General features: G+C 37.9%; 1 protein-coding gene and 1 long non-coding RNA gene across 2 annotated transcripts; one reads left to right on the forward strand and one right to left on the reverse strand.

The window, feature by feature from the left end:
* Positions 1-29,130: 29,130 nt before the first annotated feature.
* On the reverse strand, positions 29,131-119,732 carry pth2ra (parathyroid hormone 2 receptor a). Its single transcript, XM_058393184.1, has 13 exons — positions 119,486-119,732; positions 115,450-115,549; positions 102,116-102,226; positions 101,691-101,806; positions 101,504-101,601; positions 97,122-97,308; positions 78,220-78,373; positions 72,194-72,254; positions 70,124-70,190; positions 48,591-48,685; positions 46,336-46,474; positions 32,486-32,527; positions 29,131-32,329 (listed from the first exon to the last, which is right to left on the reverse strand). Exons 1-13 carry the CDS (start codon positions 119,549-119,551, stop codon positions 31,937-31,939), a joined length of 1,629 nt encoding a protein of 542 aa, XP_058249167.1. The 5' UTR covers positions 119,552-119,732; the 3' UTR covers positions 29,131-31,936.
* On the forward strand, positions 58,742-61,826 carry LOC131355018 (uncharacterized). The gene is made up of 3 exons (XR_009204807.1): positions 58,742-58,932; positions 60,023-60,156; positions 61,416-61,826. It is a non-coding gene; the product is annotated as an uncharacterized LOC131355018 (long non-coding RNA).
* Positions 119,733-140,734: the final 21,002 nt, after the last annotated feature.

Raw genomic sequence — 140,734 nt, forward strand, 5'->3', positions numbered from 1 at the left:
CCTGAGGACACCTTAATGACACAAGAATAGACTTGGGGACACCTTAATAACACCTAAATAGACTTGAGGACACCTTAGTGACTCCAAAATAAACCTGAGGACACCTTAATGACACAAGAATAGACTTGGGGACACCTTGAGCACTCAAAAACAGACCTTAATGGATGAGATGGCAGTCCAACACAGACACCACACACACACACACACACACACAATGAGAGGTAATTCTGAGAGGAATTTATGATCGCCCCAGGAGCTGTAATTCAGTAACGCTACTCACCATTCTGGCCATAGAGCTTATACTACAAAGCAGTAACATTTATTTATCTCAACATTTTCTTTTCTTTTCTTTCTTTTTTTCTGTATAACTATTAAGCTTTTAGGAGCTGTATCCGACTCTCACACCATACACACTCAGTATTAGTTTTATTTTAGTAAATAATTCATATCTAGGTTATGCTTAAATATGCATAACTAAATAATAAGCATGTTATTTAGTAAGGGGTTAATCACAATATCTGTATCTCCGTGCTCCTCTACTCTTAGATCAGCAGGTAAGTATAAAGCCTTTTGTTAGATTTCCGGCTAAGCGCATGGACACGGTCAGTCCATAACTATTCTAATGGGGAAAAAAAAGAAAAAAATACATGCAGGGGTCACAACTGAAGAAAGTCTTTACAGAAAAAGAAACTTTCAAACAATAAAAGGGAATAAATTAAAATTAAAATAAAATCACAAGGTACAGCAGGAAGCAGTGATTGAAGACTTGGCCAAAGCAGAGCTCGGGTTCAAGGGAAAAAGAAACCAAGCAATCAACAGTATTGTTCTACCCTCAGATCGACTCTCCAACAAATAACAAGCAGCTTCACATTTACCAAAGTCTTAATGTGGAGGTTTCATTTTTATCACCTGTGTATCATCACCATTGTTTTTTTTGAATGTAATTGACATGGAAAGTCATTCAAAACCAAATCTGATATAATTCTTAGACGAATCATTCATAAAAAAAGTGCCAGATAAAGCGTTTAGATTGGATTGTGCTTTTGTCTAACACCAACTTTTCTTTCATGAAGTAGAAGTTAAGAAGCTGCATGTCCTTTATAACAAATGATCAGTTTACTGGAGAAGTTATTTAGTGTATATGGTGATTTCTGGGCGTTTCTGTATGGAAATAAGCATACGCACAAACAGAGCAATTTAGAATAAGTAAGATTTATCAACATCTAGTGTTCACAGCTGTTCATATGCAAATGTGATGAATGTCAGTTTTCTTATACGTTATAATGCTTCGTATGCAAAAATGTGAAAATGTGAGGGTGCTGATTCATTTTCTCTAACAGCATGACTCTGAGACAAATCATACAGATTGATATTAATATATTTCCTCTAGCATATTAGCACTTATTCATAGTGACGCCATCTAAACTGAGTAATGCTTTAGCAAGATGAGTTAAGCCTATAAGTCTATATAAAACGTGCTGACATTATCAAACATTATCCAGCCCTGTGGAGGTTGTTAATGATGTAACTTCCTGTTGTTTTGGGTTTTTTCTTTACATCTCTCACTATCTTTCTGTTATCGGCTGCTGTTGTGTTCCTTGGCCGAGCTGTTCGATGTCTACACTGGTGGTACCAAAATTGCTGTATTGGCTTCTGATTGATTTTCTCCCTTTTCTCACCTCCAAAATGGCTTGCTTTTCTCACACAGACACCTCTCCGGACTTCACCTTGGTTTATCCTTTTTTTTTCTTTTCTTTTTTTTTTAAACAATAAATGCAGCCTTCACAGTAAAGCCCAGGACTCAAACCAATAGAGCTATTAATGCTGGAAACAATCAATCTGACAGGAGACATACGGGCAAGAAAAAATGACTGGATTCAAACAAAATGCTTAAGTTGTTTTGCTAGAATATGCGAATATTTGATCTCAAACCCAAATATCTTCAGTTTACAGCAAAAAAAAAAGAGCTGGCCTTGCTGTTATACTTTTAGAGAAGACTATGTATTAATAAAGGTGAACTGTGCGATTAATTTATTAATTTATTAATTTTAACAAAACATATATGGCACATTATAGTTCATTTTCACACAACAGATAATTAAATAATGTAAATAATAATAAAAAAATTACAAGTGTTTAGGAACAAAGTCTTATTCATAATAAATGAATAAATACATATTTACATTTATTGTATAAAGGTAAGGTTAATAAACTCCTAATATGTGTTGTATTGTATCAGTTTGGGGATTAGTCACCTTTGAGTTAATCAGGATTTTAGCTCTAGCTTTTCAGCTTCAATGATATTCTGATATACTGATATTCTGAGAGCACTCAGAAGGCAAAATCCCTTATTTTTTAAAATTTTATCTCAGAGCTCGTGTGAACTCTTGATCCATATCACTGTGTTTCTGCTTCAGGCAACAGAACGAGCTTAAAATTCTGCTAATTGATTTGTCGTGTGAAGATTCAGCCGTCACAAGAAAACACCAAGACAGTAGACTTGTTAATTTAGCTCTTTAAGAATACATACAACGTTCATTTGAGTCAAATTTACACCAGGCAGGTGTGCTTGTGGACAAATAGATCCGTGTTAATTAAGCAGATTTTGTTCCTGGTTTAAGCAATTAAATCCAGATCGGTCTTGGAGGAGGCAATAAAAAAAAAACCCAGCGAGTGCCGTCAGCTGGTCCGAAAGAGTATTTAGTCACATTTTTTTCTCTCACTTTATGACATAATAAGAATATCTCTGTTAGTAGAGCTCTATATTTAATGGACAAGCAAATATGGGTGTCATGCAATTAGTTAAAAGGAATCTGCACACGATGACCTTGTTACACTCATGCAAGCCCTGTTTAGAGGAACGTTGAAGAAGCAATTTGCAGACACTTAATATTCACATCCAGCCCTCACAATTTGTAAGCGCAGCTTTGTTGGCCGTAGCCCTCTGTGCTCTCTGTCTCAGCCACGAGAGATGTGGTAGGAATGAGGAAACGAACGGCAGGTGATCACAGGTGAAAAAGAAAAACAGGAAGAGTTGATAGCTGGCTGAAGGACCAATGTGCATCTCATTAGGTTGTAATTGCATGGAGGCGTTTAGGCACACATTGCCCTGGCAAGCATGAGAGATTTCTTAAACCCGGGTTTGATCTGCAGCTACACAGGAATGATGGTAATAAGAAACCCGAGGGGATTTTTTTAATGAGCTGTCATTCACATCTCTCTCTCTCTCTCTCTGTCTCTCTCTCGTGTTTTTTTTTTGGTTCTGAATTCGCTACTGACATCTTTATGCATGCAAGAAACACTAAAGAACATGCACAAAGAGAGGGAGGATGTGTGAGCTTGTTAGCGGGATGAGACTCAGATTGCCAGCTTGCACCATTTTTAAAATAACTGAATCGTGTGTGTGTGTGTGTGTGTGTGTGAGTGACAATCCATTACTTTTTTAATATCTGCCGACTTTTTGTGTAATTTTAAAGAATATGATTTGTAGGATTTTGTTCTTAACATTGACTGAGAAGAAAAACAACAACATTCCAATAAGAATGCATTAGCTGAGATGTAACTGATGAATAAATGGACACATCCTTTGTGCTGCAAATATATAAATAGACTCTCCCTAATACATATATCTGCTATTCCTCTTTGGGTTGCGAAGTGAATGAAAGCCACAAAAAGCCATAAATAATGCAGCCATTTGTGTTTTCTCAGTGCCAAAGGTGGCAGAGAGAAGCTCTTGTGTTTTTTAGGTTCATGTATGTGTGTGTGCGAGAGAGAGAGAAAGAGAGACAGTCCTGTGATTATGCAAGTTCAATTTGTGTTTATTTTCAACCATTTGACATTTAAATGTAAAGTTCATCAGTGTAAAAAGGCATTCAGGTAAAAGGCTGCTTAACTTTTATCTTTCAGAGAATAGTAGAGCCGAAGTCATCTCTGAGAAACAAACAGCAAGTCTTAATATTGTGGTGGATGTCTGGAGTCTCACTAGGTATTTTTCCAATACTATATATATATATATATATATATAGTCTCATAATTTAAGATATTTAATATAAGCTTACTCTTGTATGAGATTTTAACATGGCTTCTGTGAGATGAATCTTAAACAGAAATGAAAAGTCTATCACACCTGCCTGAGCACTGGGCATCGGTGCATAAATGCAAGAAAGATTGGTAAACACACTCCTCTACTCCCTCGTCACACAAGGTGTCCCTCAAAATCTGACCTTTACTTTTTATATATTTTATATATCCATCTGTTCATCCATCCTTATTCTGAGCTGTTATCCTATGCAGGATGAGACTGGAGTCTGTCCCAGAGGTCTTGGGGCACAAAGTGGAGGGCAAAGTGGATGGCTTTGCAGTCTGTCTGTAATGAACAAGGACGTACGCCGCCGATGTTGTGGATCGAACCCGGAGCTCTGCTGTAAGCTCAATCGGGCGCTGTAGTAGATCAGACCCAAACGCAGGGATTCAGAACATATGCTGCTTTTATTTAACAAAACAAAGACTTAAATGTGTTAAACGTAACAGAAACAAACCCTTACTATGACATGGAAATGTAGATAACCTCAACTAAACATGACTATGCCATAAAAACCTGGATAACATGACATCCACACAGTAAACGCTACTCCAACAAAGTGAACAGAAATAAATATAATGACTGACTGTGACAAAGACAGACATATATAGAGCACATCAAGAGACAACAAGGTGAGAAAGCAGGAAAACATATTAGGAAAGGGCGTGGCACCACCCACATGGGAATAACACAGTGATAGATATATAAACAACTTCCCAGGACACAATAGTGGTCTGGCAAGGAACTGTCCCAGTAACACTCACACACACACACATACACACACACACACCAGACAATTTAGAAATCCCAGTCAGCCTAAAACATATGTTTGGATTTGGGAAAGAAATTGGAGTACCCTGAGGAACATGCAACCTCTGGACACACAGGGTGGAGGTGAGAATCAAACCTCAGAGGTGTTAAAAAAAACCATGCTATTTATTCCACTCAGCCAGATCATTTGCAAGCACAGTTTCATCTCACGTCTCATAACAGCTCTTCCTCCCACTTAATTAACAGAATGAACTGAACTTTATGATTTTATTATATTATAAACTTCTTGCTCTCTAATGTTGCAGAATTTTTAGTTCATATGAACTTTGATTCTTAGAAATGTTCATAAATTTTTGCAATAATATTCAACAACAATCTTTCATTTGAACCCCTTACACATCTGCTCTTTATCTGCCTTTGACTCTTACATAGTTTGAAAGCTACTGAAACCCTGGTTCATGCTTCCCTGACCTCATGCTTTGATTACTGGAATTCCCACAACTTTGCAGTTAAGAAGCTAAATAAGTCCCAATGTATTCAACTGTAGCTGCTGGAGTCCTTGCTTGTTGCCTAAGGTTCGGCACAACAGCAGTTACCTGCTGATTATTAGTTAACTACCTGATTACCTGCTTCACAGAGAATCAAATAAAAACTCTCTATAACCCTGACTCTCAGATCCACCAGTTATGGTCTACTGGTGGGGCCTAGGACCAGTATGCCATCAGAGGAGCGGAGATGTTTTTAATACTCCAAATGAATCTTTTCCCTCTTGATTTTATTGTTTTCTACAACAGAATGAAATATTTTTACCACTGTGTCAGGAGAGAGTGCCTCTGTAGGTACAAAATCCAGACCCAAATGCAGGGATAAAATGAGGAACTGGGGATTTATTAATAAAGTAACAAAACTACAGACACATGGAAACATGGAATAATAAACACAAAACAGAGAACAAAAAAGCAGAAACCAGGAGGTAAAAGACAAGGACTCAGCCAAAACACAAGCACAAGGTAGCAGGTATATATAGGGAAGGTAATTATTGAAACATAAGGAAAAGGTGTGCAAAGGCAGGGAAAGGGAGGATGGATCGGGTGGGGCAAGCACATGTACAAACACAAAAGTACAAACAAAGCGTAAGGATTTGAGCGAGTTTGACAAAGAGCCAAATTGTGAAGAGCCAAAACTGTAGCTCTTGTGGGGTGTTCCTGGTCCAAGGCTCATTGATGCACGGGAGTGAAAGCTGGCCTGTGTGATCCGATCCAACAGATGAGCTACTGTTGCTCAAACTGGTGAAGAAGTTAAAGCTGGTTCTGATAGAAAGGTGTCAGAATGCACAGTGCATTGCAGTTTGTTGCATATGGAGCTGCATAGTGTTGACTTGGCCTCCAAATTCTCCAGCTCTTAATCCAATCAAGCATCTGTGGGATGTGCTGGACAAACAAGTCCGATTCATGGAGGCCCCACCTCACAACTTACAGGACTTAAAGGATTTGCCAGATACCACAGCACACCTTCAGGGATCTAGTGGAGTCCATGCCTCGACGGGTCAGGGCTGTTTTGGCAGCAAAAGGGGGGACTAACACAATATTAGGCAGGTGGTCATAATGTTATGTCTGATCGGTGTATAATCTCACTCTCAGTGTTTATAATCACACCCTCTGATATTTATAATGGTTTTTAATCACACACTCTGGTGTCACCCAAATGAGGATGAGGTTCCCTTTGGAGTTCTCAAAGTTCCTTCCTCTAACCATCTCAGGGAGTTTTTCCTTGTCACAGTCGCCTCGGGATTGCTCATTAGGGATGAATAGAAATAAATTTAAATATAAGTCTAATGTTAATCTTGAACTTTTTGTTCTATATTTCCTATGTTCTCTAAAGCTGCTTTGAGGCGATGTCCATTGTTAAAATCGCTACACAAATAAAATTGAATTAGAATGTGAAAGGGGATTGTTGCAACCCAGAGCCCCTCTCCGGGTGGACACTTCAGGGTGGTTCTAGAGCCTTTTTCAATTACCAATATTATCAAAAAGTCTTATAGTTCAGATCAAAAATGCAGGACAAAATAAAGAAATAAAATACTCCTCCAGGCTTGGATGAGAAGAAGCAACCGGTTTTATTAAAAAATATCACCGGAAATGGCACTCAAATACACAGATTCAAGAACCGATGCAGTCAAGCATACCCCCTTCACAAATCCCCCAGTATATATACCTTCCTGCCCAGCTGCCTAAACTTGCTGGGCCCTATTTTTCTATGGATTGTTTTGACGTTCACTAATGTCCCCCCTGAAAAACAGCCCCACCTTTCTGTGGCCTTTATACAGCCAATGAGTCACAAGTTTTAATTTTAACACATATTAGTTGTTGATCTGTCTAAACTTCAGAACTTATTTAGACCAAAACCACATTTATTTCATTACACCTTTAATTTATCACTTATACTTCAACCTACATAACCCACATGTTCCATATGTTTGTGTACTTGTTTGTTGTTCCTGTGTGGTTCATGGTGACTGCCTGGCATTTACTTAGAATTCTGAGGACTATTTAAGGATTATTGGGTGCTGCCCTTATTTTACTAGTGGTAAAGGTAAAAGGGGTAAAATGGCTCTGTGATGTTAGTCTAGTTTTTTTAATTTAGGTTAACTAACCTAGTTTACCTTTAAACTATTTATTTAGTCATTTACTTTATTTTATTTTATTATTTATGTATTTAAGCTAGGATTCCAGTTTATTTTAATCTAGTTTAATTTAATCTAGTTTAATTTAATTCTCTAAATCTTCCATTGCTTCATGTTTTTAAGTCTGTATATTTCCATTATTCAGCGTTTTCTCCCTGTGTTTACATTAACATCAGCCACTACAATAATATTTTGCTTGCTTCTCCTGGCGTTTCAATAACATCTTCTCCAAACACACTTCCGTCTCGGCACTTGTTAGTTTATTCTATACTTTTGCCAGCAGGAATTTTACTATTCTTCCACTTACCTGGGTAAACTACTTCTTGTTCTATATAATTTCTGTACATTATATGCAATTTATATGAACTTTAAGTATTTTTAGATTGACCTTATGCTCTCTCTCGAACATGTCAGATAAACCTGTTATGGTGTTCTGCCCAAGGATTCTGGATCTTCACCAACATGTTTTTTCGGTCTCAGTGGAGCCAGCTCCATAATATGCTATATTATGCTAACTTGTGCCCTTATGTTGTTTACGTCAAAGCCAGACCATAGGCGCCAGAAAGTTCAAATAATTCTAACTAACGATAACTCAGCCGGTTTTGCTCATCTTTGCTCAATTAAATTTGTCCTAAAGACTAAAGGAAAGAAATCAAGTTTATAAGTTGATTAAGGTAAATATTTACCTACCCTTACTGATTAGGAATCAAATGTACTTAATGATTAGGTGCATGGAAAGCAAATGTTTCAAAAAAATAGGATTAAATTGGCATAATATAAGAAGCTTTTTATGAGAGATAACAATAACTCATAACTCATCTAGGTGCAGAGAAATCTGAAGTGGCAAGGTGAAAATGAGTAGCGTTAGTACAGATGGGACTCTGTCATTAACAACTGGAGTCAGGTGACTGATTGGCAGAGTGAGAAAGAATTCTGAACAGCTAAACACATCATTTCCTCTCCATCTTTCTCCAAGCAGCACTCTGTTGCCAAACATCAGACCGTGGAAATGTTTCGAACGCTATTTTATGACATGTTTGTGAGGATTGTTTGCTTTACATCACGTGTGGTTCTGTGCACTGTCGGGTGAATCCGATCCCCAATCCCATGTGATGAAGCAGTTTGGGGTCAAACAGTTCATTCATTTTTCAAAACTTGCAAGAATTTGTCACCTCTCTTGTTACTGAACAAGTGAACATGCTCAACCCTACACGTCGAGGTTCCAACACTTAGTGATATAAATGGAAGCTGGTGCTTTCAGCAAAAAAATCACAGCAGTCAGTGCTTTCAGGGCTGTAGAGAAAGCAATTTTTGCTTGAGAGTTGAAAAGAAACACAATTCGTGGCCATGTTGATATTTTCTCTATGGGTAAAAAGGAAATATCACTTGGAATTCCAAGAATATGACTTGACAAATATTTTTATACTATGACTTCCTGGCTGTTTGTTCCTCTTAAAATGTTTCTTTCACACTTCAATAATTCACACTAAGCACCGAATACCACAACTACTACTTTTAGTAATCTTTAAAAGATATATATTCTCTAAATATTCTCACAGACTGCCAATAGTTAGGGAATATATTACTTAGGTTGACCATATTTCAGTTTTCAAAAAAGAGGACAATAATGGCAGGAGGCAGACGGACAGCCACTGTGGGTGGAAGGATCGGGATGGGGTTTAGGAGAGTGTAAATACTTGACAAATGCGTTCACAACCATGAAACTATGTTACTGAACTTTAATACATAATGTAATAAAATCCTTCCCTCACCAATAGAATAATAACAAACAAATAAAAAAAAATGTTTAGCATTTAACACCTTTTACACGACACTGTTTCTTTTCAAGGCCATAAGTTAAAGTAAAATAAAAAAATCCACTATTTCAATCAAAAATCATTTCAGTCCTCCTGATGTTCTCTGGCATACTTTCCTGAAGAATGAATCTTTCCCAATAGTCCCTGATTACCAATCAAATAGGCATGAAAGTCTCACCTGACTCATTTGGGGTGTTTTTAACTTCGTCTACTTTACTTTGCACGCCACCATTCTTCCAATCAAAATACTGAATAAGCAGAGGGAATATTTTCACAGCACTGTGATGGCTTCCATCAGTAGCAACACCACAATAAGGTGTGTCTTCCAGTGCTTTCAGATCTATGGCAACCAAATGTGGCACTATCACAGCGTTAACCATTGCTTCAGTTTTCTGAGTGCTTGAAATTTTTTTTGCCCTGTCTCAGAATCAGGGAAAGGCTTTTTTAACAAGGCAGACGAGCAGTCCATTGATCTATAGCTATTGTGATGCTTCATGGTGTGGGATGCCAAAACTCCCTCTGCAGCAGTAACAGCATCATTTGTTTTACCTGGTCTCACAAATTAGTCAGTTAATTTACCTGAAGAGCTCTCACCTTAGCTGCAATTTTGTGTTTTGCGGTGCTTATGTGGGCTTCTAGGTCACTAGCACCTTTATATGACACTGACATGTACATGTCAGCTTTGCAGGTCATGAATTCTACTTCAAACGGATTCCAACTGAGACAAAACCACGGGAAATTCCTTTTTAAATCATCTGTGAATTTAAATTTGCATTTGGGCATCTTTTATGCTATTCAGGATCCATATGCCACCCACTGACATGTAAGCTACTGCTCTGTCTCTCGGCTGTTGCTGTGGTGCTGAGACGCACTGGCCAATGGTGGCGTGCAACAAAAGAGAAAAGTAAATGAATTTGCAAAAACGCATACAATTAATGATGAGTGTACAAAGCAAAAGCTGAATCCCAGACATTTTAGGAGATTTAGAAATCCTGGCCGGAAGCATTTTTTTAGTCCCAAAAAAAAAAGGACATGTCCGGGAAAAAGAGGATGTATGGTCACCCTATATTACTTACTCCTGAAAAATATTATTTTTTAAAATATTTTTCATTTTTCATATTCATAATATTTAATAAAAATGTAATAAAATAATAATAAAATTATTAAAATGTAAAAAATAATATTAAAATAATAAAACAATCTAATATTGTCAAATCCTGAAAAATTTAATCATAATATTTAATAACAATTTAATAAAATAATAATAAAATTATAAATATGTAAAAAATAATATTAAAATAATAAATTAATCTAATATTGCCTATTGAAAAATTAAATCATGTTGTTGATCTTTCAGCTGCTCCCTACGTGTGTAAGGGTTCACCACAGCGGACCAACTGGTCCGCACAACGACTTGGCACAGGATTTACACCGGATGCCCTTCCTGACTCAACCCTCCCATTTTTAATCCGGGCTTGGGACTGTGACTGCATCCACTGGCTGGGGTTTGGGCACTGGATGGGAATCAAACCCAGGCCTTCCGCATGATAGGTGAGAAACCTACAACAGAGCCAACAGTGTCCTCCGGAGAAATTTAATCATATAATAAAAATGAAATAAAATAATAATAAAAATGTAATAAAATTATAAACATGTAAAAAATAATATTAAAATAATAAAATAATCTAATACAAATAATAAGTTTACTGTTTTTATTATTTCTTATTTCTGGTTTCATATCATAATTCTTTTGAACCATGGCAGCAATTGTGTGGTTTACAATTTACACATATGTATCAGTATATACTGTGTGTGTGTGTGTGTGTAAACACTAACTAACTTCTTTATTTTAAACACTAGATCTCAGTGTATTTTTATTTCATTTCAAGGCCATGAAGGAACCCACATTCACAATATAATTCATAATCTAGCACTGATATTCCGCTGCCTCCATTAAGCCTTATAGAATAGAGCAGCAGTGAAGAAGGCTCCAGATGTCCTTCCATTAAGGCAGAAGAATCAAATTAATCAATTAAGTGATACCACTTAAGGTAGCATTTATAATATATGGCTACATGATACTATAGCTTTCATGTCATTACTATAACTACTATAAGTTTATAGTTTACTGTGACATACATTTATGGTATTTAGCAGACACCCTTATCCAGAGCAGCATACATTTTATCTAATTTTATACCTCTGACCAATTAAGGGCCTTGCTCGCAGTGGACACTTGGTGGACTTTGATTCAAACTCATGAGCTTCCAATTAGTGGACCAACATCTTAACCACTAAGATACTAAGCTACCACTTTCTCTACATCCCCCAAAGCTACAACATACTTGAAGTATTCACTCACATCTCATGATTTTCTAATATAAGCCAATCTGTGTGTGTGTGTGTGTGTATGTGTGTGTGTGTGTTCAGTGTGGTTCAGGTCAACAAATCTGATTTGATTGGACACAGTGTTCCCAGAGTGCTGAAATCTAATATAACTAGACATAAGCACCGCAACATTTCACTCTTTCTATTACTCCACCTGTCTGTGTTCACTACCTCCAATTCCTTTACAATGAAACCACTTACTACGGGCTGTCAGTGAGTCTGTGTGTTGGCATGACAACACACAGTCTATCCAGTAATGGCTTATTTTGGAACTATTTCCACTAACAGCAAAAATAAGCAAAATGTTTGGCCATATTGTATCTGAAATAACTTTAAGTCAGTTCTGGCGTCTTATTCATAGCGCTGCTGTAAAAAAGAAATATCACACAAGTAAGAGTGATGAATATCAGCATGGCTGTGGATACCTGCGGAATGGTACTTGCGGATGAAACGTAGCTACTACAGCAGGACTCTTGCTTGAGTGATGTCACTTACATGTTGAACTCAGTGATCATCATCATAAAAATCGAAAGGAATCTTGAACATCATCAAAAATCTATACCACTATATCAGCTCCGGTGTCAAAAATTTAATCCTGCATCATTATAAATATATCCACATCATACACCTGCCGTGCCTGACATCACATACTTTCATAACAAGTGATTTATATAACCAGCAGTTATACAACCACCCCAATTCCCATGCAACTTATATGCAGTACCTTTAACAAACTGAAAAAATGCTCCCGAGATCCACAGATCCTGCCAACTTTTGCCCCACAAACCTGCCTGATCCATCCTGAGGGCCTACTTCTGTTTGGAGTCTCATCATTTAGAGGCTGCTTGCTGCTGAGGATAGTTTCACCTGGAGATACATGTGATTGCTGTGGAAAGCACCACTTAGAAACCATGGTGATGGCTTTGGAGTGTAACTTCTACAATCAATTTTGCATTCAAGTCTCCATCAGTGAACAGCTGATAATTTTCACAAGACAGACACAAAGAATGAAGAATGAATGTTATGCAGTTGCAATGTTTATACCATATAGTACACAGTTATAGAAAGCTGTGACACAGTCCCTTTTTTTCTGACACTCTATGACAGATATATACCACAAATACCACCCTTATCCAGAGCAACTTACAATGTTATCTCATTTTATACAATTGAGGGTTAAGGGCCTTGCTCAGGGGCCCATCAATGGCAGTTTGGTGGTCCTGGTGGTCCAACACTTTAACCACTAAGCTACCACATCCCACAACAACAACATTTTCTCACTAGTTAGTGAAACAAATGATGATATCATTCAATTCGGGGATAAAAACTGACATTTGATTTACTTTTACAGCATCGACCCAAACATTTAGAATGATGATGATTGTAACATATAATAATAAATGATGGCTAAAAATAATTCCGCAAAGACAGACAGCGTCTTGTCAGTGAAGGTATTTGTTATTATGTCTAATTATAACAAGGTCTAACCCTAATCTTTAACTTCCGACTAATTGATCAGGAAAACACGTGTTCTATCTTTCTTTTCTTCTGTCTATTCAGGCCAGCTATTTCCAGCAGTCATGAGTGATCACAGCACCCCACTGACTGTAGGTAGAGGGATTACATCATCTGACTGTGGATTTCTGGGCTTTAATGCACATTTAGAACGGTGAAGCTTATATTTACTGCAGCTTTTGACATGTGTGGGAGAAAAATAGGAAACCGGAATGATCAAGGTTACCATGACAACCTTGCCATAAACACATTGTCATTTGTATTGAAAACTGTTAACTACAGATCTGTCTTAAACATTTGTCTTAAGCCCTAGGTTAAATACAGCACTGTCTTAAACATCTGTCTTAAGCCATACGTAAACTACAGAGCTGTCTTAAGCATCTGTCTTAAGCCATATGTTAGGCATAGAGCTGTCTAAAATGTCTGTCTTAAGCCATAGGTTATCTACAGAGCTGTTTTAAACATCTGTCTTAAGCCATATGTTAACTATAGAGCTGTCTTAAACATCTGCCTTAAGCCATATGTTAACTCCGGAGCTATCTTAAACGTCTGTCTTAAGCCACGTTAACTAACAGAGCTATCTTAAATGTCTGTCTTAAGCCATATGTTGACTATAGAGCTGTCTTAAACATCTGTCTTAAGCCATATGTTAACTACAGAGCTATCATAAACGTCTGTCTTAAGCTGCATGTTAACTACAGTCCTGTTCTAAACATCTGTCTTAAGCCATATGTTAGCTATAGAGCTGTCTTAAACATCTCTCTTAAGCCATATTTTAACTACAGAGCTGTCTTAAACATCTGTCTTAATCCATATGTTAACTTTAGAGCTGTCGTAAACATCTGTCTTAAGCAATATGTTAGCTATATGTTAGTTGTCTTTAATGTGCATTAAACAAGCTGTCTTAAACATCTCTCTTAAGCCATATGTTAACTACAGAGCTGTCTTAAACATCTGTCTTAAGCCATATATTAACTACAGAGTTATCTTATGCTCACTCTGCATGACCTTTCAGTCACTGACTAGTTTAGCAAAATCAAGGCAAAGCAGAGCGCGTGCACGGGAGTGACAATTGCGCAGTGTGAATGACCAAAAACTAGTCGCTGATGAGTTGCTAATGAGTCTCCCGTAAAATATTTGGCATGCTAAATATCTAGACCTGTCGGTGACTCAAAGTCGTGCAGTGTGAAAGGAGCTCTGACTGAAACATACCTTGACGATGACCTACAGCCAATGAGAGAGCGAGATACAGGGCAGTGGGCAGTTCGGGGAGGAGTTATAGACCACAATATCAGCAAGCATGGCTGACTATTATTATAGTTTAATAGAGTTTATATAGGTTTTATCAGACAAAAATGCCTCAAATATAGTTATATCAGAATAAATAAGCTTTACAATTACATCAAACAGAAATAAAGCAGAAACATTTGCTTGACCAGCCACAGCAGCACATTGCAAAATTATTCATTTGTTTAATAATGCAAAACACACAATCCTTGTTCCATGCACTGACCATTTGGCTCGCGGACTTTTTGCGGGGTAACATTTCCAGTCTTGCGCGAGAACTCTGACATAACGTTATGATCTTATGTTATTTCCTTATTTTGTCTCGCGTACGTTCGGCTGTGAAATGCAGTTTGCTTACCAAACAGAGATGTTGGTGATTCTTCCTATTGTGAAGTCATGCAGTGTGAAACCTCCTCCATCGTGCAGTGTGAACACAGCAGAGACTGAATGCTACCCTAGATAGTCATGCAGTGTGAAAAGAACAGTGATCCGATGACTGTGAAAATCGTGCAGTGTGAACCCGGCATTAAACACCTGTCTTCATTCATATATTAACTTTAGAGCTGTCTTAAATGTCTGTCTTAAGCCATATGTTATACTTTAGAGCAAATTAGCGCATGACAAAAGTGATATCAATATAATTTTATTTTATATTTTATAGGTTTTAAAAGCAATTTGTCATCCTGTTTGGACACAGGGGAGCTGAGGCTGGGGCAGAGCAGTCTGAATGGAGTCTCATTGATAATTACGAACTTTCTTAATAGAAGCTTAACACTTTTTTTTGTATTGCAGCATAAATCAAAATTTTCCCAGGTTATTATTATTGCAGTATGTGACTTGGCCTTATAAATGTCATGGAAGACCAAACAAACAAGTGAATGAAACTAAACTAATTAATCAATATGCCTTAGATAAGGGACACAATTTTGTTCTTCAAAAATGTATTATCATATTACTGAATTTTTTTTTTCAAGTGATCATTATTATGTGCTTCTTCCTAAATGTCAATTTTATCAGGGTATGCCATGATTTGTTTTGTAATTACTGGAGCTGATCCAATTTAGCTGCGCAGTGAAATAACTTCTCTCAAAACGACTACTCTGAAAAGTTAAAAAAAAAAGCTATTCATGATATTGTGGTAACAAGGACAGGTTTCTGTGTCCACTGTAACCTCAGAGTCCTGCTCATGGCTGACAAAAGTGGAACCTGATGAGCAAAGATTTGTAATGTTGTGTATAAAAAATGGCTAGGTTGGGAGGGGATGGGTGGGGCCAAGGGGGGAGCTTGTAGTTAGGCCTCCAAACCTTTAAAAATCTGTTAATGGAGCCTTGATTGGAGTATTTGAGTTTCTCTAACTTTAAATATGCCATGACACTTCCTACCCACTTGATATGTGTTGGTTTGTTTCACTTCCATTGTAGGAGTATATGTCATCCGGCCAAACAAGAAGAGAAAGCCAATGCATCTGATTGACCTGCTGGTAGTAAAAGGTTCTCAGATCTTGTCACAACAAATATTGCTATTATCGGATCCTGTGTCTATCTCCTTTTTACAAATATAAGAAAACGTCTCAAACACAGCAGACCAAAATGGTCCGAGAGCTGGACATGTCCAGAACATGTGACCCAAATTAGCCTCACCTCTGTGACATCTACAACATGCCAGGTCTATTTCTGGGAATATTCTCGCCAGTTTACTTCTAGAAAATTGTAGCCTATGAATTATCTTAAATTGTAGTAGTCCACGTCTGATACAAATAGATGTGGAATGAATTCGCTTGACTGATGACTGCCAGACTCTCTCTGGGACTACACTTCCAAAGTCTTTTATTTCTTAAAAAATCTAAAGACGGTGAGGCTGCCCTTTGAATCGAACTGTACAGTGTTGATATCAGACCCCGCTCAGGTACACTCAAGTCAAAGAGCTCCACGATCCAGCTATGGGTTGGAAGGGTATTAAAATATTTTTTGTTCCTGCAGATACCTATAAAAATTAGATTTAGGAATATCAAATCCTTTGATCATATGTTCAAATGAAATAAAACAACTGCCCTGAAAGAAATCCCTTACAAATCTGAATCCCTTTCTAGACCATACCTGAAAGGCATGATCAGTTAAGGATAGTGAACACAATGCGTTGGAAGTAATGAGAAGCAAAGAAAGTGTAACCCCCGCCTGGTCCTACTTGCACCATCCAGCACATGTCCGGTGAGTATGCTGGCCATGCAAGAACTGGGATGTTTTCAGCTTCCAGGATTTGTGTACAGATCCTTGCAGCATGGGGCCGTGCATTATCATGCTGCAACATGAGGTGATGGTCGTGGATGAATGGCACAACAATGGGCCTCAGGATCTCGTCACGGTATCTCTGTGCATTCAAAATGCCATCAAAAAAATGCACCTGTGTTCGTTGTCCATAACATACGCCTGTCCATACCATAACCCCATCGCCACCACGGGCCACTCGATCCACAACGTTGACATCAGCAAACCACTCACCCACACGACGCCATACACCCTGTCTGCCATCTGCCCTGTACAGTGTTACGACTTCAAGATGGTAGGTCTAAGGGTACCAGAAGTAACATTTAAGTTGTGACTCATTTAAGTGAAGGTTGGTAGTAATTGACAACAGAACAACCTTATAGCAAAATTAAATATAGTATTTATTGGTCCACGACGGAATCGGAATAGAAGAAATATAGATAGATATATATTTACATACAACTGAGAGTTATATTATAGTCAATACGGGAAAAGAGAGGATTAACAGCGGCGCCAAATAAAACAAAGAAATATAACAAAACCAAACTAACTCGCCACAATCCTCTAATCTATCTAGAAAATAAAAGGAAAAGAAAGTCTTCGGCGTTTTAACACCCTATCTAAACTATTCTCACTAACCAGAAACAAAACAAACAGAGAGTGGCGCTCGCTCCTATCCTAGTGTATTTATACACAGCCGCTTCTCTACGTGTAGCACAATGAATCTCAGGTAACTAAACTGTCCTCTTTTTCCCGGAGGTAGATCAAAGCAAGGGAGAGAGCAAAAGCGAGAGACAGCGTCCACACAGGCATCCCTTTTAAAACTGGCGCGGATCTCTGGGATTGGTAGCGAAGGCGGCGACGTCACACAGGTTAATGAGGATAGATGTCTCCCCTGATGAATGGGATTCCAGGGGGCGGGGATCCTACGAGGCAGTGAGAGCGGGAAGAGATAGAAAGAAAGCAAAAAACACAGGCACAACTTTGGGCCGTAACACCCCCACCCTTAAAAACAAACCCGTTTGTTAAATCGAGCAAAAAAAACAAAATCACACCCTAGAAAGAGTGTCAGCCATAACGTTATCAATACCTCTCTTATGTCGGATCTCCATGTTATAATTCTGGACCAAAAGAGACCATCTCATCAGACGTTGGTTATGATTATACATCCGAGATAAAAACACAAGAGGGTTGTGATCAGTATATATCACAACAGGTAGATTGCTAGAACCAACATAAACCTCAAAATATTGCAAAGCGAACAAACAACAGAGCAAGGGTTTCTTTTTCGATAGTAGAGTAATTGAGTTGGTGTTTGTTAAATTTGCGGGAAAAGTAACTAATGGGATGATCAATACCGCATTTATCCTCCTGAAGAAGCACGGCACCAGAACCAACAGCGCTTGCATCAATCTCAAGCTTAAAAGGTAGGGTACAATCAGGGGCTGCAAGAACAGGGGCGTTACACAAAAGTGTTTTTACACAATCAAAAGCACTCTGACATGCATCAGACCACACATACGGCATAGACAGGCTAAGCAATGATGTTAACGGGTTAACCACGTTAGACAAATTTTTACAAAAACTGCGGTAGTAACCGGCCATCCCCAAGAACCTCCGTAGTTCTCGGCGGGTAGTAGGAATTAGAAACTGCGAAATAGCGGTCACTTTCGCCTCGACTGGGCGGACTTGGCCCTGTCCAATTTCCTTACCGAGGTATGTGACAGTCGCTTGGCCAAACTCACATTTTGCTAAGTTCAGTGTGAGTGATGCAGAAGAAAGTTGCTGAAACACACGCTTTGAAGCCACATGATCATCCCAGGTCATAGAATAAACCACAAGATCATCAAGATACGCACTGCAGTTTGGCACATCAGCTAGCACTATATTTACAAGACGTTGAAACGTCGCAGGTGCGTTTCAGAGACCGAAAGCCATGGCCATATACTGAAGAAAAGAATCTGGAGTTACGAATGCGGAAATGTCAGAAGCACTTGAAGTAAGCAGGACTTGCCAATAACCCTTAAGCATGTCTAATTTTGTTACAAAACATGCAGAACCAACGTTATCAACGCAGTCCTCCGTGCGTGGTAATAGATAACTGTCTGGAATAGTGACTGCATTCACTTTATGGTAATCAGTACAAAATCTATACGTTCCGTCCGGTTTTGGCACTAGCAGGCACGGGGAACTCCAGGGACTAGAGCTAGGCTTGGCTAAATTATTTTCTAGCAAATAGTTTACTTCCTGACGCATAATGGATCTTTTAACCACATTTAGACGAAAAGCGTGTTGTTTTATGGGTCGAAAAAGTAAAAGTAAAAAGTACGAGCACTTCATCAATGGGAGAGAATGAGCACGCAACAGCCTTCTGGTCGTATTTTTGCTTCATACCTTTCTGTACACCGGCCAGAGAGTTTTTAGCTAGAATAGTTTTTAGCTAGAATAGTGTAAGAATAGTGTAGAATAGTGTAATCACGAAATTTGCTAACATAAGCTAATATGTTCATTTTCGGACTTGATTCAACAGCCAGCATTCTCTCTTTTAAAACTTTCAATGGGCCCCTTACCTGATGTCCGAATACAAGTTCGGTTGGGCTAAACCCAACAGATTCTTGTATGGTTTCTCTCGCAGCAAATAATATTAAAGGGACTCCCTCATCCCAATCCTTAGCTGTATCCAAGCAGTACTTACGAAGCATGGACTTGAATGTTTGGTGAAAACATTGACTGTAACGCTCTCAGCAGGCCAGCCTCACAGAGTTCTTAATAGATGCTCTAGCACAATGGCCGGGACAGAGGAAACAACATTTCAGTCTTTCATGTTTGGTGAAAACATTCAAGTGCACCCTGACTTTCAGGATGATATGCGCTTGAAACGTGATGAGTAATGGCGAGTGAGTATAATACCTGCTTGAAAAGCTTTGACAAAAAATTTGTCCCTTGATCACTTTGAATGATTTTGGGCAGGGCGAATGTAGAGAAGAATTTTATCAGTGCTTTAATGATAACGGGTGCTGTGATTTTCCTCAGGGGAATCGCTTCAGGAAATCTAGTGGCGACACTCATGATGGTTAACAGAAATTGGTTTCCCGATTTCGTTTTGGGCAAAGGGCCCACACAATCCACAATTATGTGTTCAAACAGCTCTCCAATTACTGGTATGGGAGTCAACAGCGCAGGCGTAATCACTTGGTTCGGCTTCCCAAACAACTGACAAGTGTGACATGTGCGACAATATTTAGCTACATCCCTCTTTAATCCTGGCCAAAAGAAATGTTTCAAAATTCTGTTGTACGTTTTTGTAATTCCTAGATGACCAGCGAGCTGATGATCATGCACAAGACATAAGACATGATTACGATAAGGAGACGGAACAACAATTTGATAGACAACCTTCCACTCAAAATCCTTATCAGCATTCGCACACCATTTCCTCATCAATAAATCATTGTCAATGAAAAACGAACATTTCAAGTCTTTCAACACATCAGACAAAACAGCAGAATTAAAAGAGCGAATAAGAGATTTGTCCTCTTTCTGCGCAATGACAAGTTTCTCTCGTGACACAGGTAACTGTAACATGTTGCTCTCAGTCACATTTACAACAGGGCTCTCTGTAACTACTTGTTTTTCTAAAGACATCTCATTATTAACAGGTTTCTCACCAGTAAGGAGCGGAGAGAAGAATGAATCAGACAACGCAACTACATCACCAAACTTGTGCGCCTGAGCGTGAGTAACTGCGCAGGCGGGGAAAACAGAGTAAGTGTCAGACAAATCCGAGTGACAGTACAAATCTGGTTTATCAACAACCTCTAACACAGGCATTACCTTTCCTCCTGCCAGGTCGTTTCCAAGGATGAAGTCAATGCCCTTCACAGGAAGTGTCGGACGCACAGCCACTCTCACAAATCCTGTACACAGATCACTCTGTAGATGTATGCGATATAATGGCGCTTTGATGCAACTCATCTCAATGCCTTGTACAATTACACTAGAACCGCAGAATGTGTCATCCGACAACTGCAATTTATCTGCAACAATGAAGGACTGCATAGCACCAGTGTCTCGAAGCATCTTTACCTTTATCTGATCCTCGCGACTTCCAGATAAGGAAATTAACCCTTCCAGAATAAAAGGTCGATAGCTGTCATCAATTCTTTTATCAGATGTGTCAAAAGCAGTTTGAGTTTTTAAAAAACCTACTCTTTTCCCTTGTGGCTGCTGTTTTCTTTTTAAAACTGGACAGTCAGCAATGACATGACCCTTTTTGTGACAGTAAAAGCACTCGCATTCCTCTCGAGCTGCAGTGGATTTGGAACGATTTGCTTGTGCATAAGGTGCAGGTTGGGTTTTTTCTAAGCATGTAGGTGTAAAGACGTTCTTGTGCGTTAACACAAATTCGTCTGCTAGAACAGCTGCATGTGACAATGAGGATACCTTCTGTACATTAAGGTAAACAACAACTCGCTCTGGCAAGCAACTTTTAAAGTCCTCCAGTAACATCAGCTCCCGTAGCGAGTTAAAGTCAGTTGTCTTACTAGCTGTGCACCACTTATCGAATAAAATTCCTTTCTCCCTCGCAAATTCAACAAATGTCTGGGTAGAATTGTTCTTATGTCCTCTGAACCGCTGCTTATAAGCTTCCGGAACAAGCTCATAAGATCGGAGAATTGTAGACTTAACACTTTCATAATTCAGGCTATCCTCTACTGACAAAGTGGAACAAACCTCCTGAGCCTTACCAAATAACTTGCATTGCTAATGACCAAACTTCCATAGGCCAACAAAGAGAAGTGGCTATTCGTTCAAATGCGGAAAAGTAGGAATGTACTTCAGATTCTCTGAATTGAGGTACTAATGCAATGTGCTTACTAATGTCAAATGTGCTCTGGGATGGAACAATGGGCGGAGAAACATCAGAGGCAAGAGCTGGGCTCGGCTGCGCAACTGAACTGGAAGTAACCCTCAATGCCTCCAGATCTAGCTGTCGCAGTTTGACCTGTTTTTCGGCCTCAATCTCGAGTTTACGTATCTCCAACTTCATGTTTAATTCGGCCTGACGTGCTTGCACTTTCTCCTGTGCCTCATATTGCAAACGGGCTAAGTGGACTTTCACTTTGGGCCTTAACAACAGTGAAAACTGTGATTCATCCGTGAAGAGAACACCTCTCCAAAGTGCCAGACGCCATCGAATGTGAGCATTTGCCAACTCAAGTCGGTTACGACGACAAACTGCAGTCTGGTCGAGACCCCGATGAGGATGACGAGCATGCAGATGAGCTTCCCTGAGACGGTTTCTGACAGTTTGTGCAGAAATTCTTTGGTTATGCAAACCGATTGTTGCAGCAGCTGGCTGGTCTCAGACCATCTTGGAGGTGAAGATGCTGGATGTGGAGGTTCTGGGCTGGTGTGGTTACACGTGGTCTGCGGTTGTGAGGCTGGTTGGATGTACTGCCAAATTCTCTGAAACGCCTTTGGAGACGGCTTATGGTAGAGAAATGAACATTCAATTCACGGCAACAGCTCTGGTGGACATTCCTGCAGTCATCATGCCAATTGCACACTCCCTCAAAACTTGCGACATCTGTGGCATTGTGCTGTGTGATAAAACTCCACATTTTAGAGTGGCCTTTTATTGTGGCCAGCCTAAGGCACACCTGTGCAATAATCATGCTGTCTAATCAGCTGAAGCTGAAGCTGAAGCATTCAGAGTTCCTTTCACTGAAACTAAGGGGCCAAGCCCAGCTCCTGAAAAACAACCCCATACCGTAATCCCCCCTCCACCAAACTTTACACTTGGCACAATGCAGTCAGACAAGTACCGTTCTCCTGGCAACCACCAAACCCAGACTCGTCCATCAGATTGCCAGATGGAGAAGCGCGATTGGTCACTCCAGAGAACGCGTCTCCACTGCTCTAGAGTCCAGTGGCGGTGTGCTTTACACCACTTTGCACTTATGTCCAGGAGCCATTCAAAACTCGTTTGCATCAGTGGAAAGCCAAGCAAAACCAATCGAAGTGAGTTTACAAACTTGATTTTTTTTTCAGTTAGCGAAAGCTGTTTTGAAAGAGTCAACCCACAATACCAACGTGGCCTTTATCATTTGTTTCAAAGCTAGGTGATTTTTCGCATGTTTTTTTGTTGACAGATTGGTGGCATGGGTAGTCTGTTCTATTTTTAGTCCAAGCTTAGTTGCACAACTTCCTGTGAGGACCCTTGACTCTTGGAAATTGGTAATATTTTTTGGATGGCTGGAACGGAATTTCTGCATTTACATTGCTTTTATGGGAAAATTTGTATTCCACCTCATGGACTTACCTCCAGAACGAATTAAATTCGTATGCCGAGGTTCCACTGTATCCTTGCTTATTGTACTTTATTGGAAAAGCTTGGTTTGACGGATGTTTGCTATCTCTAGAATTCTCCAGTGAGAATACTCTTAACTGACAGATGAAGATAAATCATTACAGTAAACACAATGGTCTTTTACACTCAACTTCGCCTAACAGAAAATAAAAAATGCCGAGTTACTGATAATGGAGATCTTTTTGTCTACTACTCTTGATTTCTTGTCAGGTGAAGTGACCACTTGGGGAAAGAACATTTCATCTTTTATCTCCAGCTTTGTCTTCAAATGCCTCTCTCTTTGTCATCTTCCAAGACACATTGCAACTCTTTGTGTCTCTGTCAGTTGAAAGTGCATTAGAAGAAGCTCACTGAGTCAGTAATATGCACTTCCAGGAGTCTAACACGGACATTTATTCCACACGCTGGAACAAAATCTCTCAAGGAACGAGGGAAGCATGTCCATTCTCTGACTGTGTCTCTGGGGGAGAAAGATAAGCATGGTTTTCCTCGGCCTGGTGAAGGATTTCTGGGTGATGAGAAAGTCTTTCTTGTTCTCATCTATGGTTTTGTACAATGCCCTTTTTTTGCCCTTTAGATATTGAACCTGAATCTCTGCTTCACTTCTGTAAAATGCCAGACTTTTCTTACTTTCACATTTGACTAGCTAAAAAAATCCGAAAAGTCTGATGCACTTGTACTGATCCAAAAAGTACTGATGCACTTGTTTGAACTCACACATATAATTGGGGATTTTATGACACATTCGGTAAGGAGATTTAGGAGGTTTCAGGTGTCAGTGCTTTGTAACAATCAGTACGTTTTCTGACAGAAAAATCATCAGAAAAGAGGACTTTGTGTTTTCAGCTTTCTCTGTAACATGTCATATGGTGTTTTTTTGTCTTATTAAATTCAAGGAAGAAAGAGAGAGAGAGAGAGAGAGAGAGAGAGAGAAAAGAGAGGCTGGACAGGGATCGAGTGTTTATATCTGCTATAATGGGAGTGATAACAGGATGCTCCACAACACTGAATGAAACTATAAACGGTTAAAAGCACTATTTGGTGTTTAACAAAATAATGATAAAATATGAAACAATATGAAAAAAAATCTGTAAATCGTATATGAAAGATATGAAATATAATGATGCTTTATTACACAGAAGAACTAGTTGATGTTATCTCTAGACTTGTCTAGTGTAATGTCTTACTGCCAGACTTACTTCCATTAGATGCATAAACAAGCTCCAATAAGTCCTCAATGCAGCAGTTCTTCCTAAAACTAGAACATTTCATTATATTATTCTTCTTATCCTGATAATGAATGACTGATTCACTGAACCTCACTTTACATGAGTGAGCTTTCAGTATATTATAATCCACCACAGCCTCTGCTTCGAACAAAAGGTCCTAGTACCTTTATAAAGAGTTATAAAGACTTTCTCTCTGGTGAAGGTGCAGATCTGGAAGGGGTGAGAGTCATAGAGTTCATGGTCATAGAGTGTGTTGGTAAACTGGGATATTTTGACACTGGTGATTTATGTCTCAGGTTGTCCTTATTCTTTAAAACCATTAGCAGGTTACAATCCCTTCATTACGGAATCTCGGGGCCTAATTTTCCATCTTATGGTCAATGCTAATAAAGTTAAGAGGGAATTAATAAAATGGTGATAAATGAGAGAAATGTGATAATGTTATATGCACACAACACATTGTTGAACAGAAAGTGTGGCACTTTTTTAAATTAATTTATTTTTATTTTTATTTTTTTTAAACAGAAAAAATAAATTTATTTTTTAAACAGATTTAAAAATTTTTTTTTTATTTATTTAATTGTTTTTTGCAGGTGGTGGTTTGTAGCTGAGTTTTTCCTCTAAGTGAAGGTCGGTGAAGAACACTGAACTCATTGTAATGAGACTGGTGTCTTGGTGCATCATCATGCTGGAAGTCACTATTAGAAGATGGTAAATTGTGGTCATGAAGTGATGCACATGGTCAGCAACAATTCTCAAATATATTGTAGCATTCAAGCAATGATTGATTGGTATTAATGAGCCCAAAGTGAGCCAAGAAATGATTCCCTAAACCATTACACCACCTACACCAGCCAGGACTGTTGACACAAAGCAGGTTGGGTTCATAGATTTATGATGTTGGTGCCAAATTCTGACCCTTCCATCTGTGTGTTTCAGCAGAAATCCAGCTTCTTCAGACCAGAGATTCATCTGTCCACTATTATTCTAAGTAGAAAGTTATTTTATTATAAAAAAAAAAGTAACATAAAGGCTTTTCACATACTGTTGAGAACAATAATGTGTGCTATGCAGAGATACTGACAGCTCTCTAATTAGTGCAATCGAAAACATAAACTCAATGACATGAAGCTGAAGCTATGAAATATTATGGCTATAAATCCACAGAAATTACTTAGAATTGCTAAATCCAAAACATCCCATTACTAGTGGCATTTTGTTTACATAATATGGATTGAACCTATTGTTTTCTTATCATTAAATAATGAATCAGCATATTACTGCTCAGAATTGGAAGAAAAACTGGTTACAAAATGCTGATGTAATGCAAAATGTCTACTTGTATTGATGTCCAAATGTTTATCCCTTTTTTTGAGAAGGATACAAGCAAACTATTGAACACCAGAGTGCATTGCTATATGAATAATCATTTTTGGTGTGGATTGTCAGGGGAAAATGGCTGCGGCTATAATACAAGAAATCCTGCTTGAATATTACTAAGGAATAATATAATAATAAAAAATGGCAGGATAATGTTATGGGATTTACAAGCCCATAACCATGGCTTTAATTGTACAAGAAGAAAGACCCCAAGTAGGAGACCCTTCATGTCAAGCAAGAAAACAAGAAGATCGAACAAGAATTTAACATACACATGTGACCTCTATGGGCTATTCTATATCTCTTCCACAAAGAGGACAGACATCATCAAACCACATTTGAGCCTGCAATCTGTTTCTATTGTAAATGTCCAGGAGAGGGAGGAGAACTCATCATTTAAAGCTCTCCTCATACAGTGAGTAGAATAAATGAGACTCAAAAAATTCAGGGTTATTTATCAAGAATGACAGATACAAACCAGGATGCCATTAAGAGCTCACTGAACACCAAAGTTTTGTGATTGCTTGAATTTACCTGATAAACAGACATAAAGAAAAAAGCATCCGTCCTATAGGAAGTGATTAGTGGCTACAGCATAAAATGGCAAATGGCTTGAATAGTGCTTCATGCTGCAATCCTGTTTAGTGGATTGCAAAATTTCTTTACTGATAACAGTCACTTAGGGCATCTACTTTGTTTTCTTTTATTGAGATGACTTGTAAAACAATCGGTTAATAGCTTGTTTTAGCTTTAACTGGCCAAATGTCATCATTGAAGAGTTCACCTCAGGCTCAACTCAAAAGAGACTCATCCAAGACCTCCAAGAAAAAAAATGTAGACCACATGCAAAAGAAAAAAAAAAACAACTACAGACACTCTATCATTCAGGGAAAAGGCATAAATTATCTCTCAGCGATGAATAATTTTGAGTCCAAAAAAGTTTCAACTGATCCTGAAGACACCCACAAAGGAACTGATGAAGGAGTTGCAGACTTGTTTTCTAGTTCACACTCCTTTTTCTGTTCTGGTTGGAACCAGTTTGCACTGTTCTATGAAGGGATTAGTTCACGGCATGGTGAGATAAGTTCTTCCCATGAAAAGCAAGAAAGTTCTTTCTATCTGCTCATTTTGAGACTGTGAACAAACCCACAACTCCTGATGCTCCAGATACTAAACTAACCTAAAGAAGGCCACTTTTATTGCTCCTTTAATCAGTACAACAGTATACAGCAGTATAATAATCAAAAATAATCAGTTAGCTTTATAAAATGATTCACTTGGATTAGCATTAAAAAAACATGAGATTGAACCAGAGGACTGATGGTTACAGATAATGTAGATCTTTCTTTTAAAATCATCTGATTAGTTTTATTTTCTGAAATGGATTTAAATGAGGTTTTCTTTGGAAAACAAGGAACATTTCCAAAGGATTCCAAACTTCTGAACGGTAGTGTTCATCTGTTATTAAGAGAGTTTGTCCATCACCATGACCTCACTTTTTGCTTTGGATTGTTTGCTTGTTGTTTGAATAAAACTCCACAAATGGATGGTGCTACTTTTCTGCTTCTCTGGTGCTTTGCAACAACCATGACCTTAGACGCTGTCATGCAAGGAACATGCCCCAACTAAAAAACTTACAAAAAATCCAGACAGACTTATCACCAGGACCTACAAGATGTAGTCTACAAGATGATAAAAAATTGTTCTCTGGTTTAAAAATTTTTTTTTTTAAAAAGCAATGAACTAACTATGAACTATGAATAACTTTATTTATTTTTTGCTGGAATCAGGACTATTGCACTCCGTCCCAACCCAAATAATGGGAGGGTTGCATCAGGAAGAGCATCCAGCATAAAACCTGTGCCAAAGCAAATATGTGGGCCAAATGATCCACTGTGCGACCCCAAACAGGGAGCAGCTGAAAGAACAAAAATAACAACAGGACTTCAGAAAATAAATGACATCATGCAGAAGGAGGATTATCCAGAAATACTGAAGCTAAACCTCAAGACATCAGACCTGAAAGTTAAAAATAGATTGACTTCAAGCAGCATAATGATTCTAAGCATAGCTCCACAGTTGTAACAAAACCAAATCCTGGAAGAAAATTTGTGTACTTATCTGCAAAAAAGTGTCTGAACAAGGAGTTACACCAGTTATTCAGAGAGGCTTGTGGAAGTATGATTCATCAACACTAACAAATGTATACAAAAGACTGGCCCACAGAAAACCTGATATAATAAATAAAAGCTCAAATAACTGTCTTTTAGCTAATTTTTAAAAATTAATCTTTTAGGGTAATAAAGTAAATAACTGAAGTGACTGATGATATGTGTGGAGTTGAGTTTGAATGTTAGCCTAGGTATGTAAACTTACTGTTATATTGTTACATTGCTTAAATGTATGTGTTTGTGAATGCTGCCGCTAATTTGTTAGCATAATGCTTAAGTTTCTCTAGCATGTTCGTATCAGGATTAGCGGCTGTTAAAGTATGTCAGAGCACATATACCAAAGGCAGCACAGTGTCAATTAAAATAAGTCTAGAAGGTTTAGCTAGGTTAGTAGCTGTACTCTATATGCTGATACATGTGCAGGAACAGGACCACTGGAATATTAGCATATAGTATTGCTAATGAGAACAGAAGGTTTGTTTATTCTATGTTCACTTTGTTCTAGCTTTCTTTCCACTTGTTCCATTGTTTATTCCAGTAGCACTATTCACCTCTTGAACTGTTCCACACTTTGTGTTGTTACAACCTGGAACCTAAATGCAGTTAATTGGGATTTGTGTCCATTTGATTTCCACTAGGTCTAACATAGCACTTTTTAAAGCACTCACTTTTCATCATGAAAGACACAGTTCAACATCAATGAACTGCTGAAGTACCTTCTTAACTTCCTTCAGAAAATTCTCATCTATCTTTTTCTCCTCTTTGCAGGTTTCAGCATAGTGCTTCACACATACTGGCATTAGTATTGTAAGTAAACTACGCCAATTAGTAAGAGAGTAGAACCATCTTTGGATGCAATTACAGCTTTAGGTCTAGGTCTTGGATATTTCTCGGTCAGCTTTACACATATGGAGATATTTACCTTGTTCAATGTCAGACTGCAAAAATCAGGCAATTAAAGCAAAATGCAACACTACACAACTGTAAGAATGTTGATCTTTGTAAGTACAACCTTTTTTTTTTTTTCAAGGTCCTTTTCGGGGTAAATTACACCCACACTATACAGTATACAGTCAAGAACTCAAAAAGTTATTGACACCTGTCAAAAACTGATAAACTTTACTTGAACTTTCTTTTCTCACAAACATTTGAAAAGAAAAATTACCTCCAAATGTTACCTCTTGCGCTCATCTCTCAAAAACATTTTTAAATGATGGATTTTATGACAACTTGTCAAAATTATTGACACCCTTAAAATTTAACAAATAAATCCTTGCAACAAAAACATTTCTTGTGCTGTGTGTGCTACTGAAAAACATAATGATTTATTTTCATCCAGGAAACTAGTGACTAAACGTACAAGCATGTCAGTTAAGCACTGGGGATGGGTTAAGAGAAAGCTAGTTTAATAAAGATGGTATAAATAAAACTGTACTTTTGGTTGTTATTGTTGTGATATCTCCAAGGGTGCATCATTCGTACCTTTAATGTGTCTTTCACAGGGTCTGTTGCCCAGTGGGGGCTTCACCTAATTATTAACCGTGGGGGTGCCAATATTTATGAAAGCAGGGTTTTTGCACAATGGAAACCCTTGGTAGCGTGCTTTGTCCTTATGGGTGGTAAAGCTTTTATGTGGTGTCTTTAGTGTCTTTATTTGACAGTTATTAGGTTTTGAAGTAACCAGACATGTGCATGGATGTCTTTTTCAGGAAATAGCAACAAACTGCTAGAACTTATGTTGCTTTAACAAAAAATTAAAGTGTCTGTACTGCATTTACTGATACAAAAGCAGTTTTTGTTGGTGTGTACAGTGCATGATTGCAAATTACAGGCACAGTGACTCAGGAATAAGATTCAATCTGATCCATTTTTGTATCTGAAGAAATACGTTATGTACATATGTAAAATCTTATTAGGATAAAACACATTCTGTTATTGGGATAAGCTATAACCAAAGACATCATATGTCAAATCTTTTTAAAATCAAGAGTATGACATAAATTATTTACTAATAGGGTGACCTTTTTTTTTTGCAAGAAAGTGGACTATATAATATATATAACAGTATACAAAAAGTCTATCTTGCAGCAATTAATCCAAACATACAGATAAGACATTTCCATTTTCATAATTATCCAGAGAGACTTATCTTATTGTATACAACTGAGGGATTGAAGGTTAACTGTCTTGCTCATGCTTAAGAGAATACTTTCTTGCTAATCAGTGCAGGGTTAACAACAACAAAAACGGTTGCTTTATTAGGGGAAAACCCACCATGACATATAACTTAATTTAAAATTTATATAGGAAATAATCTGTAATCACATAACCTGCAGAAGGATCAGCATTTAGAACATGCTTTTACACAAAACGATCCAAGCAATTATATATGCCTCATTACCAAGACTTTTGGCATGTACAAAAATAATAATAATAATAATAATAATTAACAAAAAAACATTACACCATGAACACAACTTTTTTTCATTCATTCAAAATATTTACTAGTGTATAGTCAGTGAGTAGCAGGTAGCAGGTTGCCACCTCACAGCTCCACGGTTTCATCCTGAACTCAGGTAACAGAGTTTCTGTGCATGTGGACTGGCTACTTTAAATTACGCTACATGTGAATGAATGTGTGTGTGTGTGTGCGCATGGTGCCCTGTGATGGACTGAAGCTCTGGGACAGGAGCTAGAAAAATGTTACCCCTGACCAGGATAAAGGGCATAGTGAAGATGAATAAATGAAAGAATGAATGAATGATTCAGCTCATCGCTGTCCTTAGCCCTTGTGTAATACTTTTATGCAGATATAGTGATTGTCTGTGGAACGAGTAAACTGAAAATTCGGGAAAAAACATTTGATACAATTGAAGTGGCATGAAAAGCTGCACCAAGCCTCATGTGCTAACACCTCAGGCTCCATAGCAATGTATCTGGAGACATCTATATTAAAACAGAACCAAGATCAAGTCCATAATATCTGAGCCCTGAATGCTAAAAAGGTCTGAATTCCTCCTGAATTCTCCTCCAAGATATAGACCCAAATCCCCAAAACAAAATTAAAGCATAAAAACATTTTAAAGTTTTAAATGAGCTAACTACAAACGGTTTTAAATAAACTTTGAGAGCTTAGGAAGGACTTCTGCATGACTTTTGCTTTGAAGGTTGGTAGCCAGGTTCCCAAAAAGAATCAAAATCTTGCATCTTGGTCTGGAAATGAATGTATTGTGGCTAGAAGATGAGGGTCTCAATTCCAGCTGCAACTGGAAGAGTGATCTGAAAGTTCTTGGAGGAGGTGTAAAGGTATCCTATTAAAGGCCTTCTTGTAGGGGGAAGATTTAAAGCTGAGACTTGAATTAATGTGGTAGTAAATGCATTAGGATCATAATGTGCAATTGTCCTGAATGAGACTGATTGAGAAAAATCTGATTAATTATCAGTCTATTAGTATGTCTCTGCCTATCCTTTCAAGTCCCCAAAGGGCAAGGATGATAAAGTATAACTCATATGGTTAAGACTTCCCTGACTCAGAAAGAGAAGCAGTTTCACAAAACCTGATTTCTGTGATCAGTGTGTTAGATGGTGTCACATGGGTAGTGAAAGGGACTAATGAAGTGGTCAAGCCTGTGCGAAGTCTCATGCAGAATCTTTGTAACTAGAGGAGAAAGAATGAGATGGGAATTTTTTAATATAAGTTAAATAAGACAGTGGTAATGTAGCAGTTCAGGCATGATTTCCACTGATTAGATTGGGTGCTTTAAAAAGAACCTAAGTTAGCTAACCGAGAAGTAGATCAGAGTCTTAAAGAGTGTAAGTCTGTCCCTTATTTCTTCTTCTTCTGAGTAATCTCAAGTATACCATGATTATTGTGCAGTAGCTTGATCCTTAGGGTATCAAGGCTTGTGGTAAAACATCCTGTCATCAGATGAATGGTGAAATGTTTCAATAGTATGTCACAGTCCAGGTCTTGTTATCTACAATGTCTCTTCATCATCTTCAGGGCCGCTACTAGGTAGCGCAGGTAGTGACTCTTTCAGCAGAATGTCATCCACCTGCTTTGCACTGTCCTCTGACTCTTCAGGAATGGATGGTGGTAGGCTGTCAGCGTCTGAATTGTTAAGCACATAGCCTGGCAGAGCCATGTGGGCACTGATGGAGGGGGCTCCAGTGCTGCGGTACACACGACTGGAGAAGAGTGTGGTGGAGCGTGTACCAGGTGCTCCTGTGGCCAGGTGTGATTGGCTGCTGGTGCTGTTGTTGAGGCCTGTTGGCACTGAGCCATACCGGTAAGTGCCACATACTACTGGACCCTTCCAGTCGAAGGCCAGGTTCAAGCGTGTCCAGGTTTTTTTTATTTCTGTCTGGACCTGATGGAGAGAGATGGATAGATAGATGTTATTTTAGAACTGGAATAATCACAGTTACCAGATCATTAGTGGTTAAAAATTGGTGGTTTACAGTATTAAAAGAGATTTGGACACCAGGCTTGAAAGAGTTAAACAATTAGGTTTAAACAAACTCACCTCTCCATTACAATAACAGTAGATTATGGACACAAAGAAACCCTAGAGGAGAAAAAGAATAAAAGAGAACTAAGACACATCCTTAATCATTTATCTGCAATAACTAAGTCTGTAAAAGATTCATTGCTGTAGACTCTTTACCATCGATGTATAAATGTATAAAATATTGAATCAGATTCTGACATCACACAGGCATTTGTGTGATATTGTAACAAGAATGACCACTGTGTGAGGAACAGAAAGAAGATTCCTCTGCCACAAACATTCAAGTTACAAATTAGTAAAAACATGGTCAAGTCAGGAATCATTCTTAATCTCAGCCTCAATACCTGACCCCTGTAAGCCCATCACAACTCCACTACCTGACCCCTGTAAATCCAACAGAACTCCACCACCTGACCCCTGTTAGCCTGTACCAACTCCACTATCTGACCCCTGTAAGCCCATAACAAATCCACTATCTAACCCCTGCAAGCCAGTCACAATTCTACTAACTGACCCCTGTAAGCCCATCACAACTACAATATCTGACCCCTGTAAGCCCATCACAACTCCACCACCTGACCCCTGTAAGCCCATCACAACTCCACCACCTGACCCCTGTAAGCCCATCACAACTCTACTAACTGACCCCTGTAAGCCCGTCACAACTCCACCACCTGACCCCTGTAAGCCCGTCACAACTCCACCACCTGACCCCTGTAAGCCCGTCACAACTCCACCACCTGACCCCTGTAAGCCCATCACAAATCCACCACCTGACCCCTGTAAGCCCATCACAACTCCACCACCTGACCCCTGTAAGCCCATCACAACTCCACCACCTGACCCCTGTAAGCCCATCACAACTCCACCACCTGACCCCTGCAAGCCCATCACAACCCCACTACCTGACCCCTGTAAGCCCATCACAATTCCACCACCTGACCCCTGCAAGTCCATCATAACTCCACCACCTGATCCCTGTAAGTCCAACACAACTCCACCACCTGACCCCTGTAAACCAGTCACAACTCTACTAACTGACCCCTGTAAGCCCAACACAAATCCACCACCTGACCCCTGCAAGCCCATCACAAATCCACCACCTGACCCCTGTAAGCCCATCACAACTCCACCACCTGACCCCTGCAAGCCCATCACAACTCCACCACCTGACCCCTGTAAGCCCATCACAACTCCACCACCTGACCCCTGCAAGCCCATCACAACCCCACTACCTGACCCCTGTAAGCCCATCACAATTCCACCACCTGACCCCTGCAAGTCCATCACAACTCCACCACCTGATCCCTGTAAGTCCAACACAACTCCACCACCTGACCCCTGTAAACCAGTCACAACTCTACTAACTGACCCCTGTAAGCCCAACACAAATCCACCACCTGACCCCTGCAAGCCCATCACAAATCCACCACCTGACCCCTGTAAGCCCATAACAAATCCACTATCTAACCCCTGCAAGCCAGTCACAATTCTACTAACTGACCCCTGTAAGCCCATCACAACTACAATATCTGACCCCTGTAAGCCCATCACAACTCCACCACCTGACCCCTGTAAGCCCATCACAACTCCACCACCTGACCCCTGTAAGCCCATCACAACTCCACCACCTGACCCCTGTAAGCCCATCACAACTCTACTAACTGACCCCTGTAAGCCCGTCACAACTCCACCACCTGACCCCTGTAAGCCCGTCACAACTCCACCACCTGACCCCTGTAAGCCCGTCACAACTCCACCACCTGACCCCTGTAAGCCCATCACAAATCCACCACCTGACCCCTGTAAGCCCATCACAACTCCACCACCTGACCCCTGTAAGCCCATCACAACTCCACCACCTGACCCCTGTAAGCCCATCACAACTCCACCACCTGACCCCTGCAAGCCCATCACAACCCCACTACCTGACCCCTGTAAGCCCATCACAATTCCACCACCTGACCCCTGCAAGTCCATCATAACTCCACCACCTGATCCCTGTAAGTCCAACACAACTCCACCACCTGACCCCTGTAAACCAGTCACAACTCTACTAACTGACCCCTGTAAGCCCAACACAAATCCACCACCTGACCCCTGCAAGCCCATCACAAATCCACCACCTGACCCCTGTAAGCCCATCACAACTCCACCACCTGACCCCTGCAAGCCCATCACAACTCCACCACCTGACCCCTGTAAGCCCATCACAACTCCACCACCTGACCCCTGTAAGCCCATCACAATTCCACCACCTGACCCCTGCAAGTCCATCACAACTCCACCACCTGATCCCTGTAAGTCCAACACAACTCCACCACCTGACCCCTGTAAACCAGTCACAACTCTACTAACTGACCCCTGTAAGCCCAACACAACTCTACCACCTGACCCCTGTAAACCAGTCACAACTCTACTAACTGACCCCTGTAAGCCCATCACAACTCCACCACCTGACCCCTGTAAGCCCATCACAAATCCACCACCTGACCCCTGTAAGCCCATCACAACTCCACCACCTGACCCCTGTAAGCCCATCACAACTCCACCACCTGACCCCTGTAAGCCCATCACAACTCCACCACCTGACCCCTGCAAGCCCATCACAACTCCACTACCTGACCCCTGTAAGCCCATCACAACTCCACCACCTGACCCCTGCAAGTCCATCATAACTCCACCACCTGATCCCTGTAAGTCCAACACAACTCCACCACCTGACCCCTGTAAACCAGTCACAACTCTACTAACTGACCCCTGTAAGCCCAACACAACTCCACTACCTGACCCCTGCAACCCCATCACAACTCCACCACCTGACCCCTGTAAGACCATCACAACTCCACTACCTGAGCCCCGTAAGTCCATCACAACTCCACCACCTGACCCCTGTAAGCCCATCACAACTCCACTACCTGACCCCTATAAGCCCATCACAACTCCACTACCTGACCCCTGTAAGTCCGTCACAACTCCACTACCTGAGCCCCGCCTGACCCCTGTAAACCCATCACAACTCCACTACCTGACCCCTGTAAGTCCGTCACAAGTCCACTACCTGAGCCCCGCCTGACCCCTGTAAACCCATCACAACTCCACTACCTGACCCCTGTAAGTCCAACACAACTCCACCACCTGACTCCTGTAAACCATTCACAACTCCACCACCTGACCCCTGTAAACCCAACACAACTCCACCACCTGACCCCTGTAAACCCATCACAACTCCACTACCTGACCCCTGTAAGCCCATCACAACTCCACCACCTGACCCCTGTAAGCCCATCACAACTCCACCACCTGACCCCTGTAAGCCCATCACAACTCCACTACCTGAGCCCCGTAAGTCCATCACAACTCCACTACCTGACCCCTGTAAGCCTGTCACAACTCCACTACCTGACCCTGTAAGCCCGTCACAACTCCACGACCTGACCCCTGTAAGCCTGTCACAACTCCACCACCTGACCCCTGTAAGCCCATCACAACTCTACCACCTGACCCCTGTAAGTCCAACACAACTCCACCACCTGATCCCTGTAAGCCCATCACAACTCTACCACCTGACCCCTGTAAACCCCTCACAACTCCACCACCTGACCCCTGTAAGATCTGTATGCTTACCCACTTTTTTTCACATCACCTTTGAGAACAGACTGTTCACTTGCTACCTAATACATCTCACCCCTTAACCAGAGTTACAGAATAATCAATGCTATATGACAAAGATAGAAAAAAGTTCTATATGACCCCCAGTACCCATTCTACTTTGCTCAGTGGTTTTAGCCATACTGCAAAAAGGAGGGAATTGCTTAAGACAAGATCATTTTGATATTATTAGTGTGTAACCAGTGCACCTATCTGTATGATAGTACATTGTGTGCATGAGCACATAATACTCGAACACGTTTTAGTAATGCCTCAAATACCACTAACACAGCTTTAATTATATATTATAGTGTGTTGAGAAGAATTTCAGTGAAATTCTCAAAAGCTACAGAAAGAAAGCAAAGTGAATGTACCAACGCTCAAACTTGCAAGAGTTATGAATTTGAAAGAGCCCTTATCATAACAAATGAACAATAGTGTGGAGTAAGAGTTTAATTAGTTGTTTAGCTTGTTTTATGTCTGTGTAAGTCTCCATTGGATAGTGATTAGCAGAAAATCATGACTGAGTAGAAAACTACACAGAGAAAACACTCAAGGGTGAACCTAAAGTGCCTCGCATTTTCCCATCACACCAAGAGCTACACACACACACACACACACACACACACACATGCTTAGAATGCTTAGAACAGGGGTGTCCAATCTCATCCACAAAGGGCCGGTGTGGGTGCAGGTTTTCATTCCAACCTAGCAGAAGCCACACCTGAGGCTAATGAAAGCCAAGATCAGTTGATTAAACAGGTGGAATCAGGTGTGGCTTTGTTGGAGAAATTACATAGATATCATACATCAGCCTAGATTTAAAATGGCAATGCTCTGCCTAGAAGTAGTGGTTATTTATCAAATATCAAATACCTATCAAATATCAAATACGTATCAAATATCTATCAAAAATATTTAGCTACTGATTAGTAGTAAGCTTTAGAGTAATGCAAATATATCAAATATATATCCTTTATAATATCAGGCTTTTGAGCTTTCGATTAATGCAAATGTATAACTTTTATAATAATCATGCAGAACTAGTGCTGAGAAGGGTGAAATAGAGGGGATTTTTTGGTGCTGAGGAGTTTGAAAGCGAGGGGATTTTCAGGGCCCAGAATAGTCACCCAGGTGAGAGAAGACAGATATATACGCTAGACATAACAGCATCTTATCAGCATCAGCATCGCTTAATAGGTAAAAGAGAAGCACATTTAAATTCAGACATAGAGGGTTTACCAAGAATTAGAAGCACATCTAAACTTAAAAATAGTAGCACATCTAACTTAGATCAATCATTTAATGAAATGTCAATGTCAAGATGACACAGAGAAAAAGATCAGGGTACTTATACATCATTGTGGGAGGCAGCGTGCGAGGTCAAGATGATCTGTGGAAGGCAGCGTGTGAGGTCAAGATGATCTGTGGAAGGCAGCGTGTGAGGTCAAGATGATCCGCGTGAGCAATTTGAAAGGTTGCGGTCAAATGAAGGAAGCGTGCCCTTCTATGTATGTACGGGGAACACCGAGAGAAGGAACATTGATGTCATCAAGGGGAGGATGTTTAATTAAGGGGCGGTATCGGGACAAATAAGAAAATATAGTAAGTATGTAAATGAAGGAAGGAGGGATTAAAGTAGCCATACGTTGAATATAATGTGAAATTGCTGGAAATATTTAAATTTGGAAAAGGAGGCACCATGGGGCGCCTGAGGTATAAGAAGAGGGGAATTTTTGGGGGTTTTTTTTAGACCAGCTGCTCTCTTCAGAAATGCATATGATTGACTGCATCTCTGAATAAAAAACCTGCTTCTTCTCATCTGCTGACTGAGATCTCCATTATTTTGGCTAAGTATTTGATAGTTTATTGAGTTCATTGGGTAAGATTATGGAAATAATAGAAATAGACACAATCTAAAATTCCACCCTATGATATGTCCACTCGGAGGGGACTCTGAGTTCTGACAACTTCTACTTGATTAGAATGAAAACCTGCACCCACACCGGACATTTGTAGATAAGACTGGACATTCTTACAACCTCATAGTGGATTCCTCTGTATTGTCAGGTCATTGGCTTGTGTTTTGTTTTGGTTCGGTTCATGTCCTGCCTCTGCCCAGGTATGGCCATTGATTGTCTCCTGTGTGTTTCCTGATTACTTTCACCTGCTTTTAGTTTGCCCCTCAATTAGTTTGTATATGTATACCCTCAGGTTCGCCAAGGTAAAGTATTGCTCAGTGTTTAGCCATTTGTCCATACCCTTCTTGTGTTTCTGCTGTTCTGGATGCCTGAGGTTGTAAGTTTCCTGATACCTTTTTTGGCATGAGTAACCTTAAATGTGCTATTACTAATCAGAGAATCTCCTGATGAGATTCAAGCCCTAATTTTTCACAGGTTTTTTTTCAGATTTTGGTTTAGAATAATTAGTTGGCTAAAATCCTGTGGGTATTAAATCCACTGGTCCATTCTTGTTCTAAAGGCTAGAGAGCTAGTGAGTCAGTACGCATTTATAAACTGCCTTGTCTAATGGGACTGAAATCCACCCACTCCTGAAGCTCTAGATTTGTTTTCAAAACAGTATATGAAATATATATATGATATTTTGATTCCAAAATGCTAAATTATTTCTTATGTTTTTTTTTTATTTAAATAAAAGGAACTGAATGCTCATGGATCACTACATAGTGTACTAATCACTGATCTGATTACAAGAAAACTGTTTAATAGTAGAAAAATAAATAAATAAATTAGTTTCTTTACAAAGAATATGATATGTCACAGCTTTATATTTAACAACCGACTACATACACAACTGTTCAAAAGTTTGGGATCAGTTTTCCAGTTGTGCACCAGTTCCTCCCTGCCTCACACTCCTTTTTCTGTTCTGGTTAGAACCAGTTTGCGCTGTTCTATGAAGGGATTAGTTCACAGCATGGTGAGATAAGTTCTTCCCATAGAAAGCAAGAAAGTTCTCACTATCTGCTTTCTATCATCCTGTAAACAAACCCACAACTCCTCATGCTCCAGATACTAAACTAAAGTATTTGCCCACCCTTAATTGTTGTTTTATATCAACACAAGTCCAGGACCATGTTTTGGAAAAGAATCGATCAAGGTTTGGATATGTAAAAAAAATCCAGCAACTGGATTAATCATATCACATCATGTCACTGTACTATATGCAAATCTAGTCATTGTATTCAGATACTATATTTTATCTATTTATTTTCATATTGCAATTTTCCAGCATAGTATCCATATATGCCATTTATGCCAGGCATACCATTCTGAGCAGTGAGAGGTGAAGTGAATAACACTGATTATCTCCTCATCATGGCACCTGTTAGTTGGTGGGATATATTAGGCAGCAAGTCAATATTTTGTCCTCAAAGTTGATGTGTTACAAGCACACTAACAGGTGCCATGATGAGGAGATAATCAGTGTTATTCACATCACCTCTCCGTATAACACATCAACTTTGTTCCCGGGCTGCAGTTGTCAGTATCTATCAAAAATATCCTTTAAGTGGGAGCCATGGAGGCTTACTTACTGGACTTGCTGCTAACATCTTGGTGCCAGATACCACAACACACCTTCAGGGATCTAGTGAAGTCCATGTCTTGATGGGCCAGGGCTGTTTTGGCAGCATAATGGGGACCAACACAATATTAGGCAGGTGGTCATAATGTTATGCCTGATTGGTGTAAGTTCTATTTTATTTTATTTTATTTTATTTTATTTTATTTTATTATATCATATCTTATTTATATTTTTATTTTATTTTTATTATTTCACATTAGTGTTAATTGGCTCTATTTTTTATATCAAGGACAAAAAAATGTACATTTTCATATAACATCACCTTATTATTATGAGGTTAAACACAAAATGTTATAATAAATGTAAAGGTGGTAATAATTATGGATACATACATTACAATTAATGGATCTTCTGATGATGTTCAGATTATCTTTTCAGAGTAGTCGTGCTGAGACAGAAAGTGAGGCAAAACCTTTGGAGAGTTCATCTAATTTTGTGTGAACTTTATGATTCTAGCACTGACATTGCTACGTGATATTTTAAACAGTAATGTTATTATCAGCTTACAATGGATTTGTTAAGCTTCAGGCTTTGGTGTGACTAGCAGCCTCAAACAGATCCTTATTTGTCAAAGATAAAGTAATTCACTCTGTTGTATTTTGTAAGTATTTCCATTTAGAAGCGGAATATCTGAAAAATAGGCTTATAAGAAATAGGGTAAGACTTATAAGGCTGCACTTATATAGATAAATTTATATAGAGATGGGATCTCCGGAGGTGGTAATGTAGAGTTTTGAACAAATCCAGTGTTTTGCATCAGCAAGAAAACAGAGTGCTTCATGTTTAAAACTGCTCTGGCAAGTTGATATCCTTTTCCCCTACTGAATATACTGACATTTTAGGCTTTGATTTCTCCAATCATATCAACTCGAAGCTTTCCGTAGAGTTTAGATGAAATCGCAAAAATAAATAGTCACTTTTTTTTACTTTTACAATAGTATCATTCGTGAGCTCAGAGTTTAGGCAGATTACAAAGTTTATAAGGTATAACGTTTTTTTTCAGGCAGAACTATCAATGCTTTAAATGGCTGACTTTTTCTGGCTTAGAGGGCACATACCAGCTCTTCCTGAATTAGCATATGAAAGCTATTAGTAAAAAAATATCCCTTGCCAAACACTGAGTCAGACCCAGAGAGAGCGATATGTATGCATTACTGAGTAGCTTACTGTGGGGATTAAATTAGCATGATCCTCTGTCATCATGGGAAAAAAAATCAAAAATCAATTATTAGGTATTACATTGATAACAGAATTATTTTAATCCTAATAATTAACCTGAACATACCATGAATATTAAAAATACAATAGATATGCCAAATAATCAATGCCTGCATGAATGATTGTTCATCAAATCAATGAGTAAAATTAAGCCCACAATGATTTTAATAAATGAAGACATTATTTACTTAAATTAGGAAGTGAAGGTGAATAGTAAAGTCTTAACTTTTTACACATAATAATTAATCATGGAATCATTTTGAGTAATTTTTATTATCATTTAAACATTTTTTTTTTTTAATATCAGTGAAACTGCATTAATCCAGAAGTCTAATATTTATTAATATGAATTGATGTAGCTAATAATGTTAGCTAATGGTTTAGTGATGTAAAGGTTTAGAAATATATTATTGTTTGCTGTTATTGGAGAATTTGAGCATAGTGGACTGTCTTTAATTTATGTTCGCTTCCACTGCAGATCTATGAGTTTGGAATTCTAATAACAACCGCTTCCAATAACTTCTGCATTCAAAGTTCAGTTTAAAGAACTTGCACTATAGTGTAAGGTTTGGTAGTATACATTTCTGTCAAAACACAAATCTTGCCTTCTGCAAGCGCATAAGCCAAGTCTGCGAGGAGATATGGAGATAAAACGACGAGCTGCCAGGAAGTGCAAGATGCCCCAACTGCACACAGGATTTTCAGGCTAAACAGCAGCTGTCATGCTGTACTTTACAGTCTAAGACAGGAGAGCGTGAGGTCTGTGCAATCAGGAGCACCGGCTTTGTCAAAACAGCAGGTGATTCGGAAGGCTCATGAATAAATTTACTTAAATGCACTAGACTTGGGTTCAAAGCTGTCACTGAAGATATATAATTTTACAAAAAATATCCACAATTCCTGCACTAGCATTGTTCACCCAGCTTTCAAGAATAGCACATACACAGCACTAAGAAATTTGCATTACATTGTACTTTGATCGTGAAAGTGTGGTCGAAACCGAGGTCCTGTGTACCTGTAGAAGAAGTGAATATTTTCCCATATATATATCTGTAATAAATAGACATTTCTATTTCATTTCAAAAGACTTTTGACAATTTCTTCACCTGAAGTATTTCCAACTTTCTCAGAAAACTTAAAAACAATGGAGCACCACTATGAAAAGTACTGTACTATATTATTAAAATCAATCTTCTTATTGTTGCTTATACGTTTTTTTTTTTTTTTTTACATCATTTTACCAACGTGATTGAATAAAACATTACTGTTTAATAGCTCAGGGATTAAGTAGGAATGAATGAGTAGTACTGCATTAACTAGTAAACTACAAATACTGAATAATGACTCAGTGAATAATAATACTATGAAAGTAATACAGTGAGGGGAAAAAGTATTTGATCCCCTGCTGATTTTGTACGTTTGCCCACTGACAAAGAAATGATCAGTCTGTAATTTTAATGGTAGGTTTATTTGAACAGTGAGAGGCAGAATAACAACAAAAAAATCCAGAAAAACGCATTTCAGAAAAGTTCTACATTGATTTGCATTTTAATGAGTGAAATAAGTATTTGATCCCCTATCAATCAGAAAGATTTCTGGCTCCCAGGTGTCTTTTATACAGGTAAGGAGCTGAGATTACAGTAGGAAAGACACCTGTCCACAGAAGGAAGCAATCAATCAGATTCCAAACTCTCCATCATGGCCAAGACCAAAGAGCTGTCCATGGATGTCAGGGACAAGATTGTAGACCTACACAAGGCTGGAATGAGCTACAAGACCATCACCAAGCAGCTTGGTGAGAAGGTGACAACAATTGGTGCAATTATTCCCAAATGGAAGAAACACAAAAGGACTGTCAATCTTCCTCGGTCTGGGGCTCCATGCAAGATCTCACCTCATGGAGTTTCAATGATCATGAGAACAGCAAGGAATCAGCCCAGAATTACACTGGAGGATTTTATCAATGATCTCAAGGCAGCTGGGACCATAGTCACCAAGAATACAATTGGTAACACTCTACGCCGTGAAAGACTGAAATCCAGTAGCGCCCGCAAGGTCCCCCTGCTAAAGAAAGCACATGTACAGGCTCATCTGAAGTTTGCCAGTGAACATCTGAATGATTCAGAGGAGAACTGGGTGAAAGTGTTGTGGTCAAATGAGACCAAAATCCAGCTCTTTGGCATCAACTCAACTCGCCGTGTTTGGAGGAGGAGGAATGCTGCCTATGACCCCAAGTACACCATCCCCAGGTGACAGGACAACTGCACCGCATCAAAGGGATGATGGACAGGGCCATGTACCGTTAAATCTTGGATGAGAACCTCCTTCCCTCAGCCAGGGCATTGAAAATGGGTCGTGGATAGATATTCCAGCCTGACAATGACCCAAAACACACGGCCAGGGCAACAAAGGAGTGGTTCAAAAAGAAGCACATTAAGGTCCTGTAGTGGCCTAGCCAGTCTCCAGACCTTAATCCCATAGAAAATCTGTGGAGGGAGCTGAAGGGTCAGCCACAAACCCTTAATGACTTGGAAAGGATCTGCAAAGAGGAGTGGGCCCAAATTCCTTGAGATGTGAGATGTGTGCAAACCTGGTGGCCAACTACAAGAAATGTCTGACGTCTGTGATTGCCAACAAGGGTTTGCCACCAAGTACTAAGTCATGTTTTGCAAAGGGGTCAAATACTTATTTCAATCAATAAAATGCAAATCAATGTATAACTTTTTTGTGTTTTTCTGGATTTTTTTGTTGTTATTCTGTCTCTCACTGTTCAGATAAACCTACCATTAAAATTACAGACTGATCATTTCTTTGTCAGTGGGCAAACGTACAAAATCAGCAGGGGATCAAATCATTTTTTCCCTTACTGTAGTTGAGTAGATCATTATGAGCTAATCCATCATTAACACTAATAGATTCATTTCTACTCACATCAATGTCTCATGTCTTACTTACACTGTAAAACACAACAGCCTCATTAAATTATGCGACCTTATTTCTTCTCAATTGTCAATTGTATCTATCAAAAGTATCCTTTAAGTGGGAGCCATGGAGGCTTACAGGGATCTAGTGGAGTCCATGCCTCGATGGGTCAGGGCTGTTTTGGCAGCGAAAGCGGGACCAACACAATATTAGGCAGGTGGTCATAATTTTATGCCTGATTGGTGTAAGTTCTATTTTATTTTATCATATATCTTATTTGTATTTTTATTTTATTTTTATTATTTCACATTAGTGTTAATTGGCTCTATTTTTTTTTTTTATATCAAGGACAGCCGTAAAAAAAATAAAAATAAATAAAAGCATTTCACTACGTCATACTGTGTATTATTGTGTACAGTATATGCAAAATAAAATTTGAGCATTATGCTCTGGGAATACTTTTTTTTCAGCAGGGACTGGGAAATGTCCTTAGGACTAGATAATGCCAAATTCATAACAATTACTGGAAAACATGTTCTAGTCTGGTGACTGGTCTGAAGGTTCAAATTCAGATAGAACAATGACCCTAAGCAAGGAGACTGGAATGGTTCAAATCCAAAATCAAGAACCTGAATATGTGAATGTAACCGGTGCGGTCGCGGCACCCAGTGAGACTTATGTGGTCGCACAATTGTAGACGGCTTTGGACCACCAGTTAAAAACTTCTTCTGCGTTGTGTTGAAAAACATATACTGTACTGAAGGCATTCAGTCATCTGAACCTTTTATTCTGTGCAGCATCTTTAATCAAGTTGCTCCAATTCCCAGATTTGGTTAAAGGGTAACAACATAACTTAAGATAACGTAAAATGACAAAAAATATCACCACATTTAATGAAAATAATATTAAATACATAAATTAAGATAAAATTGTTTTAGATATGGAACTCAAGTTTTTCAAATTAAAAGGTAATCCATTGTCTTGACGACTTGTGAGTTGAATCAAAGCTTATCTTAGGGTTGTTAAAAAATTTGGGATTGCTCGGAAATGTAGTTGTTTTCCAAAGAAAAACTCATTTTAATCCATTTCAAAAACATAAAACAGCCTTTAAGGTCATGGTTGTTGCCAAGCACCAGACAAAAAAGCAGCAGAATTAATTTAGGGAGTTTTATTAAAACAACAAGCAAACAATCCAAAGAGTAGAGCGAAGTCAAGGTGATCGTCAAACACTACTGGTCGAAGGTTTGGAATCATTTGGAAATTTACCTTGTTTTCCAAAGAAAACCCCATTTAAATCCATTTCAGAGACATAAAACTAATCAGATGATTTTTAAAGAAAGATCTACATTATCAGCACCCATCAGTCCTCTGGTTCAATCTCATGTTGTTGTTGTTTTTTTGCCATGTTTTCCAAGTGAATCATTTTATAATGCTAACTGATTATTTTGTAATGGTGCACCGCTGTATACTGTTGTACTGAGGAGCAATGTGTCCTTCTTTAGGTTAGTTTAGTATCTGGAGTATCATTAGTTGTGGGTTTATTTACAGTCTCAAAATAAGCAGATAGAAAGAACTTTCTTGCTTTTCATGGGAAGAACTTATCTTACCATGCTGTGAACTTATCCCTTCATAGAACAGCGTAAACTGGTTCTAACCAGAACAGAAAAAGGAGTGTGAGGGAGGGATGACCTGGAACTAGAAAACAAGAAAATTACCAACTGATCCCAAACTTTTTAACGCTAGTGTATGTTTAGCTTTTATAGCATATTATTGTTTAGAAACATAAAAACACATGGTCAGTGGAGGAAGCAGATGTCAACACACCCGTTATTCCTCACTGTCCTGCCTGCATTTATAAAGAAGACTCTAGCTAAAGCACGAATGGTATAATGGCTAGCAGAATTTCTTCTTTTGTTTCCTCCTATCATTCTTTAAGTGTTCATTATGAAGAATTATCACAAAGGAAGCACACAGTTGTGTAGAATGTCTCTGTGCACTGTAACTATACAGTTTCTCCTCACTGGAGTGTTCCAGCACGACAATGCCCCTTTGCATGCATAAAGCAAGGTAACCATGGAGACATGGTTTGGTAAGGATGCTCTTTCTGTCCAGCACAGAGTCCGGACTTCATTCCCACTGAAGGATGAACTGGAACACTGACCGCACCCCAGACCTCCTCTTCCACCATAAGTGCCTTGATCTGACTACTTGTGGCTACATGGACAAATCTCCATCTAGTGGCAATCCTTTCCAGAAGAGTGGCGGTTATTATAACTGTAAAGTGATGAGATGGTCATGTGTCCAAACACTATGTTCCAGCATAGTGACCTATCTACAGCATCGATGTACCTTGTAAAGTTTATCATGCAATCTTTATTCCTTGAATAAAGATTGCATGCATCTTTCCTTGCATAATAATTCTGAAATCTGATTACATTAGCTATGCAAGCATTAAACCAATGATTAAGTACCTGGAAGGAGTTGAAGAAGAGCTCACAGTACATCCGCACTTCCCAGCCGACTCCCTTGAAGGTATGCGGCATCCCAACAAACACGATGTAGTGCACACCGAAAACGAACACCAACACCAACGTGGATTTAGCCAGCTTCCTGGTTACAGACACAAAGAGGGAGATGGAGAGGGGTGTCATTATATTAATTAATATGGAGGTAGAATTTAATAGATGACATTTCAGAAGATACAGTGCACAAACTGAACCTGTGAGCTGACTTTAACTTCTAACTAACTTTTTCTTTCTGCTAAATATAATAATGAGAAAACACAGGAAAAGGTAGGTACAATCTATATTTTCAACACTATACAGTAAAAAATGGAAAATGTGTTTATTCATCTTCACTTTATTCTCATCAGAGCTGCAGTGGATCTGGGACCAACCCAGAGACTAGTGAGTGCAAACTAATGATACTCCCTTGATGGAAAGCCAGAGGACCAATTTAGCCACTAATCCTCATATTGGCATGGTTTTAGTAGGTGGCACAATGCTGGAGTTCCTGGACAAAATCCAGATGGAAAACAAGTGAAACTCTGTGCAGACACTAACTTGAGCTCAGTCTCACCTCACCAAAATAAGCAATTATATTCTTCACCAAGTTCTGTATTATCAGGATAACTCAAAGCATAATTTCACATTATTGGAATAATTTCTGAGTGACATTTCAGGGATCATAATGGAGACTGTCATATGGCGAAGGCTAGAGATAATATTGGGCTCGAAAATACTCAGATGATCCACCAACTTCCCACCAACACAAACTCCCACAGAAGAATCAATGAGCTATAATAATGATCCCGCTTTCATACAAAATCTAAAACTTTAGCGATACAGTGAAACCTTGGCATATGAATGTAATTCGTTCTGGTGGCAAGTGCTTAAGGTGAAAATCTGTCTTGAGATACAAATGAGAATTTTCTCATAAAAAATAATGTAAATGCAGATAATCCGTTCCAGCCACCCCAAAATATTACCAATATGAAGTGTATGTAAACTGTATGGCTGCTTACAAAGAACTGACCCAAGCCAAGCATTCCATGTCAAGGGTCCTCACAGCAAGTCATGCCACCAAACTTGGGCTAAAAATAGAACAGACCACCCAAGCCACCAATCTGCCAACAAAAAGGCAACGTTGGTATCGTGGGTTGACTCTTTCAAAACAGCTTTTGCTGACTGAAAAAAAATTCGTAAACTTGCTTCACTTGGCTTTCCACTGACGCAAAAAAGTTTTGAACGGCTCCCGGATGTACGGTTTGGTAAGGTTCGTTCGTATGCCAAAAATGCTTCATATGCTGATGCAAATTTCTTGCAAACTTTCAATTCTTAAGGTGACATTTCATGGGGTGGTGGTGATGGTGGGGGGTGACTGTATGCTGAGTTTCCACTGTAATGAAGAAACTAACACAGAAAGAATAAAACTAATTAAAATAACACAGAAAAGCTATAAACAAAGTGTTCATTTAATCAAATAGATAGCATTATTATATTCAAAAAGACAAACATTTAAAAGCACACCTTTAAAAACTGAAATGTGAACTGCACCCTCTCTAATAATTTTGTAAACATGGGTGATGTGGCCTTGACTGGGCAGTGCCATCTGTCCAGACTGCCACCTGTGATACACTGCATACTGCAATGGGAATAGTGTCCAAAAGCACTGAATTGATTACTGTTATTATGCACAACAAATTGCATGCCTTTCCGTTTGCTTGTCCTCCAACTGAATGGGACAAATGAACTTTTAACACTAGAAAGCAAAATGTAGTAATTATCACTGCTTTATGTGCATGATCTGGATCCCCCTATTTGCCATGAAAGAGCAGTTAAACCATCTGCTTTGAAGATTTATTGGAATCAAATCAGCAAAAACAAAAAGCTGATGGGGGTCTGATAGCAGAACAAGACAGAATTCTGATATGGAATGTTGTCTATAAGCAGCACTGTTTCCTTATTTCTCTCACTGTATCTCCCTTGACTTCTTTTTAAACAGAAGACAATTATTCCTGTAGCATACACTCAGTCTCTCTTGGATAAAAAGACCAAACAGCATTACCAGGAAGCTCTTCTCACATTAATAGCATTAAACCCACTGGGGCTGTTCACTTCAGTAACTCCTGGAATGCCGGTAAGTATAACTGTTATTTCAGTACCAGTACTCCATGATTTATATCAGTATTTATAAAATGATGAAAAGAGAATATCTCAGGACAAACCTGTACTGTTTTCTCGTGTCGTATCTGCCTGCGTTGGTTTCCCGGATCTTGGTTGCCAGAACCCGAACAATATTCACAAACAGGATAAAGTTTAGCTGAGCAGGAGAGGAAAAAAGTCAATTATGTGATAAATTGCTTACAAAAGTGTTAATTAATTCATTCAGTTTCAGCAATAAACCTTCCTCTCTGTCAGTGGGTCAATGAAATGATCTTCACTCGAAAGAAATACATCTTATATTCAAGACAAATTATCCTCACACACACACACACACACACACACCTTTTTCCTATTACCAATTCCCAATTTTGTTAATTTACAAAATACAATCATTTAAAAGCGAGGCTAGAAACAGGCTTCCTCCAAGGCAATGCAGCGCATTCATTAGAGGTTTTTGACAGGTGCTGAGCTTACTAAACATTTCACAGATGTAATCACAGTTTGTGAATCAAAGCCTGTCAATGCTGGTCGCCACCAGATGCCTATTTTGCTTTGAATCATGAGTGTTTTGTTTAGCATTAGGAATTAGCGTAATGGTTTTTATGTTGCTGGTTGAGGAATTATTTGAAAACTGCTAATTGCTTGATGAATGTCTGAACACAGCTGGGGGCCTGTGAGTCAGATTTTTAACAGGGTTAAAATGGCATCTGAATAGAAATAAATAAATAAATCAATAAAGACAACACCTATTCTGTGATTTCCATCATTTTCATAAAAAAAGGAATTAAAAAAAAAAAATAAAAAAAAAAATTGATATGTAGTCTGACCTGTATTAGTGGCCTAAATAGTTTTAACATATGTATTTTGAATTCATTTTAAATATAAATGTATAAACATTTATATTTAAAATGAATTCAAAATACATATGTTAAAACTATTTAGGTGGATTTTGATATTAGATATTTATTGATTTATAGATATAGATTGTCATTGGCACGAAAGTAATTAAAATGCACTACATATACAGTATAATGAGAAAATAGACATGTAGGAAATTTATACAGTAAATAATTTAAGAGATGAAATACAGACACGGGTCAGTAAGGTGTTAAGGCAGCACGGGCTACAAGATGAGCTTCAATTTATTGAGTCAGTCTTACAGTTTACTGGATGAATGAAAACCTTCTTTTAGTTGGTGTAAAGAGAGTGGTCTTACACATCACTCTAAAATCTCCAAAAGGTATTCAATTGAGAATAGGTCTAGAAAAGCCATCACACCATTTTCATCCTCAATCCATTCAGTAAGCTTTTATTCTCTGTGGAAGCAGGAATTATCATACTGGAAGAGACAAATATCATCAGAATGAAAATGTTTCATCGTGGAAGGTATGGACGCAAGGGCATGCACACAAGACTTTTAAACTTCAGAACAGATACGCAATCCAGAGACAAGGTCAAAGTTAAGGCACTGGTCAGGGAAGAAAACAGAAAACCAAAAACAGGATCAAAACCAGTATAGCAATGTAAATACATAGACTGGAACAAAGTGAACTTATAGGGTATGCTTCTGAAAGTGAAGGTGTTTTTATACTGTGTCTAAATGAGAGAGTGAATATGAGTGCTGAATAGTTCATGATGTCCATGTTTATAGGCTCTGGGTCCAGCACTGAAATGGCACACAGTTTGCATTAATTTACACTGAAACTTCTTTCAAATGAACTCACCAACTGATTGTTAAACATTACACATATCTATCTATGGATTGGATCTGGGACCAACCCAAAGACTACTGAGTGCAAACCCTCTTGATGAAAAGCCAGGGGACCAATTTAGCCACTAATCCTCAGATTGGCATGGTTTTGGAAGGCGGCACAATGCTGGAGTTCCTGGACAAAATCCAGATGGAAAACATGTACAACTGTGCAGACGGTAACCGGAGCTCAGTCTCACCTCACCAAAGTAAGTAATTATATTCTTCAACAAGTTCTGTATTATCAGGATAACTCAAAGGCACACCCTTAATAGGAAGCCTAACTAGTTTCTTCCAAATTCGGTGATTTTTTGCTGAAACTCTTTGTAATAAAAAAGAAAAACATGTCAAACTCAAATAGGAGCCAGAGGTGGTTGAATGTAATACCTGCATTAGCTGATTATCTCGGTCAACACAGCTAGCAGGGGTCTGTCACAGGCAGTAATCAGAGAACAAGTGTTTCTTGCATATGAGAAACAAACACTGCAGTCAAAAACATAACAACATACATACTGGGAATACAGTTCTTAGAAGATCAAGGAAACACTGGGAGGTGGAGGATTGGAGTGGGGGGGGTTATTTAATAGGGATTATATCTATGTACCATAAGTTAGACTTTCATGCAGAACATCAAGTGGTGTTTTTGACAGTTTATTTGGTTCCGTCTCAGTATTCAAGATATTCTCAAGGTAAAAGGTGTGTATTCATATCATGCACGATAAAGATCTTTTATTTTCACACAGAGAATTCCTGTTTGGGATGAGTTCATTGAAATATGTAAAACAATCTCATCATTTTACCATTCCTGTGTATTTTCTATCACTCATAAATAAGTAAATGTCTTATGTAAAGCTGTCACCAGAAGTTGCACTTCCTACACACAAGGATACCTTGGACTATAAAGACTCATGCCCCGAATGGTCCATGCCATCTGTGTGGGAACACTGGAGTGCACTTAGAACCAGTTTGCACTGTTCTATGAAGGGATTAGTTCACAGCATGGTGAGATAGGTTCTTCCCATGAAAAGCAAGAAAGTTCTTTCTATCTGCTCATTTTGAGACTGTAAACAAACCCACAATTCCTGATGCTCCAGATACTAAACTAACCTAAAGACGGTCACTTTTATTGCTCCTTTAATCAGTACAACAGTATACAGCGGTGCACCACTACAAAACAATCAATTAGCTTTATAAAATGATTCACTTGGATTAGCAAAAAAAAAAAAAAACCCATGAGCTTGCACCAGAGGACTGACGGTTGCTGATAATGTAGATCTTTCTTTCAAAATCATCTGATTAGTTTTATGTTTTTGAAATAGATGAAAATTGAAGTGTGCTATTGAGTCATCAGAGCAGTAAATAAACAAAGCTAACAGATATATAAGCACTTTCACTGCACTTTGACCTGGCTAAGTATTCATTCAGTTCTGATTATTCACCTGATGCATGTAGTTTTTGACCCTGGTGCGTTCGTGTGTCTCAGGACTTTTGACCTTTAATACACACTGCCAGTTTTTAACATTTGCCTAGTGATTGGATTCTGTTTGTATCTGCTATTGCTTCTAATAAAAGCTCTCCATGCGATCGCTGCCGTCTCTTACACCTGACAAAAGAGATATCTAACTGATATTTAGCCAATTTGCTGTCAGATAATTACAGGGATTCAATAGTGCAAAATTATCAAATTATGACACAGTATTCAGGACAAGTGTTTAGAATGAATGCTAATAAGAACTCAAACTCTGCTGTTGGAAAACATCCAGAAATAAAAACTCAGGCAAGGTTAAATCTAGAGTGAGCCAGAGCATGGGAAAGAGGTGATTCATAGAGGATAGCTGTTTTTTTCTAACCTCTCTATCTTTATCCATTTTATTCATTAAACCTTGTTTGTGGTTTTAAAATGAAACCTAAATTGGTCACTTCAATATCACTTCTACAAAATATGGATCCCAAATTATTATATAATGTTAAGGATAAATTTAAGAAAGTTAGTGGAGGCTATAATTTGTGACCAGTTTTGGTTTTTCTTTAAATGAGTATGTTAGATTAGAGGCTTGGTTAAACACACTGATGCAATATCCAGTTAGAGCAGCTACTCTCATGTCTTAAAGCGTGAAGAACAGCTATGTTGTGATAACGACATACTATTAGAATTCACTTTGACTTTCAAGATACCCAGGAGACTGTAAGAGAGCGCCCCCTCTTTTGTATTTATTTAATCACCACATTCCCAACATGTAATAAACAGATTGAACTGTAGCTCCTGATAACGCATGAGTGACTTCAGTCAGCACCCTAATAATTTTTCAATCTCATCTACAGCTTTAAATTGTTGAATGTTAGAAACATGCACCGTGATCCAAAACATGATTGCGTTGACATTTTCCCAATTAGCAACCGTGCAGCCATGCTGAAGCATATTTTGCACACCAGAGTAGTGTGTGTGTGTGTCTGTGTGTGTGTGTGTGTGTACACTAACTAGGGAATTTCTCTGCAATATGTGATCTATTAAACATCTGTATTTTTGAAAAAACAATTTGCTACCTGTTTTAGGAGACTTAAAGGCCCGTGTCTAAGAGCTTTATCTAGATAATCTGTTTCAAACAAGCTGCGACAATTTTTATATCATTTTAATTAATGTAGCTGTTTGTCGTGACTCTTTCGATGATCATCACTGAGATCCAGCCTCAAATAATGTTTTTGTTGTTGAACTTTCGGCTGCTCCCTACATGTGTGGGGGTCGCCACAGCGGAGCAACTGGTAGGCACAACAACTTGGCACAGGTTTTACACCGGATGCCCTTCCTGATGCAACCCTCCCATTTTTATCCAGGCTTGGGACTGGTACTGCATTCAGTGGCTGGGGTTTGGGGCACTGGCTGGGAATCAAACCCAGGCCTTCCACAGGGTAGGCAAGAAACCTACCACTGAGCCTCCAGTGCCCATCCAGCCTCAAATAATACTACTACTACTACTACTACTACTACTACTACTACTACTAATAATAATAATAATAATAAGAAGAAGAAGAAGAAGAAGAAGAAGAAGAAGAAGAGGAGGAAGAAGAAGAATGTGTTTCATTTAAGATGTTTGACAAAATTTAGGCTAAAGGAACTAAATGATAGCATGATGATGATCTCATCATAAGTAGACCACTACAGGTGGGCCTGAGAGTCCAGGCAGTGCTGTAAGGCTGTAGGAGCTCAGAGAGATGCATAGCAAGTCAAAAAAGCATCAAAAAAGATCAAGGAAGAGAGAAAGTATGAGAGTGAAAGTGCAAAAATGACTGAGGTATTCATTTTTCGTTCAGTATATCATTTATTTTTTCGTTCAGTAACTGCTTTATCCTGGTCAGAATCACTAGGCTATACTGGATCTGGAGACTAAATTGAGAACACTGACTATGAGGCAGAAATCCTCATGAGATCATGATACTGTTTTCTCTCTCTCTCTCTCTCTCTCTCTCTCTCTCAGACACACATTCAAACCTAGATTCATTCTTTTGGTGTGACTGGCCCAAACATCTCTCAGGGTAAGAGGTAGGTATACACCAATCAGGCATAACATTATGAGCACTGACAGGTGAAGTGAATAACACTGATTATCTCCTCATCATGGCACCTGTTAGTGGGTGGGATATATTAGGCAGCAAGTGAACATTTTGTCCTCAAAGTTGATGTGTTAGAAGCAGAAAATTGGCAAGTGTAAGGATTTGAGCGAGTTTGACAAGGGCCAAATTGTGATGGCTACACAACTGAATCAGAGCATCTCCAAAACTGCAGCTCTTGTGGGGTGTTCCCGGTCTGCAGTGGTCAGGGATCTAGTGGAGTCCATGCCTCGATGGGTCAGTACTGTTTTGACAGCAAAAGGGGAACCGACAGAATATTAGTCAGGTGGTCATAATGTTATGCCTCATCAGTGTACATCAAGACTCTTTTCTGTTTCTGTTTTCTGTTCTTCCCTTGATGTCTGAACACCTCATTGGCTGTGTTCAAACGAGAGGTGAAGATCTACCTCTTTCTTAAACTAGCTCTTATTTTTCACTGATTGTTTTATGTATTAATTAAAATATATAAATATTTCTATATTGTGCTATATTTCCTCCCCAGAATTTTTAGGCTGATGGTATCCTAAGTCTGTAACCTCGTGAGCCAGTGTTAATGTAATCCTTGATAGAGACTTTTGTACATCGGTCTGCCAAATAAATGGAAATGAAGAAAGAAGTAAGACTGGAGGAAACTAACACAAAGTGTGTGACTTCACTCAACAGCCAATGAGTGCTGGAAAGCACATGAAATTTATCTGCTGCCCTCACTGCAGACCCTCGAACCCAGTTTATAATCCAGCTATTTGTGTGAGAACAAAATATAAGCACTACAATATTTCCCATGCTAATATCTCTATTCAGCTTTGGTTCCTCTTAAGGTTTCTTTCTGTTTTCCCCTTTGTACTATTAGCTCTGCTTTGTGACAGGGTCATTTTTAAAACGATTCGTATAAAATGGAATTCACACACAGGGTGAGCATTTAATGATTTATACAATGCTACTAAAGGTCGCCTTTGGAAAACTATGGTGTGTCAGAGGCCCTGGGTGTAAAAAAGTTAGTTCAGCTACATAGTAATAATAAATAAATCCTTTGTGGGAGCAGATTGACTAACACCAGGAATAAATGGAGAACACTGAAGATGGAGAAACTTTCTATATCTACTGTATAAAACAGAGATCTGGGGTTAGTGACCATTAGTGTTTGTCAAGGAAAGTGGGGATATTTGTGTTTTTCTTACTGGTATAGAAGCTTGTATTATATTGCTATATAATATAGAATATACTTATAGAATAATATATATTTGATTTATTTATGACATTAACATGTATCAATTCAAGTATATCATACAAACACAATTCTACAAATATTTAACATGGTAAACATCTCAGTGAATATTAATACTGAATATCAAGAATTCAAGTTTTCTTTCTTAATATACTTAATTGGATTGTATCCAAATCCTCAGTGCTGTGAGTCTTACACAAAAATTATTCTGCAAATCAGCTGAGATTCCTATGTGGAGAGCTCGTATCTACCCAGCGTTACACCTGCGCCAGTGCACCACGGGGAACCCAGTAACAGACTTGACTCATATTAAAAGACTATAAAGCTGCACTACAAAGTGAAGAGCTGTTTGGAGATTATTTCTTGCTGTATTCAGAATTCACAAAACATGTACATTATAAATGCAATCAGTTTATCTGAGATTTATTATTCTTATATGAATAAGAATTTACTTAAAAAAAACACTTAATATGTTGTTGTATTTGGTGGTTTAGTGGTCACTAAAGGCCCTACTCTTAAAAGATGGTCTCAATGGAATATGTGGTTAGTCAGATTTAAGAAAAAATATGTATAATTTACAGAAATAAACTCACAATTAAACATGATTTTATTGCATCTACTAAACTATAACAAGTTTCTCATTACTAGATTAAATGACCATCATGGTGACCATCAGAAGCGAGCCAAAGAAAATGGCGGCGGCATGGTTGACTTTCCAGCAGGGCGAGATCATTTTGAAGTGGTATTGTAAATTTCCATCAAGATGACTGACCACCTCACTACCACAGAGCCGTGAGAGTGTATCTTGATGTCGTTCTGTCAGGACGTTGGATAGGATGCAAGAGAGAGATATAGTTGGTCTCTTTCATTAATCAAATTTTGACAGGTCTGACAGCCAATCAGAATAGTCTACGTCACAATATCCCGCCCCCCTTTCAGCCAATAAGGATGATTGATGGGGATGTTACATAATCCTACGTCATCAGACCGTTAATCATACACACACAACCCCTGTATGTGACACACTTACGCACATAAACATATGGACAAACATGTTTCTATTGATAAATCATAGAAGCTATAAGTTTATCTCTTGAAGGTTACATAATTCTATGTCATCAGACCCACAATCATGCACACACACACACACACACACACACAAAACCCCTGTATGTGACACACTTACGCACATAAACATATGGACAAATATGTTTCTATTGATAAATCATAGAAGCTATAAGTTTATCTCTTGAAGGTTACATAATTCTACATCATCAGACCCACAATCATGCACACACAGACACACACACACACACAAACACACACACACACACACACACACACACACACAAACACACAAAACCCCTGTATGTGACACACTTACGCACATAAACATATGGACAAACATGTTTCTATTGATAAATCATAGAAGCTATAAGTTTATCTTGTGAAGGTTACATAATCCTACGTCCTCAGACCCACAATCATGCACACACACACACACACACACACACACAAAACCCCCTGTACGTGACACACTTACGCACATAAACATATGGACAAATATGTTTCTACTGATAAATCATAGAAGCTATAAGTTTATCTTGTGAAGGTTACATAATCCTACATCATCAGACCCACAATCATGCACACACACACACACACACACACACACACACAAACACACACACACAACCCCCTGTATGTGACACACTTACACACACAAACATTTGGACAAATATGTTTCTATTGATAAATCATAGAAGCTATAAGTTTATCTCGTGAAGGTTACATAATACACCGTCATCAGACCCTTAATCACACACACACACACACACACATACCTGACACACCCCCACAAACCCCTTGCACATGGAAACACACACACACACACACACACACACATACCTGACACACCCCCACAAACCCCTTGCACATGGAAACACACACACACACATAAGCATATGGACAAGTATGTTTCTATTGATAAAACATAAAAGTTATAAGTTAATCTCCTGAAGATTACATATTCCATAATCACCCCACAGACTCTCTTGGAATCAAATTAATCACAGAATCAAGTAAGTCTTTCACAAATTATGAAAAAAGTGTAAAAATGTGAAGTTCATTTTTTTAAATTGTGAAAAATGTGTATGGTAGCTACCCCAAATTTATAACATTTTATTTATATGGTCACTAAAGGAGATTAACAAAATTACAATTACCAGTGGTACTGACATAAATTAAATCTAGTATGATATAAACTGTATGATGCAATGAGAATATATATCTTTTGGTGAAAAATGCTGGATATTCAGTCAGAATAATCTACATTCTGGATAACAATAATTAGAAAACAAAACAAAACCAAAAAATTAATAGCTAACATCTATTCAAGGTCAATATGTTTTTTTATTATGTAGGGTTTGGTTAAGTGTGTGACTAATTCAGACAGGAGAATTTATTTTAGCTCAAACTTATAAACTCTAAAACTAGTCTTTCAAATTGGGATTCATGTATTGTTGTTCACAATACCTACATAAAAATCTAGCTGCTAGATGTTGCACATAAAATTACACAAAAATGTAAGAGTATATAATGTAAAGGTAAGGCAAAATGCTGAAGTGGAGCAATAATAATAATTTTAAAAGATAAATTTCTTATGTAAGAATGTTTTTGCTTCTGGTTCATATAATGTGTGACTGCTGGATATAAGATGATATTTGGCCAAAGCACACTACTGACAGTTAAAACAAGTAAGTTACTGAAATTAAATATTGCATAGTTTACAGTTAGATCTTACTTAAAACCTTTATTACAAATGATTCAAAAAGAAAAAATATCAATTCCACTGAATCTGATGTCTCTCAAAATTCAATTAATTAATTCTTAAAATGCCTTTAAAATGATTTATTCTGCTAAAACACACTACAAGAATTTAGGAATTACTGAAAATAATTGGGATCACACTTCTTGCTCTGGGTTTGTGCAGTGTGTGACTAGCTCTGATAATTGGAAAATATATTTTGGTTCTGGAACAAAATTGATTGTTGAAACAGGAAAGTAAGCTCCAAAAAGTTCTTGTATGTCACAGGTCTATAAAAAACACTTAAAATGTTTATTATTATTATTATTATTATTATTATTATTATTATTATTATTATTATTATTTTGTATTATATGATATTAGATATGCTGGCCAACATTTATGACAAAATGATCTGAAATGTGCTAAAAATTAGTAAAATTCATTTGTAGAAGTTCTAGAAGAACACTTTGGTAATGGTCATTGTTTATATACCATTACACAACTGAAAACTGAGAAATGTAATGTTTGAAATGAAAATGAATTGTGTAAGTTAATGGTAATCGTTTTAATGGAATTTATGTATAATGATGCAATGCTTAACAAGACATCACTAGAGTACCTAAATAACTTAAAGTTTGCACTGATTTATAAAACTGGATACCATTTAAATGTGAGCTCAACTTTGAAAAACTTTGTGTTTATATCAAACTCTTTTGAAAACATTGAAGTGTAGCATTGCCATTGTCCCCAGTTACAGCTTGACCTCGGGTTATTGTTAGAGAAATGGTGTGTTTGTGCATGATGTCCTGTTGTGGATGACCTGACATCCCATCCAGGGTGTATTCCAGTTTTCCATGACCCTGACCAGTTTAAAGCAGTTGAATGGATAAAAACATTGAACTACTGTATGTTACTGTTAGTAGCCTGCATGTTTTTGTGTGGCTGTATAAGAGTGTTTGAATAACACACAGAAGCTATTATTTGGGAAAGCAATAAAGCTCACAGCACTATCAGGTAATGTTTTAATTGTATTACTTATTTTAGATAAGTAATCATGTCTGTTATACAGATAGACAACATATTCATTGTACAATTTGAGCCAGCATTTATTTGATACATTGTGTGAGGTAGAAGTTTTTTGTTAGATAATTTCACATTGTGTGACTGCTGGAGGTGGATATAAGCTTGTCTTTGCCAAAGGTACCAAGCTAGTAACTCAAACAAGTATGTTTGCATTATTACTTTACTAGTTATGTATCTTTTTATTAAATGTATTCAGTACATTTATTGTAAAAATGCTTAAATATTCTAAAGACCAAAGACCTTGGGTAATTCTTGTCTTGATGTGAGTAATGGTATATTTAGGTTTGAAGGAAGGTAATGTCCATTTAATAGACATAAAAAGACAGAAAGTTCAATAACTATAAACATCAAGACATGAAGTTTGCCTTTTACTGCCTCATGAGCTCAATATTTATAGAAATGTGAAAAGAGACATATAAGCATTACAGTTCAACTCAATATATGAATTATATTCAACTCAATTATCATATTAATGAATTGGATTTTTAAACTTGAACTTATTTGAAAAAACCTTGAAAAGTAACCTTGGTTCCTTTACCGAAAATAATCTTGTTGGAGTATGACACACTGATATCAGCCTAGTCAATTACTTTACAACTACAAGAGGTTGTAGGATTTTATGTGAGGTTATAGTATTTTGAGTTAGGTTAGATTATTTTAGTACTTGGTGGTATGTCAAATGTTCAGTTGTGTCAATTGTCAAATGTTCAATTGTGCTTTGACGTATTTAGTGTTTTACAATTAGATGATAATAAACAAGGTCAGGTCTGATAATGTTACAAATACATTAGTAATATGTAAAGAAAAGTATGACAATCAATTTAAAATAAATTAAACCATACACTGAAAAAAGTAAAACTGCTATGTCATTCATCTAAAGTATGTTTCTTCATTTGTCTGATAGAAAATTTTGATTTCTTATCTGAAACTGTTATTTTTACTTAAAAGCAAACACCACCTCCCTTGGTTAAAATTACGTGTAACCCGTTTCCTTAAAGCCCATTTCTACTTCAAACTAAAGGGTCGCCTTGTCACGTGACCTAATGACATCGCCCCAGATCAGTCTGAACCAGAATCTGCTGGCCGCCATTACAGTTTTCTCTCGCTTGGAAAAGGTAACTTTGTGTACTGCAAAAGAAAGGTCATTTACACAAGGTAAGAAGACAAATGTATATTATTGTTGAAGTAAATGTGTCTTTTGTATGCTAACACAAATCATGCATGTATGCTGTGGGTTAGGAACAACTACTTTGTAGAATGTATTTGGCAGGTGTGTTACCGGGGGAGGTTTGAGAAATTCGTGTTTCTCAGACGTGCTCTGTGATTTTAATCCTGTGCGAATCTGCCAAGTCCGTGTTTTTCTCACACGGTCTGATTCGGTTGAAAGCCATCAGTAAACAGTAAAACAGGGTTGTTATCTCAAAAACACAGGTTGGACATTAAACACCAGACCACTGAAATTCAGGTAGAGCCTTCGAAAGGTTGACTATTATTTATGTCAGGTATGAAATGCAATTTCAGTTGAATTTGACAATTTAGTAATGTTTGGAAATGTAGAGGCAATTTAAGTCCACATTACTTTTATTTTTTAAGCAACCCTAAGTTTGACTAAATGGAACATTTGTATAAACTGCAATTGCACATATACTGTACAGCACAATGTTGGAAAAAAAAACTAAAAAAAGAAGTGTGTCCAAACTTTTGACTGGTAGCGTACAACGGAGGAGCCGTTGATCCTGGGATTGGTGGACAACCATTCCACCTTCTGAGCTACAGCCACCCAAATTGAATTACATTCATCATTCTGTTTTATGTGTCATACGTATAGTTGTTTCATTATCAAGTGCACTTTACACTTTTGATATTTGGGCAGCTTTTGATATTTTGGATAGGATGAGCAGATTTTCAGGACAGCATGATTTCAGATGTTTTATGGATACAAAAATCAAACCTACAATGGTGGCTTCCATCATGAATCAGTTCCAGAGGTGTGAGATGTAGGGCTGCAACTAACGATTATTCTCCTTATATAAATAATCTGCATATTATTTTCTAGATTAATCAACTACTCTATGAAATGTCAAAAAAGACATTTGTTTTACAGTTTATCTGGAAGTGACTGATACAATTGATTATCAAAATCATTGCAGATTCAATTTCTTTTTGTTAACTAGCCAATAAAATGAGACAGCCATAGGCTTCTTCCTGTTTAGTAGCTTTTGACAAGAGTTAAATTCTAAAATTAAATATATATATGTCCTTTCTATAGTGTCCGTCCTTAGATTATTTTTTTCAGCAAATTCTAATTTGAGTGAGGACTGAAACAAATACAATCAATGCAATTTACAGTGGTGCCTTTTGTGATTTGTTTTAAGTGCTAATTGGTAAAGCAGGTCTTTTTTTCTCTTTCCTAGTCTTCCCATGAATGTGGAAATGCAAAGACTGTGGTACCTCAGTTCTGCATATCTGAGCATTCCTATCCATGCATCTACTTGAATTGGCACTTGCAAGACTTGGAATGGACTTCTGACTCATGTATCAAAATGTCATCACCGACAGAATCCAAAGACCATAATTCACATGATGCCCTTTTTATTTTTCTTCTTTAAGTGTTTTTGTTGTGCACTACACTTTTTTTATGTTTCTGGATTTAAAATGCACTTTGTGTTTAGTTTACTTTGTTTTATTCATGTTATAGTTATGTTATTTTGTTTTTCTATTTGATCATTGTTTTTCCAATTTGAATTTCATAGAACAATACAAAGAAATGTATATTTTAAAATACATAATAAATGTGTATTTGGAGGAGAACTTAACTGTCTATTTAGCGCTATTTTGTTAATAAATTTGCCTCTGAGGAAATTATTAGTTTCATCTGAAGTAAAAAAAAAACTATTTTAATGTATTAGTACATTTTTTTTTTGGTTGTATTCATGTTCACATTTAAGTTGTTTGAAAGCAGAAAACTACACAAACTTATCTGTAGGTACATTTTTGGATTTAAGTCAGGACAAGATATTGATTTAGCTACAGTTATAAATTATAGCTTGTGTATAGCTTGAATCACGCTTAAGAAAAATTAATAACATAACTTAAAAACAAAATTACAGCAATTGTTTTTTTCCAAAGTAAAAACTACATTTGGATGTAATGATCAATTTTAGGTTTTTATAAAGTTGTTACAAAGCAGAAAACGCAGCAGCATTGGCCTATTCATTTGTAATAAATTCAGTTTTTGACTTGTGTGGATGCAAATATTTTGCGTTGGGGAAAATTAGAAGAATTGATTAACACATAATCAAAATAAAACATAAAATAAAGTTATAAATATGTTTTGAGAAAAAGTAAAAAAATTAGCTGTAAAAATTGGAGCAATTTTTTTAAGTTGATCCAAAGTATTGTTTTTTTCAGTGTACTGCCTGATTTTACTGTTAGCTTTGTTCCTTTTCCAAATATTAACTTCACTCCATTAGTCACACACTGTTACACAACCACTCAAAAATATACTTCTGCTGCATGGACTGAATTCTATTAAGCAATCAAAGGCAGTAAAAGGCAAACTTCATGTCTTGATGTTTATAGTTATTGAACTTTCTGTCTTTTTATGTCTATTAAATGGACATTACCTTCCTTCAAACCTAAATATACCATTACTCACATCAAGACAAGAATTACCCAAGGTCTTTGGTCTTTAGAATATTTAAGCATTTTTACAATAAATGTACTGAATACATTTAATAAAAAGATACATAACTAGTAAAGTAATAATGCAAACATACTTGTTTGAGTTACTAGCTTGGTACCTTTGGCAAAGACAAGCTTATATCCACCTCCAGCAGTCACACAATGTGAAATTATCTAACAAAAAACTTCTACCTCACACAATGTATCAAATAAATGCTGGCTCAAATTGTACAATGAATATGTTGTCTATCTGTATAACAGACATGATTACTTATCTAAAATAAGTAATACAATTAAAACATTACCTGATAGTGCTGTGAGCTTTATTGCTTTCCCAAATAATAGCTTCTGTGTGTTATTCAAACACTCTCATACAGCCACACAAAAACATGCAGGCTACTAACAGTAACATACAGTAGTTCAATGTTTTTATCCATTCAACTGCTTTAAACTGGTCAGGGTCATGGAAAACTGGAATACACCCTGGATGGGATGTCAGGTCATCCACAACAGGACATCATGCACAAACACACCATTTCTCTAACAATAACCCGAGGTCAAGCTGTAACTGGGGACAATGGCAATGCTACACTTCAATGTTTTCAAAAGAGTTTGATATAAACACAAAGTTTTTCAAAGTTGAGCTCACATTTAAATGGTATCCAGTTTTATAAATCAGTGCAAACTTTAAGTTATTTAGGTACTCTAGTGATGTCTTGTTAAGCATTGCATCATTATACATAAATTCCATTAAAACGATTACCATTAACTTACACAATTCATTTTCATTTCAAACATTACATTTCTCAGTTTTCAGTTGTGTAATGGTATATAAACAATGACCATTACCAAAGTGTTCTTCTAGAACTTCTACAAATGAATTTTACTAATTTTTAGCACATTTCAGATCATTTTGTCATAAATGTTGGCCAGCATATCTAATATCATATAATACAAAATAATAATAATAATAATAATAATAATAATAATAATAATAATAATAATAATAATAATAATAATAAACATTTTAAGTGTTTTTTATAGACCTGTGACATACAAGAACTTTTTGAAGCTTACTTTCCTGTTTCAACAATCAATTTTGTTCCAGAACCAAAATATATTTTCCAATTATCAGAGCTAGTCACACACTGCACAAACCCAGAGCAAGAAGTGTGATCCCAATTATTTTCAGTAATTCCTAAATTCTTGTAGTGTGTTTTAGCAGAATAAATCATTTTAAAGGCATTTTAAGAATTAATTAATTGAATTTTGAGAGACATCAGATTCAGTGGAATTGATATTTTTTCTTTTTGAATCATTTGTAATAAAGGTTTTAAGTAAGATCTAACTGTAAACTATGCAATATTTAATTTCAGTAACTTACTTGTTTTAACTGTCAGTAGTGTGCTTTGGCCAAATATCATCTTATATCCAGCAGTCACACATTATATGAACCAGAAGCAAAAACATTCTTACATAAGAAATTTATCTTTTAAAATTATTATTATTGCTCCACTTCAGCATTTTGCCTTACCTTTACATTATATACTCTTACATTTTTGTGTAATTTTATGTGCAACATCTAGCAGCTAGATTTTTATGTAGGTATTGTGAACAACAATACATGAATCCCAATTTGAAAGACTAGTTTTAGAGTTTATAAGTTTGAGCTAAAATAAATTCTCCTGTCTGAATTAGTCACACACTTAACCAAACCCTACATAATAAAAAAACATATTGACCTTGAATAGATGTTAGCTATTAATTTTTTGGTTTTGTTTTGTTTTCTAATTATTGTTATCCAGAATGTAGATTATTCTGACTGAATATCCAGCATTTTTCACCAAAAGATATATATTCTCATTGCATCATACAGTTTATATCATACTAGATTTAATTTATGTCAGTACCACTGGTAATTGTAATTTTGTTAATCTCCTTTAGTGACCACATACAGGGGTTGGACAATGAAACTGAAACACTGGCCAATTTAGTATTGGAGGTTTCATGGCTAAATTTGACCAGCCTGGTGGCCAGTCTTCATTGATTGCACATTCCACCAGTAAGAGCAGAGTGTGAAGGTTTAATTAGCAGAGTAATAGCGCAGTTTTGCTTAAAATATTGCAATGCACACAACATTATGGGTGACATATCAGAGTTCAAAAGAGGACAAATTGTTGGTGCACGTCTCGCTGGCGCATCTGTGACTAAGACAGCAAGTCTTTGTGATGTATCAAGAGCCACGGTATCCAGGGTAATGTCAGCATACCACCAAGAAGGACGAACCACATCCAACAGGAGTAACTGTGGACGCAAGAGGAAGCTGTCTGAAAGGGATGTCCGGGTGCTAACCTGGATTGTATCCAAAAAACATAAAACCACAGCTGCCCAACTCACTGCAGAATTAAATGTGCACCTCAACTCTCCTGTTTCCACCAAAACTGTCCGTCGGGAGCTCCACAGGGTCAACGTACATGGCCGGGCTGCTATAGCCAAACCTTTGGTCACTCGTGCCAATGCCAAACGTCGGTTTCAATGGTGCCAGCAGCGAAAATGGACCCAATGGTTCAAACATTGTATCCTGAAGGCGGTGCCGTGTATCAGGATGATAATGCACCAATACACACAGCAAGACTGGTGACAGAGTGGTTTGATGAACATGAAAGTGAAGTTGAACATCTCCCATGGCCTGCACAGTCACCAGATCTAAATATTATTGAGCCACTTTGGGGTGTTTTGGAGGAGGGAGTCAGGAAACGTTTTCCTCCACCAGCATCACGTAGTGACCTGGCCACTATTCTGCAAGAACAATGGCTCAAAATCCCTCTGGCCACTGTGCAGGACTTGTATCTGTCATTCCCAAGACGAATTGATGCTGTATTGGCCGCAAAAGGAGGCCCTACACCATACTAATGAATTATTGTGGTCTAAAACCAGGCGTTTCAGTTTCATTGTCCAACCCCTGTAAATAAAATGTTATAAATTTGGGGTAGCTACCATACACATTTTTCACAATTTAAAAAAATGAACTTCACATTTTTACACTTTTTTCATAATTTGTGAAAGACTTACTTGATTCTGTGATTAATTTGATTCCAAGAGAGTCTGTGGGGTGATTATGGAATACGTAATCTTCAGGAGATAAACTTATAACTTCTATGTTTTATCAATAGAAACATACTTGTCCATATGCTTATGTGTGTGTCTGTGTGTGTGTGTTTCCATGTGCAAGGGGTTTGTGGGGGTGTGTCAGGTATGTGTGTGTGTGTGTGTGTGTGTGTGTGTGTGTGTTTCCACGTGCAAGGGGTTTGTGGGGGTGTGTCAGGTATGTGATATGTGTGATTAAGGGTCTGATGACGGTGTATTAAGTAACCTTCGCGAGATAAAGTTATAAATTATAAGCCAATAGAAACATATTTGTCCATATGTTTATGTGCGTAAGTGTGTCACATACAGGGGGTTGTGTGTGTGTGTGTGCATGATTGTGGGTCTGATGATGTAGGATTATGTAACCTTCATGAGATAAACTTATAGCTTCTATGATTTATCAGTAGAAACATATTTGTCCATATGTTTATGTGCGTAAGTGTGTCACGTACAGGGGTTATGTGTGTGTGTGTGTGATTGAGGGTTTGATGATGTAGGATTATGTAACTGCTTATGTGCGTAAGTGTTCCCCATATTTAACACCCCTCAATCTGTGGGGAACACTAAAGGATGTGTTGTACTGCAGAAAACCACCCACACTGGCTGCACTACAGGAATATACTAAAGTATCATGCAGAGAAATCCGTATAGTCAATGCTGCTTATACACTAGTTCACCGAAATCCAAAGTGTCTGGATGCTAATGGTGACCACTTTGAGCACCTAACGTGACTGTGTAATTCAAACATGACTTACAGCTACCCTTTGATCTTTATAGAAATTTAGTAATAAAATTTCTATGCATAAATACAGATCAGGCATAACATGACCACCTGCCTAATATTGTGTTGGTTCCCCTTTTGCTGCCAAAACAGCCCTGACCCATCGAGGCATGGACTCCACTAGATCCTGAAGGTGTGCTGTGGTGTCTGGCACCAAGATGTTAGCAGCAGATCCTTTAAGTCCTGTACGTTGTAAGTTAGAGGGCTTAAAGGATACTTTTGATAGATACTGACCACTGCAGACCTGGAACACCCCACAAGAGCTGCAGTTTTGGAGATGCTCTGATCCAGTCGTCTAACCATCACAATTTGTCCCATAGTCAAACTCGCTCAAATCCTTACGCTTGTCCATTTTTCCTGCTTCTAACACATCAACTTTGAGGACAAAATGTTCACTTGCTACCTAATATATCCCACCCACTAACAGGTGCCATGATGAGGAGATCATCAGTGTTATTCACTTCACCTCTCACTGCTCAGAATGTTATGTCTGATTGGTCTATTTTTCATGTTGAAGTGTGTATACATTTTTTGTGCCCTCTGTAGTATTAAATTTAGGGAATTACATCATTTATGGTAGAGTAGAGCAGTGTTTGTGAAGCATCAGTACTGATTCTCAGCTCATGTTTGATTTTATTCATCTTCTTTTTTCTTTAAATACCTGTTTAAATCATGCTGGATGTATAAAAACTTAATTCAATCACCTTTAACCGATGTATTATGTAAATAAGTTTTTTCAGTGTATATATGTAACTGCAAATGTGTGAAACAAAGCAAAGCACTTTATTTATCAGCAATATGTAACAATCACTAAAGACAAGGACTTGACCAGCTTCATATGTGCAAATTATAATTATGGACCTGTCACCCAGATGACATTAAAATAGTATTCACTTAATCATAATCTTTAAGCACGTTGTTTTTCTCCCATGATTATAGCTCCGTTCATATACAGAAATATGTCTGTATATGTGTAGCAACACACTGGAAGAAAAAAATGTACTTAATTTAAATGTGTACATCAGTTCCATTGTTTGTTTATAACTGTCAGGAACTGCTGGACTGTTCCCTGCCAGGCCTGAGGAAGGCGCTGGCAGGTAAACCCGAGAAGCCTGCTTGTTCGTGTGTCTTGTGATTACCTGTCCTATTGTTCTCACCCCTGATTGTCTCACCTGTACCCAGTTTACCCTAATGTCCTTTTGTGCCTGTTTTCGTCTATGATTGTTTACTGTTATTCGTGCACCACGGACGGCCTGGGTTTGAGCCCCGCCTAGGGCGAGGATCCCGGCCGTGACATTAACATCCAACATGATTTGATCATGTATTTTCAGCCCTCAGCTCAAACCTGTCTTTTACAACTGATAAATTACCACTGCTCTATTCTACCATATCTGAATTAATAGCCTAAATATAATTATATAATTATAGTCCCATCAGCACCAAAGTCCTTGTGAGATTCAGAATGTTATTTGTTTATGTTAATACCGCATGAATTCATCAGTCATTCAATCTAGTAATTAGAAACCTGTTTGAAATTCTGTTAAGAAGTCATTTTCTTAAATCTAAATGATCACATATTCCTTTTTTCGCTCTACCTAACAATTAGGGGTATGGGGTAGATAAAAAGGCTGGTTCTGATAGAAAGGTGTCACAATACAAAGTGCATGATGGGTCAGGGCTGTTTTGGGAGCAAAAGGGGGACCAACACAATATTATGCATGTATTAACACATACAACACATCCAAATGTTATACCAATGCTAATATCTTCATCTGAAATCAGAAGCTTCATAAACTATAATATAATAAATTTAAACTTGTTCTGCAGTATTGCAAATGAAAGGCTTTGTGATTTTTAAAGAGCTTTAGTATGTAGGATCATTCACCTCTTTTCAGTTTAAGGGTCATATATGTTTCTGTAATAGCTCATAGATGAGTTTGTTATTCATTTTCAGAGAATACAGCACAAAACAAGAAAAGAAAGCCTCCATCAAAAAACAACAACAAAAAAAACATGTACCTTGTCAATGTTGTTGCTCAGTCACTAAACCTGCTTCATCGGTTCATCTGATATCAAGGTCTGCATTATAGTGGCATTTATTCATCCTTTTCTAAATACCAGGAAATATGAGTTTTTTTCTGTTTTTGGTGTATAATTGCAAATCTGATCTTCACAAAGTTTGATTAAGTGATGGAAAATACGAGATGCATGCAAAGGCCATTCCAAAGGCCTTCCTGGCCAATTTCCCCTGAGAACCCAAAGCCTTTTAAAAGCAGACCTGCAGCTTTACTCTACATTTAACTGTTAAATGGTGGAGAGAAAAAACAACAAGCTCTAGTACTCCAACTTCAGAGTGAGTCATTCTAACCCATCTAATCCTCTCTCTCTCTCTGTGTGTGTGTGTGTATGTGTGTTCAACACAAAGACAAACTGAGCAATAGAGAATGCGCAACATCTCTTGAGTCCATTAAACTACATATATTAATATTTTATACCACAGTGAAGGTAGTGTGATAGTCTGGAGAATATTTTTAAGCCTTTTAACACCAATCATCACTTGAACACCATTTATTTAAATTATTGTCACTGATCATCTGCATCCCATCATGGCCACAGTTTACCATCTTCTAATGGTTACTTCCAGCATGATCATGCGCCAACCATGCACAAAGCAAAAATCATCTCAGACTGGTTTCATGAACATGCCGAAGAGTTCTTCAGTGTTCTTTTGAAGTCGCTGGATCAGTATCCAGTAGAACACCTTTGGGATGTGGTAGAAAAGGGGATTCACAGCATGGAAGCAAACCTGACAATGTGCAGGAATTTTTCTTATATTTTGCAGAATCCAAGTCTGGAAAGCAAGAACTTGAAAGCAAAGGGAGCTCATATCCAGTATTAAAACAGTGCTCCTAATAACAATAATAATTCTACCCACACCTCAAAGGTATAGATAGATAGATAGATAGATAGATAGATAGATAGATAGATAGATAGATAGATAGATAGATAGATAGATAGATAGATAGATAGATAGATAGATAGATAGCCCGTGTTTTTTTTTTTAATAAAAATAACATATTCCTAACACGTGAGCTGAACAGGAGGATCCCTGTGATATGTAATTAGTTGCCTGTTGAGTTCCCTGTCTTTCTGTTAGACTTGCTGTGATCAAACCTGTCCCTGATATGACATGAACAGTTATACTGTTTTAAATGAGTATATTTGTTCACTATACTGATCCCATTAATTGTATTGTTACACATGTAACACAAACCTGACTTACGAACACACCTAAACACAACAAAGAAGGCTTAATGTGTTTGATATCTGCTTTGCATGCTACAGGGGCTTCAGCCTCACAGTTGGTGTGGAGAAAAACAACATTTACGTAAAGACAGGCAATTTCCTTATGCCTTATGCAAGGCTGTCTCGGGCTTTCAGCTGTTTTGCAGGCACACTCGGCTTCTTAAAAAGTGTTTATTACATGTGTGACATTTTTTCCTCACTTACCCCAATGGCTGTCAGGATAGGGACTTGATAAATCCATTTGATGTTGCCTGCGCTTAGCTCCCAGCATCTACAGAGGAAATGAGAGATTTGAAAAACAGAGCAGATCATGTGGAGAGGGAGAAGGGGACAATACAGTGAGTTATACAAAAGGGAGGTGGAGAGAAAGAGACAAAGACAACATAAAGCAAGCGATTAGTATGTTTTATTGGGAATTTTCACGCAACCAGTATGACATTTGCAGTGAGTGTAACACTGTTTATGTCTTTTCAGTTGAATTTACTGAAACCCTGGAGGTATAATATATGAATTGAAAACTGTACACAGGAATTTTTTTACTCAGCTCTTTCTCAGTGCTGCTCAGACACACTCCAGGTCTGATCTGAATTATTCTGATCTCTGGTTATACAGATTCCCTTTGAACTGTGCTCTGAATCTCTGAGTGTAATTATTCTTTCAAAGATAATTATGCTACAAAATACCAGAATATTTCCGAAACGTCTTTTTTTATGCATACAAACCATATCACACTGCCTTAATCACTGCTTGTAATTAAGCATATTGGCATCAAATACCAAAAGCTAATCTTGTTAATCATCTTTAAAGGAGACTTTAGACTAAAGTAACATATAACACATAGCAATTACAGATCATAATCCTAATAGCTATTAATAACAGCATTTAAGTAGATGTAGCTACAGAAAACTGAGCCAAACTTGTGCATTACACAGTGTCATGCTCTAATCAACTACTTTTACTGTCTTCTTTAAAAGGGCTGATATGCTGCAGCTCTTCACATGAAGCAAACACGGATTTAACCGAATGAGTATGTGATTACGATGAATATTTTAAACACATACATGAATAATAAGTCATGGAATTTCACTAATGGGGTGATATTAATGGGGTGGAAAAGTTGTTTGGGGGAAAAAAAAGAATAATTTAGAGAGAGAAATTATAATTCATTATAATCATTTGGATGAAGGTGTCATGAATGACAGACAGTCTAATTAAAATCTATTGCAGTCTCTCTCTCTCTCTCTCTCTCTCTCTCTAGAGATAGATAGATAGATAGATAGATAGATAGATAGATAGATAGATAGATAGATAGATAGATAGATAGAAAGATAGATAGATAGATAGATAGGAAAAAGTATAGTCAAGTAAAAAAAACTTGCATTAAAAGACATCATTATTATTATTATTATTATTATTATTATTATTATTATTATTATTATTATTATTATTGTTGTTGTTGTTCTTCTTCTTCTTCTTCTTCTTGATCTTGTTGCTATTTATTTTTTTATTTTTATTTTTTTCAAATATTATCCTCTTTTTAAAAGTTCAGTCTTTGGAACCAGAAGCCTACACATAAGGCACATAAGAAAAGGTGTTTATTTTATTTATTAAAAATAAAATGACATAAATAATAGTTGATTTTTTATTTATTCTTCATTGATTGCCACAAGCCATAATTATAAAGCTAGATTAAAACCTTGAGCTATCTAACTCAACTAGCTCTCAAGGCTGAGACACAATTACCAGACTAACCTTTGAAGTTGAGCTTTTATCATGGCAAATATGCAAATGACAAAACATGCAAAAGCGTGTTGTAATCTGAGAGAGCTCTAATCTATTCAGTGTAATTAGCATTGAAGCTAAAACCCTCTCAGTGTCACCCAGAGAGAAATGATGAGTGTGAATTTTTTTATTTTTAATTATTTTTTTGGGATGCAGAGTAAAGGTATGGTGCCTTTGGCAGAAAGTCTGGTCATATATGTAATATGTAATATCAGGGCACTGATGTCTTCATTTTTATTTGTCAAAGTTAACTTTCCATACTGAGGAATGATGTGTCATATAAATATGCCTCTTTTTTTTATTATTTAATTCCATATTTTTAGTGCATTGTGAGCTGAAACTAATGAATCTAATGAATCTGTGTCTGTACTAATCTCAATTTTTCAGTATGCAAATTTTTGAAGCTAATCCCATAGCCATTTTCTAATTCCAAAATGTGAAATTGTTTGACATTTCCTATACAATAACAATAAGAAAGCAAATGTCCATCACCTGGAATCTGCCACTGTTGCCCTTACAATTGCCCAGGCTGACACAAAAAGAGCAGGTACACCTAAAATTAGAGACAGAGTGAACATAAGAACATCACAGTGATTAAAAGGCTATAATATGCTCTTTGTCAAATTCAGAGTGTTGTTTAATTACTACTTATTTTATTCCTATTTGTTAAGTTAGGTTGATAGGTGTAGATCATGTGTTGTATAAAGTGCATGTGTTGTGTTTTGTACAGTACATTCTGTGCATTAATAAGGTTTAAAAAATTTTAAAGCATGAACCTGATGTGTAATGGTGAATAAATATGACAAATATTAGAAATTATAAGTTAATGCCGACTGTGAAACACTATAAAGGTCCTGATTATACTGATCAGGCATAACATTATGACTAAATATTGTGTTGGTCCCCCTTTTGCTGCCAAAACAGCCCTGACCCGTCGAGGCATGGACTCCACTAGATCCTGAAGGTGTACGTGTCAAAGTAACATCCACATGGATGGCAGGACCCAAGGATTCCGAGCAGAACATTGCCCAATTCATGACTATGCTGGCTTGCTTTTTTCCCAAAGTGTATACTGGTGCCATGTGTTCCCCAAGTAAGCGACACACACGCACCCGGCCATCCACGTAATGTAAAAACGTGATTCATCAGACCAAGCCACCTTCTTTCATTGCTTCTTGGTCCAGTTCTGATGCTCACGTGCCCATTGTTTGTGCTTTTGGTGGTGCACAGGGGTCAGCATGGACACCCTGACTGGTCTGCAACTATGCAGCCCCATAAACAACAAACTGTGATGCACTGTGTATTCTGACACTTTTCTATCAGAACCAGCATTAACTTCTTCAGCAATTTGAGCAACAGTAGCTCGTCTGTTGGATCGGATCACACGGGCCAGCCTTCACTCCCCACGTGCATCAATGAGCCCTGGCCACCCATGACCCTGTCGCAGGTTCACCACTGTTCCTTCCTTGGACCACTTTTGATAGATACTGACCACTGCAGACCGGGAACACCCTACAAGAGCTGCAGTTTTGGAGATACTTTGATCCAGTGGTCTAGCCATCACAATGTGTGAAACTCACTCAAATCCTTACACTTGCCCAATTTTCCTGCTTCTAACATCAACTTTGAGGACAAAATGTTCACTTGCTACCTAATATAATCCCACCCACTAACAGGTGACATGATGAGGAGATAATCAGTGTTATTCACTTCACCTCTCAGTGCTCAGAATGTTATGCCTGAATGGTGTACATATGATCTGATCTTTGCCTATTGTTGAAAAATGGATGTTAAATCATTGTTTAAGCAAGAGACATTCACTGAGCTGAAAACTGGTTGTCGAAAAACAATTAAGGCATTAAGCCAAGAGATATGTTTATTCAGGTCTGTATTCTCTTAGTTCTGCTTTGTAAGATTTATAAAGTATAGACATTATAAATTAAACAAACCAAAAAATCCCTACATCTCGAAAAAAAACTAATTTAAAATTATTGGACAAGAGTTTTGTAATTAACAACAAGATCCTTTAAGCATTTAGAACAGTTTGTGTTTGATCCTGTAATCAAATACAAGAGAGTTACTGAATAAATAAACATAAATATAAACCATAAATATCATAGCACTAAACATTTTCCCAGAAAAGATAGGTCAATAGAAATATGTACAACCTACAGATCATTAGTTTGAGTCAGGATTCAAGCTCACAGTTTCCACAGTGACAGAGTGAAAGTTTTCCTGGTGCCACTTTTGGAGCACTAGATAATAATTATATTAAAACCTGATATTATTCATATCATAAGTGATGCTACTGAATACCATCCAAAGAAAAAAATGGCACTTCCTTATTTCGAAAATATCCATCACAGTGCTGGAACAGTCAATAGTGCAGATTTCCCTCTGATTGAATCATACAGATCGTGTTGCTCTCTCCAGCATCACACCTTGTTTACAACATTCACCTACTCACTACTTACAGACTGAAAGCGCACTCAGACTTTAAGCATGGACATTTTCTCTTTGGATTTTTTTTCCTGATTATTGGGATTCATAAATTCTTTTTGGAGTCTTTTTTACCTAGTTTCCTACCGCTTATATTTTACCCTCATAGCTAAAAAAGAGCACAGCAGAAGTTGAAGAGTGCTGGCAGAATGTTCTGGACAATCAAGATCAGAGGAATTTTGTATTCTGGTGACCAGGAGCTGATAAAAGGGCCCAGAAACCCTGCTAAAGGCTTTCTGTCATGAGCTAGGAGAGCGAATCAGGGAGGAGCAAGTGGTGTGGGAATGGCAACCCTCTGTAGAAGCCCTTGTTTGTGGCTTTTTGCATGAATCAGTGTATTACAGAGAGTTAGTGCCTTCAGGCAAGGACAACACAGAACTTGGTCTTCCACCCAGCGTCAAACCTCTCATGCCTGTGAGTAGTTCAACTTGTTAGAGAATTCAAGTATGGAGGAATTCTTTAATAAATTAATTTTCACTAAAAGACTGTGACTCCTCCCGGATTTGCTTGACCTCCTTCTACTAGTTAAACCCAGTGATGCTTTCAACACGTAATTCTCATCTCAAGCACTGAGAATTTTATTTTGTTTAAAATAAAAGATTCACTCCCAGTGAATCTATATTATCATAGGATCCCCTTGGTGATGGAAACATAGTCCTATATTTAACTGGGCTAAAGGGGTTTTAACAGCATGGGGAGGCACTGTTGCAAGAAGCTATGAATCATAACATACCAAAATATGAGAAAATACTATTAACAAACAGAGCCATTATTTATCAAAATCTCACTTAATCCTCCATATGCTGGCAGTTATGGCAGTATCATTTCCATGCATTTGCACAAACAGTTAATTATACTGGTTACAGTTTATCCTGACGCAGATATCAAATATACAAGCCAATAAAAAAATATATATAATGTTTTTTTTTAATGTGCTAATATATAAATAAGATGACATCAATAATTATGACCCGATATTAAAGTGTTTTCGATTTGTACAGTGGAACTAGACATGTTCACTCACATGTTTTGTTGTAAGCAGGTTCTCACCATGATTCTTGCTAAATGCACTCATTTAGACTACAATCACACAGAGAAGCTGCAACATTGAGCCTCATCATCACCGATCAATTAGAGCTCTGATGCACAAACTGCATATTTGCTGTTATACAAGACCAATTACACAGCTGGTACAACTCATTCCATTTTGTTTTACTGACACATATGCTGAACAAGTTCATAAACAACTTTTTAAAACAGATTCCACAAATCAATGCTTGCTTGAGCCTCTGGCCTGTCAACAGAAACAAATCAATCTGTTCAGGAATAGAGTACGCAAGAGAAACATTCAGTTATCTGTTCAAATCAATGAAAATTCTTTTATACAGTCAGTTTGCTTGGATGACACTTTGTTTAGTGGTTCTAAACAGCAATTATTCAATTACTCATTGTTTTCAGTGTTTGGATTTATGTAGGAGTTTGCAGCTGGTTTCTATAGACCCTTTTAGTGCTGACGTCACAATTATGTCACAGCGCTAGCTGGAGGCAAAAACTGGTGGAGGCCAATACAAACCAGTACAGAGTTGGCTAAACAATAAGGTAAGATAAGGTTAAAGAGAATATTGTTTTGGTACGGTTTACGGATTAGGTGGATTAGCTAATTATTTCTTATGCATGCCCACCTTAGCAGAATTTGGGGAACAAGTTACATGATTTCTCATGTAACGCTAACTTTTTAGCATGTAAGATAGCTAACTGGTAGCTAACCTCTGGAGACCAAACAAAGGAAACTGTTTGTGTCATCTCCTTTTCTACAGTTGGCAGAAGTGCTCGGTTTTTCTATCAGATAGATAGTCAGTGTAGATGTCAGGTCACTCAGCTTGAGGTAATCCTGTCACATCGTCCATCCATTGAGCGAGCGTGTATGGGTCAGCCAATCTGGTTCAGTCGGTTAAAGTTAATTTTTTCAAATAACGTTCACGATCCTGGACAGTGAGTGACCTAACACAGTCAGATAAATTCAGATTTTGACCAGTCATTGTTTAAAAACAAACTAACAATACCTGATGACTACGGCTTGTAAAGCGGTCAGGGAAATCGTTCTGCCTCCACCTAAGCTCCCCCCACAAAAAAACGCCACAAAGTTTACCAACAGAAAAAGGGTCTACACGTGATAGGAATTTACATTCCTGGAATCTGGCAGATGCCCTTATCCAGAGTGACATAAATCTCATTTTTTATGCAACTGAGGGTTGCTCAGGAGCCCAGAAGTGGCAGCTTGGTAGACCTGGGATTCACTGCACCACTGCAAGGCCACCCAATGGAAACCCTCACGGACATTGAGAGAAAAAAGAAACTCTGCAGTAACTACTGCTTGGGGCTGAAGTGGTGAGGCTACAATGTTCTTCACTGCACTATGTACTATACAATCAGTGCTATGAATAGAATTGTATGTAGTTCCAAGAGATATTTAATGAAAAGCTGGAGCTTCTATTGATTTCTCTGAATGTAAAGGATAAGATAACTTTATTAATCCCGAAGGAAATTATTTTGCCAGAGACAGCTTCACAAGAGAAATAAATCAATGGCTTTTGCAATGTGCTAAATAACAATAGATTGCTTGTAGCATCTGCTGCTTCCTCAGGAGACTCGGGTCCTTTAAAGTCTATAGAATCATGCTGCAGATGTTCTACCACTTGGTAGTTGCTAGCATCATCTTCTACGCTGTAGTGTGCTGGGTAGCAGGGTCAAGATGGCCGATGCCAACAGACTCAACAAGCTTATTAGGAAAGGGGAGTGGAGCTGGAGTTGAGATGCCTGAGAGGAGAATGCTGAGGAAACTTCTTGGTATCCTTGACAACATGTCACACACCCTGCATGCGACAACGGAGCTGTACCGGAGCATGTTCAGCCCATGACTGAGATCACTGAGGACAACCACAGAACACCACAGGAGGTCTTTCCTACCAGTGGCCATCAAACTCTATAACTCCTCCCCTTTCTGTAGGGAGCAGAGCTGACCCAATGAACACTGACAGCAATAAAATTTCACAATAATTACAGTGTACATTCATGTAAAACCATGTGCAATATCACATTATGTGCATATGACTAACAGTAGAATAGTACGACTAAATGATTTTATTTCGTTATTAAAATATATATTTATTGTTAATGTCTTAAAGTAGCATTCTTCTCTGGCTAACTTTAAGGGGGGGCCCTATTGACCGGCCACCACTGTTTTTAAATACATTTTGTATATATAGGATATTTCATTTATTTTTCATTTATATTTCATTTATATTTATTTCTCTTGCAATCTGAAGCAGTCTCTGGCAAAATAATTTCCTTCAGCGTTAATAAAGTTCTATCTTATCTCACCTTACTTTATCTTATCTTATTTGTTAACTACTAGCAGTTAAGTTAAATGGTTTAAAAGAAACACCGCTTATATAAGATAACAAAGATAACAAAGATAAGAGCTTCAAAAATTGTTGTAGGATATCCAGACAGATATTTAGCATATTTAAAATGCTTCATTTCAAGCAGTATGTCCAGTGTAATTATTACGCCTATTTAGCAATTGTGCTGCACATGTGGAGAATAATTCATAAGCATTAGAAGCATATGGGCAGCACTCCTATTAAAGCGCACACAGTAAAAATCATCTCATTGAAACTAATGAAAATTAGGTATAAATGTCATTGAACATGTCATCTCACTGAAACCATAATTGTTCTCCTTTCAGATTTGACGTGAAGCAAAAAAGAAGGTAAGATGTTTTAATCAGTGCTTCAGATTTCACAATGTTGAGAATGTTTTCTTAGTTAAACAGCATCATAAAAACTCGATCTTAATGGTTAATGCAACAGAGAGAACAATTAGAGGGACTAGATACCAGGCATCAAGTGAAATAAAGCAACAGACAATAAAAGGCTTAAAATCTGAGTTGCCAGAAATCAATAACATCCTCCTCACAGGACAGTGGAATATGAAGAAATACCCTGCTCTCTACTCACCCCATCCAATCAGAGTGAAGCCCCAGAGGTACTTAGTGTCTGAAAGGAAGGCCATGAAGATGAGGCTGTGTAGATACAAGCCTTCCACCAGGATCCAGTAATAGTTTGTTGCCAGAAAATAGATGAACAGAAGAACTGTCACCTTACAACCTATCTGGAAATGGAAAAGAAACATCAATATCACAATTTAAACATGGAAAAAAAAGATTCACATGACATTTACGCTCATTTTGTCATCTTTAGCAGAAAGCTGAACAGTTACCTTGAACCGTGTTCGTGGGTTTGAGTAAAAAAAGGAGAAATTGATTCAAATCAGTAACAAAATGTCACTTTGTTTCACCGAGATGGTAATCAATCCTGAGCTCTGGGTCACAGTCTTTGTGTATTTTCACTGCGTGGGTTTCCTTCCACCTTCTAAAAACATGCCTGTAGATGGATTTCCCCTAGGAGCGTGTGTGTGTGTGTGTGTGTGTGTGTGTAGTGCCATTCATGATGTTTTTTGTCTCAGACCGGGTTTTTACCACGGTTTGCTCAGGTAGTGATTTAAAACTGATGGATCGATGGATGAATGAATAAATGAATGAATGATTGACATGAATATCTACATCACACACTATGTACTTCATTTATAGAATTTATAGAAGCCATTACTGACCATCACTTACCAGACACCATCACTAACCATCACTGACAAACATGGACCAGAAACCATGGCTCACCAACACTGACCAACACTTACCAGAAACCACCACTGACCACCACTGACCAGAAATGATCACTGACCAGAAAAAATTCACTGACCAGAAACCATCACTGACCATCACTGACCAAAAACCATCATTGACCATCACTGACAAGAAACCATGACTGGCCATCACTGACCAGAAACCATCACTGACCAGAAACCATCACTGACCATCACTGACCAGAAACCATCACTGAATATCAGTGACCAGAAACCATCACTGATCGTCACTGACCAGAAACCATCACTGATCGTCACTGACCAGAAACCATCACTGACCAGAGAAACCATTACTAACCATCACTGACCAACACTGACCAGAAACCATCACTGACCAACACTTACCAGAAATCATCACTGACCAACGCTGACCAGAAACCATCACTGACCAACGCTGACCAGAAACCATCATGTTGCAGGAGATGCTAATCATGTTGTAAGTAATTGTAGATAATATCAATAATAAAAATAATTGTTTCATTCTGATGAAATGTGCATGTGTCCCCTGAGCTACAGTGACCAGATTCGGGGAAGTTTGGAGGTGAGACTAGCCTGGGTCATCAACTCTTTTTATATCTCGCTCTAACCTTGGATGGAATTTGCTGGAACTCCACACCTGAGAAGATTAGCAACTACCTTCACAGATCGATGCAGCAACAATCACATCTCTGAAGCCACTGCTGATGCTGATGTGGCTTGTTCCTGGCGTAATGCAGACACACAGCTATGTGGCCCACAGCAGCAAACCGTTCATAGAGTTCTTCATCATTATCTAAACTTGTGCTTATTTTTCACCTGGTTTCTGAATGATGATTTGCATTTTGGGAAAAAAAAGACTGTATATTAAATTCCATTGTGTTTTGTTGTTGTTGTTATTGTTGTTGTCAGCTGAGGTTATTCATTTGTTTATAGAAGACAGTTAGGTCCGCAATATTGATCTTTAGCTCCTGATAAATAAAAACATACAATTGAAGAAAGGGGTATTTTCTTTTTCCCATAATTCCATGTTGCAGCGCAAGCTGAACTTACTATAGGAGCCTTGACAGCTCACTTAATCTTATCCTTAAAAAAACATGACAGCAAGATTATGATCTCATGCAAACCCTTTCATTATTATACACTGGTCAGGCAGAACATTATGACCACCTGCCTAATATTGTGTTGGTTCCCCTTTCGCTGCCAAAACAGTCCTGACCCGTCGAGGGACCCGTCCTGACCTGTCTGGCACCGAGATGTTAGCAGCAGATCCTTTAAGTCCTGTATGGGTCCCACCTTGCAACTTATAGGACTCACAGATACTTTTGATAGATATTGACCACTGCAGACCGGGAACACCCCACAAGAGCTGCAGTTTTGGAGATGCTCTGATCCAGTCGTCTAGCCATCACAATTTGGCCCTTGTCAAACTCGCTCAAATCCTTACGCTTGTCCATTTTTCCTCCTTCTAACACATCAACTTTGAGGACAAAATGTTCACTTGCTGTCTAATATATCCCACCCACTAACAGGTGCCATGATGAGGAGATCATCAGTCTTATTCACTTATTCAGCTTTGTTTTATTCAGCTTTTAAAATCAAATTGAACACAAATTGAAGTGGCTAAGAAACAATACAATTTTTTTTTTCTCTAAAATTACACAAACACCATCAACCTATAAAAGAATCTGCAGTTTGGGAATAATCCTTTATCTATGAATAATTTCTTTTATTTAAGTCAATAACTTAAAACATTTAAATGAAGATGGAAAGAGTCTCAGTACAGTTTCTCACAGAAAACTCCAGCATCACCTTTCAAGCACTGATATGGAATAAAATTATCCAGATGGATCTGATATCCATTTCTAATAATATTCCTCATTATACATGTCTAAGAACATTTGGCTCTCAGTGAGAACCTGTTCCTTTAAAAATATGTGATGGAAATGTTGCTTTGCAATGATGATGACTCTATTGACCCATTTGCGACAGTACAGCAGCATCTACAACCAGATTATTGATTGGAAATATAATGGAGGAAAGGGAATAATAAAAGTTCACACTAATAAGGTGGTTGTAAATGCTAAACTAACAGTTATACTTCTTCATTTTGAAGTACAAAAGGCACTATTGACTGATCTGGAAATGCTTTACCTTAAAGTTGACTGCCTAATTATAGTTAAAGTATGTAATTTTTTTCAGAATTTTGAGACAGAAGCCTGTGAAACCCGATCTTGGCGAATCACTATATTATTATCAAAATTACGAACTGCACATAAGCACTGTACTTCTTCTTCTCCATCTCAATCTGTCCTCTGTCACACCAAACCCCTGCATGTCTTCCCTCACTGTATCCTTTTTCTTCTTCTCTTTCCTGGCAGTTCCATCCTCGGCATTTTTCTTCCAATATAATCCATATCCCTCCTCTGCACATGCCCAAACCATCTCAATCTCTCCTCTCTCACTTTGTCTCTAAATCGTCCCACTTGCGCTGTCCCTCTAATATACTCATATCTGATCCTCTTCATCCTCGTCACTCCCAACACAAATTGCAGCATCTTCAGCATCTTCTCTGCCTCCAGCTCTGCCTCCTGTCTTATTGTAAGCACCATTGTCTCCAAACCATACAACATAGCTGGCCTCACCATAGTCTTAGAAATTTTCCCCACCTTTCTATCGCAAATGACTGCCACTCTTCTCCACCAAGTACCATCTCCATTACCCTGGACAGTTGACCCCATGTATTTAAACTCATCTACCTTCCACATAAGCACTAAACTGTAGATGAATAAATAAATAAGTTTGTGCCTTCACTAATTGAACCAGATGGCAGGATTAATTAAGATTTGAGTTTCTAAACCCTAAAGAATGACAATAATATTGCTCTTCTTTTTGTGTTAAGTTCCACAGTTTCTTCAGGATTGCATATTATGCACATTTTCAAAACTTTTCCCTTTCTCTACTACTGACAAAACTTTTTTAAGGTCTGGATAATAAGCTTTAAATAAGAGTTTAATCAAGTTTGTGTTTAAACACAAAAAGGTAACCCTAGGAACCTCTGCTTTATAATGATGATTTTTTTTCACACCATATTGTACTTGGAGCAATAAGGCAACTTTAACACTTTCTTGTTACGGGAAAAACACAACAGAAAACTACCACTAAAAGTCTGAGGACTGTAATATTAAAAAAAAACTTTTATATCAGTGAAAATAATAAATCAAAGCATTTCTAAATGTAGAAATGACTTTGACTGTAAATAAATCTACCAGCTTTGATTTATAAGGAAATGACACAGGCATTTTATCTACATTGTAGTTGAATATTGACATAAGTTCATAAATATGATCAATCAACATACACTAAATTGCCAAAGGTTTTGGGACATCTGCCTTTACATGCACATGAATGTAATATGGAGTTGTCCCGCCCTTTGCAGCTATAACACCTTTAACTCTTCTGGGAAGGCTTTCCACAAGGTTTAGGAGTGTGTTTCTGGGAATTTTTGACCATTCCATTAGAAGCACATTTGTGAGGTCAGGCACTGATGTTGGACAAGAAGGTCTGGCTCACAGTCTCCACTCTAATTCATCCCAAAGGTGTTCTATCGGGTTGAGATCAGGACTCTGTGCAGGCCAGTCAAGTTCCTCCACACCAAAGTTGCTCATCCATGTCTTTATGGACCTTGCTTTGTGCACTGGTGTGCAGTCATGTTGGAACAGGAAGGGATCATCCCCAAACTGTTCACATAAAGTTGGAAGCATGAAATTGTCCAAAATGTTTTGGTATGTTGAAGCATTATCCTTTCACTGGAACTAAGGGGCCCCCTGAAAAACAACACCTGAATTCAATGATTTGGAGGGGTGTCCCAAAACTTTTGGCAATATAGCGTATGTGATATAGCGTATGTGATATTCGTTTAGAAATTTTAACTTTATTTGACACATATACATTACAGCCATGATACAGCACCCCCTGGAGCAGAGAGGGTTAAGGGCCTTGCTCAAGGGCCCAACAGTGGCAGCTTGGCAGTGCTGGGGCTTGAATCCTGATTTTCTGATCAACAAATCAGTCGTAACCACTTTACCTACTGAGCCCTGATGGTTGGGGATCCTTGTAGAGATTCTTAGACACTTCAGAATGTTAACATTTATGCATATTCTTAGGTTTTTATGTGAATGGTCTTTACAGTTCAGATACAGTTCAGCCATTAGACAGTTTTTTTTTTAGCAAAACTGACATTTCTACCATACAGATCCTCTCTGTACTCTATGGAATATAACTGCATGTTTACATTTATGGCATTTGGCAGTGAAATGTAGAGTTAAGGAGTTAAGGGCTTTGCTCAGTGGTAGCTGCCACATTTTGAACCTTCATTTTTGCACATTCTGAACAAATATTCTATTACTTCCTATTATTATTTCCTATTTATTTCTTATTTTTAATTTAATTACTCATATTTTGAAGAAAACAGCAGGCTGGGTTTTCATTTCACTGCAAGTTGTGTATATACTGTATATAACTGTGTAACAAACAAAAATCGAGGTTTTAAATTTGAAGACTGAGATAGCGGATGTTTGAACAGCCACCGCTTTGTTGATCGAATAAATTTTGGGGATATTATTTCATTTCTATCACAATTTCACTAAACTACATTTTCTTGTATGCACCCTGCCCTTCTTTAAACCAAGCAACAATACTGTTTACAAGCAAAAAGTTTCATTAAGGCATCACTTGACCACTAGATCTAATTAATCTTTGTGAAGTGGCATGGCATTTCTTCTGTTGTTTTTTATTACCAGTGTGTTATTAAGATTTTTTTTTTTTAATAATTCAGCTTCATTTTCTTGACATCTTCCTCACATTTCATTCCAGACCGTGGTTGTGGTATTTAGTGGTAGTTGTTTTACACTTTTTAAGCAATTCTTCAGTCTTAACACTCAGTACTTACATTTCCCTGGCTAACTTTTACAGATAGAACGATCTATACTCGTGGAGTAGAAAGGTCCTAGGAGATGATGGATGAGGAAATAGCAACAGCGAGTTGTGAGTTCTCAGAGACAGCGCAAATAAGGATTTTTTCTTATCTTCTTTAGGTACATTAAAAAAAAATCTTCAGGGAAAAGTAAACAGTTTTTCTAATTGATTAGGTGGAGAATTCCAACCAAGTAGTTCTATATATTTATATACGACTTTAGAAAGGACATTATGAATAATCTCAATCTCTGGTGTTTATAATGATTTATAATCCACTCTGATGTTTATAATGATTTATAATCTCAATCTCTGGTCTTTATAATGATTTATAATCTCAATCTCTGGTGTTTATAATGATTTATAATCCACTCTGATGTTTATAATGATTTATAATCTCAATCTCTGGTGTTTATAATGATTTATAATCTCAATCTCTGGTGTTTATAATGATTTATAATCTCAATCTCTGGTGTTTATAATGATTTATAATCCACTCTGATGTTTATAATGATTTATAATCTCAATCTCTGGTGTTTATAATGATTTATAATCTCAATCTCTGGTGTTTATAATGATTTATAATCCACTCTGATGTTTATAATGATTTATAATCTCAATCTCTGGTGTTTATAATGATTTATAATCTCAATCTCTGGTGTTTATAATGATTTATAACCCCACTCTCTGTTTTTATAATGATTTATAATCTCACTCTGTGGAGTTTATAATTATTTATAATCACACTCTCTGGTGCCACCCTGATGAGGATAAATACAAATAAATAAAAATTGAAGTCTAATTTTTATCTTGAACTTTTTGAATCTTTCTTATATTCTGTAAAACTGTTCTGAGACGATGTCTATCATTAAAAGCGCTATACAAATAAAATTGAGTTGAAAAAACATTGAATATAAAATCATTTTGCTACAATTCTATATGTAATTCTGCTTGAGGCATATTATCAAGATCATTTCCCGGTAGTCTTATATATTCCTAATCCAGGTTGCTGAACTGTCAAGTAGTGCTAAAATTAACATGTTTGTATCAGTAGGAAGGTAAAGCGTCTTGTACTCGATCTCAATGCTGAAGTAGAACTATTTGCGACGTAAGACTTACACAAAGGAGTCAATATTCTAAGTAAATGTTTTAGGAGTAAAGTTTACTCGTATTATTACTGTTAACAAGAAGTGAGCCACTGGAAGTAGATCTGAAGTGAAGGTTCAAACACACAGGTTTCTTATTCACTGAACAGGAAATGGCGTACCACTGAAATGTTCATCTCATGTAGTGTTCATCATTAACCCAGCAGCTAAGGTACAGACAAAGAGGACAAACTGTAAATGGATGGCATGTAATCATTATGAATTCTAAACACTCAGGAGAACGTGTCATCCTATCAACCTCTCTAGAACTCCCTAAAGTTTTTAGCTTAGCAGAAGCTCAGGAAGTCTGTACTGTAGATGTTTATTATTAATGGATGACTAATACTGCAGTCTCGTCAGTGGTAGCATGCAAATGCAAATTGCTGACATACTTAACTGGTTCAAGTTCAGATAACTCGTTTAAAAGATTATGATCATACAGTCAGGTCTAAACTTTTAGGTTTTTTTTAAATTCTACTGTATTTCTGTTATAAATTTTAAGCGACTCTTCTTACGCCCCCTTAGATATAACATAAATATATCATTTTTATTATGGTTTAGCTTTAATTGAATTTATTTTAGTACAAAATATGCTACCTATTTTATTTTATTTTATTTTATTTCTTGTTGTACCTGCTAAAGAGAGACTGCTTATATCATGCACAGAATTAAATTGGCCCTGAATTAAAAATTGCCAGAGTATTATTTGCAAGTAATAGTTGGTCTTATATACATGACTTTATGGAATTTTTTATTAGCTAACAAGAGCAGTATGTTATTGGGAAATATTTCTCTATTTACTAGACTTTGTGATACTTTACATCAAATATTTCAGCACACACGAACCCACATAAAATTCATGCAGAGAGTATACTGTAAAGTTTATAGGTATGAGTTGCTAAACTGTTAAATCCTCTCCAGCTATATTTTCACAAGAACTTGGAACTAATTTGGCTAAAAAGCACTTTTCATGCTCTTACAGTCCAATTATTATGTTGTTTTTTTGTCATTTATACATTCAGACCTATAGCTTGTTCTTTCTAGAATGCTTTTACTGTTATTCTTACTGTGTAATGGCCTCTTAAAGTCATTACCAGCCTCATGTTAAATCAAAGGGGCACTGTTAGGAATATTTTTTATTCTCTGTATTTTTTTTCCTGTACAATGAGACTAATTCATTGTAAATTAAGATAAATCATATAAATAGTGTGCTGGAAGATCATTTTTTTGCAAAAAACAAGAGTAATGTCCATAAACAAAAACACAGCCTGATGCTGAAAAACGTCTCTTTTACCTGCATTTTTTTAAGAACTAGAGCTGTAAGTGTGTATTGTGGTGTCTGTGTGCCTTCTGCTTAATATTAATAGTTAATAAACAGATTTGGTTAACCTCTCGGAAAGAGAAAGGACATATTTAATGTGGAATAATCATGCATGAATGAATAATTAAGTAGCATTTTTCCCCCAATGCAATTAAATGATTCTCTGGTCAGCAGCAGTACAGATGTTTATGTTTGAAGCAATACTAAAGAGAGATATTATAGCATTTCTGTACCCATACTGTAACAGCTTGCATGCCAGTATTGGTTCCAGTTCAAACTTTATTTTTATAGAAATCTGACAGCTAGCGCACATACTATAAATATTTCCTTAACCAGTGATATATAAGCAGCACACCAGCATTCTAATGTAAAATGGGCCTAATGAAAGATCACTCTCATTTCTTATTTAAGACTGATTTTTTAAATATTACATACTTCTTTTGGCTGTGGGAATAACACATACTCAAATTGTGATTTTAGTATTCAAATACTGCTGCTTTAAATTGTGTACGAAAACTTTTGGTGCACATCACGAATATATATAACTCAGTGTCTAGTTAAACCGCTACCATAGTTTCAGCACATTAATAGAAAATTAATTCCCAAAATGTAAATCACTGTACTCTTTCTCCCCATTGTAACAGTCTGCTCAGCTCTTACCTCTTCTATCCAAAAGAATTTCTAATGCTTTCCCACTGTTTGTTGCTCAAAAATTCATTTATGTTATTAATCATGAAGTTGTTCATACATGAAAGCCCTAAACAATAAAATTCTCCTCACATCCCTCCCAAAAATGCAATCTTGTTGGCTTCAGGTATGTTTAAACTATTAAAATGATGCTAGATTTCTCTGTAGAAAATTATTTTGGCAGCTGATTTGAACAAAAAATAAAGTTAAATGAACAGAACTGTCATTAGTCTGGTGTCCAAGTACTTAAATACTTAAAATACAACTAGCAGTTATGTAATGGAAGTGAAGACGGATGCAGATGCAGATAAACAGCTTTAATGGTAATGTTCAGGTGATAAACAAACAAAGATGTGAGTGAAGAGACAGAGGCAGATAAAACCAGGTGATTGAACAATGAAATCAGGCTTGGTATCGTCAGGTGTACTCAGACAATGCTATGTGTACACTACACTTTGTGAATGAGAGTGCTTTTTTAAAGAGTCTTTGTGTTAGTGTGTGTGTTTGAGCAATACTGAGCTCTTTCAGAAGCTCTGGGACTGGGACACCATATTCACCATGTTTTCTGGGGATTGTGGCTCGGAACAGCCATGTTTGTAAGCTGCAGTATTTCCCCAGTCCTCTAATAGAGGTGTATGCACAGGTCATAACAGTCATGTTTGGCTCGAAACAGACACTGTGCTTGTTCAGGGGAATTCAGTATGTGTTTAATGGCCAGATCTAGTTCCCAGTCTATTGTGCCCATGATGCAGGAAGGGGGCAAGAATGAGCTTCTTATTGCTCTCACAGGGAGTTGGTGAAATGAATATGGGACAGTGTATCTACCTTGGTGTTCTTTGAGCCAGGGCAATAGAGTAGGGTGAACTGGAACTGGGTATAGAAGATGAAACAATGACCTTGCAAGGGATCCAAACACTTGGCTATATGGAGGTACTTTAGGTTGATTTGTGATGATTTGTGAAAATCGTATAGGCGGGTAATTCTAGCCAGTGTTGCCACTCCTTTCAGGGCTAGTTTGACAGCCAACAGTTCTTGGTGGTCAACATCCACCAGAAGAAGGTGATAGTTTGAGCTTGGGTTTTTCCCCAAACCTTTGTGAGAGGATGTCTCCAACTCCTGTTTCTAAAGCATCTACCTCCACAGGAAGGGTTTAGATGGATCAGGGTACTTGAGAATATGGGTCAGGGTGAATGCAGACTTGAGCTGGGTAAGGGCATTTTAAGCCGCAGAGTTCCTAATGAACACTTTGGATTTCCTTGGAGCAGCAACAGGAAGGGATAAGTGATGGTGCTCCAGTAGAAGCACCATTAGAAAAAGCAAAGCCAAGGAATCTCTGCAGATTGTTCAGGGCATGGGCCAGTCAATGAAGACTTGGACTAGACCATACTGACCACAGTGTGAAGACTGATTATGCAGTATCCAGTAACAAGATATTGGGTCGACAGAACTCACAATTCTCCCTCTTGATGTACAACTAGTATAGCAAGAGATAAAGAAGCTGTCATGACATGATGTCAAGGGAAGGGGAGTAGATTAAGATGTCATCAATATAAGTAAAGATGTATCTCTCTCAGCATGTTCCTCAATATGTCATTTTTAGGCACTGAAACAGGTTAAGGCATTCTAGCTTAGTGAAGATTTGTATAGAGTTGTTCTATTGCTCTAGGAACCAAAAGCATTTCACATTGTATACATATCATCTAGTTATATTCAGAACAAATAAATTAAATGAATTAAATTATGGCAGTAAAAATGGTAACCTATTAGTGTGTCAGGCAGATAAAAAATAACCTCATTTTAAAGCATGTTTCTGCTGGTAAAAAACAAACAAACATTAATTTGTTAACCAATTAATTTTATTATCAGCAGAACGATAACTTTTAATTTTCATTTTCAAACTTTTTGCACAAGCTATTTAGTCGTGTCTTTTCAGAATTTCGATCTACAAACATCACAATCTAACACATATAAGCTCATATAACAACAGTCATACCCCAAAACAGGAGTAACTATAACAGGCTTTTCTGAGGAAGCTCAGATCTTTCAATGTTTGCAGCAAGATGCTGGAGATCTACCAGTCTGGTTTGCTGGGGAAGTGGGGGAGGGCAGCATCAGTGCCAGGGATACTAGCAGGATTAACAAGCTAATTCTCAAGGCTGGATCTATCATTTGATCCAAACTGGAGATGTTTGAGGAACAGGAGGTCACTGAACAAACTGTTGAACAAACATCATAAACAATCTCTCACTCACTCTAAAACACAATACAGGTAATTCCCAATTCCATTAATTCCCCCATGTCACAGAGAACGTTACACGAGGTCATTCATTCCTTCGTTATAACATTGTACAGCAGATCACCTGTGTGTGACAGGTAATAACACTCTCACACTGCACTACTACAACCATTAACATCATTATATTCTAGACTCTCAATGTTCTTCATATTTATTATCTACTGCCAGTTTGCACATGTATACTATTATGTAAAGACTGCTATAAATATGGATAAATCTACAACTGTGTTTTATATCTGTACTGCTATGTTTTATTTTATATTTAAGGCTTTTTCTTAGTCTTATATTTTTTGTATATAGCCAATGCACTTTTGTGCATCTTGTAGTGCTTATGCAGCTGACTGCACACAATCTGAGAAACGTCTCATCCAAGAGCAGAGATTATTATTAAAATAAATAAAATAAATGTACAACACAATCCATTTTAAAGGCAGACACAAGGGCCAAAGCCAGACTGAGAAATAACAGGCAAAGGGTTTCAACTGCTAAAGAAATCCAGAATCTCAGAAACAAGACAATGCAATGGAAACAAAAGACAAGACGTCAGTAATGAACAATAAAAAAAAACAGTAATGGTATCAGGTGAGAGTGTAAGTTTTCAAGTGGCCTCGTATTCTGGAGATGAGGATCTCTGATAGTGTGGGATGGAATTTTGAGATCATTAATTTAATAACATGATTCAGCTTCAGAAGTAAAGAAGCTCATTATCTCAAAGGTATATTTTAGAAGCTTCAATCTGTACTCAGTGTTATAATTTAAACGGAAAATGTATGTATGCTCTCTCTCTCTCTCTCTCTCTTTCTGCCGGTTAAAGTTCTGGGTTATTGACTGAGAGGTTGGAGTTTAAGTCCCAGCACTGCCAAGCTGCCACTGTTGGGCCTTTGGGATAGACCCTTGACCCTCTCTGCTCCAGGAATGCTGTATATTTGGTGACTCTGTGCTCTGAATTTCCCTCAAGGGGCCAATAAGGAATCTATCCATAAACAATAATGAATTTATTTACTATTATACACTATAATGACCATAAAATCTAATTTATTCATGGTAAATGAAATATATGAATATGTGTCATCTGTGAATTAGTTAAATGAGATCAGAGACAATTTCTGCATGACTTCATGGAGCAGCATCTACAGGAAACACACTTGCTTTAGGATGTTCATTTTTTCGATCTTTATTTTAAATGATGTGTGGGAGTGAAGTGGAGCAACCTTGGCATTCTGGAAAGATTTATATTGGTTTGTTACACTGTGCTACGTAGTGCTTGTGGGTGGAATTTATTATGAGTAGAATAGTCAATATGCCATAACAAATACAGCTACTATCATGCAGTCTCTCCTCTGAACCATGAGTTCCTACTATGAGGATGAGGTTCCCTTTTGAATCTGGTTCCTCTCAAGGTTTCTCCCTCTTACCATCTAAGGGAGTTTTTCCCTGCCACAGTCTCCTCAGGTTTGCTCACAAGGGATTAAGGATAATAGAATAATACAAATGAATTGAAATATAAGTTTAATATTAATCTTGAACTTTTTGTACTATATTTCTTATGTTCTGTTAAGAAAGAGGGAAGAAGATTTCATATGTTAATTTAATGTACATGTGCAGTCCAGTGAATTTTTTTTTCTTCACCCTGCTTGTTCAAGAGTTAGGGTTAAAGAAAAAAACTATTTTACTGCTACTGCATTAATCTATGTTTCTCTCTGTCTCTCTCTGTGGCTGCAAGCTCCATGACAGATGATCAAACAGGAGGTAAGCTTAAACTAATGTAGTAGTTCTGCAAAATCTATGCTTGTTTTGAACAAATTTATTTGTGTTGTTTCAATTTGTCGCTTCCTCTTGACTGTATAGAGACTTCTGTTTCTTTTTATTTTGTTGCTCATGGAAAATATACAGTAGATTAAATGCCTACTTATTATGAGAATGGATATGAAACGGGGGCAAGATTGAACACATCGGACCACGCATTATACTATTTTCAGCTGGAATTCACAAGTCTGAACCTCTATTTTGTTTGGGATTTTCTATTTTGAGACCTTCGGGATTTTTTCTTGGATTCTAAGCAAGGTCTCCGTTTTCATACAGTATATACATCATAAGCTCTCAACAATAGGATGTTATATTTGCAGCTTTTGATAAATAGCTATGTTTAGCTGTAAGCTGCACATTTCTCTCTCTCTCTCTCTCTCTCTCTCTCTCTCTCTCTCTCACACACACACACACACACACACACACATACACACACACATGACCTGATGATCAAGTCTGCCTTTATCATGTCAGTTCTTGTATATCTTCTTCCCTGTGTAACTGTAAGGATAAATCTATACACCCACCAGACCTGTAGATTAAAGCCTGATTGTTTCATGCTTTGTGTTCAGGTTTAAGTGTTTGTGCCTGTTTTCCTAAAACTCACAAACAAGTTAAGTCACCTTTACCTTGAGCTTTTTAAGTCTTTTTGACCTTTGTATATGATTTCTTTCGTTTTCTTCACAGCCAAAGATGCACTGGCAATTAAATTCTAATTAAACATTTGGCCAATCCGAAGCTTCTAAAAATCTGGACTTTAAATCTTGAATCTTTTCATTACAACTTTTTAAATAGAACATCATCCTGATATATAAACTGGAATTAACGATGACGTTAAAAATGAGTATATTTTCAATTGTTTTAAAAAGAATGTATGTATGTAGGTATGAAATGTGTGGATTAATGAACGCTTAAAAGTGTGTAAATGTTTGACCTCAGCTGTATCACTTTACTATTATTAATGTGTACAGTTTAAACCATGATTTAAAGCCAGACATTTTCCTTCGGTTAGCATCTGTCACATATTACAGCACTCCAGAACCAGCTCAGGGGTTAATAAGCTTACTTGGAAGCACAGCCAAGGTTCTGTATGTGAACACGGACTTCATAACCTTCTGTTCCTGAAAATAGGCCTATTTCATTCTGTCCATCATAAAATGTATGAAGGGGCAGTGGTGGCTCAAGTGGTTAAAGCTCTGGGTTGTTGATTGGAAGGTTTGGGTTCAAGCCTCAGTACTGCCAAGCTGCCACGTTTGGGCAACTGAGCAAGAACCTTAGCCCTCTCTGCTCCAGGGGTGCTGTATCATAGCTGCCCCTGTGCTCTGACCCCAACTTCCTCTGCTGGAATATGTGAAGAAAAGAATTCCCCTGTGCTGTAATGTATGTGTGGTGATAATAAAAGCTTCTTCTAATTGTGTTTATACATTGCATTGATTTCACATTTACATATCTCTTTGTGCCTTTTGCTTTTTCATATTCTAATACGCTTATAATTGAACAGAAGGCTTTCACTGACTCCACTTCACATACTGACTTCAAAATACAGTCTCAATGTCTCCTCCAACATAAGGAGTCCAAATAAATACTGCAACGTCAGGCACATTAAAACAGAATTCTGTTTCAGTCCCACATATGTATCTTTGAACTGCATAACCATAAGCATGAACATTACTTTGTGCCAAGATTAAACCCCAGCAATGGCACAAAACAGCTGGGTCCCAAAGCCCTTCCACCCTCAGACACTGGCTCGGTTCCTGTATGGCTTATAGAGAGAAACTCAAGCTGTGGGTTTGGCAAAACAAATTGTACAATTCTGTACATGTTGGCTGTTGTGGACATGGTTAAAGTCTCAGTGTGGGCTACACTATATAATCAAATCCCACTAAAATGGCAGCACTAGACTGAATAGAGCACCAGGCAGATTTGTAGGTGGTTATTTAAAAAAAAAAAGAGGAATACGAAGAAACCTCAGTATGCACAGTGCCAATAATGACTTTGTACGGGGTGAATCTCTTTTGAAATCATGCCCCGAGGCTCTGGCTAACTTGTCAGTCACTGCAGAGACAGCACGCATTTACAGTTCTCTGTCATCAAACACACTGCCTTTCAGCCTTATGGGGCATTTGGCACACTCAATTTTGCAGGTCATTTCTGCTCTCCAGTTCCGCCAAAAGCCCAAAAATATTAGAATAAACAGAGGAATATTTAGCTTGTTCAACCACAATCAATGTCTAAGTCAGACCTCTGTCTCGCCAAGGCAACACTTATTCCATGCCTCTATCTGAACCCTTTTAACCCAAACCTTTGCTGCAGCTTAATATTATTCAGTAGTGCCCCTGTTCTGGATTCAGATGTTTGTGAGGTCCATGCTAATGAAAACTAAACTATGAACTATGACTGCAAAAAATATATTCTAAGGAGCAGAATTGTTTAAATTCTATTAAATTAATGTTTAAAAATTCATTTGTACACACTTTATTATATGGCTATTTCTTTGCATCTGGCTTTTTTGGTCACATGATTTCTATTCATCATATACAGAAGAATATTTATCAGTAACCTGAAAAATAAATAGAAACAGAAAAAAAATTATTGTATTCCCTAGATGCAATACATTTTTGTGCATCTTGTAGTGTTTATGCAGCTGACTGCACACAATCTGAGAAACGTCTCATCCAAGAGCAGAGATTATTATTAAAATAAATAAAATAAATGTACAACACAATCCATTTTAAAGGCAGACACAAGGGCCAAAGCCAGACTGAGAAATAACAGGCAAAGGGTTTCAACTGCTAAAGAAATCCAGAATCTCAGAAACAAGACAATGCAATGGAAACAAAAGACAAGACGTCAGTAATGAACAATAAAAAAAAACAGTAATGGTATCAGGTGAGAGTGTAAGTTTTCAAGTGGCCTCGTATTCTGGAGATGAGGATCTCTGATAGTGTGGGATGGAATTTTGAGACCATTAATTTAATAACATGATTCAGCTTCAGAAGTAAAGAAGCTCATTATCTCAAAGTTTTCTCAAATATTTTAGAAGCTTCAATCTGTACTCAGTGTTATAATTTAAATGGAAAATGTATTTATGATTCTCTCTCTCTCTCTCTCTCTCTCTCTCCCTCTCTTTCTGCTGGTTCAAATACTTAAGGCTCTGGGTTATTGATTGGAAGGTTGAGGCTCAGCACTGCCAAGCTGCCAATTTTGGGCTTTTAATCAAGACTCTTAACCCTCTCTGCTCCAGGGTCACTGTATATTGGGTGACACTGTGCTCTGAAGTTCAATAAAGTCTGTCTATCTATCTATCTATCTATCTATCTATCTATCTATCTATCTATCTATCTATCTATCTATCTATCTATCTATCTGTCTATCTGTCTATCTATCTATCTATCTATCTATCTATCTATCTATCTAGGATATGCAAAGAAAATTATTTCACCATACTGTAATGTTTATGTGACAAAAATAGACACACATAATATTTAGACAAAATATGATCATGTCAAAATCATTGTTATTATACATGCAGAGATGTATATGGGAAGTAACAGGTTTTACTCTGTAAGTATAACTAATACAATTGTCATTTATTCATTTATAATTAATTATATAAACCATTATAGCCTGTAAAGCATTCTTCCTTGGTTCTTCTAATATCATCACTATTTCAGAAGCAAAACTACAACGACTCTAGTTATCTTAGTCCTTGTATCGAGTATAAGATCAGGCTTTCAACTGTGCACAATCTAGTGCTGTATTATACACAGATATATAATATTTTGCAGATTTATTTCACTGATCACCTGAAATTCTTTGAAGCTGGGAATGTATTTTGGGTTTAGTTTGGGAATGTCGATAGAATGCCGTCTATCTGTTCTAGACGACATATCTATCAATCTGTTAATTGAAATGCAGTGTGATGCTCTTTAATGCTGCACAGGCACTAATCCCCAGTGAAACTGAACTGGATTAAAATGTTTTGTAAAACACACAGCGGCTAAAATGTGTGAAGTTCAGCTGATAAGCCCTGAATAGCTGGGGCTTTTATAAAATGCATTTTAAAGACTTTTTGTTTACCTTTACAACACTATCCTGTGTAACAAAAACTTGTTTGTAGAATAATAGTATTTTTTAATAGCATGTTTAATAGTATAAAGGACACTACAACAAACCTGGAATAAATATTACTATCAATGATGAGACTCAAGCTTGAAATCTTCTAGGGCAAATGGAAAAATAGGCAACAGAGTAAGATACACTATATTGCCAAAAGTATTCGCTCACCTGCCTTGACTCACATATGAACTTAAGTGACATCCCATTCCTAATCCATAGGGTTCAATATGACGTTGGTCCACCCTTTGCAGCTATAACAGCTTCAACTCTTCTGGGAAGGCTGTCCACAAGGTTTAGGAATGTGTTTATGGGAATTTTTGACCATTCTTCCAGAAGCGCATTTGTGAGGTCACACTCTGATGTTGGACGAGAAGGACTGGCTCTCAGTCTCCGCTCTAATTCATCCCAAAGGTGTTCTAACGGGTTGAGGTCAGGACTCTGTGCAGGCCAGTCAAGTTCATCCACACCAGACTCTGTCATCCATGTCTTTATGGACCTTGCTTTGTGCACTGGTGCACAGTCATGTTGGAAGAGGAAGGGGCCAGCTCCAAACTGTTCCCACAAAGTTGGGAGCATGGAATTGTCCAAAATGTCTTGGTATGCTGAAGCATTCAGAGTTCCTTTCACTGGAACTAAGGGGCCAAGCCCAGCTCCTGAAAAACAACCCCACACCATAATCCCCCCTCCACCAAACTTTACACTTGGCACAATGCAGTCAGACAAGTACCGTTCTCCTGGCAACCGCCAAACCCAGACTCGTCCATCAGATTGCCAGATGGAGAAGCGTGATTCGTCACTCCAGAGAACGCGTCTCCACTGCTCTAGAGTCCAGTGGCGGCGTGCTTTACACCACTGCATCCGACGCTTTGCATTGCACTTGGTGATGTATGGCTTGGATGCAGCTGCTCGGCCATGGAAACCCATTCCATGAAGCTCTCTGCGCACTGTTCTTGAGCTAATCTGAAGGCCACATGAAGTTTGGAGGTCTGTAGCGATTGACTCTGCAGAAAGTTGGCGACCTCTTCGCACTATGTGCCTCAGCATCCGCTGACCCCACTCCGTCAGTTTACGTGGCCTACCACTTCGTGGCTGAGTTGCTGTCGTTCCCAAACACTTCCACGTTCTTATAATACAGCTGACAGTTGACTGTGGAATATTTAGGAGCGAGGAAATTTCACGACTGGATTTGTTGCACAGGTGGCATCCTATCACAGTTCCACGCTGGAATTCACTGAGCTCCTGAGAGCGACCCATTCTTTCACAAATGTTTGTAAAAACAGTCTGCATGCCTAGGTGCTTGATTTTATACACCTGTGGCCATGGAAGTGATTGGAACACCTGATTCTGATTATTTGGATGGGTGAGCGAATACTTTTGGCAATATAGTGTATTGCTAGAGAAACTGCTAATATGCTTCAGAAGATAACTAAGAATCACATTAGAATAGAAGCCTTTATTTTTGTCATATATACAATACTGCACAGTGAAAATCTTTCTTCCCATATCCAACTGTTGGAAGTTGGGGTCAGAGCACAGGGTCAGCCATGATACAGCGCCCCCTGGAGCAGTAAAGGTTAAGGGCCTTGTTAAGCAGACCAACAGTCGCAGCTTGGCAGTTCTGGGGGTCTTCCGATCAACCACCCAGACCTTTAAGCGCTCGAGCTATCACTACCCTCCATGTAATGGAAACTATATCATCTGTCAAACCTATTAGGAATCACATCAGGTTTATTAAAGCAGTTAAAGTACAAAAAACTGTGCAAATGTTGAGATGGAAGCTGCTGCTTTATGAAGAGTTAGATCTAAGAAGGTACCAGGCTCAACATTACTCACATACTGAGAGGTGTTCACTGGTGCCACATCCACTGTGTTTGTGAGATTATTCATGAGCACAGCGTCAAACTCCTGGAGTCCAGCGCTGGTGTGCACCACCCGGTCTTTTATAAAGATGCTTATAGCACGTAGTATGAAGGACACAAAGAGGTGCATGTGGATGTAGTTCCTTGTGCAATGCAAGCGCCTGTAAATGTGTAGAGTTGGGTTAGAGCAGTGAAGCAGTCATGTTTCTAAAAAAATAAATCATAGAAGCATCACAGGTACAGCATAGTTCTGTGTATTTTTAAATATGAAGTATAGCAGTATACTGCTATAAAATTTAAACTATTTGTAAGAGCACATTAAATATAGGTGTGTTTTCACAAATATCAGATATATGATTTACTACATGGGCTTTAGTGACACAGAGGGGAAAAAAGTATGTGGGTTCTTTTCCGATTTTTCAGTTTTTCCCTAAAACATGTCAGTATTAGGATCTTCAGCTCTAAACTAGGTGTGGTGAAGGTCCTTTTAAAACCTTTTAAAAAATCATTTCAATTCCTCTCATGTGTTTGGACTGTACTTACAGTAGATATAATTTTATTTCCCAAGAATAAATTTACATCCAATGAAGTTTAGAATTCTCTCATATCTTGATTGCAAAATTAACCTACTTAACAATTATTTTTTTGAACCTTTTTAAACCAAGCATGCCAGTAATTTTGGAGGTAATTGCAAATGGACCAGGGCTCATCAATTTTAATCAAGTGTGCTACTGAAATTTACATACCTCTTATTATCTTAATATACTTCTTATTCCTTTTTCACAAACATCACAACTGTGTCTTCTAAAATCAAGCACTTCTCTTTTAATGTGTGTTTAGACATTTCCAGAAAAAGCTATTCCTCGATGTTGATGATGAAACTGCTTTCAGTATATTAAGACTAATATTTCAATTCCGTCTCAGTTATCATTATTAAATATTAATTTATCTTATTAGTATCTCCTAGCTCTTAATATCTCGTGCTCCTAACAGTTAAAACAGTATCTTTTATCATGTACATTGGAGGTAGATAAGTTTGTAAGACACGGACATGTGCCTACTGTCAAATAAAGAGACTATTATTTCCAATAAAGTATGATAGTCACCAAGGAAACCACACAAAGAGATGTGTGCTCCCCTGTGCACTCAGTGTCAAGTGAAGCTCTGCAAAAACCCTGCCAACCTTCCTATTACACCCTTTGCATTTACTCTGGAGCATCACTGTCTCATAATTGACAAGGTCTGAAATGCCTTTACTATTAGCACGTAAAATAGCTCTCTGCAGCTGTGGAACGAGCGAGGCTCATTACGCTACATGATAACCACGGCTAAGCTTCTTTCTGTTTCCAGGCTCAGATACTTTCTTATATCATAAGTGTCAAAAATCATATTGAACAGGCTGCAAATTTAAGGTGAATCATTGAGACTTCCTCCATCTTTCGCATGAAATGATTTATTCCGAGTCATTGCGACTTGTTTCATAAAACTTTTGCTGATCCCACTGAACTCAAATATTCAACAGAATTTTTTTTTTCTCAAAAACAACAGAGCTCCTACAGGGCCTGCTGCAAGAGTGGGCAAGTGAACCAGGCCTCATTCTCCACATAGCCATTCCTCCTGCCTGAAAGGGCTTGGAATAACTATCTTCAGAAAGATCTGACCACAAGAGATCTTCTGAGTTCTACATACCCTAAAGGATTGTTCTATGAGTCATTTCACACTTACTGACAATACAGTGCTGTTCCTGTTCATCTGGGCATCTCATGCTTAGAGCCTCTTTTTACTGAGCATCTACATCTACATATTTGCAACTAAAATCCTTTAGAAACTTTATACTGATGATTACTAAATCAAACAATTTCTCCCGGCAGTGAATAACCACTTTGACTTGACCTTGTGTACTTACTGTAAGTAATGCTCTTAGCACATAATTTTAATGGTGCTTAACATCATGCTCATTTCTAAATGGCAGTAGGTTTTAACGTCACCTGTCTGGACCATTTGGACGCATTAAATCTGCGCTCCAGAATATAATTATGGGTTCTCTTTTTTTGTAATTTTTGTGTTCTGAGGTTTGAAACAGGATATCTCTTCCCAAATTATTATAATCCCTAACAGTCAATAGCAACTGCTCAGTTTGAGGTTGAATTGAACAATATTCTACTAAACCTATGTATTATCAGCTTTTGTCACTGTGTTCTCATCAGTTACCTTGGCTATAGTCATTATTCTCTCTCTCTCTCTCTCTCTCTCTCTCTCTCTCTCCCTCTCTCTGTGCCTGCCGCTGTTTCTGCACCTGTTCAGCTTTCAATCTCAATTTCAGTTCACTTCCTTTTTATTTGCATGTGGCATCTGGCATCGAGCATGCCACAAATCTTCACAGACATCCCACTATTTTGTTCATTCAAGCTGAGGAAAACAATGTGAAGGAATATCTCAGTGAGAAACCACAAGAGCAGCCCACCCCCCAAAAAAAGAAAAAAACAAAATCCTATTCATCTGGTAGGAATAAGGACAAAATGGGATCTTTACATTGTAAGAGTGTATGCTTAATTTCTAACAGTTTGTAAGACCATGGGGTAACAAATGCTTCAGAAATGCACATCAGATATACTTACATCATTCACTTTTTATAGGAAGCACACAGCAGCACAATACATAAAACTGTGTAGATACCAGGGAAGAGCTTCAGGTAATGTTCACCTCAAACATCAGAAAGTGTGATCTCTGTGATATTAACCATGGAATGGTTATTAGAACCAGAAGAGTGGGTTTGAGTGGGATTTTCACACACAACAGTCTCAAATGTTTAACAAAAGTATGAAAAACAAACAAGCAAAAATATTCTGATGATGAGGGAAATCAGAGTAGAATGATCAGACTGGTCTGAACTGACAGGAAAGTTCATGGAACATGGATGTAGCAAGTGAGTATACAAGTTATAATATCCTTCCTGGGCCAATTTCCAGTGACCTTTCTCATCATCTAGGCCTTTCCACCCACAGAACCCACACTCACTCTATTTTGCTTCATTCTGTGCAAACGTTAGTGTTTATGTGTGCAAAATCCCGGGAGTTCAGCAGTTCCTGAAATATTCAAGCCCATCTGGTACCAACAACCATGCCAAGGTTAAAGTCACGGAGATCTTTCTGATGTTTGTATCTGCAGGAATTTTGTGCATTGTGCTGCTGCCAAATGACTGTTGTACAGGTGAACCAATTGCCGGATGGTGAGGGTTTAGACCAGTTATTTTAACCAGGTATCATTATTAGAGATTACTAGGTCATTTTTATATAACCATTTAATTTCACTTTTGTCAATATCCAAAGTTTAAATGGAGGTGATACACCATGATGTACACAATTACAGAGAATTTAGTCTTAGATGATGCAGTGATGAAGACATCCTGAATAATGGAAAAGTTATCTAATATTTCTCATTATGAAATTATTATACAGTGGAACCACAGCATACAAATTTAATTTGTTCTGGAGTTCTTAAGGTGAAAATTTTTATTGTGATTCAAATTTTCCCATAAGAAATAATGTAAACACAGATAATCCGTTCCAGCCACCCAAAAATATTAGCAATATTACCAAAATTAAGCATATGTAAACTGTATGGCTGCTTACAAAGAACTGACCCAAGCCAAGCATTCCATGTCAAGGGTCCTCACAGGAAGTCGTACCACCAAGCTTGGGCTAAAAATAGAATAGACCACCTATGCCACTAATCTGTCAACAAAAAACGCCCGAAAAATCACCTAGCATTTGAAGGCATGCTGAAGACAACATTTATATCGTGGGTTGACTCTTTCCTTTCCTTTCTCTTTAAGAGCTTTCTTGGACTGAAAAAAAATCTTAAAATTCATAAACTTGCTTTATAGTTGGCTTTGCTTGGCTTTCCACTGACGCAAACAAGTTTTGAACGGCTTCCGAACGAACGCGAAACTTAGCTGGGGTTTGGTTCATTCGTATGCCAAAAATTTAGGGATGTTTAAAATGTAAGGGAGGGCATTCGAATGCGGAGTTTCCACTGTACAACAAAACTTAAAAAAAAAATCATTAAACTTTTTTAAGAGACATTTACTCATTTTAAGTTTGAGGTTATTCAATTGGCAGATAATTTGGCTTCTTTTTAGAAATAATCATAATCATAATCATCTACCAATAAGAGCTTGAAATGAGTTTTTTTCAAAGTAGGCTTATATTTGTTTTAATATAGTCTAATATCATAAAGGGAATATTTGTGGAATTTGCCTTAATTCAAGATATTTTTAGTTGAGAAGATGTGTTGTGTCTTCAATATGAATTAATAATACAGTTATGAATATAAAACATGTGAGCACAACCTCACCTAAAGTATCCAATGATAAGGATGGCCACCAGAAGAGAGCCAAAGGACACTGCATACCCCACAGTGTACATGATGTAAAGCCTCTCAAAAAATACTTGCTGTAAGTACAAATGACATAAAAAGGCAGCAGTGAGAATATTCACATATCAGGACAATAAAAGTAGAATATTGTTGATCAGTCACTTACTCGCTCACTGTTTTGCCCGGGAGATTTTATACACTCGGTGTAATTAGCCCACGTCTTATTCAAGCCCTCTCCAAGCACCCAAGAGTTGTTGGATTCACACCTCCTATAGGCATAGCCTTTAAAATAAAAATACTGCATGTTACTGTATGTATCATGTATGTATATTACATAAAAACTCATAAAGAAGTAATGCATAAGAATCTGATTTCTTTTATCTCTTATTAGTCCACAGCTCTAAACCTGACAATAAATGTAATTCTAGTCATTTACTAACTTTGTGTTGTAATAACTCCTTTATAACAGATTTTCAGCTTGATTATATTTTTACACCCAGACCTACTTGTGCTAGCATGAGGATTTTTATTATTTTTGATTTCATAAACCACTCTGGATAATAGTGCCTGCTGTAAATTGAAATATCATACCTGCATGGTTGAAATCATAGATGTATCTGGGACATGGCACTTTGGTCAGAAATCCAGACGAGCCTTGTGGCCAGCAGATCAATCCATCCCATTCTGCAGGGCACACGTCCACTTTTTTCCAATGAAAAGAAAAAAAAAGGTTTATTCGTATAAATTATTGCTGTATTGTGATATTTTCTCAACAAACACATTTGATTATGAGGGTTACAGCCAGGACTGAAATGTATTAATGTAGTTATTTAATTCGTTCCAAAAAGATGAATGTTACATTTCATAATGACTTCATGATTTTTTTTTTCTGTAGAGATGGATGCAAGTGCAGTTTTACGTTTTTAACGAATGTAAAGGCAAAGGTATCCAAAATGTGAGGCAAAGACTAAACAGGAAGCTGAAACTCAGGTATACAGCTCTGGAAAAAAATAACAGACCACTGCCCAATCTCCAGATTTGAACCGTATTGAAAACCTCTGGAATGTCATCAAGAGGAAGATGGATGGTCACAAACCATCAAGCAAAGCTGAGCTGTTTGCTTTTTTGCAGAAAGAGTGGTATAAAGTTCCCCAACAGCAATGTGAAAAACTGGTGGAGATCATGGAGCCAAAACACACGCAAATCAGGGTTATTCCACCAAATACTGATTTCTTAATGTTATTTAGCCAAAGCATTAACACAATTTGTTTACAAATTATTTGCATTTTGTTTTATTTGAGTTATTAAAGCTCTGCAAATACTGCATGATCTTGGGTTATTTTGATGTGTTGTCATTTCCTTTAAATATACATTCTAAATAACAATAGTTATATTTTGAATTTAGGAGAAATATTGTAGGCAGTTCACAAAAAATAGAACAAAACTGTTCGTCTCACCAATACATGAACCTGGAAGAAACTGATTATTTTGCAGTGGTCTCTTATTTTTTTTTCCACAGCTGTATATATATATATATATATATATATATATATATAAATATATATATATATGTGTGTGTGTGTGTGTGTGTGTGTGTGGTCTGGGATGTGGAGTTTGTGGCCTGACACCTGTCCTAAAACCACAATAAACCCTACATATCTAGATATATCTAGTATATGTACACTCATTTTTACTTATCCTTCATTTACATATATCATATTTCAATATAGATAGATAGTATGTAAACATATGTGTGTATATTTTTTCTTGTTACTGCACTGTAGGACTGAGAGAAACGCAATTTCAGTCCTCTCTATGTCCTGTACATATAGCAGAATTAACAGTAAAGCTGACTCTGACTCTGTCATTAGATAAATAATTTTCATGGAAGAATTGCCACTTCCGTGAAAATCCGTCTGCAAAGCACATTGGACACTGAGTTGCCCATCAGCATCACCTCCTGCCATAAGTGTTAAGGTGATTCAAGCCACGTCTTTGCTAATTTCCAGAGGCAGTCATGCTGCCAGACACTTCATCACCTTATCTAATTGCAATGTCAGGTAGATAGGCATCTCTCTGAAAGGTAAAATACTGAAGTAGAATTATCTGTCAGCTCTAGTATGCGTGACATGGAAAGTTTGCAGCACAAGCCAAATAGTTTTTCAAGAATGTTGATATGCTGAAACTTGAGATTGAGTTTCATTCCATCTTCCTTTTAATAATACAGTGGAACCTTGGGTATCCCTTACCAATTTTTGCCTTAAGAACTGAAATTTTGCAAGGAATTTGCATCGGCATACAAAGCATTTTTGGCATACAAACAAACTGAACCGAACAGAATGTCGGCTAAGTTGTGCATATATCTGGGAGCCATTCAAAACTTGTTTGCGTCAGTGGAAAGCCAAGTGAAGCCAACCGAAGCAGGCTTACGAATTTTAACGATTTTTATTTCAGTCAGCGAAAGTTGTTTTGAAAGAGTCAACCCACAATACCAGCATTGTCTTCGGCATGCCTTTAAAAGCTACATGATTTTTCGAGTGTTTTTTTTGGTGACAGATTGGTGGTGTGGGTAGTCTGTTCTATTTTTAGCCCAAGCTTAGTGGCACGACTTCCTGTGAGGAGCCTTGACATGGAATGCTTGCAAAAATATGATTATAGTGTTGGAAAATGGTAATACAGTAATACCTCACACATCCACGAGGTTACATTCCCAGGACCCACTAAAAATGCTAATACTGTACTTTAATGCTTATTTTTATAGTTTAAACCCTAAATATGACCCCAATCATGCTCCCAAAACACTTTAATTTCATTAAAACGATCACTGAGATCACTGATTCATGGAATATATGCGCGTGTTGAACCAAGCACAAGGGGCGGGGAGATGAATCGCGACATCACGCATACAAAGCATCATAGCTACCAGCCAATCAGCAGCTAGGTAAAACTGTTAATGCTCTGTGATTGGTTAAGAACTCGCCTCCGGAGCTAATTAAATTCGTATGCTGAGGTTCCACTGTGAATCCTTCCATATGCACCCCAGCCTTGTTTAGTCATATATGCTTAGTTCATATTCTAACCAATCACCCCACCCTATGCACCTGGCAACTGAGCAAGTCAAACTTTTCGCATTTGTGTCAACACCCTGAATGATTTCCCATCCCCTGCTGCTATAGCTCCCATAGCTAGCCCTGTAAATGTTGTCTGCATAATCTTCTTGTGGGACCAAGAGCTATGGTGTTACTTACTTGGTCAGTAGGTTGCACATTGCAAAGTCAGCTTTTTATACCTGCAATGCTTCATCCATTATTAAGGCTATTTTGCTCTTTCTTTTTGTGCCAGGTCACAGATTTCATCTCTCCACTGACTCTAGAAGCTCCATTATGAAACTGGTCAGCCACTTAGCTCATTACACTAGGATCAAGCTCTAGTTTTGCTAAGGTTTCCTTGATCCTAGCTTGAAGCCCATTAACCTCTGCTGTGCTGACATCTGGGATTAAACTCTGACCTGTAGAAGGTTTGCTTGGTGGACTAACAGCACTCTCACATCCTAGGCAGACCACAAGGTTACAGAATGAGATGCAACTACAGAACCCTGAACAGATATCATGGTGTTTCTAAACACCATGCTCATCGAAGCCCTGCATGTCAATGTGCTGCTGCATTGCTGTTAAGAGCCCTCATTTGGACTACTCCCAGCATCTCTACTCCGACTCACAAGTGTGGTAAATGTACACTTCTTTCCTTTTAACTTTATCTTCCTGTCTCATTGGTGTATGTTTATCATCTTGCTTGCTCAGAAATGCCACTTCAAAAAGTCTCTTGGTTCATCTCTGTGGTTGTTTTTGACTTTGTAGTTGTTTACTACACACCACTGTTAAAATGGCTCGTTTTTGTGAGGTAAAAACATGGAACTAAGATAAATCATGTCAGAACCTTTCCCACCCTCAATGTGAAATTACAGCAGAAATGTTGGGGAAAACCAGGAATATTCTGGGAGATTTAACAATATCCTGCTTGCATAAGTGTGCACACTCTACTATAATTGGAGATGTGTTCAGAATGAACCAATCACATTCAATCTCATGTCCAATAGTAATTCTCACACAGCTGTCATCAGTGAAATAATTCTAATTAACCCCTAAATAAAGGTCAAATGTTTCTGTTGGATTTTCTACACATTTTCTCAGTTTCATCTGATGCCATGGGTCAAAAAAATCCTACAAAGCATGTACGATATTTTGTTGAAAAGCACTGAACCGGAAAGTGGTATTAAAGAATTTTCAAAAAATTGAACGTACCATAGAACACAGTAAGTACATATACACCAATCAGGGATAACATTATGAGCATAGACAAGTGAAGTGAATAACACTGATTATCTCCTCATCATGGCACCTGTTAGTGGGTGGGGTATATTAGGCAGCAAGTGAACATTTTGTCCTCAAAGTTGATGTGTTAGAAGCAGGAAAAATGGACAAGAGTAAGGATTTGAGCGAGTTTGACAAGGGCCAAATTGTGATGGCTAGACGACTGGATCAGAGCATCTCCAAAATTGCAGCTCTCGTGGGGTGTTCCCGGTCTGCAGTGGTCAGTATCTATCAAAAGTGGTTCAAGGAATGAACAGTGGTAAACCGGTGACAGGGTCATGGGCGAAGAAGAGATGAAGACTGATGTGGTAGGAAGGCTAGATGGAAGCCCTTCCTCCAAAAAAACATCAACTACATCACCCCAAGCCATGTGGCAAAAGGTGTTTATGGTCTGAGGAGATTCGAAAGGTTGTAATAATTCTTCATAATTACAGAAGATGTGTTTGGAACAAAAAATATGCACATCAGCACCATACTTTAGAGCTGCTTTGCCTCAGCCAGAACTGGGGCTTTTATCAAAGTAGAGGAAATCATGAATAACTACAAATTCCATTTTAGTGAAAACCTTTCAGGTGCTTGCTAGTAAGCTGAAGATGAAAAGGAATTTCACCTTGACACAACAACAATGACCCCAAGCATACATCCAAATCAATAAAAGAACTGCTTAACAAAAAAGATCACCGTTTTTGAATGGCAGAGCCAAGACCTGAACTCAGATAAAAATCTGTAGGAGGCCTGAAGAGGCTGTGTGCAGGAGATGCCCATACAATCTGATGGCTTTTGAATGTTTTTTTACAAGGAAGTGTAGGAAAAGTTGCCACTCAAGAGGTTCAATGCTGAAGTGGTGAAAAAACAATCAAAAAGTGCGTCAACTAGTTTACTGTAGAGGTGTGCATACTTTTCCACAAAAAACAGCAATTTTCTATTACTTTTTATGTCTGTTGTATACTTTTGTACCACAATAACAAATCTAAAAAGCAAACAAATATTATTAAAAGTCTCTGTGATTATTTAGGATTAGAAGGATTTAGGATTTTTATTTAGGATTTTTGGATTAGAAATCTAACTTTTAATTAAAAAGACACACACACATCATCATCATCATCATCATCATCACTGCTGTCATCACCCCTAACTGATGTGAAGTCAGGTATTGCAGTCAGTGGCAGATACAAATGCAGAAAAAACACAAGAACATGAAGGAGAGTTACACAGGTGTGTGTGATCTCAGGTGTGTGTGTGATGTGTAGGTACACTATATAGTCCAGCCCTCTGCTGAAAGAAGAACCATGAAGACCGATATTGAATCTATCTATCCAGATCATGTACTATCAATGCTTTGCAATAACACCAAACACCATGCCTTCACTCAACCTGAGGATGGAACCCCAAAGCCTGGATCCTGTGAGACAGTAACTTTAATATTGTGCTGCAAGCAAACGAGTCAGTTTTATTCAATGTAATTGGATCACTTTAATACTGTGTCAGCTGCATTTTTTCACAACTCAGCACCGCACCACCAGAGGGAGCTCATCAGTTGTTGTAGGCACTTCCAATTAACAGTATATTGTATACAGCAGGTCCTTGACTTATGTCGGAATTCCGTTCCTACAGGGCGACGTAACGCGATTTTCGCCGTAAGTCGGAACTCACATACAGCACTGTACACATACTGTACTGGTGAATGTAAACAAAGCCGTCTTCCTCGTATAGCGCCAGGTGATGACGTATTCGTCCGCTCCGCTCGCCAACTAGTTCCCGCGCGAAATTTCTTTTAACGTCGCAAATGCGGTACGTCGGAATGATGGAACAAGATTTTCTTAATAAATTTATGGGAGATGGCGACGTAACCACGAAACGCCATAGGTCGAGAACGTCGTAAACCGAGGACATGCTGTATTCACTACATGGACATATTTGTGTAATTTCTGTGCCATTGTGTCTATATCTTGATCCTTTTTTTAATCTGGATATCTGGATATTGCCTTGGCTTTGGGAATATTGAGCTATATTGTGTACTGATTCTTGCCTGATCCTCTGACCACATTTTGCCTATTCGACTTGTTAACCCTGAGACTGTTTACGTGTGTGACCTGTACATTGTACACAAGTTTTAGATTGTGGATATTGTTTGTAATGAACCTCATGAACATGGAGCCTAATCGCCCATCTGAGTCCTGTTCATTATTCCTACTTTGTACCCACTTTACTGGAATATGAGGGATTTAGGGGCAGTGGTGTTTCAAGTGGTTAAAGCTCTGGGTTGTTGTCTAGAGAATCACGGTTCAAGCCCCACTGTCGGGCTCCTGAGCAAGGCCCTTAACCTTCCCTGCTCCGGGGGTGCTGTATCATAGCTATCCCTGTGCTCTGACCCCAACCCCCTCAGCTGGGATACAAGAAGAAAAGAATTCCACTGTGCCGTAGTGTATGTATGGCGATAATAAAGGCTTCTTCCTGAGCAAGTGAAAGTCATACACTTTTATTATTAGATTATTTCACTAAATATACATTATATATCCATGTTAAGTTAAATTAAAAGGTCTGACACGTTGCAAAAATTGTCAATAATAGATATATATGCTATTTACGTTTCAAGTGAAAATCCAGAATGACATTTTGCCTTACAGGAAACTAAATGAACAAATGTGGAGCGGTGAAATGAGTGCTCATGGGGACTTGTTTTGAAAAGGGATGGTCTAGATGTAAAGGGGGGAAAAAAAGCTGTTGCTTTGAAAGCACTGAGAAAAATCTGGCAGCTTTATTGGTGTGAAATGCACAGAGGGAATTTCACTAATCTGACAAGTCCACATTGAAAATGAAGTGTCTGCCCTACAGAGCTAGAAGTGATAATATGATTAGCTTTTCTCATGTCTGTAATATAATAATATTTTAAACAATTTCACCCTATTTGAATTTTTTTTTTTAAATTATACATGTTGGCACTCTGATTTGATATTTTTCCGCACAGTATCAAATGAATTCAAGAGAAGCTTGTTTTTATATGAGAAAATATATAATTTATCACTAATTTAGCCCATATAATTAGCATCTATCAGAGTGACAGTCTTCTCCAAGCACCAAAGCTATCTGTTCTTGCGATGAATATTCTTCCACACTTCAAATTCCTGTAAGTGACAACATCTGGATGGATGTGGCTGTTTCTGAGTGTTTACTTGTAGGGGATTATAGTCTAGTGGCACACTTCATAGGCAGCCTTCACAGAAGTATCATATGATACTATTGTGAACCCATTTAAATACTGTGAATAAACTTGTTGGAATAATCATTCTATTCTCTTCACGAGGGCTGACATGTAAGCATGGATTCCCTCTTGAGAGAAAATTGCCTTTGTATAAATACAGAGGCAAAATGCCGGGGATCTCACACACTACACTTTCAGCTCATGGTTAAGAAATAGACAACGTGTGGCAGCTCAGATCTACACACTCAGGAGAACAGAAAGCTCTTTACACATGAACAAAGTAAACATCCTCACTCTCAGTGGTGCTTCACACTGTAATCAGTCACTCCGTTCTGCATACATTTCTATATTCTACTATATGTATGGAAGTATAATAGTGCCAAAATTCTTGAAAGCAAAATAGCATATTGAACTGAATAAAAACTTGTCACAAAAAAGACGTTTGAATTTTTCTGCTTTGTATTTACAAAAAAATAAAATTCAGGTGGAAAGAATTTAGGTATTAAAATCCAGGTGGAAAAATACGAGCCTTAAATTCAAGTGGAAAAAATACGCGCCTTCAAATTCAGGTTGAAAAATTCAGGTCTTAATATCCGGGTTATTACAGGAAGAGCAATAGATTGCCGATGTCTCGGGCCCGTGTCTCAGTGCACTTTAAAGTGTACATCCTGCTCCCTGTACAGTTCACTTGGAGGGGAATCACTTTCCAATTGGAACACAGCTCTTGTAATTAACCTGCAGTGGAGAAACGGCTCTGAGTGAAAGTGCACAGGGATTGTGGGCTGTGAAGACGATGGACACTGGAAAGACAATGGAAGACAAAGTCTCGGAGATACTCTCTGATGATTCCACCCTCAAAGAAATAGGACAGAAAAGTCACCAAGCATTAAGTAGACAAGATACAAGCAGCAAGACAGATGAGAGAATGAGAGAATGAGAGAAGAGAAGAGAAGAGAAGAGAAGAGAAGAGAAGAGAAGAGAAGAGAAGAGAAGAGAAGAGAAGAGAAGAGAAGAGAAGAGAAGAGAAGAGAAGAGAAGAGAAGAGAAGAGAAGAGAGGCTGTAAAAAAAGAAGTTTGCATGTTCTCCCCGTGCTTGGTGGGTTTCCTCCGGGTGCTCCGGTTTCCTCCCACAGTCCAAAGACATGCTACTAGGCTGATTGGAGTCTCTAAATTGCCCGTAGTGTGTGATTGCGTGAGTGAGTGAGTGTGTGTGTGCCCTGCGATGGGTTGGCATTCCGTTCAGGGTGCCTTGATTCCCAATGACACCCGAGGATAGATCGGATAAGCAGTACAGACAACGAAATGAAAATAATAATAATAATAATAATGATAATAAAGTATCTACACGGCACTACTTCACACGCAAGCTGTAAAAGAGATAATATTGCATGTGTAAGAGGGACAGTATAATGAATTTAATGAACTCCTTTTTACTAGCAAGACTCTGAAATGATGGGAGGAGTCAGAAAAAAGATTGAATAAAATTTTATAAAGTTGCATACTGTTTGTGTTCATTTGTGTTTATTATTAAACATCCTTATTAAAATCCTAGAAACGCCCCTGCAATGGACCAAGGGGTAAGTTAAATTAGTTTTATTAATTAACAGGGCAGTATAAGTTATTTTACTGTACTGTTAATTTTTTTTCTTTTTTGTGACTTCGGCACAATGGTAGTCAATAAGTGAAGTTACGTTCTTTTTTAGACTACTATTAGATTAACAGAACTCATACTGCCCTGTTAATTACATCTTCACAGCCCGCAATCCCTGCACTCTCACTCAGAGCCGTTTCTCCGCTGCAGGTTAATTACAAGAGCCGTGTCCCAATCGGTGATTCCCCTCCAAGTGAACTGTACAGGGAGCAGGATGTACACTTTAAAGTGCACTGAGACACGGGCCCGAGATATCGGCAATCCATTGCTCTTCCTGTAATAGCCCGGATGTTAAGACCTGAATTTTTCAACCTGAATTTGAAGGCTCGTATTTTTTCCACCTGAATTTGAAGGCTCGTATTTTTCCACCTGAATTTTAATAGCTGAATATTTTCCACCTGAATTTTAATACCTGAATTTTTTCCACCTGAATTTTAATAGCTGAATATTTTCCACCTGAATTTTAATACCTGAATTTTTTCCACCTGAATTTTTTCCACCTGAATGTGTGAGGTTGAAAAATAATGAAGATTGTATTTTTTTGTAAATACAAAGCAGAAAAATTCAAACTTCTTTTTTGTGACAAGTTTTTATTCAGTTCATGTGATTCAATATGCTATTTTGCTTTCAAGAATTTTGGCACTATTATACTTCCATACATATGACCGATTACTGGAGAGTATAATAAATGTATTATAAAATAAATGGAAATATCAGAGTGGCAGCGCTTACATTTATCTAGTATGTCCTATTATAAGATAACCATGAGCCAAAGATTTTTAAATCTTTATACTCTACCTATTTCTAGACTTAATTATGGTTCATTGTTACAGTTAATCACAGATTAAGGTAACATACAGTGTGTCATGTTATCCCTGCATACGGAAAAGGTGATAAATGATGGATAGCTGTCAGGTAAGAAGACACAGGTGAGAGGATGCAAATGCAGATAAAGCAAATGAAGCCAAAGCAAACAGATCCAAAAGATGAAGCAGAATCTATGTTAGAGACAGGCGCTGATCAAGCAATCAGCAAACAACAGTATGAGGAGTAGACAAAACACAGAAATTAGGAAATGAAGGTCAAAGCAAGGTCAAAATGGACACTCAATCACAACCATAACCGTATATCAGGACTGAGTGCAACTGAGAGAGCTGAATGACTGGAACTGGCGCGCGTGTGTGTGCGTGTGTGTGTGTGTGTGTGTGTGTGTTGAGGCTGATTGAACACAGGTGTGTGTAATCAGTATATAGGTGACTGAGAACAGGGATGAGGGCGTGTATTATGGGCAGTGGAGTCCAGTGTGTCTGTTATTGTAGGCAGTGATACAAACCTGATAGCAGGATTTCACCCTTATTAGCTTAGATTAGTTTTAAAGCACTATAAACTACACCAGAAACAGGACCCTAGCATAAGGTTGGCTTAGAATGATCAGAAGCAGTTTTCTCAAAAAGGTAGGAGCTGAGCCAGCATGTGTTATACTCAGTGAGCCAGCTTGCACATTCAACGTAAAGGATGCTTCAAAAAAGTGATGGTGTGAAAAGAAATTACGATGGAATTATCATTCTACAGCCAGCAGAACAGCATGGAGGACTGGACTGTACATTCCAGAGGAAAAGCCAACTTGGAATATAATATCTCCTTCCTACAGGAAAACAATATCCTTGAAGTCAGGTTTTAGGCCCCATCATAGTACAGAAACTGCACTAGTTAAAATCACAAATGACTTGCTTTTATCTTCGGATCAAGTTTAATCTCAGTGCGGCATTCGACACTATAGATCATAACATTCTCGTAGATCGCTTACAAAATCACATAGGTATGCAGGGACAGGCATTAAAATGGTTTAGATCCTACCTGTCTGATCGATACCACTTATCGATCAGACAGGTAGGACAGACACTTATACGATACCATCTCCATGTAGTTTTAAATGGAGAATTGTCCAGTGTAGTGCCAGTGAAATACGGGGTCCCACAAGGATCAGTTTTAGGACCTCTGCTTTTCTCGGTATACATGCTTCCATTGGGTAACATCATTAGAAGGCATGGGATTAGTTTCCATTGTTATGCCGATGATACCCAGTTATATATCTCATCAAAACCAGATGAATTATCTAATTTGTCTAGATTAACTGAGTGTGTTAAAGATATTAAAGATTGGATGACCGATAATTTTCTATTACTACATTCTGATAAGGCAGAGATATTATTTATTGGCCCAAAAACTAGCACACAGAAGCTCTCGCAATTCAGCTTGAATTTAGAAGGATGCACTGTTACTACTAGCTCAACAGTGAAAGACCTGCGTGTAATATTAGACAGCAACTTGTTCTTTGAAAATCATATTTCCAATATTACAAAAACAGCCTTCTTAGAAATATTGCCAAGCTTAGAAACATTTTATCTGTATCTGATGCAGAAAAGTTAGTTCATGACCTCCAGACTGGACTATTGTAATGCATTACTAGGTGGTTGTCCTGCATCTTCAATAAACAAGCTACAGTTAGTCCAGAATGCAGCCGCCAGAGTTCTTACCAGATCAAGAAAATATGATCATATAACCCCAATATTATCATCCCTGCACTGGCTACCTGTTAAACTTAGAATTGACTATAAATTAGCACTACTTACGTTCAAGGCTCTAAATGGTTTAGCTCCCATGTATCTAGCCAGTCTTCTAACACGTTACAATCCACCACGCTCTTTAAGATCACAAAACTCTGGACTTCTGGTAGTTCCCAGAATATCAAAGTCCACAAAAGGAGGTAGAGCGTTTTCGTATTTAGCTCCTAAACTTTGGAATAGTCTTCCTGACAGTGTTCGGGGCTCAGACACAGTCTCCCAGTTTAAATGTAGACTAAAGACTTATCTCTTTAGCCTGGCATACATTTAACACATCCCATAACCTTGTACTCCAGTACATCTGTTTAAATGCACATTATCAACTAGTACTGCTAATATTATGAACAGTAGCTATGCTAATGCTGTTCTATTGTTTCCCTTCTTCTACCCATCCTGAGGAATACAGAGACTGTGCCGGCTCCAGTGGCATCCGGAGATGGACCAGCTCCAGCCGGGTTCTGCTTGTGAGGATTGGGGTATTCAAAGCAACGCTGTGGACGACAACAACCTCCTTATTAATTTACATAATATTCTACACATGCTGTATCGGCATCACACAGTTGACTACACATAAATGCACAATATAATCACACTCTCTGCTGTCACCCAAATGACCCAAGGTTTCTTCCTCATACCATCTAAGGGAGTTTTTCCTTGCCACAGTCGCCTCAGTCACCTCAGGCTTGCTCACTTGGGATAACATCTAGGACTGTTTCTTATGTAAAGCTGCTTTGAGACAATGCTCTTTGTTAAAAGCGCTATACAAATAAAATGAATTGAATTGTTTTCAGCTGATTTACTCCTTGACTCTCTCTCTCTCTCTCTCTCTCTCTCTCTCCCTTTCTGTCTGACTCAGGTAAAAAAATCAGGTAAAAAAAAAAAGACTTATTGTTTGTTGAGACTTGTATTTGCTGTCAAAACAGTTAACTATGGGCATTCAGGTTAATGTAATATATCTCTGAGATTAAATAAAGGTTTTGTGATCATAATGTAAATGTAGGATGTCATACTTTATCATATTTTCATTTTCTATTTCGAGTTGCTGAATTTGCCAGAAAAAAAAGTGCTGTTTGCATTTTTTATTCATAAGAAAAAGTGTCTGATAAAAAATGATGCCTCCACCATGAGGTCTTACATGAACAAAATTAAATAGGAGTAAAAATATGAATCCAAACAGAATGAAAGTAAAAACAAACATATAATTTATTGTCAATTTAAGTAATGTATATTAGAGGATAAAACATTTCAAAGTAAATATTACTAGAACAATCATTTCTAGGAATTTATTACATGGAAGACTATATGGTGTGTATGGTGTACATGGTGTGTGCAATGTACTCCATTTCTACCAATCTGCTTTCTCCATTAAAACCATTAGTCAAGAGAATGACCTCTGTGTTGACCTCTGGAAACCTGCTAAGATTTTATTATTGTCCCCAAAAATCTGTATTTTCAGTGATCACTCATGTCCGTCATGTGAAATCATGGTTACAGCCATTTGTGTTTTTTCATACTAATTTTATTTGGTGTATAAATGAAAATTTATTTCTCTAATGTTGTGTATTGTGTGTTTTGTTTTGTTTTTTGGATGTATTTCTCTATGTGTTGTGTATAGGTGGTGGACTGTGGAGGTTGGAAAGGTGGGGATGAGCAGTGATTATGTTAACTGTTTTTATTATTGATATAAAAAAAAATGGCTGATATTGTAAATATTTACACCAAACTGCCAAAAGTTCTGCTTTATACAGATGTGTGCAACTATAGAGATGTGTCACTTTGTCATGATTAACCAATCTTGTGCATTTCATTAGTAACAACATACTCAATGACTGAATGTAGTTGTTATTCATCTGATGTTGTTGTTGTTGTTGTTGTTGTTGTGACTTTAGTCTAGTTGCTTCCTAATAAATGAAGACATGGAATTGAAGGATGTACTTCTTTTTTCCATGAAGGAAGGAAGCAGGATTGGCGGCCAAGTTCAAACCAGCTTCAACCAGAGACCGTATTCGATGCTCTTTGCTAGTATATAATCCCTGATTTAAAAATATCTATAAAACCATCAGAGTGTTTCGTCTTACCTGCCAGGTCATGTGTAGAGACGGTGTGGAGGCACTGAAGTTTGGCATCCAGGAGCATTTGCACTTGCTCTTCTGCAGTGATCTCCCCATCTGGCCCGGACTGTGTAAACACAATAACAGCTCTTCAATCTCACTTATCATTTTCCCGGCCAGTAAATGGTCCGTTACTAGCATTGCAAATAAAATCTTTTTTTCTTTTTCCTTTTTTAAAAAAAGTCTCATTTTCCAACCTTCTCTGTGAAAAGGAATGGATTTATTCACAAGACAAAGCAGGAGATTATTCATCCAAGCATAAACGGTACATTCAAAGATATTTATCTTTCTTCCCACAGGGTTACGTCCTCCCTCTCAGATTTGTTCTCACTTTTTCCTCCATCTACTGCCTAGCTGCCCTGTGGCTATGTGCAAGTAACATGGTTGAGTCGCTTCCCTTGCTGTTCACTACTGCGCTGGATTGCTAGCACAAAAACATGAAGTGGGAGTCACTTTTCCTCCATTCACTCCTCATTTTACCTATCGGTCAATTTCTTCTTCTGCATTTTTTCCTCTGAGTGTCCACGCTGTGGTTCTGGTGAACTTTTCCTACTTTTCCTGAACGTTTACAACATAGCTGTGTGAATAAACAAGTGCAAGCCATCAGCGTACACCGTATTTGGATGATTGGCTGCTATGTGCTCCCAGGACACAAAATTCATCACGGTGGATACTAGATGTCCAGTTGTCATAGGTGCCCCACTGTCTGAGGGGCAGTGTATTGTCACAGGGTGGCATGTGACCCCTTGGTGTGAGATCAGTATGCATAAATCAGCTTTAATTGAGAGGAATCCACCTGACTTAGCTTTTCTTTTTGCCAGATTTGACACCAAGACATCAAGGCAGCATGAGGACAGACAGTTCTCTGTACCTCAGGAAGCCTAAACCTGCTAGGGAACATGTCAGGAACGTGTCATGGATATGACCTATGTCTGTGAAAGCAAGGCACAGGTGAACCTTTTTGCCAGTGACAGAACCATTCATTGCTATTAGTGGATCATACTAATGGACTCTGAGTACAGCCCACAGGAGTAGTATGCACTGGCCATGACTCTGCTGGCCCTTTCCATCAACTATACACATTTCAGCCTCTACCACTAATGTTCAGAATTCTGCAAAAAAAAAAAAAAAAAGATCTGCTCTTAAAAATGCATCAACAAACCACAAAGATCATTTTTTATTGGATTTGTTTACTTACATTTACAAAAAATAGTCCTCCTTGACTTTAATGTATAGAACAAATTTTTTGGCTATGCTTTGTAAATTAGTCTATAGTTTGACATAGTTACACCTGACAGAAAAATATTGATGTGTCTGAGGAAAGACAAGTTCTCAATGCTGAAGAGTGATTTTATATTTACTTTTATGACATTTGGCAGGACACTTTTATCCAGAGAGACTTACCTTTTATTTCAATTTTTTATACAACTGAGCAATTGAGGGTTAAGGGCATTGCTCAAGGGCCCAGCATTGGCAGCTTGGTGGACCCGGGACTTCAAACTCACAACCTTCTGATCCAGAAGCTACCACATCCCTCAGTTTTATGCGATAATGATAGCTGGTGGTTCACTTCTGGAAGAGGTACATCACTGTGTCTAGAGCCATACAGCTAGCTAAAATAAACAAATATCTCTTTTAATGCATACTTATAGCATTCGGCAGACACCACATCAGAGCAGCTCACATTTATCTCATGTTATGTGTCTGAGGGTTAACGTCTGAGGGTTAACTTGCTCAGGGGCCCAGCAGTGGCAGTGAATCTAACCTACCTGCAGATCAGTAGTCCAACACCTTAACCACTAAGCTACCACATCCCCATGTGGTAATATTGGGTGTACAGAACTACAGTAATATGGTGTGTAATATTATGAAGAAGAAAGAGGGATGAATGATACACTATATGCTCAAAAGTTTCTGGACACCTCACTATCTTAATCAAGCATGCTTTTCGAACATCCTCGTGCAGATTTAGCTTTTATAATAACCTCCAATCCTCTGGGAAGGCTTTCCACTAGATTTTGACACTTTTTTAGTTTCTTGCAGTTTGTAACAATAAAAGAGGCATGTGAGTAGATGTAAGCCATAATGGTCTCTGTCTCAGATAAGTATTAAGTTATTGAATCATTAAATAAAACAGACAATGTATTGAAAAAATAATGACCAATAAAGAGTATTGGGTTGTGATCATTTATTTTTTGTCATACTTTTATTTTTATATATGATGTTTGTAGCAAAGTGTTGAAAACATTATAAAGATTCACAAGATATTGTGCCCTAAAATTCAAACAATACAAAAAAAAAAAATCTGCAACATTGCTTTGAATTTCAGTGATACTATAAAAAATGTTTGTTTTACTAGATACCTCATAACTTAGAGAGACGTGCAAACATGTAGGTGGATAGAAAACTTAGACCCAATAGGTTACATGGAATTATAATACATACCCAGTGTTTATTTCACCTTTATAGATATATTTAAATAAACAGCGTAGGTGTTAATTCAACACTGTTGTTTATTTCTTTCTTGCATTCACATGGGCACTTGTGATTTTTTGCTAACCTCTGGTAATGCAGTTATATTTGTAGCTCACAAATTGTGAGGGCAAAGACCCAGTAAGTGAGCGAGAGAGGGAGTGAGAGAAAACGGTGAATGAAAAGTGAATGCCAGTCATGTTGCTGCTTTGCAGTAGCACTGGGAATCTGGGAGTCTCTGAAATAATTTATTCATCCATAATTTTATAAAGTAAAGTCACAACAGTGAGTGAAAGTGTGAAGTACAGAATCATATAAAGAAAGAAAGAAAAAGAATTTATTAAGGCGTGCCAAATTTTTTGAAAGCATTTATTCAATTCACACATCAATTCACACTTGATGAAGACTGCTGTAATGTCAAACAGGGTTCGAGACACCTGTAGATGATGTTGAACATTCCACTTTTTTTTTTAGTATTCATTACATATTTTTAACTTCCATATGTATAAATCTATGCATGTGCATGGGCACTATCCCTTAATCTCCTTTCAGAGGAACACAGGTGGTTATATTATTAGGGTGCTACTTTTTTTGCCTAAATAGGTTGATATCATAAATGTGTTATGCCATTTATTATATATGAGGCTTTACACTAAAATATTAATTAAGGTACAATATTTATCTATCCGTTTGTACCACTTATTCTATGCAGGGTAACAGGAAACCTGGAGCCTATCTGAGATTAATCAGGGCACAATCACACACAATTTAGAGACAATGTATGTCTTTGATTTAGGAAGGAAACCCCTGAAACAGGGGCTCAAATCAATCCCAAACCCCAGAGTGTGAAGGAAATATGCTAACCACTAAGTCATCAGGATGCAGCTGAGAAGAAGGTTTAAGGGTCTTGCTCAAGGAGTCAAGACATCATGGTGCTGTTGAGAATTGAACATGTGACCTTCTGAACTGTGACGCAAAGCCTTAACCACTGAGTCACCACAACGAGCTCGATTAGCAGCTCAGCCACTGAATTAACTCACACAGTCATTAAAATAAACATCCACAAAAATCATACACTAATTTTCAGATATTGGCACTAGGAGAATTTTTACCATTCTCAGCCCTGCCAAAAACATTTAATATCCCACAATGCACTGCATTTTCTGGTACAAAACAAATGCTCTAATTGCTTATTTGTTTACAGTACAATACTGTAACATAACAAATATAATTTTGCTGTAAACCGTGTACATTTGCACTTTTTTTTTTTTTTTTTGCAGTGTATGATAAAGTTACCTCTGCTTTTATCTTAATTAGGGTCAAAAGTTTGTGACTAGGAAATTACAAAAGAGTTAGAAAATCGTATGATAAAATTGAGTTAAAATAATTACTTTATATTAAATACTGACACACACAGGTATATTATACACAACACTACTATTTTTGTAAAGACTTGGAGCATTATATATTAAAGACTAGACCATATGGAAGCAAGCAAGGCTCACAAGTGATCTTATGGATGCTGACTTACCTGCGCATGGACCAGCCTCCAGAACACAATAAACCTGGCCAAGTTCCACCAGAGTGTGTGTTTCATGTTGCCAGTTTGGCAGAAAAAGCTGAGAAACGAGATCCAAATCCCTCTGTGATGTTAGGAGTAAATTTCCATTCCCCAAAGTCCACGTCCCACACATATAACACATGCAGTTTCAGGTATCACTTCCATTCCCTGTGATGCCACCCGTCATTCCTCCTCCTCCTCCTCCACCACCACCGCTGAAGTAGCGCGCGCGCTCGTTCACTTCTTTCCCAACAAATTAAAGTGGAGATACGCAAATCGTGAGAGGTCTGAAACAAAGTGTGACATCGCTTCCCGTTGTTTAAAGGTAGACTCACAGGTATCTTCGGGAAGTCTAGATGGAGCTCCGTTACGCGACTTCCCCCGGCGTCGTGTCCCAGTCCGTGTGCGCGCGCGACCGATAGTATAGCGCAGCACGTGAGCCGTTTAGAGCTGAATTGACGCTGTAGTAGCGCGTGTCATCAGAGCGTAAAACGGGTGGATGCGCGTGACTCGCCGGTTCAGCGCTTGGGATGCAAACTCCTAGGGATGTTTCCACCATCTGTGTTTTATTTCGAGTGGTGCTTCTTCGCGTTTAGAGTTTGTTCAGCTAAAAAGCATCACCTGGCAACCCACCGACACTGGTAATGTACGGGTTCGTTAAAAAAAAGATATGTCTTATAATTAAAGAAGAAAGAGTTATGAATGATCTTTATTTTTTTCCAGCTGATTTAACTACTCCTTTGCGTAATTATTCAAAAGATTATGTATTTATCACGCGCAGAGTTTTAAGCGCTTGACTCGAACCCTGGCATCTTTCGCTTCGTGTGTTGTTTTATGTAAATGATCAAGTGCACGTGAGCGAGGTGAACTGCAGCGCGGTTGAATTACAGTAAGGAAGTGAGTTTTTTTTTTCCTGAATCGACTCCTGGAAGTGATCCAAACATGCTGAGTAATTTGTTTAGGCTATTTTTTCCCCATTCTTTTTCTAAACGGAGCCAAAGGACATCTATAGTGCTACAGAAATGTGATGTGTGATTTGAACCACTAAGAACAAACGGTGGTTGTGATGTACAACGTTTTAAAACCAATTATTTCTACAATTATTTAATAATGTATGCATGTTCTTTCTGTACAGTAAACCCCTCATGTCTTGTGCATTCAACTGTTACTTTCCATGTGAATCAACATCATCTTTTAGGCTAGGCCTGAATTCATTCTTCCTCATCAGTCACTCTCATGCTGGAAAATGTTTGAGCCTCTCAGTTCCAATGAAAGAAAATTATGTTACAGAGACATTCTAGAGTTATGTGCTGCCAAATCTCTGGCAACAGTTTGGATCGGCCACATATGGGATGACAGTCAGGTGTCCACATAACTTTGGCCAGATAGTGTATACAGGTTCATCAGTAATAATAAATTGGGGTTGTTTAACCCAGTAGCGTTTATTTTCTACACTGATATGTTTGCAGTTTAATCGATAGCATGATGGTTTAGCTCAATTGGTACAGTTTAAAATAAAAAAAGTGGAAAGAAGAAAAATGAAGGGATAACGGATGTCTGAAAGGATGCGGGAAACACCTTACAACTATGGTTTAATGAGGCATTGATGGATGTTATGGCCAATAGATAATGTTTTATGAAGAATATGAGGAATAAGGAAATTTGGAACATTGCTTGAGATTTTAACTTGCATTCGTACCATTTTTTAAAATGTTTTATTTTGTTTGTTTCTGTCAACTGGAAGAATTAAAATGATAAAATTTAGCTTTTTTTAGTGATTTTAGTCACTCTAGAAAAGCTGGGTTACAAAATGGGAAAATACTGAAGATTTTCTAAATCCCGTTATTGTAGATTAGATTAGATTTATTGTGTTGGCCCCCCTTTTGCTGCCAAACATCCCTGACCTGTCAAGCAGCAGATCCTTTAATTCCTCTAAATTGTGAGGTGGGGCCTCCATGGATCGGACTTGTTTGTCCAGCACATCCCACAGATGCTCGATTGGATTGAGATCTGGAGAATTTGGAGGCCAAGTCAACACCTCAAACTCGTTCCATTTTTGCTTTATGGCACGGTACATTATCCTGCTGAAAGAGACCACAGCCATCAGGGAATACCGTTTCCATGAAAGGGTGTACATGGTCTGCAACAATGCTAAGTAGGTGGTACGTGTCAAAGTAACATCCACATGGATGACAGGACCCAAGGTTTCCCAGCAGAACATTGTCCAAAGCATGACACTGCTGTGACATCTGCTGTGCTGAAGCGATACTACAACATGTTAATATATCACAGATGCATTTATTTTCTAGAGTGTAAAAAAAATAGAACCATAAATCGCTGCAAAAATAAAGCTGTGTTACATTTGACAATTGGTAAAGCTTGAAAAAGAAGCACACAGAAACCAGAACTTAACCAGCAGGTGCTAATGAGTAACATTAGACACATGTGAGTGATCAATAACATGTGACGTGTGACTTGCTGGAGCTGATGGATAACCATGCCAGTCCTGTTGCTGGATTATTGATGCAATGAATAAGCTACAACAACATTTTAAACCCGACATTGAGGACAAAAGAAAAGTCCTACACCCATGAAGACCCAATATGTTTCCTAAATTGCCATTAATATGTTTTTTTATTCAGTTATGACAAAATAGTAAGTAATTTTTCTTTAGATTGAGTTTATTTTTCTTGACAATTATAAAATTGACTTGATTTTTTAAAATGATTTTGTAACAGTGGTTTAAATCACAACACAAAGTCTGGTACATTTATATGCATGCATCAAGTGATTCAGTTAAAATGAATTTACTTTCTATTTCCTGAAGCTCCACTTATTTAAATACCAGCTGTAGATGTTCACTCAGTCTTCTTGTGTTACAGGTGAAAATATGAATATTTTTTCCCCATGAGCTGTGCTGTTTATGGTGCAGTAAATATAATCCATCAGGAGTTGGGTGTATGTAATTTACACATCAATCACGGCATCAGAAAAAACAATGAGGTTTTTTTGGTGAATCATTGGTGTTGCTGTGAATTACATTTGTCACTTTTTTCTTTTTTTTTTCCACCTGGGATCCTCCAGTGTTTTGGGTCTTTCAGAGTGGTTTTTCAGGTGACCTGGCCTCCATTGTGTCTATGTAGAGTACTCCAGTACTTTTTTATTTTTTGCAAACACAGCCATCTAGCATCGCTATTCACGTTAACGTTATTACATATAGTTTCTTAGAATACAGTGAGGATATATGGAGTGATTGGTCATCATAATATTTTATGCTTACTTCTGCTCTTCCATCTCTACCTCCAGAAAAGGAGGTTTTTTCCTTATACTTCAATTCTCCCAAGGCTAGCTTCATTGGGATCATTTTTCTGCCATTCTCTGAAACAGGAACTCTACAAAAATTCTTGGCTAAAGAATTCCTTGGCTTTGGTTTCTTTGCTGGGTTTCTAGGATGTTTTTCTGCTCTTATAAATGCTATGATATTGGCCACAGGTTTGAGTGTAGGCTCGCTTCCAGTCCTTTCCTAGTGGAACTGTTTTCAATATCTGGTCATTTCTGTCCAGTGGCTGTTCTACACACTGAGTGCACTTTGGTGCTCTGACCCAGCTGAAGCAGGAGAATGTTAAGAGATTGCAGTACTCTTTATGGATGAGGCCAAAACAAGTTAAAAACGTATACAATACGATCCGTTTCTCTGGAAACTAAGCTGTATGGAAGTATGAGTAAAAAGCTGTTGCCTCAGCCGGAGTGACCTTTTTCAAGTCTTTCAACCTAGTGATATGGCATAATGACACTGAAGTGCGTAGGCTGGAGCGTAGGCTTCACGGAACACGTGACATAGCGAACATGAAGTGTGGCATAAATTAAGGCATTTAGCTTTTCCTTTTTATCCCAAGATCCTTGTGGCCTTGTAAACACTCTTGCAGGACCTCTCCTTTTCTCAGTTGGTCACGTCATGCTGACCAGTCAAGACAACAGATTTTCTTCATTATTTGTTTACCCTTGTTCATAAATACAAAATTATTTAAATAAATTCATTAAAATTAATTTATTATTATTTTATTTCAATTATGTAGAAAATATGAATGGATATATCGAGTAAGAAAATTGCCTGATTTTTAAAAAAAAATGTATTATGAAATAACTTTATCTAATACTAGTACTATATCCAATACTAACCACCAAAAAATATCTAAAGAAATATAATATTTACTTAATATTAAATAAGCATTTTTTTGTACTGCATGGAAATTCATCACCCACAAAAGATTCACTTTCCTGTCTTCATGTTAAACATCTTCCATGTGCCAGTTTTTTAAGTGCTGGGTTGAAATGTTCTTTGGCAAGTTTCCCCAGAACACCAATTAATTAAGCACAAATATGGCACTAAAGTTTGACACACCAGTCAAACGTCACCCTGCTTCACTTCCTCAAAATGGTTTTGTGCATTCTTTTATGCCAGATATTTCTTAGTACACATTAATTTCCACCTGTAAGATTTTTCCGAGTTGCTGCTGCTGACATTTATTAATAATCTACATTTACACGTAAGTGTAAAAGAAAATGGCAGATTGTTAGCAGGATGCCGGCATGTGGTCCTTCTTAATGTGATGTCTCTGTAGATATGAGTCAGCTGGATTTATGCATAACTTTGAGCTTGTGTCGTTTGAATTCAGTTTGCATTCATTTGAATGATTTGTTTTCTGCAGTGCCGATTTATTTTATTATTTTCATTTTTCATTCAGCTTTCTTGAATTTCACATGCACATTGTGGCTCCGTGCTAGTTATTTATTTTATTTTATTTTATCTATCTGCCTCTCTCTTTCTCTCTCTCTCTCTCTCTCTCTCTCTCTCTCTCTCTTTCTGTCTGTCTTTTTATCTGGAATGCTATGTCTCAGTGGTTAGTCACAGTTGGTCTTAATTGCTCTGGCAGATAGGAACATTTTAGTGATTTTAATGTCCATTTCTGTCTCATGACATTAGCACCTTTTAATAATTATTTAATTTGTTATTAATAAAACATCACTATAAATGCAAAAATGATCCTTATCAAGGTGAGGACATGCTGAGTAAAGGACAAGTTGACTAATATTCCTCTTTATGAGATTATCATAATCTGTAAGAAATATAAGACCATTAAACCTATTTATAGTCTCCTTTATAAGGGGTGGTGGCTCAAGTGGTTAAGGCTTTGGCTTGTTGCCCAGAAGATCGGCGGTTCGAGCCCCAACACTGCCAGGTTGCAACTGTTGGGCCGTTGAACAAGGCCCTTAACCCCCTCTGCTCCAGGGGTGCTATATCACAGCTGACCCTGTACTCTGACCCCAACCTCCAAGGATGGGGTATGCAAAGAAAGAATTTCACTGTGCTATAATGTGTATGTGACATTTCTAATATTAGTAATAGAATTATTTTCATTTATATGCTTTTAGCTTTACATTTCTTATTGTGTTGGCAGGCTTCTTTCTTGCTTCTTTTTTTTTAGCATGATATAAAAAAAAGACAATTATAAGTCAATTTTAGGTTGAAATTAGTAAAGGTACCTACAAAAAGAGGATTAAGGATATTAAATCTTGTTTACAGTTTAATTAAGGGAAATATTTGTTTACATTTGCCTACATTGTTTTTTTATTTTGCTTTTTTTTTTTTTTTAGTGTATTGTAAACTAATCATGCATGCCAGCACCTACACACAAAAACAGTAAAAAAAAAATCCCAAAAATACAGTAATTACATACATACAAAATTACAGTCCTTTTGTTTCAGCACTTATGTTCTGAACAGATACTAATAGCTTTTATTCTGTTTATATGTAAATACTTTTTATTTGCCAGAAAGATCACATCACATCACATCTGGTTGAGATAATAAATTCAAATTTTATTTGTCACATACATAATTGTACACAGTATGATATGCAGTGAACTGCTTACACCACTGTTTGTTTGACTCTTAAAAATGAAAAAGAAAAAAGGAATAAGGACAGAAAAAAAGTAAATAAAAAAATACAAGAATAAAATGTAAAATATAAAAAATATAAAATACGAAATATAAAATATAAAAATTACAAATTTCCACAGTAGGTAAATAAAAATAAAATATAATATAAATAAAATATAAATAGAGCAAGGCAGGAAATATAGAATATATGTAAAAAATGTAAAATGTACACAACTGTATTATTCAGAGCTATATAAAGTGTATAGTGTGCAATAACGTGCAAGGTGCAGCTAGCAGCAGTACGGGGTGGTCATGTAGTGAAATGAAATAAGATGATGAGATGATGAGAAGCAGTGGTATTATCCATCTTTAAAGTGCAGATGTCCTCTTGTATATAAGCCGGAGTAGAATGTGCCATATATGTTTGCTATGTGTATGGTGTGCCACAGTCCTGTAATGTGCAAATGTAGTAAGGTGTGGTTGGTTTTGGTGTTTTCCAACACATGTGTAGGAGGTATAACTAGTCCAATCAGTTGAGTCCTATGTGGAGTTCTGGTTGAGAGACCGTATAGCCTGCAGGAAGAAGCTTCTCCTCAATCTCTCTGTGTTGGCCTTCAGGGAGCAGAAGCACTTCCCTGACCTCAACAGAGAGAAAAGTCCATTGTTGGGGTAGCTGAGGTCCTTCAAGATCTTCCTGGCCTTGGTCCAGCACTGCTTGTTGTAGATTGAGTGCAGGTCAGGGAGCTTGGTACGGATGTGCTCAGCTGATCACACCACCCTCTGAAGAGGTATGATGTGTGCATGGAGATTAGGATTCTACAGGATGATAAATAATAAATAAATAAATAAATAAATAAATAAATAAATAAATAAATAAATAAATTAAAACAAAATAAAATAAAATAAAATAAAATAAAATAAAATAAAATAAAATAAAATAAAATAATAATAAAATCAGGAGATCTTTCATGCTTAAGTTAGACAAACAAATGCCATATTCATTAACGTGCTACATTTAGAGTCTTTTATTAAATCTTCGAAACTGCTTGGTCCAGGTCACAAGGGTTTTTTTTTTTTTAATATTTTGACAAGGAGAACCAACTGAATAAGTATGAAAATATCACAGAATTAAGAAGGCAGTCATGCTCACATCTCTGAACTACATTTTCCGTGTGTCCAGGGTTTGGTTAATATATATTTATTTCTAAATAACTTTTTTTCCCCAACTAAAACCTTGCCCACTTCAAGATTCAGTCCAAACACTTCACTAAACCTCCACAGAGAGTAATATATTGTCGAGGCGCTCCACTTCTCCTGGATAGAATGTTCAAGCACTCCCTCTGCCACTGAAATATTTTTATTGTCCGTGATCTTTACAACACAGCACACGTGATCTTACAATAATAGGAATGAGTTTGCTGCAGTGTTCTTCACATGTACGCAGGAGGAAACAGAAGATGCAGCTGAAGAGTTTCACCAGATATAAATGTGATAAAACTAGTACTCAGTTCCACGAGCACGCTGCAGCATCAGCTGCTTTGTAACAAGGAGAAAGCTCAATAAATAAGCATGTGCATGCTCCTCTTTGGTGTAATATAAATGGCTATTGGATGTGTGGACCTCATCATGACCCTACACACACACACACACACACTTTATCTTTCAGGTTAGTAGATGACACCATGGTAACACCTTCATCCACATACTTGTTTAACTGCACTTCCTCTGCTTTGATCTCCTCTGCTGACTCACTAACTGCAGTATCCAAAATCCCAGTAATCACTTTCTGAGCTTGTTATATACACATGTTTGGTTCAGATCTGTTTGTGTTGCAGGCTTGGAGTATTCTTTAATGCTATGGCACATCAGTCAGAATAGCTAAGGAAGCTTTTATGCTTTTTTGTGTAGCAGATAGTAACGTAATCTGCTCTGCTTACTTATATTTACATTCTCTCTCTGTGTGTCTCTCTCTCTCTGTGTCTCTCTCACTCTGTCACACTCGTTGTCTCTCTCTCTCATTTTCTCTCTCTCTTCCTCTCTCTCTCTCTCTCTCTCTCTCTGACTCTCTCTCTCTCTGACTCCCTCTCTTTGACTCTCTCTCTCCCTCTCTTACTCTCTCTCTCTGTCTCTCTCACTCCGTCTCTCTCTCTCTCTCTCTCTCATACACACAGATTTGGGACTGAATTTCTATCTTCTGGTGAATTCTTAGGAAAATTCTGCAGTTCCTTCTCTTAGATCAGCTAAGCCTGTGTCTGCCAATCAAATGTGAGCAAGACATGAAAGAAACTTTCCTTTTATCTGACTGATCTCTGCTTTTCAAAGGATTTTTACTTTCAGTACTACGATATAGTTTTTTGACAGGAAGTAGGGATTTCAGGCAAATAAAAAAAAGGAGAAGGTTGAGGACATTGTACTAATATATGTGTGACATTAGCCGTTAGTCGTGAGCAACCATGTAGAATCTGATTATATTTATATACTATGTAGACTGTCGTCACTTTATTATATAGGAACACTATAGTGATACAGGGTAATAAATATTTTGAGGGAAAGCCAAGCCAAGCCTTCCTTCTGCATGCTGTAAATCTATTCAAATTAGAAATGCTTTGTGATGTGTATCTAAATTACATTTGAATAATTTACCATTTACAATTTGATGCTGACATTTTTTTCAGCTGTAGTAGTATACTGTCAGACTCACTGTTTTACCACTCATCACATATTCATACGATTTCCTCATGCTCAGGATTGAACAAATATAGTATTTGTTGATGCATTTTTTTTTTTTTTGAAATGGCACTACCCTGTAACTAATTCTTAAAACAATTTTAGCGCCCTTATATAGATGTTATCCCCTGGATAAGTGCATGCATATGCTTTGTGTCTGTATCTGTTCCTTTCTTTCCTACTCACCTGATTATGCTTCAGATACATTTTTCATGCCCTGATTAACCTGCCGAAACAATCACACAGTGGGTGTCTCCACCAGTTAAGATTCACTCTCACCAGTGACTCATATGCATATTTCCATCTTCACAGTTGAGTCATGTGAGAAGTTAATACAGAAATCTCACATCATGTTTTTCAGGTCTCAGAACCACAGTCAGAGGTTAGTCTCTAATCTTTCAATCCCAAAGTGATCCTCTATCATGTCTAGGTTTCTGTTTGACCGTTTGTCATTATGACCTTTCACCGTGAAGCTGATGGAGATGAAATCTAAACATGCTTATTGATAAATGATCAATTATCAGAGATGGCATTAGTTATTTGGGGTTATTTCTGCCAAGACATCACCCATCTTTCCTTCCTGCACCGAGGACCGTACCATCAATGAACAGCTTTCATTGGATCATTGGAGCTGAGAGGAAGCTCTAAACAGGCTGTGGGGTCTAATGGATTCACAAACAGTGACTAAAGACCTAATTCTAAATTAACTATTTAAATTAGTGCTTTTTTAACTAAAAAAACAAACAAAAAACAATGTATTTTTTTTAATCCAAAAATTTTTTGTACTCTTATTCTCTGACCCAGTGAACCAGTGTGAGGATACATTTACTGATGAAGGCAAACCCTGTGAAAAAAAAAAAAAAACCTCTAGGTTGGCAGAAAGGCAATCGGACAAGTAGGTAGGTAGGCAGGCAGATAAATAGACAGACAGACAGACAGACAGACAGACAGACAGACAGACAGATAGATAGATAGATAGATAGATAGATAGATAGATAGATAGATAGATAGATAGATAGATAGATAAAAATATAGAAAAAATAATAGGTAGCTGAAGTGGTTAAGGCTCGTTGACTGGAAGATCAGAGTTGGCCTCAGCACTGCCAAGCTGCCACTGTTGGGTCCATGAGCAAAGCCCTCAACCCACACTGCTCCAGGGGCACTGCATCATGGCGGACCCTGCGCTCTGACCTCAACCCCCAAGGATAGGATATGCAAAGAAAGAATTTCACAGTGCAGTAATGTATATGTGACAAATAAAGACAACTTAACTTAGATAGATATACTTTATTGATCCCATCCCAACTGTAAGAAATTCTTGTGTTACAGCAGCTTAGTCAGTTATAGGATACAACACACAAAAATATAAAGTGTAAAATTATATTTCAGTAATCTTTCAATCCAAAATTGATCTTCTATCATGTCTAGGAAACAAACACTAAAATCAGTTACCATTTTCTCTGCTGATTTGTCCATTATAGGCTGCAGTCACAATGGAATTGGCTCACAGTACAGGAGACTGGTGGAGGACTTGTGGTGCAGAGAGATCCACCTCCAGCTTATCAGCAATACAAACACAGAGGTGGTGGATTTCTACTGTGTTACGGAGTGCAGCAAGTCAGCCAGGAGGATGTGGAGATGCTAGAGTGCACAGAGCCAGAAGATAAATATTCTGAACAGTTCTTCATCTTTGGCATGACATCCAGGAGCATCTTCAGCCATTAGCTGAAGTGCTTTTATATAACATGTCCTCTCAGATGTCCGGCCCTCATTTTATCAGAATATAAACAATATAAAGTAGTTCCTATTAATGCAAACCTTTGCTTGAAGATTTCTGTTCTCTTCATTTTCTAACACAGATCTAACAAAGGTATGTACAAATCTCCTGTGCAGTTTTTTTTGTGGTACACTATATTACCAAAAGTTTTGGGACACCCTCCAAATCATTAAATTCAGGCGTTGTTTTTGAGGGTTGGGCTCGGCCTCTTAGTCCTGACCTCAACCTGATAGAACACCATTGGGATGATCAGCGCCTGACCTCATAAATGCGCTTCTAGAGGAATGGTCAAAAAACTCCCATAAACACACTCCTAAAGCTTGTGGAAATCCTTCCCAGAAAAGTTGAAGCTGCAAAGGGCAGGAAAAGTCCATATTACATTCATGTGCATGTAAAGGCAGACATCCCAAAACGTTTGGCAATATGATTGAAAGCTGTTTGAAATTATCATACATTGTATTATAAAAAAAAATCTGATAGAATAAATGTCTGAAACTGACACAAATTGCCCTCTGATAGCCAGAGCAGCTATTAGATTCTTACAGGATTATATTCAATGCAGCTGAATATTCAACACAGCCAGAATCTTGAATCTTATGGCAACCTCGGTGTTTAATACAGTACATTCTTAAGAAGAATTGCTGCTCTAACGGGAAGTGATTTTGTGACTCTCAGTGCAGTTCTTCATTATTAAAAAATATTTGTTAACAAAGAAGACTATAGCTTATAGCTTGCGTATGTAAGATTCATGCAGAGCCGGACTCCATTCCCCCCATTGCATGCTCATTTGTCTGTTAATTATTGCTATTGATGGCAGCAAGGCTTCCTTTTGCCAAACACTGTACTCTCATGGCATTCATACCAAAGAAACAGAGAGGGGGTGACTGACTGTTTTCCAGTCATTATGCTGGGTGAGTCATTTTAATGTTCTGTGTTTATGAAGGGCATTATGTTTGGCTGCTGGAGAAAAACAGGAGCAGATGACAAACAAGCAGCTACAGCAAAATATACTGAATTGGACGAAAAAGGAAAAGCAGAGATGTTCACTCTCTTTATACAGGTTTCTTTCATTATTGAAGATATTGAATCTATGCTAAAGTAAAAAAAAGCGATCCTGCTCAAGCAAAGTTAGTTCGCTTGCTTTAATTGTTGATGTGTCTTTAGCTCTACAAGATAATTGCAATACTGGGTTTGTTCCTGTTGCTGTAGCAACATGCCATTAATTAGAAGTGTGAGATGCGGGAAGCCTCTGCATGATGCACCAGCAATTAACAGTGTAGAGGTCTAATAACATCTACTGTTTATAATGACTTTCCATAAGGATTTGGTGTTTTTCTTACATCTCGGAGATTAATGCTGCATTGACCGAGCCACACAAATTGTCTTCATCGGTGAACAAAAAGTTGCCGCGTTTGCAATCTCACATCAGAACGAGTTCAAAGATTTCTCATGAAGTCATTTTTAAAGTCTTTAAAGTTGTAATAGGTTCATTCAGAACTTAGTCGCTAATGGAGCAAAAATTAAGAGCCATCTCTTGACACGTCACATTAATTCCCAGCAGGGAATGGTTCTGATTAAAACAGTTAGAGCAGAGAACATGAATCAATGCTGTGTCACACTGACAGTAATCACTAGTGTTGTCCTGAGTAGCAATAACTTCGAGCATGTGTGTGTGTGTGTGTGTGAGTGAGTGTGTGTGCGTGCGTGCGAGTGTGTGTGTGTGTGTGTGTGTGAGTGAGTGTGTGTAAGTGAGTGAGTGACCCTGCCCTGGTCAATTGGTTAAAACTTTTAAAATGATTCTGATAAATTTGCCTGTAATTTCGAATGCAGACAAGAAAGCACTTAATATAATTAATAAGTGTACTTAATTAATATTTAGAAGGATATTTCTGCTTATTAGTTGATAATTAATACCTTATATTGTAGGTTTAACTAATTTTAATAGCCCAGAAAACATCTATATTACATCTAATTTGGGTTAAATAAATAAATAAATAAATAAATAAATAAATAAATAAATAAATAAATAAATAAATAAATAAATAAATAAATAATGCCTACGTCTGATAAAACCATTCAAGACCAGTAATAAATTCAAATTGGTATTAATAGATCTCTAGTAGGACCCTAGTGGTTTTTCCCTCTTCTTCTCCATTAAGTAGAGAAGACCAGTTTCTGCTTCAAGGGCTGATTCAGCACATGTCGTACATCTCCGAAGAGTCTCAAAGGATTACAGTAGAATAATATTTTCAGATTATCTATGTACCCTCTACAATATGAGGATCTGAGAGTGTCTCAGTGGGCAAATCTTCTGATTCTGAGTTTCCATCATCTTCTCTATTAGTGTAGGTCCTACTTGTAAATTGTTGCTCTCCCAGACCAGATCGATAACTTAAACATTGCAAAGGCTAACACAGCACTAATTGACTGCATTCAGAAGCCCAGTCCAAGTTACACAAGAGTAAGAAAGTGAATCGTCTTTTGAGATCATCATGCTTAAAATGCCCCAGTGTGACCAAATGTAATATTTAAAGTTGTGAGATATCACAAAACAAGTGAGGAAAAATCAGTGAAACATAGACTATATTATAATTATTGTTATTATTATTATCATTATTATTCAATTTTATTTGTATAGTGCTTTTAACAGTGGACATTGTCTCAAAGCAGATTTACAGAACATAAGAAACATAGTACAAAAGTAAAAGATTAATGTTAGACAAAATCGTCCCTAGTGAGCAAGCCTGAAGCAACTGTGGCAAGGAAAAACTCCCTTAGATAGTAAGAGGAAGAAACCGTGAGAGGAACCAGACTCAAAAAGGAACCTCATCCTCATCTGGGTGACACCAGAGAGTGTGATTATAAATTATTATAAACACCAGAGAGTGTGATTATGAATAATGTTCTTTCTACAGTCATAAACAGTCAGCTGGAGTTGTGGGATGCAGATACAGCATATGTAAAATGTTATTGTATGTATCGATTAGAAGGTTGTCCACATGGGGTTGGCATATTCTCTTCTTGAATGTACAAAATCTTTATGAAGTGGAACACAACTGGAGCTGGTCCAAAATCTTGATATTATTATTATTATTATTATTATTATTACAGTTTAAGTAAAAGGGCTGAGATGTAGCCTTGTTGATTAGACTTGTGGAATCAATGTTCTAGTCAGTGGCTATTTCCACTCATGACACCAACTACATGAGCTATATCTATTAATTATATACAAAATTACATTATATTGAAGGTAAACCTCATAAAATGTCAAACGAATATACCATAGTGTAATTATCACCTGAAATTAATGTGATCTTTACTTCACTGCATTCTGACTCCAGGTTGTTGTTGTTGTTTTAAATATTAAGATCACGTGACAAGATGCTGGTTGTACCTTAACAGGTAAAAACAGATACACTTGATGTGAGACTGACATTTTATCAACTTGAATAGAGGCTGTGCCTGACACGTGCGGAAAAATGGTTTATTCCTGACACCTGGTGGCCATGTTGTGACCAGTCAGAAATAAAGCACAGTGCCCTAAGATCTGTACATTGTTATGGTACCTGTCTATATGTGGGTTTTCTCCAAACTGATGCTACAGAGTTAAAATAACACAACTGTACAGAAAGGCTTTTCCATCACTGGAACTAACAGGGTTCAAACATGACCAAAGCAGCTGCATGAAGACATGGTGTGGAGGTAAAAGTTGGAGAGAGTGGAAGATCTCGAGTGTCCTGCACAGAGCCCTGACCCTGACTCAATCATAGTGAACACCTTTGGGATGAACTGAAACTGGAGTCTGATCAACATCCCAACATCAGAGTCTGATCTCAGTAATGCATTTGCAGCTGAACATCTAGTGGAGACCCTTCCAGAAGAGAGAAGAGTGGAGCTGATTAGAAGAGCAAAGTGGGAATAAATCTGGAACAGGATGTTCAACAAGCATATATTCGGTGTCTGCAAACATTTGACTATACCATGTATTTCCATCAATAGACTAGTTATTAATGCAGGTCGGATTGTGTATTTGATCTGTCAAATAAATGCATTATGCCACTGATGATCTTTCAAAAAGCAGAGGCACCTTAGAGAGCTCTTGCACAGAGAGAAGCAAGATAGAGAGAGCTCAGCTACTTTGTCTTGGCTTTTGAGAAGAAGCAGTGTAGAAGGAAACTCTGGTATTTGGAAGGAGCTCCGTCATATTTGGCAAGATATTTGGGCGATTATAAGCTAGTTTCATGGAGTAGACACAAAGTCTGAACTGGTCATCATCGGTTGTTGAAGAGGATTCTCAGCATGGCATGGATCTCTCAGAGGTGGACAAATGGATGCAGGTGCAGGTTTATGGCTTTCATTCAGAAGCTTTCAGCAAACAGACAAAAGGACCTCGAAAACGAAAGAAGGGTCAGGCAATCACATACAGGCATGAAGTAGAAATGGGGTAATGATAATCAGACAACAGTCAAAACTAATAGACAAATCAGCAGATAACAAAGGCTCGAAATCATCCAGTGTACAATGCTGGAGCAGAGGCTGTATGTCTGGGTTATTACAGCATTGTGGGTGATTGTGATCAGGCCAATCAGTTGTGTATACTGCTGTGAAGTGAAGCATTACAAAACTGCCGCATGTTGTGTATTTATTTTTGAACTCATACATTGATTATTTACAATGCTGACCTTCAGTATGGGGTTTAATTGTTTCAGGAGTAAACGGAATAAAGCTGTGTTTAGAATTAGTCCATTTGTTTTAATTCTTTATCCTGGTCATGGTGAAGTCTAAAAAAAATTATTTCTTTTTAGGAAATTCTTTTAAAATATGAAACTTGCTATAATGCTCTCTGACTGCCTTACATTAAACAAGTAAATGTAGGCCACATCCTCTTATTTTAAAGAAATGTCATGATGTGCACTTTTCCACCTCTAAGATAACTAAATAGTCATTATATTAAAGCAGTCTACTTTGTGATTTAAAAAAAATAAATGCAAAAAAATTCCATAAATAGTTTAAAAACTAGGAAATAAATTAGACTTCATTATTTATAATATATATCACTTATAATAAAACATTTACGTAGACATTTTACAGTCTACAGGTTGATTAGAACCTGATTGTCCCGAGTTGCATCACTGCCTGGTTTGGGAATTCCACTTTCTTGGATCACAAGACCATGCAGCGGATAGTGAGGACAGCTGAGATCATGCTCAGAGTCTCTCTTCCTTCTGTCATGGGCATCTATAACACACACTGAATCCATAAGGCCAACAAAATTGTGGGCAACCCCACACACCCCTCACACACACACAAACACACACCCATCACACACACTCTTCACCCTCCTGCTGTCTGGGAAATGGTACTAAAGCATTCAGGCCTCACAACCAGACTGTGTAACAGTTTTTTTCCTCAAGTCATCAGACTCCTTAATTGCCAGAACTAGACTGAACTCACTCACACACACACACACACACAAACACACACGTTCAATATACATCTATTTTTACAGCACCACTTTTTTCAGTGCTTTCAAACTGTTTCTGTTTCGTTGCACTTTTATGCTGCTCCCATATATGTACATATGTTTACAAGCACTCTTTTTTTTTGCACAATAGTCCATACAGACTGTGTACTGGTCAGAGCTATTTCATTTATCTGTCCTGTAGTGTATTGTATTGTCTGCATTGTACTGTCCTTGTCTTGCATGCTTGGTTGCATGTTATGCACTTTATGTGGCTAGAGCAATTTACTTAGCTCTTATTCCTTAGGTCTGTGTTGTTTTATGTCACGCCAGCGTCCTGGAGGAACTATGGAGGAACTCATTTCACTATGTACTGTGTCAGCTATATATAGTCGATATTTGAATTATCAACAATAAAAGCTTTGTGACTTGACTAGTCTCCATCAATAGGGTTTTGGTTTGATTCTATTCTCTTTCTCTGATTAGTAAACAGTCAGGAGGATATGCTGTAAGCTAGTCTGGATAAATGCTGCTAAATGCTGTAAATGTAAAAGTTCTGGTCTAATTGTCAAGAGCCACAAAACCAGACTTTAAACAATGCTGGAATCCTGAGGCAGTTAAAAATGTGTCACTGTGCTGTTTTCTCAACCAGCTGCCAACTGTTGACCTGTTTATTTGTTTCCAGGTTTCTATGGCTTGTATTTTTAGAATTTCCTTGCATATTGTTGTTCAGCTATCAGGCTTATCATTAGATGGACAGGCTCAAAGCTATTTGTTAGAACAGGCTACACATGGAATTGGCCATGCAGGCATAGAACTCACACAGACATGCAGATGAAATCCTCAGCCAAGTTTCAGGGGAAATAAAGTCAGCTAAGATGGTGACTGTTTAATCCACTAGAGGACAGCAGAGAGATGGAAATATACTGCTAAAATATGAATTTCTGGGGTTTTTTTGGTCATGTAGGTCATATAGTTGAGTGAGTGAGTGAGTGAGTGAGTGAGTGAGTGAAGAAGTGAATGGGTGAGTGAGTGAGTGAGTGAGTGAAGAAGTGAATGGGTGAGTGAGTGAGTGAGTGAGTGAGTGAGTGAAGAAGTGAATAGGTGAGTGAGTGAGTGAGTGAGTGAAGAAGTGAATAGGTGAGTGAGTGAGTGAGTGAGTGAAGAAGTGAATGGGTGAGTGAGTGAGTGAGTGAGTGAGTGAAGAAGTGAATGGGTGAGTGAGTGAGTGAGTGAGTGAAGAAGTGAATGGGTGAGTGAGTGAGTGAGTGAGTGAAGAAGTGAATGGGTGAGTGAGTGAGTGAGTGAGTGAGTGAGTGAGTGAGTGAAGAAGTGAATGGGTGAGTGAGTGAGTGAGTGAGTGAGTGAAGAAGTGAATGGGTGAGTGAGTGAGTGAGTGAGTGAGTGAAGAAGTGAATGGGTGAGTGAGTGAGTGAGTGAGTGAAGAAGTGAATGGGTGAGTGAGTGAGTGAGTGAGTGAAGAAGTGAATGGGTGAGTGAGTGAGTGAGTGAGTGAGTGAAGAAGTGAATGGGTGAGTGAGTGAGTGAGTAAAGAAGTGAATGGGTGAGTGAGTGAGTGAGTGAGTAAAGAAGTGAATGGGTGAGTGAGTGAGTGAGTGAGTGAAGAAGTGAATGGGTGAGTGAGTGAGTGAGTGAGTGAGTGAAGAAGTGAATGGGTGAGTGAGTGAGTGAGTGAGTGAGTGAGTGAAGAAGTGAATGGGTGAGTGAGTGAGTGAGTGAGTGAGTGAAGAAGTGAATGGGTGAGTGAGTGAGTGAGTGAAGAAGTGAATGGGTGAGTGAGTGAGTGAAGAAGTGAATAGGTGAGTGAGTGAGTGAGTGAGTAAAGAAGTGAATGGGTGAGTGAGTGAGTGAGTGAGTGAGTGAATGAGTAAAGAAGTGAATGGGTGAGTGAGTGAGTGAAGAAGTGAATGGGTGAGTGAGTGAGTGAGTGAGTGAGGGAGGGAGGGAGGGAGTGAAGGAGTGAATATGTGAGTGAGTGAGTGAGTGAGTGAAGAAGTGAATAGGTGAGTGAGTGTGTGAGTGAAGAAGTGAATGGGTGAGTGAGTGAGTGAGTAAAGAAGTGAATGGGTGAGTGAGTGAGTGAGTGAAGAAGTGAATGGGTGAGTGAGTGAGTGAAGAAGTGAATAGGTGAGTGAGTGAGTGAGTGAGTGAAGAAGTGAATGGGTGAGTGAGTGAGTGAGTAAAGAAGTGAATGGGTGAGTGAGTGAGTGAGTGAGTGAGTGAGTAAAGAAGTGAATGGGTGAGTGAGTGAGTGAGTGAGTGAAGAAGTGAATGGGTGAGTGAGTGAGTGAGTGAGTGAGTGAAGAAGTGAATGAGTGAGTGAGTGAGTGAAGAAGTGAATGGGTGAGTGAGTGAGTGAGTGAGTGAGTGAAGAAGTGAATGGGTGAGTGAGTGAGTGAGTGAGTGAGTGAGTGAGTGAGTGAGTGAGTGAGTGAAGAAGTGAATGGGTGAGTGAGTGAGTGAGTGAGGGAGGGAGGGAGGGAGGGAGTGAAGGAGTGAATGTGTGAGTGAGTGAAGAAGTGAATAGGTGAGTGAGTGAGTGAGTGAGTGAGTGAAGAAGTGAATGGGTGAGTGAGTGAGTGAGTGAGTAAAGAAGTGAATGGGTGAGTGAGTGAGTGAGTGAAGAAGTGAATGGGTGAGTGAGTGAGTGAGTGAGAGGGAGGGAGGGAGGGAGTGAAGGAGTGAATGTGTGAGTGAGTGAGTGAGTGAAGAAGTGAATGGGTGAGTGAGTGAGTGAGTGAGTAAAGAAGTGAATGGGTGAGTGAGTGAATGAGTGAGTGAAGAAGTGAATGGGTGAGTGAGTGAGGGAGGGAGGGAGGGAGGGAGGGAGGGAGTGAAGGAGTGAATGTGTGAGTGAGTGAGTGAGTGAGTGAGTGAGTAAGTGAAGAAGTGAATGGGTGAGTGAGTGAGTGAGTGAGTGAGTGAGTGAGTGAGTGAGGGAGTGAATGAGTGAGGGAGTGAATGTGTGAATGAGTGAGTGAGTGAAGGAGTGAATGTGTGAGTGAGTGAGTGAGTGAGTGAGTGAGTGAGTGAGGGAGTGAATGTGTGAGGGAGGGAGGGAGGGAGGGAGTGAAGGAGTGAATGTGTGAGTGAGTGAGTGAGGGAGTGAATGTGTGAGTGAGTGAGTGAGTGAGGGAGTGAATGTGTGAGTGAGTGAGTGAGTGAGTAAGTGAGGGAGTGAAGGAGTGAATGTGTGAGTGAGTAAGTGAGGGAGTGAAGGAGTGAATGTGTGAGTGAGTGAGTGAGGGAGTGAAGGAGTGAATGTGTGAGTGAGTGTGTGAGTGAGTGAGTGAGTGAGTGAAGGAGTGAATGTGTGAAGAAGTGAATGGGTGAGTGAGTGAGTGAGTGAGTGAGTGAGTGAGTGAAGAAGTGAATGGGTGAGTGAATGTGTGAGTGAGTGAGTGAGTGAGTAAGTGAATGAAGGGGTGAGTGAGTGAGTGAGTGAGTGAGTGAGTGAACAAGTGAATGAACAAGTGAGTGAGTGAGTGACATTTGAAAAACAAAGCAAAATCAAACCTACATGCTGTAAATCTTATTTACACTACTATATCTAGTAAATATACAGCAGTATATAATGTACCTGTACCTGAACATATCTGTATGTATTGTTTGTAAGGTCACTGGAAAGTCAGAATTTATTCAGAGCAATAAGCCAATGCACAATTTCTTTATTAAAATTATAAGACAGCTGTTATTTTCCTTTCACTAAATACAACCATTTCTCTGAATCAACATATGCAGAGCCTCTTTAAAGCTGCTTTGCGACAATATCCGTTGTTAAAAGCTCTGTGCAAATTAAACTGAACTGAACTGAAATATTCTAAGCCCATAGAGCTGAAATGTTTCAGCAGGTTGAGTTACTCCTATGGCATTTTAGGACTATCGCAATTCTTCATATTCTCCCATTATCGTTGTGAAAATGATTTTCTCCCTCATAAATCGAGCACAAAAACTTCATCGCTCCAAAGCATGATCACACGACCTAGCTAAAGAATTACAAAAGAAACAATATCTAAATTTAAGCTATAAAACCGTATCCTACTAAATATAGCGCTGTATTCCATTTCCCCTTCATATCTGTCTCGGTCTGTTGGACTATAGAATAAATGTGATATCAAAAGCATTTCAGAAGCCATGATATCTTTTTGCACAGTGGTGTTAAATTGAATGATGGTTCATTTTATCTCACCGCAGAGCATGATTTGGATCGTGATTCTGGCGACTGCATTAAACGGAGCTAATTGTCTCTTCCTGGATAATTTTGCACAGGGGATTTAGCTGAAAATGCCTATTCACTGCTGCTGTGATGGGATGAACCTGATTGGTAATGATGTTCGTGATCCTTCAGCACTCCACTGTCGCTATTTTTACCACGCTTCCTGTTATATCCCCTATCATTACATCATCATCCTACAGTGCTGACACTCAGCATGGTGCTTGCATGGACTTGTGTTTTTTTTCTTAGTCGACATATCTTCAGCAAGAAATCCAAACGTTATCCAAGCTCCCTTTTCTTTTTGGAGTTTTATCTGTGCTTTCAGCATAATGAGTACATCATTATGAGGTACAGCTCATGTTGGACGTTTGGGGGACAACATTAGAGAGGCCAGATTAAGAGAGGAGAGTGAGTATATTGGAAGGAGAATGTTGGGCATGGAGCTGCCAGGCAGGAGGCAAAGAGGAAGGCCAAAGAGGAGGTATATGTATGGAATAAATAAGGATATAATGCTGAATGTGTGAGTGAGTGTGTGTGAGTGAGTGAGTGAATGAGTGAGTGAGAGAGTGAGTTAACGAGAGAGTGAGTGAGTGAATGTGTGAGTGAGTGAGTGTGTGAGTGAGTGAATGAGTGAGTGAATGAGTGAGTGAGAGAGTTAATGAGAGAGTGAGTGAGTGAGTGTGTTAGTGTGTGAGTGAGTGTGTGTGTGTGTTAGTGTGTGAGTGAGTGTGTGTGTGTGTGTGAGTGTGTAAGTGAGTGAGTGAGTGTGTGAGTGTGTGAGTGAGTGAGTATGTGAGTGTGTGTGTGTGTGTGTGTGAGTGAGTGAGTGAGTGTGTGTGAGTGTGTGAGTGAGTGAGTGAGTGTGTGAGTGAGTGAGTGAGTCAGTGTGTGAGTGAGTGAGTGAATGTGTGAGTGAGTTAGCAAGAGAGTGAATGTGTGAGTGAGTGAGTGAATGTGTGAGTGAGTGAGTGAGTGAGTGAATGATTGAGTGAATAAGTGTGAGTGAGTGAATGTGTGAGTGAGTGGGTGAGTGAGTGTGTGAGTGAGTGAGTGAGTGAGTGAATGATTGAGTGAATA

Source organism: Hemibagrus wyckioides, linkage group LG06 (genome assembly GCF_019097595.1).
Source record: "Hemibagrus wyckioides isolate EC202008001 linkage group LG06, SWU_Hwy_1.0, whole genome shotgun sequence".
NCBI classification, from domain to species: domain Eukaryota; kingdom Metazoa; phylum Chordata; class Actinopteri; order Siluriformes; family Bagridae; genus Hemibagrus; species Hemibagrus wyckioides.

Excerpts from the sequence above, each read along its gene's own strand:
- pth2ra (XM_058393184.1), bottom strand. The coding sequence starts at position 119,551 with ATGAAACACACACTCTGGTGGAACTTGGCCAGGTTTATTGTGTTCTGG. Across the intron at positions 101,602-101,690 it reads CCGGGCAAAACAGTGAGCGA|CAAGTATTTTTTGAGAGGCT; the intron begins GTAAGTGACTGA and ends TTGTACTTACAG. Across the intron at positions 46,475-48,590 it reads GACACGAGAAAACAGTACAG|GAAGCTGGCTAAATCCACGT; the intron begins GTTTGTCCTGAG and ends GTCTGTAACCAG.